A 144,179-nucleotide genomic window follows, 5' to 3' on the forward strand; every position below is an offset into this window, starting at 1 on the left:
ACTTTTTATGTAGTAACGTAATATTGTAATATATTACTTTTAAAAGTAACTTTTCCCAACACTGTTTTGAGGTGCAATGATAAAAACGGCAAAGTTTCTTAGGGGAATGCAAATGTTTTATGAGAGAACGTAAACAAATTGAAATGTAATTTTTCTGTAGATCTCTTTCCCCCGTCACTATTTCCCACCTCCCAAAGGTCAAGTCAAGTCAAGTCACCTTTATTTATATAGCGCTTTTAACAATACAGATTGTGTCAAAGCACTTAACAGTATCAAATTAGAGGATAGAGTGTCAGTAATGTCTAATGATAAATTCATCATAAATTCACTCAATTTTCAGTTAAAGGCATTTCATTATTGAATTCAGTGATGTCATTGTCTAGCTCAGTTTAGTTTAAATAGTATCTGTGCAATCAAATCGCGTGATAATCGCTAGAAATTAAGTGTCCCCAACTGAGCAAGCCAGAGGCTTTACAGCTGCAAAGGTGCTCTGTATGTTTCTATTTGCTCTATTTGCAGCACATCGGACTAAGAACTTACTTTAGCTAACAGGTGCTTACTTTGTATATTATAGAGATATTTATATTCTAGAGGTATTTATAACCAACTAGGGTCCCCTTAGGACTGAATCTTGGTCATGTATTTCCACTTACACCATAGTATTTGTGATTTATATGAGGCAATTTTAAAATTATGTAGCTGTTTAGTAAAACTATTTTTCAAGTAATAGAGTGAACTGCTACAATGTTAAATTTTTATTAACAATATTTTGCAATAAAGTAAGAGTAAAGACATTTGTTTGCAGTGTTCTCTGTCGACTCTTTAGAATCAGAACAAGAAATGTTCGATTTGGGAATACTTGACTCTTTTGAATCGATCGCAGGCATTTAAACAAATATATTAATGTATATCATGAAAACTATGAAGTAGGTTCAATGTAGCAAGCTACATTTCCATGTAGCCTATTGTGTATTTATCTGTACTTTTTCTGAAGTGTAGCTTCCAAACTCTCCCACTCTTTTGCTGCAAGCCCCCAGATATCAACTAAAAAACGGCGGGCCCCCCAACCACCAAAGACTGCAGGCCCAGATCTCCCTCCTCCTCCTGTGAGAGCTCTTCGACCGCTGCCACAACGCCAGGGCCCAAACCCTCCTCCATCAGCTGTAGGTGAACCAAAAACAACTGAAAACAGCTCTCAGTGATATGTGTCGGGTCACTATATTAGCAGCAACATTCACAAATGTTTACAGAACAAGCTGGAACCCAGTGTGCCTGTAGCTTTCTCTATCTCTGTTTTAGCACGTGATAGAAAGTCTAAGGCCTTCTCAAGCCGTACGGCTGACCCATCTAATCTGCGGCCTGTAATGCACCAATCTAAGATTGCTGTAGAGACAAAATGTAATTCCATCAAGTTAGCATTTTTAAACATTTGCTCCCTAAAAAATAAATAATTTCTGATCAATGATTTAATAACCACAAACAACCTGGATTTTATGTTTCTAAATGAAATATGGCTAGAAGACAGCTGCAGTGCAACAGTCCTCAATGAATCAGCCCCTCCTAACTTTAATTTTACAAGTGTCTGCAGGACTGTTAGGAGAGGTGGAGGTGTAGCTGCTCTATTTAAAGATGTTTATCAATGCAAGCAAGTGTCATTTGGTCAGTATTTGTCTTTTGAATACCTAGGTATTGTGCTGAAATGTGCTCCACGCATTCTGTTTATCATTATTTACAGGCCTCCAAAATACTCTCCAGCCTTTGTGGAAGAGTTCACAGAACTGTTATCAATGATTTCCTCAGAGTTTGACTGTTTTACTATTGCAGGGGATTTTAATATTTACATAGATAATGCAGAAAACAAAACTTCAAAAGAAATTATAACTGTTTTAAACACTTTTGACCTGATTGTTATTAAGGATGCAGCACTATCTGATCACTTCTGTATTTTCTTTGATATATTGATCTCTGTTACCACTGAATCTAGATCTGTCTCTGTGAGAAAGAGATGCATTAACGAGAACACTAGTGCGCTATTTATGAAGGCTATATCTTCAACACCAAGCATTTCTGCAGACTCTGTTGATCTTCTCCTGGATTCATTTAACTCAAAAGTTAAGAATGTTATTGATGATATCGCTCCTGAAAAAGTCAGCAAGAAGAATGGCAGACAAAAATCATCTTGGAGAAAATCAGCAGCAGTTCAGAGTATGAAAAGACATTGCAGAAAAGCTGAGCGGATGTGGCGGAAGATGAAACTTGAAATTCACTATAGCATCTATAAAGACAGCCTTCATGCTTTCAATGTGGAACTAGCCACAGCTAGACAGACCTTCTTCTCAAACCTTATAAACAGTAACTTAAACAACACTCGCACTCTTTTTGCTACTATTGAGAGACTAACAAACCCCCCAAGTCAGATTCCCAGTGAAATGCTCTCCGACAGCAAATGCAATGAGTTTGCTTCCTTCTTTTCTGAGAAGATCAATAATATCAGAAAGGAGATTGGCACATCCTCAAGTCATGCAGAGGTCACACAGATTCGACCGCAATTTCAAAAAGAAGTGACTATGTCTGTTTTTGAAGCAATTGATAGCAACATTTTGGAAGAAATAGTACAGCACCTTAAATCGTCAACCTGCTATGTTGACACACTTCCCACATCTTTTTTCAAAAGTGTGAGTTAACTGTTTAGAAGCAGATCTCTTAGAAGTGGTGAACGCCTCACTTCTTACTGGGACTTTTCCAAACTCCCTGAAAACTGCAGTTGTTAAGCCCCTTCTGAAAAAGCGCAATCTTGATAACACAATGTTGAGCAACTATAGACCAATATCAAATCTTCCTTTCACAGGTAAGATTATTGAAAAGGTAGTTTTTAATCAGCTGAACAACTACTTAAACTCAAATGGATACCTGGACAATTTCCAATCTGGTTTCCGAGCACATCATAGCACAGAGACCGCGCTTATTAAGATAATAAATGATATTCGCTTCAATTCTGATTCTGGCAAAATATCACTGCTGGTACTACTAGATCTTAGTGCTGCGTTTGACACTGTTGATCATAACATACTTCTAGAGAGACTGGAAAACTGGGTTGGGTTTTCTGGGATGGTACTCAAATGGATCAGGTCATACTTAGAAGGGAGAGGTTATTATGTGAGTATAGGAGAGCATAAGTCTAAGTGGACGTCCATGACATGCGGAGTCCCACAAGGCTCAATCCTTGCACCACTCTTGTTTAGCCTGTATATGCTCCCAATAAGTCAAATAATGAGAAAGAACCAAATTGCCTATCACAGCTATGCTGATGATACCCAGATTTGCCTAGCCTTATCTCCAAATGACTATAGCCCCATTGACTCCCTCTGCCAATGCATTGATGAAATAAACTGTTGGATGTGCCAGAACTTTCAAGGAGAAAACTGAAGTCATTGCATTTGGAAACAAAGATGAAGTTATCAAGGTGAAAGCATACCTTGACTCTAGGGGTCAAACAACTAAAAATCAAGTCAAAAATCTTGGGGTGATTCTGGAGACAGACCTTAGTTTTAGTAGTCATGTCAAAGCAGTAACTAAATCAGCATACTATCATCTCAAAAACATTGCAAGAATTAAATGTTTTGTGTCCAGTCAAGACTTGGATAAACTTGTTCATGCCTTTATCACCAGCAGGGTGGATTATTGTAATGGTCTCCTCACCAGCTTTCCAAAGAAGACCATTAGACAGCTGCAGCTCATCCAGAACACTGCTGCCAGGATTCTGACTAGAACCAGAAAATCTGAGCATATCACACCAGTCCTCAGGTCCTTACACTGGCTTCCAGTTACATTTAAGATTGATTTTAAAGTACTTTTACTCAATTACAAATCACTCAATGGCCTAGGACCTAAATACATTGCAGATATGCTCACTGAATATAAACCTAACAGACCACTCAGATCATTAGGATCGAGTCAGTTAGAAATACCAAGGGTTCACACAAAACAAGGGGAGTCTGCTTTTAGCTATTATGCCGCCCACAGTTGGAACCAGCTTCCAGATGAGATCAGATGTGCTAAAACATTAGCCACATTTAAATCCAGACTCAAAACTCATCTGTTTAGCTGTGCATTTGTTAAATGAGCACTGTGCTACGTCCGAACTGACTGCACTATGTATAACCATTTTCTATTCTTAACTGTTTTAAATTCTTATTAAATAGATTTTTATATATTGTTTTTAATTCCTTGTTTTTATTGTTGTGACTTTTTTTTTTTTATGACTTTTTCACTTTTATGTAAAGCACTTTGAATTACAACTGTCTATGAAATGTGCTATATAAATAAACTTGCTTAGGTAATTTTATTTGTGATATTGTGTAATGCAATGTAGCCAAATACACAGTAAAAATTTAGATTTAGATTTTTTAGATTAGTAAAGATTTTGACAGGATTTTAAAATTTTGTTAGAGTTTATATTACCTTAAATGCTCTTAGTTCATATTTAGCAGTTTAGATAGCTGAGTTTTGGTGACAATATTAATGATCAATCAGCTGATATGTGCTGTAAAGTATATAGTGCTTTATGTATAAGCAGTGCTGGGTAGTAACTGAATACAGGTAATCTGGATTATGTAATCAGATTTAAAAAATCAAGTATAATGTAATGTAATGTTTAATTGTCACGCCCCTGGACTGTCTTGTGTGTGTTTTGCTCCCCATGTGTGCCCTGTGACCCAGTTTCTGTCTCCCTTTGATTGTTTAATTTGATTCCAGGTGTGTCTCCTTAGTTCCTTGATTGTCTTGTCTTTATAAGCCCCAGTCCTTTCAGTTAGTGTTTGTCGGTCTTTAAGTGTCTACCCTACCTGTGATCTGTGTTCCTGTCTGAATATTAAACTCCCGTGTTGTTAATTCCTCGTCTCCTCGTTCCTGGTTCCCATGCTCCCTGTGAGCTGTGACATTAATGCATTTTATGATGTTGATAAAAATGCAATACATTTTCTTTCTAATTGTTTTTATATATATATATATATATATATAAATATGGTACATGTAATTAAAACAAGTTAGATAAAGAAAAAAGTAAACTAAAAAAGTACATACAATTAGTATTACTTAACTAACTACAATTTTCATCATGTAATCAGTAACGGACTACAATTTTTAAGTAATCTACCCAGCACTGTATAGGCTTTGATTTGATATTGAGAATTATGAAATCTGTAAGGGTTTGATTTCAATGTATAGCTACATTTTCAGTATAGCTTTGGTTATATTATAACACTGATATAGTATAATAATGATGCAGGTTGTAGAAAGAGTCAGCATGATCAGCAGCACTTTTACTGTGTTCTCCCTTTTGTAACATTTCTGCTCAATAAAATTAAAATTACTCATAAAAAGGCCCCCCGTAATCATTTAGCTGGTTTATTGCCATTATTTCCCTCACTCCCTTCTCATTTCCAAACCTCCTCCAGTCCCTCCCTGCCCCTCTCATTTTAGAAAATATTGATTTACAATGCATTTTATTGTTGATATATACTTAGATCACTATTAACCTTCAAGTCTGTGTAAAAACACATGGCAGTAAAGTAATTTGCATGGTGATTTAGGGAAAAAAAAATGTCTCAAAGACATGTGAGGCACAACAGAGGCGATGATTTGTTCAGATCATTTGTTCAGACTGCAGCTGGGGTGTTTTTGCATGAGAAACTCCACAGATGTAACATCACAGAAGGCCATCTTTCATTGTGTTGAACTTTTGCCACACTTATTAGCGACACAAGGAGCCTAATTAAAACTAGTCATCGGTGACTCATCACTTCACTCTCAAACAGTAGAGGGAGGAGCAGTCGATAATGTGTAATGGTGATATTATCGGGAAATAATGAATTTGCATTACACAACTAAACAACAAACAATCTAATGCTTGTGCGACAGCTTCCCTTGTATTTAATGAAAACGTTAAACTTTCAGCCATAAAAATGAGTGTGTGAGGTTATCTGGTTATCTGTGATCAATGTTCAGTAGAAAGCATTGACCTGGAAGAAAGAAGTTCGAAAAAAATAGTCAGTTGTGCTATCAATAGATGTCCTAATTAAGGGCAAACTTCTAAAGCAATTTCTCTCATGACCTGACAAACACATCACTTCATAAAATTTACTCATTTGATCTCATGTGCTTGACTAGCTTTGATATATTTGTTGAATACAGACTTCTCTTTGCTTTTTAGAGCAAAATGCGGGTCATATTTGAATACAACAGAGCATGTTTTTAATTTATGAATTAAAATTCCATTTACATTACATTACATTAAGCAGACGCTTTTATTCAAAACGACTTACAAATGAGGACAATGGAAGCAATCCGAATCAACAAAACAGCGATAATAAGCAAGTGCTATGACAAGTCTCAGTTAAAATTAATTAGTTAATTAATTTAATTAGTAAAATTAATTAGAATTTTTTCTTGGTGGCATAAAGTCAGTAATGTTAGTGTGATGAAATATTACTGTCCTGATTTTTTTTTAATGGAGTACAAAGTACAAAATAAATAAATACAAATCTTTCTTCCTCAAGAATATGCTGTTTTTTTTGTTTTTTGGTTTGTGTTTTTATAAATATTGTTCATTTTGAAAAACATTTGTCCACCAAGTGAACACACACACACACACACACACACACACACAAAGTCAAATGGAAAAATAATAATAATAATAAATAATTAATTAATTAATTATATTAATAACATTACATTTCAGTGCTTTCAACACTCATTTATTATATATTATTATTTAAATGATTATTATTACTTTTTTGACAGGAAAGGCTGTAAGAAAAATATGTTATTTTTAGTGCTGTCAAATGATTAATCGCGATTAATCGCATAAAAATAAACGTTTTTGTTTACATAATATATGTGTGTGTACTGTGTATATTTATTATATATATATATAAATACACACACATACAGTAGGATATTTTGAAGTATATATTTATATAATTGATATTATATATAAATATATTTAACATACAAACATAACATATTTTTCTGAAATATATGCATGCATGTGTGTGCATTTATATATAAATAATAAATATACACAATACACACACACATATTATGTAAAAAAAAAAAAAAAAAAAACACTTTTATTCATTTGACAGCACTAGTTATTTTGAATTTATTGTTGCACCACAACATTTTTTAGAATCATTCAATTTAAACCTTCTTGAAAATAATATATAAAATAATTTCAGTTTAAATGTAATAAACTTGAAGAGTACATTTCTAAGAACATTTCAACTAGTTCTTTTGTTTGTTTGTTTTGGATACTCATTTTTTGTAATTGACCGAAATACTATTCATAACAGTATCTCCATTTAGTTTAAGCAAAATAGAACTGGATTCTAATCTGGGTGATAAACTTGCTCTTCCATATACATGGCAGCCAGGGAACTGAATGATTCTGTGGCCTAAATATTGAGTTTTTCCGAGCCGCTAATGCAGACGGTGGGCAGTGATTAGGGCTAAATGCTTTAAAATCTGGGTTTCGTGCTCATTCATTGTCTAGGCACCAGATCCTGTGGACATTTCCCATCTTCGGCTCAGGCCAGCAGCATTACTGAGTTTCATGGGACGATGGATCCCGCTTGCAGTATGTACCACCAGCTCCAGTTAAGGAGAAGATCATGCAGCTCCACGACCTCCTCCAACTCGTCCACCTCCCCTCAGATGTTTTACTCTTCTCGAGGACGTGTGGGTTGGTGTTGTGCAGCCGGACACGCCAGCTGGAAGTCATGCAGCCTCACCTCCAGTCCCAGCGGAAGAAGCACCAGCAACAGCAGCAGGTCACGGGCCTCTAGTTGGGATAGTATGAGCTCAGAGGCAACCACCTGCCTAAAGCTCAACACCAACAGATTCCATGAAGTACAGCAACGTTGTGACCAGCAAAATGGGTGCAGACCCCTTAGAGAAACTGGGAGCTGCCAGCAGGGGGCAGTATTGACCAGTGGGGAGGAAGGGAGGAGCCCCAGTAAAGTTGTCAACGTGACCTCTGGACAGGCCATGTCTCATTTGGCTGTGTTACAGCATCAACTGGAACTAAAAATCGAAGCCAAATTGAAGTTCTCACAGTTCCTGGATGAAGTGAGCAGCCGAGTCCTTCGCCCTACCAACCTGTTCGTGTTATCCAAGCAGACTGAATCCTCCAGGTCTAACTCTTCCATTTCCAGTAACAGTAACAGCAAGTCCAGGATCCCAGACGTCCAACAGCAGCCAGGGGACGTGGATTTTTCCCTGCATAGCACCCAATCTGTGGATGGGATGCAGGAAGAACAAGGTGCACCAGAGACTGTAGGAAAAGCCTACCTGGAGACGGACATCGATTGTGTGCGAAGAGAAGATGAGATAAAGGAAGTTAAGACCAAGAAAGAGACAGCCATCACATTTGAGAGCAATGAGAGAAGAGAAGTTAAGAGTCCACCGGAAAGTCATCCAAACCCCATCCAGAGAATCAGACCTTTGAGTCCACGGCTCTATAGAGAGGAAACCCTCTCTAGAAACCCCTACCGATCTGTTTCCCTTCCCAGGGACATCAACATAGTAAGTCATTCCTGTCACTTTTTTGTTATTAATAATCATTATAATATAATTATTTTATTATTTACATTATCTTATCATTTTTAAATAGATTTTTTTTTGCATAGGAAAAAAATAAAGTGTAAAATGTTTGTTATTAATAATCATTATAATTCTTTAATTATGTATATTATTTTATAATTTTAAATATATATATATATATTTTTTTTTGCATATACATTCTAACAAGACTAAATGATCTGAGTCAGAGTTTCTCAGCCTTTTTGATTTGATATGCTTATATATTTCAGTAATAATAACAAGCTGAGTGTTGATATTAAAAAATCATGATTGATTATTATTGATCATTATCATTCATTATGCGATTCCATAAGTTTCAAGAACTGTATGTTGTTCAATAAAAACAATATTGAGAGTGAAAATAGTTTTGATTTTAATTGTATATTTGCCATTTTAATTCACATTACAGTTTTTTAATTACATCATTTCTAATACTTTACTTAATAATAATAAATGTGTCCCCCTGAAAGTTTTTTGGGCCCTCCAATGGACCCCGGTCCCCTGGTTGAGAACCACTGATCTAAGCTTTGCTATCGATATTCATTGAATACCTTTTATTATATGACAGCAATTATAGATTTTATTTCTTCTATAGAGTTTTAGTAAAAATATCTGAGTTGATTTACAAATAATAAATTACAAATAAAACAATTAAGTCCATAACGTCCCCTGAGCTTTAAAAGAACAACCTCTGAGCAATGATTTTTTTTTTCTTTAGGAACTGCTGCCATCCAAAAAAGAAAAAAAAAATCTCTTTAACAACTATCTCAGCAGACATTTTGGAGATATAAAGGCCTGGCTGTGTAGGATGCGTTATCATACAAACCGCAGCAGTAGTAAACAATGCAGTCTGTCCCTGACTCATAAATATATCAGAAGGCATTGCTATTGAATCAAGCTTTTAGTCAAGCTGAGCTCTGAAAGGATAAGACTTCCAGAATTGAGCCATGGTGTTTCACTATCCATATTAGACCAAAACACAGCCACATGTCATAGTGTGTGCTATATTTGTAATGTTTCTGAAGCTCAACATCCTCTCCTATGCTTTCACTGCATGTGAGTTAATAGTCTATAGGAGTATATTAAAGTGTAAATTAGATGCAGGCTTTGTCCCATTCTGCTCTTGTGTGTTTTCAGCAGAAGAAACCGTATGTGTGAAGGATAATCAGATAAATAACTAATCCGGCGCTAAGGGAGGCGGGATTCTCATTAGTCTGTATGGATCACATACTGTATCTGGCAACTAATTGGATCGATGTAGTTTTACATAACTGTAGTGTAGATAAACATGTGTGCGGTTATATCATGCCGCGCTGAATCGGTGCACTTTTTCAAGCACAAAATACACACAGGGAATGGAATATTATTCATAGGCTTTATTATTCCAGATGTGCTAGCAGAACCTGTTAACTTTTAAGTGTTTTAAACATGTTTACATGTTAAATTCACGAAGCGTTCATTTGTAGAACACACACAAAAAATTGTTGCCTTAATTTATTATCTGATTAAAATGCAGTCTTTGCCGTCACCTTAGCAACTGCTTGAAAAAAGGTGGGCGGTGAGGGGGCAGAGAGACGAGTCTGTGTGTGCCTGAGAAGAGAGAGAGAGAGAGAGAGAGAGAGAGAGTGTGTGTGTGCCTGTCAAATGAAACTTGCAGAGCTCCCTTGCCATTTGTTGGAAAGTGAGATTTCCAGTCGTTGCCAGAAACAACCTTCATTTGAAAGAGGAGGTTGATCTTTATATTAGAAGATTGAGTCGATTTCCTGCTTTAATGGACACTACAGACAATAAGTGAACCTTCACGTCATCAACTACAGCAGTGCCACATTTTAAAATAAATGTATGGTTCCTTAACACTACAAAAAACTAAATATGGATCTTGATATGTAACACTTTAGGTTAGGGAACACTTATTTACTATTCACTAAGAGTCACCTAAAACATTATCTGCTTATTGATAGTTGTAGTAGTTATGTTTAGGCATGTTTAAGGGATCTAAAATATGGTCATGCAGAATAATGCATTAATATGTGCTTCATAATTACTAATAAACAGCCAATATGCTAGTAATATGCATGCTAATTATCAACTAGTTAATAGTGAATATGTGTTCCCTAATCTAAAGTGTTACTGTGTAATTTTTCAATAGTATTTCATGAAGAGTGTAAACACTGTGGCTCTGTAATGCTGTCTGAACATTGCTGTTTGTTTTAGTCCAACATGGCAACACTGGTGTGAGTTGGGGTCCGGCCAGGGACAGGATTTTTTGTTTGTCCAAACCAAGGGTTTGGCGATGCTGTAACTCAGGCACTTTTATGTCCCGGGTTGATTTTTATTAAAATTAGTTTACTAAATGACACATTTTATTTTATGTTGATATGATGATCTAAATCGAGTGAGATTGTCAAGCACATGCAGGATTGTAATAAACCACATTCATAGTGTAAAAACAAATTCTGTAAAATTTACCAAAATTACAACCCATTACAGACTACATAATGAATTACGTACAGTTGTGGTGTCATTTCCACCTCAACCAACATTTTTTGCCCCAAAACCCATAAAAATCAAGGCTCTACAAAGGGTTTTTTGCAGTGATGCCATAAAAGAACCATTTTTGGATCCCCAATGAACCTTTCAGTGAACAGTTCTTAAAATAACCTTTTTTTTTTTCATAGTGCGAAGAACATTTTAAGAATCTTTTCCCACTATAAATAACATTTTGTGCAATGGAAAGGTTTCAGGGATGTTAAAGTTTCTTCCTGGAACCATAGATGCCAATAAAGAGCCTTCATTTTTAAGATTGTATAGTAAATATTTTTTTTTTTTACTTAGTGTAGGCCTAATTGTTAAATGCATGAGTTATGAGAAATATTACATGTGTTAGGAAATTAAAAAAATAAATAAATAAATAATAATAATGTGAATATCACTCGTAAGCAGAAATATTTTAATTATAATAAAAAAAAACTAAAAAAAACTGTAATATAGTCAAATTATGCAAAAAGTGTAAAAAAAAAATGTAATTGTGTATTTGAGGTACATAAAGTGCTGGTTATGAAATTAGCCTTACCAAGATAAATGAATTCCATTTGATTCCAAAAACGATTAAAACATAATTTCCACCACTGTAATTTCTGCCACATAATGTTATCAACAGTGATGGGAATAACGGTGTTATTTTTTTCAGTAACGAGTAATCAAACGAATTACTGTTTCCCCTGTTACAACGCCGTTACCGTTACTGCGGCATTTCTATAATTTATTATAATATTATTATCATTTTATTTTTCAGCTTATCTGAATGGATGCACAGTGTAGGCTACCTGTATTTGACGTACCGTGAACTCTAGTGTGAAGCCGCACGACTTAATCCTTAGTACGTTTTATATTGTTAGTAGAATTCGTAGTAGTTTTGTTATCTTAGCAGTATTTGTTTTAGGGGTTTTTCCCCCTTTTTTTATCGAAACACTAAACGACAAACAATATCTTAAGCACCACCACCAGTCCTAAGTTCAGTCAACATGACAGATATGCATTCATACATGGTTATTCTAATTACTAAAGTTCTATCATCATTTAATGCTAAATTATCATAATATCATATTATAATGCTTGACTGACTGATGCTAAGTGTTAGATTTTTTTTTTTTTTTAAACTGCCATTTTACAAACATAAGCTTTATATATATAATTGGTTGATAATATTTACAATAATATATTGAATTTGATAGGTGTCTCTTACATTGTCCCAAAGAAATATTAAAATAGTGTAGATTAGTGTACAATGTTTTATAATAATAATTTATTCTATTTAGTGTCCATTTCATTCATTTAACATATTTAATATTGGGGGCATCCAAGTTATTTTACATATTTGAATTTTTTTTTTTTTCTTTTTAAAGTAACACAATAGTTACTTTTGTGTTGCGGGTCAAATGTTGCGGGTCAATTCCCTAGACATCTAAAGGACAGTAACAATGTAACTCAGTTACTATTTGTGAGAAGTAAAGAGTAACTATAACTAATTACTTTTTTAAAGTAACGTGCCCAGCACTGGTTATCAAACACAATACATCATGTATGATGTGGTGAAAAAGTTAATGACTTTTAGAAAAATTACAAAAGTAAGAAGAGTGAGTAAGGGTGTGAATATATCAAAACTGTAAAAGTGTTTTATATATTTTTTTTACATTTACATGTATTACATTTTTTACATTTACATGTATTTTTAAGTCCACAGAGCCAAAAGTGCAATCTTTATTCACTGATAGGCTTTTAAAAACAGGCGTGCATTCTGTGTTTTTTTTTTTTGCAAGAAATATATAAACTGCAAAAAAATACTATGTTATGTTAGAGCACTTGGCAGATGGCAGCATCCAGTTCTCATTATTTCGGGGCTGCCTGCACCAGCCAATCAACTGCCATTGAGATGAATGAGAATGCTAGAATAAAGTCTTAAGAGAATAAAATCTTAAATTTTAAACTTAATATTTAAATATCTAGAGGACAAATCTAACAATACCCTGGACAAAATTATAACAAACACTCTATTGCGCAACAGCAGTGGTTAGACATCCATGTGAGATTGTTGGACTGAATAAAGGGATATACTGACTGCATATACAACAAAATATATATATATATATTATTAAATACTTTACAAAATTAGCATACTATACAAACATAGCATATCAGCTTTATCATTTATTTAGATTGGCCTGTAAACTATTAAACTAGCTTGGATGTGTTACCACATTGGATCACGTACTCTCTGCCTGCCTGGTGTTGAATTAATAGGACTGCTGGAACGGCCCTTGGTCACTGCTGCACACTAAATCTGAATGAGAATGTGAATTCCTTTGACATAATCTCACTCTTGCATTATTCATGGGGCAGCAGAGAGACAGACCGAGCGAGAGAGAAAGCTGTAGCACGCAGTGGATGTGAGAACCGGAGTGCCTCCCCATCCCTCCCTCCGATTCTTTCATCAACAGATGAGCCCACCTGTTTCCCTCTCTCTCTCTCTCACACCATCTCTCCCTCTCTCACTCTTTTTCTCACCCGCTCCCTCTCTCTGGTCTGCTGTCTGTCCTCACATCCTGTGGATCTTCACGAATCCGATGAGTGAGTTTCTCTCGGGGAGGAGGAAGGAGAGGGGGCGGCGTGTATGATGTTGTGTATCTGCATTCTGGCTGCAACTGTGCTTTCCATTCGCACTTAATCTGTCAAGATTTCTCCCCTCCTCGCACATGAGATCGGTGCAGAAGTATACTGGCACCGTTGGGTAGAGAGAGAGCAAGAGAAAAGGGAGAGACAGAAGGAGAGAGAGAGCGAGTGAGAGAGCGGCGGTGTGTGCCTCAGACTGCGCAGTGATGCCTTGGCAGCTTCGGGAACCAGGCGCATGTTCCTTTCACTAATCGCCTCTACTTCCTTCTTCCAGGCTTCGGACGAGGAGATGCAGACCATAAGGTAAGTAGCTTCACCTTTCTGTCGTTTTCTGTTCCTCTACCCCTCTCTTTCTCCCATCCCTGATGCCTGGACTGCAGCAGGAATTCACCCTCGCAACGGTGCCCGCGTTCTCCACCAGAAAATGGGGGTTTAGCTGTTTAGAAAGCTTCAGTCTGTTCTGGAAGCTCAATTGTTTTGGTTGGTAACGTGTTGTGGATCACATCCCGAGTGTTCTTGAGTAGTTACATTTGCATTTTACGATGTGCATCCCGAGGAAACAGATTTACCGGAGAAGACCTGTAGAGATGTAGAAAGCAACATAATGGCCATTTCCAAACTGAACGGCACCTTTCCATTGGCTGGAGAAGATTCAAGCCATGCATGTGCTGTCATCAGATCGCAGTTCCCTAAGGCGACATCAGAGATGGGGCTTGGGATATTATTTATGAGTATGCTAAGTGTTGACTGCCGCTGCTGTATATTATAGTATAGAAGTCATGTGGGGAGAAAAAGGTATGACTCAAGCTCGGTGGGGGAGGCTTGACGGATTTATTGGGGGTTCCCCCTCCTTCGCATGAATTATTAATAGATTACAGGGCGAAACTGAAACGCTTCAAGTCATGCTGATGGATTTCAGCTTTGTGTTGCTAAGAGAAATGAAAAAGTGCAAAGTAAATGTGTTTGCGAGGACTCTGCATCCATGATGAAAGCCTCTTGTCACAGTGGATCGCCACGATTGAGATGTCAGTTTGCAGAACAGCAGTCCAACATTCATTTCCTAAAACATTTCCTGCCTGCATATCTGAACTAATTAGACAAATTAAATTAACTTCAATGGATACATTAAAATGCATACAAATATTGAAAAAGCAGACCTAATTATCCATGTGGAATCATATTTAGGATGCAGTTCTTAATGTGGAATCTAGTGCACCAAAATATAATCTGTCATATTAATATTCCCAGTGCTGGATTGAATAATTAACAAGTCATTTTAATTGAGTAGTGGTTAACTTCTGTTATAATCGCTCCGTAGGTGATGTTGCTGCATTGTGTGAAATAAGCGCATGCAAAGGGTGCGAAGGTCTGAATCATTATGTCAGCGATGATTCTGCAAAGGTGGTACATGAGGGCTGATGGACAGAATATGCAAACATAAGGTGAAACACCAATTATCATCTAAATTTTTTGCCAACGGACAGCATGGCCTTGACCCCTCAGTGCAGCAAATCTGATGTAACACACTGAAATCACTCCTTCTTGGTCCTTTTCTCTTCTTCCACACAGTAAAAAAGCATGAGATCCATTCACGTTTAATTCAGGTATTATATTTCAAATGACAGGAAGTAACATTTCTACAAGTTGCTATATGATCTTTTTGTATGTAAATGAGGGAAATTTGCAGAGCCTGTCAAAAACTCGCACATCAGTTTTCACCCCAAAATAAAAAAAAAGCACGTAGAAAATGGAGACAACTGTATACATTTGCTATTAAATTTTATTTTAATTTATAATTTAACTATATTTATACTATATATATATATATATATATATATATATAAAGAATTAAATAATATTATACTATTATAATATTTATATAATTTGTTTCTTTATTTTTTGGTTTTTAACAATTAAGCACAGTCCGTAACACATCCAAATGATTAGTTTGGTTATTTTGCAATTCTCATTATTCTCAATGATGATTCTCATTAGATTCTCATTACTGTTACACAGCAATACAATTCATCCTGTCTGGACACACTCTTTCTTTATTAAAAATTATTTATAATATAATATATAATATTTATTCTGCAATATATATGTTTAGAAATACATACATATGTTGATGATTATGAGATTATTGGAGTAACAGGAATTTCCATGTCATCTGTGGTGTAACTATTCAGAAATTGCATGTTTGTGTAAACACATTACGACAAGGGTCTTTGAAAAGTAATGATTATTTCCAGAACCTTGGTTGCTACGCTACTGAATGCCGTTAATGTAGCAATAAAAAAGTGACTTCTGATCATACAGAAGCACAGTTAGTCTACAAGACTGTTCAAAACTGTTGCATATGATCATTCTGTTGGTTTCAGTGTATGTTGCTTTGTTGAATGACATCCGCAGTGACGTGGCTGAAAACAATCCATGTTTTGCAGCCTTGGGCTCCGATGTTCTCAGTCTGTTCTGAAGAATTGTTTTGAAGAATTATTAAAACATGTTTTTAATCAATCAGTGCTGCTATTTTTAACACTTGTGAGCTTGTCTGCTTGCTGTTGTATGTGTATATATCTCCGCATGTTCAGAAATTTATACGTACCATTCAGCCTGCCAACATTCAGGCTTGCAGGTTTAATATTTTATATACTAGCAGATCTCTGCATCTCAGGGGTATTCTCTCTCTCTCTCTGTGTGTGTGTGTATGTGTTCACTTCATTTGTTGTATTTTACATCAAAATAGTAATACTGGAAAACATATTTTGGATAAATATATTTTGCTGAAATTTTTTTTTTTTTTTTTGTAAGGACCATTGTTTTTGTTTTTTTGCATTGTGAAGAATACACTTTTTCACAAAGATGTTTTAATGATTTTTAATAATTCCTACTGAAAATTATTATTTTACTATTTTATTAGTTAATTGTTTCAATAATTTATACTAAATATAAATGCAAGTCACTTATATTTATTTATTTTTTTTTTTTAATTTTGATGTAAAATATGACCCAGGCATATACTTTGTGAGATGCTGATATGGCTTATCAACCATTACTGGTTTCGAAAGTACCAAACGGTAGGTGATAGGCACTGATGAAAACCTTAACTCGACTGGATGTCGTCCCAGCAAAGTTTCCTATCCTAGTTTCCAAGCAATTTTCCACAAAAATTAATCTAAATCCCACAGCAAGAATGACTCCCAGTTGATTTGCTGGGCACCATGACACATTTTATCATGGCCCTCGGCGCGACGTGTTGCTGCTGCTTCTTGGAATCCTATTCCACCCATCAGATTTCTGTTTCTCATCCACAATTCTGCCCGGATAGACTGTCCTGATTCTTCTCCTCTTCGTTTATCTGCCATCTGCAGGCCGCATAATCCACTTAAGCCATAATTATTCCCCGCTGTTTGCAAGTGGGTGGCTGGTGGAAGGAGGGATGATGTGAGATTGAAAGTGAGAGTGAGAGATAGAGGGCGAAAGAGACAGAGAGAGTAACAACAAATCAAGTCAGTGCAGATAAATGACTGGATTGTTCCATTGTGTCTTGTGTGAATTTCATGGCTTCTCTTTTTAAAGTCAGAATGAAATGGCATTCTCAAATCGTCGTACTTCCATAATGTGATGTATTTCAGAATAAAACAAAATAGTCAATGAGGGAAAAAAAAAAAATGTAGGGCAGGACTTGATTGTATCCATTGGGAATTGAGCGCATTGTAAAAAGTGGGCGTTTCATGCCAGAAAGGAGCCAGACCTGAATACGAGTTTGCAAGTGATTGTGGAGGAGTGCTTCCGACTTGACTTTTGAGGAGGCTTTTTGGCCAGGAACGTGAAGACTGAAGGTCTGGGTTGTATTGGCTATAACAGTATCATGAAGTAATGTGGAAATAACTATTTGCCTAGGCTGCTCCTGCTGACTATTGGTTAATGTTAATAGAGTGCTGCAGTCGTGACGTTAACACCCAGAAGACTCGCCATGCTTCCCCTCAAGATTTTCCTAGGGGATTTATAATGGGCTTTTTCAATTCACATGTAAAATAAGGTCTGTGGTAAACATAACTTGATGGTACTTGGACGTTTTGTTGTACAATGCAAACTGTGCACACTCACACCCCAAACGTTCTTACGTAGTTACTTATAAAAACATACCATTTTTAAAATAAACATCCTTCAAATTTACAATTATGAGGAACTTTCCTATAGAAAGAGTTTGGTCACACTTTAGTTTGAGGACCAACTATTAACTATGACTTTTGCCTCAGTGAACTGAGTTGAGAAAAATATCGAGGAAAAAAAAATTAATTGAGAAAATACTATATATAGGTACAGACTGTGATAATTATAAATAATTATAGTCATTTCAAATCTAGCTGGCATTGGTGACACTTGGGATAATTGTGAGTGTATTTATATGTGGTAGCGCAGAGCACGATCCAGTTCTTGAACAAATGCCCTCATTCTGCACCAGTTCTTTTTAATGAATCAGTGAACAAAAATTCAAGAAACAAGACTCAAACGTACTCATGAGTTAGAAGTTTGAATTAGATTCACTCAGTAAGTGAACTATTACTGTCTGCTTCACTGAACCGTGAGTCATTTTCTGGTTGTGTTCGATTTGAAGTGAAGTAGGAACTGTACACTACTGATTTTCAGTCAAATTTGTTTACAATTAATTAATACTTTTATTCAGCAAGAACACATTAAATTGATCAAAAGTGACAGTAGAGACGTTTATAATGTTCAAAAGATTTCTGTTTCAAATAAATGCTGTTCTTCTAAACTTTATTCACCAGACAATCTTGAAAAAAGAAAGAAAGAAAGAAAGAAAGCAGCTGTTTTCAACATTGGTAATAATAAAAAATAATTATGTAATATATAATAATAATAATATTTAACAATATTACTGATTTTATACTATATTTTGATCAAATAAATGCAGCATTGGATAGCATAAGAGACCCCAAACATTTAAACATTATTGAATATTTTAGGTTTGTGAGACTTACATTAAACTACTGTATTTACAGATTTTACTTTAATTACAACATGTAATTAAAGATATATATTCACAGGGTTAGACGTTATTTTAAGGTGTCCTTGTTACAGTGTAATTATGCATTTAAGTACTGATTAATGTTAATTAACTATATGTACTTGCTATATGGTTAGGATATATATATATATATATATATAATATATATTGCAGTGTTGCCAAGTCTATGGTATTTGGATGACTTTTATACTGTTGCCACATGTTGTTTTTTAGTCCACAGGTCTAGATGATCCCTCATCTCCCCATTTGATTATATTTTGACCCAAAACACGATTGGCCTAATTTTTATTAACAATTGGACTGTATTTGTTACGCAGACCTGGCAACCCTCGTCCAATTTGATTCCATGTTGTTTATTTGATCCACAGACTTTGTGAGGTGTACGTCGGTCCATGAGTGTATGTGTGGTGCATCATGGGATGTATGTCAGAGCAGCTATGTGTGCGCATACGATGAGGGTGTTTTCTGGGAGATAATCTCTCTGCGTTGAGAGGTGCAGAATACAAAGTGGAGGTGAGATGAGAGGCCGTTTCACACCTCTCGTTTTTCTGTCGCTCATTCCTTTCTTCCATCTCACTCCTGCCCCTCTAATCTTCCAGCTCCACTTGTCTTTCATTCCCTCCCTCACGCCTCTAAAATGTCAGCTGCTCTTTCCGAAAGATCAAATGCAGCCAATGCAGCAGCTGCAGCCCCCGTGATATAAGACGCATTGACTTCCTTGGCCCGCTGTGGGAGTATACTTGCCCCTCGTGATGTGGTAAATGTTCGTGGGTGAGGATTTAGGGAGATGTGTTATATTGACACCCTGCGGTGATTCAGACGGGAGAGAGAAAAAAATGCGTGTGCGATGAGTCAGAGGTGGGGGAAGCCAAAGAGAAATGCATAATCAATTGTCACAAAAAGCTCTCCTTCCTCACCTGATGGACTGGATGGAAATAGGCGACAGGAACACAGGAAAAATGATGTCTTTCAGTGCAAATATTTGTGAAAAAATAAAAACGGACAAGTAAAAAAATGCACAAGGCAATGTCCGTGAATAGGGTTTAATAAAAGCTATTATTACTTTTTTTTTTTTAAAGCACTGGAGGCAGAAATGTGTGTATGTGTGTGTTTGGTCCTGGTAAACCCTATGTTTTGGGGACAAAATGTCCACACAAAGATTGCAATATCTGAAATCCTTGTCCTTGTGGGGACACTAAAAATAAAGATTATAAAATATATCTTTTAGTTCAGCTAGCCATCAAGACAACTTATTTAATTTTTATTCAGTTTAAATTAAAGTACTAATATAACTAAAAATAAAACTTAAAGGGGTCATCGGATGCCCATTTTCCACAAGTTGGTATTATTCTTTAGGGTCTTAATGAAAAGTCTATAACATACTTTGGTTAAAATTTCTCAATGGTAGTGTAAAAAACACCCTTTTTACCCTGTCAAAATCAGCTCTGTTTTTAGCAAGCCGTTTTAGTCCATGTTCCTTTAAATGCTAATGAGCTTTGCTGACCCTGCCCCTCTCTTCCTTGGAGTGATGAGCAGACTGTAAATTTCAGCCGCAAAACTTGCTAACTAGCATATTATTAGAAAAGATGATTTGCAAAGATTCATTAAAAAACCCTTATACTCACTTCTTCTGTAGGTGAGGCTGGATTATGAATGATTCGCACGAATTTAGACGCGTTTAGGCAGATCGGGGTTTCAAAAACGAATGTAACGTTAATCCTCTGCGTCTTCAGCGGCTCAGATGTCGGAAGTAAATGACGACTGCTATATTCGTTATTACATCCAACAACAAAACACCTCAATTGCTTAATCAGAGACATCTAGTTTTCCCCTGCACCGGAGTTGACACAATGGTGGACAGCTCTCAACTCACTCAGGGCGGGTCTAAGGTAAGACGGTCTTGTCAATCAACTATCGTGGGAGTGGCCTGTACAGAACTACGTCATTCTGACAGGAATCTCAGAACAGCCTGATTTCAGAAAGGGGGTTTTAAAATAAAAAAAAAAACACTGGGTGGATTTTTATCATTATAGGGTCGATGTGTACACACACTTCCAACACATATTTATCTTCAAACAACATGTAAAGTGAATTTTGCATCCGATGACCCCTTTAATAAAAACTATATAAACATTTAAACTAATAAAATGACAAAATACACAACTAAAACTTACTAAAATGTTAAAATGAAAATAAAAACAAGTAACAGAAAGTATATATAAAATATATAATCATATGATACAAAAATTACACTGACTAATATATTCTGTATGTGAGATTGAAACACTTTAAATGTCAGCAAATTTCTGATTTTATCTTGTCGCACATCACATGATATTCTTGTATATTTAAAAATGTATGTTAATCAAGATGAAAAAATATGTGAAAAATGCATGAAATAATTCATGATACCTAATTTAGAATGTAGTATGTTATGTATACTGTAACCATGTTGTAAAGTGTTTGGGATTGCAAAATTAAATATATATACAGGGCCATTTCTAGCCATTTTGACGCCCTAGGCGAAATCCCTATATGTATAATTTATTTTTCAGACATCAGTTTCTTGTCACATTTAAATTGGTTGTCATAGTAATGACACTAATTTGTGGAAATTCAGTGCATTGTGAGTTCCTCACCTAGGCCTATTTGTAAATTGACTGTTAAGATAAAACATTTTGCACAGTTTGTTATCTGTGACACCATTATAGCCACTGGATGCCTGTATATAGATCTATGAAACAATCCCTAGTTGCTAAGAAATTGTCATCACACATAAATTAATTTTATTACATTTGGATACATGTTTAGATATTATCAATGGCTACTTTTTGACTTTATCTGTTTTTTTGTTCAATTGTTTTGTTGTTGTTGTGTCAGTTATTGCATTATTATTTCAGTCAAACCTATAAAACCTTTTGTTACCCCAAACTACATAGGCCTATAAAAGCCTGATCTGTGACATAAAAGTAATCAGAATGCTGCTAGCTCATTAACGTGTGAACTTCCCCTTTAAATAGCGTGACGCTCTGCCCTCTATATGTATGACGCTTCTCCTTTTAAGCGCTTTTGGAAGCAAATTATTATTTATTTATTTTTCTTGGAAGCGAATTAATTGATTCAGCTTTTCTATACTTCCGTCAGGATGTGTTAAATTTGACAAAGCGGTTTAATAAAGTATGTATTGATCTTAATTGTATTGATTTTAATTGGCTGTAAAAGTTTTATATGGGAATATTACATGATACACTGAACCTTTAACAATACATTGGCGCAAAAACGCACACCATTTAGACCAGTTTCATATGAAACATGATTTTGCGACTGCCACAAATACTGACTAAACAAAATACTGATTTTGTGCACTTTTTATGTAGCCTACTGATATTTTAAATTGGCCTTTGAACTTACATGGCAAATCCAAACTTTGCATGCAACAATCAGAGGCAGCAATTGACAGCGCTCTGGTCCAATGGCATACATACATCGTCAGAATGACAGTCCTCTAGCCCAATGATGTTGGGGGATCCAGTGGGGGCGGCAATCATATTTCAGGGTGTCCGTGCCACTCTTGATCACAACCCTGTTAAAATGTAGCGACAGTGCGTGCGCCCATATATATATATATATATATATATATATATGTATATATATATATAATTTTTTTTTTTTTTTGCCACATCACTCTTAAGAGTAGTGGTGCCACCCTTTAAAATTAAAATCACACAAAATGATAAAAATGATTAAAATTATCCACAAAATTTACAACAATGCATTGACCTTCACATTTTCTGATGATATGTAATTCATTTTAGTAAAAATTATATTTATTCACTCATTTAAATGTAACATTTTGCCATCTCTCGCATTTTGTATTTCCCCTATTAGAGCAAAATCCTTTTTATTGTGACAAACAAGAATTAATACCATTTAGACCTATAAATGGTGGAAGTGAATAATCTCATTCAATGTTCACATCATTGAAATACAGAATTTTATTACAATTTAAAACAAGTTTATATTTTAATATATTTTAAAGGGTAATTTATTTCTTTGATGCAAAACTGAATTTTCAGCATCACTACTCCAGTCTTCATTGTGACACATGATCCTTCGGAAATCATTCTACTGTGCTCAGTGTTTTCAACATAATAAGAAATGTTGCGCACCAAATCAGCATATTAAAATGATTTCTGAACGATCATGTAACACTGAAAGAGATATTACTCTTACTGTATTTCCAATTAAATAAATACAGCCTTGCTGTCTCATAAGAGACTTCTTTCAAGAAAATAAATATAGCATGTTCCAAATCTTGGTAATAAATTTAGCAAAAATTGCAAACCTTATCTGAAATAAATATTCATTATAAGATTTAGTGAGGCTGACAATCCTTTTCTGAAGTTTAAGCACCTTCTTTCAAACTTTTGAAGAGTTTCGGGCCTTGTTTTGAAACCCTATTAGTGGAAAAGTTACCGTAAATGTGTGGTGCAATACTCTATAGATTAACTAGGCGCATCTACACACACGTAAGGTTCTGCGTGTGAATGTTTTTGATGAAGTCGCAAGCTGTCTCAATGCGTTCCTACCTTAATTCATCTCGCAGCTCACGATCGCATCTGTGCGAGGGACCTCCAGTCAAACCGAAACATCAGCACAGAGACATCGGCCCAAAGAGGTTAATTATGCTTGTCGCCACGCTCATTCTTGCCGTGACAGTTTCATGCATAAAGCTTCGAGATGAATCGCAAGTTTGATGACACTTTCTTAATTGCTGTCGCTGTTATTTTGTAAAATGATTGCAACCGCCACCCGCCACTCTCTTTGCTCTGTTGGCAGGATCTCCAGCGGTCTGTCAGGGCTGCATGGGAAACGTAACCTCAGACTCAAGCAGGAATAAGTGGAATCCCTGTTAGGGAGTGGAGAATTTATACACAGACCTTCATGAGAGGTGGCCTACTGCGAAAAACCATGAAAAAGATATATATTGGGAAAACAGCCCTTAAAACCTCTCGAAATGGTTGTAAACATCAGAAAAAGAGGTAAGATGCTATCTCAACCCTGTCGTCCGCCCACCACAGTCATCCCATCAACCATGTGCATCTCCGTCGAGTGCTGAACTGTGACAGATTGACCATCATGAGTGCTGATGCTACAAGTGTTTACCAATGAATGTGCTATTGTACACACATACAGGACCATAATCATCTGCTCTCCAATCCACTTGTGACTATGGATGTAATATTGTTTTTCTAAATAGGGCTGTTTAAAAAAATTACTAAACCAATATACAAACCAACACTTGAAGCAAATCACGCAGTGTCATATACAGACTATGACCAGTGTAGACATTGACTCACCTAAATCTCATCTCTTTCATATGGCAAAATACTTATGTAGAAGAGAGCAGGCTAATTGTCACATATTTCTCAGTAATTGTTAAGTTTTGAATCAATAGTACACACTGGCAAATATTCAAAAAAAAAATTCATTATATTATATAAATTATATAATGAAGGTAGATTTTGGCTGAAAGGTTCAACTTCAAGTGGCAAGCCACCATGTAAAATGTCGACTGGAGAAAACCAATGCTGTATAAAATACATTAATATGAAGATGTGAAAATATATTTAGTTTATTAAGATTTCAAATTTTAATGTTATGAGTAATTATTCGCAATTATTTACAGACATATGTGTTCTTATTATAATTTTTTTAATCAATTGATAGCCCTAGTTTTTACTATTTCATTTTATGAATTTGTAATAACTAGTTAACTTGCAAATCTAAATTATTTTCAATGTTCACATTTACAATGTTCACAAATCTGTGCAATTAATCTTTTAATTGTTTGACAGCCCTAGTTTTTACTATTTCATCTTCATGTTTATATTATCATGTTTATTTTTTAATTCACTAGTGTTATCATCTTAATATATACTGTATGCTATGTATATATATATATATATATATATATATATATATATTAGTACTATACAAGTACTATAGTGCCAGCCTGTTCTTTAGAAATGTATCATATTATTTTGGTACATAGTATTACCATGGCGTTCATTGACATTTCATGGAGTACCATGAATACCATGATATTTGAATTTGTTATTTATTCAGTTTCATAATATTACTATGGTGTCACCATACTACATTTTGTTAGAGGAATCCAGCTTTCATTTTAAGTCAGGCTTAAGTCTTTGGCTTAATGCCTGTCTGTATTGAGGCATCAGCGGTGATAACAGTGTGTGATTGTGTGTGTTGTATGTTCTGCTGTATCCTGCTGAGAATACGTGTGTGCTGGCTTGTGTGTGTGCTTGCTTTCACATACACGTGTGTATCGATTGCCAGTACATTTATCGCTCAGACGTGTTGCATCCTCACTGTTTTAGACACATGTTGTCTGGCTGTCTGATCAAGCGAGGTTTGTGGCATGCTGAAAGCCGTCGGCTCTATCAACAGCCAGAAAGTCATTACCGTTCACCACATATCTGTCCATCAATACTAAACCATTAGGGCCGTCAGTGGTTCTCTTACGTATCGTAACAAGCTGCGTTTGGTTCCATCCATCTCTCCCACCCCATCCCCGCTTGTGTGTTTGATCTATAAATAGACCATCTGTACATGGCATTGGTCATGTGACTAAGGATCAATGTAGGAAATGGGAAAAATGAGTGTTGGGCATTAAAAAGGTCAGTAAACCTGATTTACAAAGGCACTCTTGATGTGAGTGTATTTGGGTTGCACTAAATGTGATCAGTGGGTTGTATGACAGTTATCAATCATGTCAGCAACAATGAAGCGAAATACATTCGTAAATCTGGCCCAAACTGAGGTGTACTTCATACAAAATATCTGTTGATTTTGCATTCCCTTTATTGATCCTGAATGTCTGCCTGATCCATGCAGAATGGATTCTGGGACTATTTTGTCAGTTTTTGTCATATGAAGCAAATGTAATCATATGCGCATCTGTATGCAGCTCTCTGCAGGAACAGAAGGAAGACCTGCGCAAACGTCTCTCCTACACCACTCATAAGCTGGAGCTTTTAGAGCGCGAGTTTGACTCCACGAGGCAGTACCTGGAGACCGAGCTGCGCCGAGCCCAGGAGGAGCTTGACAAGTTCACCGACAAATTACGCCGGTAAGAAAAGCGTACACAATAGCATCTGGCCTTAATATAGTGGGGCTTTCTATTCACATATGGTAACTAACTGAACAATTTATAAGAGAGCACAATCAACTTGGCTCTCAATTTGCCTACTTATACTATGCTCTTTAAGTATGTACCTGCTGTTGTTGCAAAAGAAATTAGGGAAGCACAAAATTGGATTTTTGGCCAATAGCCGATGCCCATAACAATATATTTTCTTTTGTTTGAAAACTTTTGGGTTTTTGGGTCTGTTTTTTTTTTCAGACAAATGCAGTGGTAACCTTAACATTTTATTGGAAGAATTAACATTTGTAGACGGTCTAAAGCAAAAGAGTTGTAAAAATTCTGAAAATCCTTTTATTTAAATAATTTTCACAATTTAATTATAATTTGTCATAATGTCATAATTCATAATTTGTTTGGGGAAAAAAAAACATATTACACATTATGAGTAAATCTGTATATAAAATTATTTATTTTACAAGTGTCATATTTGTGTAAGTTTTTATTTATGTAAGTTATAGCTTTTGACCTTTAAATCATTATATTGTGCATTGTCAGATTAAATGCGGCGATCCAAAACAGTGAATCTAATCACCATTCAGGCAAAAGTTCGCCTCAATAATGACCACACTGCTGACATATTACCAGCAGCACATCCTGAGCATACGCGAGTTATTCGTCTTATCGGCAAGGCATAATTTTCCGTTCTGGGCCCATGCCGATATTTACATTTTAAGCCATTATCGGGCCGAGTCTGATATTGTTCCAATAGTTTCGTGCATCCTTAGCTAACATCTATCCAAATTCATCCCCATAAAAATTACTCAAACTTAAGGTTAATGCAGTAGTGTAAACAGTATTTGCACCCCACCTGATTTTGACTTTTATTGTATGTTTCTCTCATAGTTGTCACGTCCTCTGTCGTGTGTTCCCACCTCTTGTTTCCATATTTGGTCATGTTCCTGTCCTTTGTGTGTGATTATTAGTTTATTCAGTTCAGGTGTGTGTGATTGTCTTGTGTATATAAGGTCCTGTCTGTTCAGTTAGTGTTTGTCTGGTCTACTCGTTATTCCCCGGTGTTCCTGTCTGTGTGAACCTTGCCTTGTCTTGCCCTGTCCTGATGTCCTCATTAAAGACTGTTATTTTGAAGTTACTCCTCGTCTCCGTGTTCCTCGTCCCTCCCTGCTGTGTGCACCGTGACAATAGTATGGGTATATATTAGTCAAAACACAAAGTATACACAACATGTCCAAATATGCATACTTCTTTTCTATATAGTAAGCAATAATCAAAATTGGCACTTTGCATCTGTCAATTTGGGGTGTTTCCCAAAACCATTGTTAGCCAACTATGGCCACAAGTTCCATTATTACCAACATAGTTCAAAAATTTGGTGTTTTCCAAATCTATAGTTCCAATGAACATTCGCAAACAGCATTGCAAAGTTGTGTGGGAGCGACAGCTCTCAACCTGTTGTTAAAAGCATAGTTTCTTTTTAGTAAGACATATGGACTTATATATACTTTTATATGGACAAAATACACAAGCTAACATGTAGTGCAATCTATATTGTTCATTCCGTAAATCTACAAATTTGTTTATGTCTTCTACTTTGTTAACATAATTAAAACAGAATTTCTGAAATATGCATATGCATGTATTAGCCACAAAATACAGCTATACAACGGAGACCAAAAATAGTAAAGTAGTCCTCATATCCCATGTTCATTAATTACAGCAATAATCTGACATTAATTTGCTTAATATCATTAATGACAGTTCACTAATGTGGTTCGAATGATGTATTTGACAAAGTTCCCATTTTCAGGAAACATTAGTGACTAGCTAGTCACGAGCTTGTCTCTCCAACAATGCATCGTACTACGGTGATTAAGAGAGTAACATTGTTGTTCAGGAAACACACCCCTGAAGTATAATTTCTGTTACAATTCCTAAAAAAATATCTGACTATCTGCATGTGAGCTGAATATAAAGCATAATTGGGTGATGCAGCAGGGCATGATTCACACAGAATCCAACACCAACGCATAATCAGGTCCATATCTGAATGGCTAAAACCAAACAAAATTAAGGTTATGGATTGCCCTAGTCAAATCCCTGACTTTAATCCAATAGAAACTATTTGTCACATTGGTGTTTTGAGTGTATTATAAAGTAGCACTTAGTAATTCTTTTTTTTACTACTAAAGAAATAAATAGTACTTTTGAAAAATATATCAGTAACCTGATGAAGACTGTTTTCATTTTACATAGACTTAGTCTTACTCTTGGGGGTTGCCATGTTGAGATCCAACATGTTCTTACTTCCAACTCGTCACATATTGACGCTCAGTCAGGACCCCTTGGCGTCGCTTTTTGATGCTCAAGGTACACATTTAGCATCACTTTTCGATGTGCAGGGTATTCTATTGCTTTCAGTTTTTTGCCTTAATTTAATTGGTTTGCATGCATTTGTAAAAACAGAAATCATTTTTTATAAATGTATACTTTCATTGGAGCACCTAACCCCACCCCTACCCTAAACCTACCTACAACTGAACACCACAAAACACGTAACAGACAAATTAATTATTCCTCTCACAAATCAATCATTTTGCCTCAAAAGACTTGGAATCATGGATCATGGAATGGACTAAAAGAAAGGGGGGCTGGGGAGTGATTTACTTGCGATGTTTTATTTAATGTTATAAATGAGTCTATTTATAAATATCTAAAATGTTATAAATGAGTCTATTTAAAAATATTTATTAATTTGAATTCATTATGTAAAAAAAATCATTTTAAATAAATTAATTTCGTCCACAGTTTTTGAACAAATCACTTGAATGAATGATTCAGACATCAAATACATTTTAACAGTCACTGGTCGCCACCTATTGGCATAATGCAACATATAGAATATCTTTAAAATCTTTGAAGCGTAACATTACTTCCAAAGGTTAGTTACTCATTTTGATCATGGCTGTCCCAACATCAGTCTATAGCCTATAAACTTTTTTTATCCCAATACTTTCGTTATTATTTAATGTTTGCAACACAGAAATGTAGCCTACTGTGTAGACTGTTTGTGAAGCTGTTTTAAACGTAAAGCTTACACGATGAACACTGCTCTCTCTGGATCAGTGGCTGCGCGAAAGCAGGTTTAAATATTCTGATGTGATTATGATTTCAAAGGCTTATAGATATAGTAGAATCATCATCATTTAGGAATAAGATTGCGTGTGTTTGAATCGAGATTGCACTTCTGACCAAGCGTCAATATGTGATGAGCTGGGAGTGAGAACAGGCATGTTTGACTTCATGCGTCTCTGCACAGACCGATTGGCGAGAGTTGCCGCTTGCAGTCAGGGGTGGAATTGAAAGTGGAGACGTCAAGCGAGACACTTTCAGCTCCCGGTAGTGACGCTCGTGCGGTGTTAGCATACTCTATCACAGATGAAGTGAATTAAATGCAATATTTCTCAAATACACAGATGTTTCAGAAACGTTTTCATGAGCAACAGAAAAACTTTTTTATATACTACTTAATGCAGCACCATCTGTTCAAGAATAAAGTTCAACATGAACATATAGGCCTACTATTTAAATATCAATAGTGGGTATATATATATATATATATTAGCTTTTTTGATGAACGTCAGCGTTTTTGATAAATGTGACTCGCAACTACAGTAAAGCAAGATTTTACTGTTCAAAAAGCACAGATTTGTGAGCATTGGTGGAACTGAGGGTGTCAGAATAAACCCAAAACAAGATATCATTAGAGCTCTTGCAGTTGCCCTAGAGAAACTGATCCTATAAGTCACAATGATGTGGCCTCTGTGCTGTCTCAAGTCAGACAAAATTTCTAACCGGCATGCACTGCTTCACGTCAGCCGCCACTCGCTCTGCGCAGTGCTGTATGAAGTTGACCACACCTGAACACACCTAATGTGTTGAGATAAATGACCGGTCAAATACTATCCACTTTGTAACTTTTTGTTTATTTAATAAAGTACTAAAGGACTTACAAATAGCACATATATGCAAGAGAGTGCTGCAGTGATAAGCCAACCTGGAATTTAGCATCATCCAGGTTCCCTTGACAAAAACCTAATAGGATATTTCCTTTGACATTTCAATTATTGCAGGAAATAAGCTTTGCAATAAACTAAAGTTCATGATTCTTACATGTAGTTATTTTTATGCTTTCATCAAGCACAAACTTAGTGCACTTCAAATTCATTTGTAAACTACTATACTTTTTACAAATGCATTTGGGGAAGGATGGAATATATATATTCATCTTTAAGAAAGTACACTGGCTAGGTTCTTAATTCCCTCTGCAACATGTTTGAAACTTGTTAAAAGTGATTTTCACACATACTGTACATACCCATATAAACTAACTGGACAGAACCTTTGAAAGAGGACGCCACTTCATAACCCCAATGACATGTCCATGCTCACTCAGCCCAACAACTAGTGTCACTAAGGGATGAATGAAGCAACTCATCTTATGATCCTGTAGCTGTATGAAAGCTATATAATGTATGTCTGTGGGGATTGTTTGTATTATATGTTGTCATATCATTTAAGAAAACAAGGCCGCTGTATGAGTTCATTTCAAGTATATTTATTACATCTTTAGTTGAACTTCAGAACTTCTTTTGCACAACTAAAATGCATTTAGTGCAAAATTAGTTGTTCCAATTTAGCAGACTTTAAGTACACCAATTTATAGTGTGCCACAAATAAATATAATTATGCTAAAGTACATACGAATAAATTGTACTTAAAGGTGCTGTATGTAGGATTTTGACTCTATATTAGAGTCAAAATTAGAGTTACTTAAAGGTGCTGTATGTAGGATTTTGACTCTATCTTAGATATTTAAGAAACATGCTAAGTTAACATACTTGTTTATCTGAAAAACAATTCTACAGTCAGTTATTCTCCTTTGAAAATGCGCATTCCGGCCCGGAATGTCTGTGTTTGTTATGGTTTGTGAAACCCGCCCACTGCTAGTTTACCCAATTGTATTTCAGCACCCCGGGTTGCCAGTTGTTGGAAAACACAGCGTATTTAATTTCATTCATTGGCATGTGCACTCGTTCCTGTTGGTGTTGTTAATCTGGCAACCTGAGTCTGAGGAGGAGGGGCTGGGTGAAAAAAACCGTCTCCAATATTTTGAATTTGGACTGCAATACCTAGTTCAACCACTCGGTGTCAATCCTACATACAGCACCTTTAAGTATACTATATTTTCACTAGGGAAGGCAGGGACTTCCAACCCTGCTCCTGGTGAGCTACCTAATCAAGGTATTCAGGGCTACTTGATAATTACAGACAGGTGTGGTGGAGGAACTGAAGTCTGCAGGACGGTAGCTCTCCAGGAGCAGGGTTGGAGATCCCTGCCCTATGGTCTTGTGGAGTTGACGCACACGTGATGGCCATTGTAAATCCACAAGACTGCAAGTGCACATAAAGTGTGTCATTTGGGACAGGGCCTTTGTAATTAGTAAATGAAAACGTTTGGCTTTGCTGCTTCCACACCAACAGGTGTCAGTATACATTTGAGATGACTGCCATTTTGACTACAGTGAACCTTCTACAATTTTCCAAGGAAAGAAAAACAAATAAACACAGACATAACAACTCTGCAGTATGCCTTTACACATGGTCTCTTACATTAATTCTCTTTGGGGAGAAAATAGCAACCATTTAGCTGTGATTACTGCTTGGTGAATTATAGAGAATATCACAGACTTCTTCACATCATATACTTTAAAAAATTTCTGTGGCAGCTGCCCTCATGTTCCTTGTCTTCCACTTAAAAAGGTGCCTTTGCCCCTAATATTTAATCATACTACAATTTAGGATGCACTGTTTCTAACCTTGCCTACTATTGTGGATGGATAGTAAGTGAATTGGGACACAGAGAGATCGTTTCACTTCACTTGGCCAATGCCAAGTGCGTAGGAGTCAGTTATAGTTATAGCTTGGCCATGTGTTGGGCTCGTCAGTCCATTGTAAAATAAATGTTATGAATTGATGCCGCAACAGATACCATAATATAATGCGGAAGATGAACAGGTGGAGAGAGTTTTGGAAACTGACTTGTGATTATCTAACAGATGTGTTTAAGGAAATAAGGAGGGCGTTTAAGATCTTCCAGTGCATGCTGGATTTGAAAAAAAGACGTTTTGTTCATGTGTTTCCCACAGAATACAGAGCAGTTACTCAGCACTGCAGAGGATCAACCAGGACTTAGAGGATAAAATCCACCGAAATGTGAGTGTACACATCGGCCACACACTAAAAAAGCACAAATTATACAAGAGGTGTCTGGGTGAACGCACACGCACTGCTTTTTGTTTTAATGTGCGAATGTTTTTGTTCGCATATGTGTTTACGAGTACTCATCTCCCTCTTTAAGTGTTTTCCTGTTTAAATGGGTTTTTGGATGAAAGTGTTTACATTGCTGTCCACACTTCCGTCCGTGTGCGTACGTGTTTTCTGGTGTGGCAGATTAGGGAATGTGTTAAACATGTACAATAACGCTGAATGCACTCAGAGTCTATTTGAATATCAATACACTGCCACTGGTGCGTCTGACGTTAATTATAGTCCATTACAACAGCCTGTCCGCCTTCACATGACAGTGTGATAGTGAGTCTATTATACTTGCAAAATCTGCATCACAGCCTGTTTGTTAATTTGAAGTTTGAAACAATTAAATTATAATTAGACTGCCTGCTGCAGTACATTGTATGACCAGTACACGTCTGTATTAGGATCCACCCCTCAGGGTTTACTCTGAGTTTGTTATAGTAAACACATTTTTTTAGCAACAGATTGCGCCAATAAAGACATCAGTGTTGACCCTGAAGGTTATGGGTTCAGGTATGAAAAGAAAATCATCTGATATCAGCCTTCTATTGATGTTCCTTTCAGTATGCTAATTAATTCCCATCTGCTGCAGGAGTATCCTAGAATGACTTAACATTTGCACTGTCTTCTCCCTGTGTGAAATTGTCTATATTCATACTGGTGGTCTATTAGGGCCTATATCATTGCAAATGCATAGGTTTTTTTCTGAAAATGTGCTCCTTTTATCCAGTCACAGCACCATGATGATGAGAAACGGGCTCTTAGCAGAGAAATCATCGTCCTTAACAATCATCTCATGGAAGCTAAGATGACCATTGAGAAACTGAGAGAGGACAATGTAAGAGAAATAATGACAATGATTTCTTTTACACACTGAGGCTTAATGGAGGTCTTTTAGAGGACAGTGTATTTGCTTTTCATTACCTAATGTTCCTTTTCTACCACTCTCAATAGGACTTGTACAGAAAGGACTGTAACCTGGCTGCACAGCTCTTGCAGTGTAATAAGTCACATTACAGAGCCCAGTTATCTGAGGTAAGTTGGTACACAAACTTTGCTAAATAGATGTTGCCATTATTGTTCTGTTTATGGGTGCTACAGTATGCAGTAATTTGTGACATGAAAAACTTGTTAGTTCCTTCATTATTTCCTTTCTCCAGGCAAAATATTTTTAATTAACCATGATTTTATAAGAATGTTTCTTTCTTGTTAACTGGTAGTCATTTTAAAACTTTTCCATCCTGTTAGGTTCTAACTTGTTCATTTTCTTTCCATAATGTAATTAATTTCATGCCTGAGCTTGAACAGAGCATATTTCACAAAGGTAGAAATCCAAATTAAATTAAATTAAAACAAAAGCAGTAATAAAAAATTTACCTCTCTGTTATAATGGACCATCTTAGCTTTCTTTCATTATGACAGATAAAAATAAGGTAAGCTTCCTTATTTTAGAAACATTCCCATAACAAGGGATGCTAATAGGCAAAAAATAATATAAAATAAAATAATAGATAACCACCATGTATGAGCTGAGTTTACTTCCCACAGGTGAAATGGTTTAGGCAGCAGGCCACGCATCTGCTACTATTGGTGCTATCTGTTCAATTTTTGAAAATGCTAATATTGAGTATCTAAAAATGAAATATACATTCTGAAATGTAATTGCATATTTCTATTTAACAACAATGAATAGGAGCATAACAGAAAGTGTACAACCTGGTCTGTGAATGTGTTGGATAATAGTTATTTATAGCACAACTTTTGGACTTTACATAGCCTATTTGGATGTCATCCACAAAATATCTAAATAAAACCAAGTATCCCCTTTAGTGCAATATCATTTAACCAGTAAACGTTTTTTTTTTTTTTTTTTTAGACTAATATTAATGTAGGAAATCATAAAGCAGGATTATTTTTATTTAGTGGGATCTACGAATATTTAGGTAAACCATAGAAAATCAAGTTATTGTTTAAATAAATATTGAGGTTCTGTCCCAATTAAGAGTGGATGACCCTTCTGGAGAGGTGAAAGTGGGAGGATGTTTAAGTAATAATAGTGTGTGCCAATAAACCTGGCAGTTTATTCTTCAAATCTGCTCCAAGCCTTCTGCCAGTCCCATGATGTCTGGAGCAGAGACTTATGTTGGAGTGCTGCCTGCTGTAAAAACCTGTTCATATTTGGCAGATATATTTGAATGGAAACATCAATGTGTCTGTTACACAGTGTGTTCAGGGAATTCAGCCTTGCATATTGTTTTATATGAAAATGCCAAAGATTTGGCACTAAGCATTCATTAAAATAGCTGGACATGGTGTCTTGTGTGGTTATGAGGAAAAATTTAGTTTCTGAATAGCCAAAGAGAAATTTCTTTAAAAGCAGCTCAAAAAGTCTTAGACGCAACAACACTCAGAAGATCAACAGATGTTGTATGAATTAGATATCAAATTGGATTTGTTGAACAGAGACCAACCCTACTGATTTTGAAGGAATACAATTTTTGCTTTGTCTTGGCTCCTCTTATCATGTTTCTATAATTAGCCATGTTCTGTTAGCTAATTAGCTGCAATTTACTTTCTTCTTGTTGCTATGGTGAAAGAACTGAGAGGTAAAAAGAGTTGTAATATTGGATTGATGCCTAGTACTCTGTGTGTAGTGTCAGTGGCAATGAAATCTGTGGTTCTTCCCTCTGGCCAATTTTTGCTAAATGAAATACTAAAAACCATGTACTTACATAGACCATTAGTACAGACTAGTCTGAAGACTTAATACTGGCCTTTAACAATATCTATGTACTTCTGTGTTCACTGGGTGCTTCGATTCCATTCACCGGTTTCTTGTGTTTCTTTCTGCCTCTTAAGGATATTGACCTCACCTAAGCTATTATTCCCTCTTATCCCTCCCAGATAGGATTCCATTAGAGCCTACCTTTTTCTCTTAGTGTGGAAGTCTCTCAACTCCTATTGTTCATTGGGTCCATCTAATGGAAATCTGTGTTTTACTCTCTCTCAGTTGCCTGCAGAGTTTCAAGAGCGTGTAAGCTTGCACATGGAGGGTTCTTCCCTCTGCCACTCCCCATATGCCGACACAGTGCCTGCCTCTGTCATTGCTAAGGTCCTAGAGAAACCGGACGAGGTCTGCAGCAGTCAAGCCTCTCGCTCACCCAGCCCACAACCCCAGGAACGCCAGGGCTTCCTCGTGGGCACAAGCCTTGTGGGTAGCACTGAACGCCTTGGCCTCCGAGCTACTTACAAATCAGACCTGTACAGCAGTGACACAGCACTTTATTGCCCTGACGAACGGAGACGAGAGCGCAGACCCAGCATGGACCTCCATGGACAGCGGACAGTGTATGAACCCCAGAACTCCACTGATAGCAACCCAGAAGAGGGATCCATGTCCCTGCAGCCAGGCTTCTCGCAGGACCACTTCCGAAAGTTTACAACCTCTCTGGGAGGAGGCTCTAGCTCTTACTCCAGCTTTAGTGGAGGAGGGTCAGAGGACAAGGGTCAGGATCCTCCGAGCAGTGCTGCATCTTCTCCACGCCACCATGCCCTTTACATGGACTGGAGGGATGGGGGTGAATACGAGCACAAGAGCGACTCTTCCTGGGAGAGGGAGAGTCCAAGCGCCTTTTCCAAGGGCCACACTTTTCAACCGCCTGAGCCCAGCCACCATCAGAATGGTAGCTCACCCATCTACAGCAGAACAATGTCCTCCTGTTACAGTGAACCTTACGAGCCCCTGCCACCTTCCACTTCACCCAGCATCACCTATGGTGACAGTCGGCGTGGAAGTACTTTTGCTCCTGAGGAAGAAGAGCTGATTGGTCGGTGGCGGCAACTGAGTGTGGAAGATCTGAGTGCCCACTCATACCGCAGTCCTGGACGGGCCTCACCCTACAGCTTCTCTGAGCAGCACTTCTCTGTCCGGCCTGCAAAAATTCGCCTTGGTCCTCTCTACAGTAGCTTCCAGGAGGGTACTGATGTATACCACCATCATGCAGGGGTACTAGATCCCTTCTCTAGCCCCAGCCCTGATTGCAGCCCAGGCCTACGGCAGCAGCAAAGCCAACCTCACCTGTACCGCTCCAAGGAGGATAGCCAAGAGTCAGAGCACAGCCTCTACAGCCCCAAGGATGGTGGGGTGGCAGCCGGGGGCCAGGCAACAGAGTACGTTGACGTAAGTCCCAACAGTTCAAATGAGTCACTGGACCATGGATCTCTGGAGATGGCTGCCGAGCTGCAGCATTACCAACCCGAGAGGCACAGCGTGTCCCCTCAGGGAACAACCCCACCACCACCTCCTCCACAACAACCGTACCAAAAATTTGGCACACTAGGGCTGTCACGTAAGGACAGTCTCACCAAGGCACAGCTCTATGGTACTCTACTAAACTAAGAGCAGTTTCCTGGTTACTCTCTTCTACAGCTCTGTGGTATTCTACTAAACTAAGAGCAGAATTTCCTGGTTACTCTCTTTTACAGCTCTACGGTACTTTACTAAACTAAGAGCAGGGTTTCTGGGTTACTCTATTTTGTCAGTGGGTTTTGAATGTTAAGCTACAGTTTGAGCCAAACACATAATGGGATTTTCTGTTGAATATTTTCAGTCCATCAGCTCTCTTATCATTTTTTCTCTCTAATTCTGTATCTGTTACAGTGTTTTCTAAACATCGAACATGAATTGCTCATGTTTCTACAGTTGATATGAAGCTCTAACATTCAGCACTATTTGTATAGCCTATTTTGAAAGTTTATTAATGGTTCTGTGTGGTTTGTGAGAAAGTATTTTAAGTGCATTAGGTGCATTATGAATTTTTGGAAACTTGTCTGAAGAGAGAGAGATAGATTAACTTTGTTTTACCAAAAGCCTTCTGGGCTCATAAGGGTTTGTGAATGGACAGCACATGCTATGTAAAAAAATGCTAATTTTGACAAGAAATTTGATCTTTTATTATATAATTTACAAATAGCTGTATTTACTGTTAAGTATGCTATATCTATAATTGTTTAATAAATGTAACACTATGGAGAGATTCAAAAATCTATATAATTGTAAATTATTTATATTGCTATAAATAAGGCAGTCAGCACAATTATACACACTGCAAACAATTAAGTCATGATGACAATTTGAGATTTTACAACGACTCATTGACAGATCGTTCCACAGGTTTGTGGGTGAGACCTTATGAAAATATTTTTGAGAATAAACTCTGCATGGATTCGTATTACCCTAAATCAGCCCCTCAAGATCAAGTCTCAACCAAAGTGATACTTCTAATCTATTTCTATTTCAAATAGATTTGATACTACTCAAATCTATTACACCACCAAACAAGTACATCTTGAAAGCACTGGGCATTTTTTTAAACTCCTGATGTGTTTTGTTGGGCGATGGAATTTCTGAGGTGATTGTTCTTTTCGATGTTTTCTCTTTTGTTCCTCAGTGCTGTAAGCCCCTCCCTCAGGCCCTCTCTACCTCACGATTCAATCCCTCTCTTCTTTCTTAATCAGCTGGGATCCTGTGTCAGTTGACACAATGATGCATGACTCTGTTTCTTCTGTTTTGCTTTCTATATCTAATAAAGCACAATAGTTGCACCATGTCTGTCTCTTTAACTTCCTTTTGTTTCCTTTCACTGTTGTAGAGCAATACTTGCTGCTGAGGTGTATTAGGAAGAATTTATAATCTGGAGTTCTGTTTCCTGCATGAAATGTTTCCTTGTTGTATGTGAATGGCAGCATACAAAGGAAGGACCTTGGTCCTCCTCCACAAATGACAAGAGTTTCATTCCAGCATTCAATTTATTCAGTCTTTACAGAATAACAGAAGCACAGCATTTACACTCAAAACATTTCATGTTTGTGCGTGTGATTAAGGACAGTAGCCAGTAAAATCCCTACAGCTCCACTGCGAATGAAATGTATCTAATAATAGCTAATCAACACTGAGGTATATAGGATGTAATGAAATTTATGCAGCTATTACTCTGATTCACTTTTTTGTTTGAGTAGTGACACCACGCTATATCTGCAGAGCCACAACCTACGCGTTTCCTTTTTGATTTCATTTGGACACTAGGATGTCACAAACATTTCAAATACATCTTGAAATGAGTCACAGGGTGGGAGTTGCCAGGTTTACTTCACGGCATTATGAGAAGATGATATTCTGGGAGGCTAAAGTGTGACTAGTTCAGTTCATAGAAGAATAGGTCTATCAAATTAATTGCTGAACAACATTCAACTATCGTGATGTATTGTGATAACTTGGTCACAAATCACCAGTTAAACTACATCGAGAGATATACAGTGGTGTACATGTTATTCTGTATTCATGTTAGCTCTGAGCCATATGTTTCTTGGGCACGTTGCTCCTGTCATTTGTATTCAAGGGATATGTCAGACTCGATACTTTCAGGCTCTCATTCACAGAGAAGAGTGAGTCACAAGCCTGAGGCCATCTCGGAAAACACTGCAGCAAAGATACAGGGAACAGATGGACATTTTAATTTCCTGTCCCTTATCCAGTAAGTCCCTCAGGTACTTGGCCAAAAACACTCCCCAAAAATCCAATCCACTGATGTTTGAGGTTTGCAATTGCCACATGTGTGAAGAGTGGTTCTGCTTCTTCGCCTTACCCCCTAAGCCCCACCATGCTTTCACTCAGGTCCCAGAGCTGTTTAGCAGTATGGTCATCGGTGGCTTTAGACAGCAATTGTTCTTCTTCGCAATTAGCAAAGCATTTTCCAGACATACCCTCAACTTCAGGCGAGCATGCCAGGTACAGTGGGGTCTGAGCACCCTCCAGTGGGCTTTTGAAGAACAACCAAGAGACCAGCAAGAAAAGAGGCTTAATCAGCAGGGGGATGTTGACGTGCCGGCCCAATCTGGTCCTTACGATACCCGGAGTGAGGGCATTTACAGTTACCCCAGTACCATCCAGCCTGCGGGCCATCTCGCGAGTAAACAGTAGGTTGGCAAGCTTGCTCTGGCTATAGCAAAAAGCTTTGTTGTAATTCTGTTCGCTGTTCAAGTCTTCAAAGTTGATGCTGCCATACTTATAGAGTTTGGAGGAGACCACGACGATACGGCTGGGAGCAGACTGCTTTAGGAGGTCCAGCAGAAGATTTGTCAGAAGGAAGTGACTCAGGTGGTTCACTCCCAACTGCATTTCATAGCCCTCTTCTGTCTTACTGTAGGGACACTGGTAGAGACCCGCGTTGTTGATAAGAACATCAATCCTTGGCTCCTCCTAATTTTGTAACACAATTAGGAGTTTAGAAATTTTAGTTTGTGCACATCTAATCACACTTAGTGTATAAACGCAAAAACTGTAGATGGTGAAAACCTCAAGGAGGCTGTCTGAAGAGGCTGTCTTGGGACTTGAGGTATATCTAAGAGGGAAAATGCTACTCTATCCAACAGAATTTTGTGTAGCTAGATGTTGACTCGCTGCAGAAAATGTAACTAAAATGGCTGCATATAAATGTCTATTAAAGGGATAGTTCACCCAAAAATGAAAATTCTGTCATTAATTACTCACCCTCATGTCGTTCCAAACCCGTAACACCTCCGTTCATCTTCGGAACACAAATTAAGATATTTTTGATTGAATCTGAGAGCTCTCAGATACTCCCATAGACAGCAAGAGTTCTTACACGATCAAGGTCCAGAAAAGTACCAAGATGATCGACAAAGTAGTCCTTGCTGTCTATGGGAGCGTCTGAGAGCTCTCAGATTCAATCAAAAATATCTTAATTTGTGTTCGGAAGATGAACGGAGGTCTTACGGGTTTGGAACGACATGAGGGTGAGTAAATAATGACAGAATTTTCATTTTTGGGTGAACTATCTCTGTAAATCTACATTGGACGTCAGGGCTGGTTGTCACATGAGGAAGTTGTTACAATGGCTGTATGTCAGTAACTAAAAGGATTTGAGGTTTTTAGTAAAACCAATATGACATGCTATATATTAAATAGGCCTGTTGGCATGTGTTGTGTCATAAGTAAGGAATAATTGATGACGGGCCGTTGGATCATTAGAAAAATAATGCACACGGGTGTGCATTATTTTTCTAATAATTCAATGGACCGAAGTCAATTATTCCGCTTATACTACGGTTGCCACACCTCAAGACATCGATCAGATGATATATTTCAAGGCATTCATCCGTATTTCTACTTAAATCGCTATTGTGAGTAGGATTATTTCTTCCACATCTTATCCAACACCTCCGATTTCACTGCAACCCATTGATGGATCGTTCCACAGGTTTACGAGTGAGATCTTGTGAAAATATTTTTTAGAATAAGTCAGCCAATCAAAATCAAGTCTCAACCAAAGTGATACTTCTAATGTTACAATTCCATATAATTCATTAATTACAATTTCTGTTGGCCAAAGTAATAGTTTAACAATTTCATGCAATCTCATGTTATTTTTTCCATCTTTGCTGTTTCGTGTTTAAAGTTGAATGACAATCTGTTAAATGGCTAGTCTATTTAATAGCAGGTTCCCATTGTTGTCAAGACAATAATTTAATTTTAAAAATAAATCAGCCCTGTGAAATACTGTCAGGGTTAAAAGTGTGACAATCAGCCCCGTTTCCTCCTATTTTCATTATTTATGTATGTACAATTTATGAAGGTACCAAAAACCCACAGTTAATACAATATTGTTATGGTATAAGTACCATTACAATAAGTGAGGATAATAATATGCAATCCCATTAATATGTGCTTCGAACATTGTACAAAGTGAATTTGTAATTTTTCATGACTGGTGGCTAGAACTAAGTTGCCACACAGTTCATTGTGCTTACAATAATTGTAGTAATATGGTTAACATTACAGGAAGAGTACAAAATCTATCATATTTCATATCACATTCAGGACACTGGATAGCTCATTTCACCGAGAAACGCGCGTGCTCACTTGCTTGACCTTTAGTTACACAACATGTAGCGGTTTCGTGGTTTATGTGAAATAATTTGGCCATTTTCTCAATGGTTTTTGCCTGAGCCATTTCTGCGTTCATTAATTCACACTCCATGGTGTTGCAGCCTATGTTTAATAACATGCAACCTATTTTCAATGACTAAAAGTGAAAGAGACGGTTGTAAACAAACCCTGACAACTTCCTCGCAGAAGCTGCGCACAGACTGGAGCGACGCGAGGTCCAAGTGTTTGATCACGACCTCTCCCTGATTCGGACCGGCTTGATTCTTGATGTCCTGGGCCGCCTCCTCAGCCCTCTGCCTGTCCCGACAGGCCATGATCACACGGGCCTGCAGCTTCAGCAGCTCCGCGGCCGTCGCCCTCCCGATGCCGCTGTTCGCCCCGGTCACTATCACCGTCTTTCCGCGCATCAGACCCGCTGGGTAACGCAGCAATTTCAGCGCTTTCTGCCTGAAGAATATTCTCCGGGCGATGAAGAGAACCCCACCGCCGAGGACAGCGGTTAAAATTACCGCAGCAGACATCAGTGCGGAATGCTGAGTGTTGAATGACAGCGTGCGCGTGAGCACAGCGGACCACATTACCCAGAATGCACTGCTTTGTTTGTTATGGTTTAAAAATGTATTTCCTAATTTTTAAGGTTGACTAGTCAAGCCTACTAGTTTATTACACGATATACTGTAGAGCTTAATCATTATAATCAGCATCACTATGCAAACAAAACGTATTTGTCTTTTAGTGTGTTTACCTTAATTTATACATTTTATTTAATAATATAGCCTAACTGGATAAAAAAAAAAAAGTTGCAAACAACATTCATTCATTGCTATCATCATGATTTGTGACAGATCCTTGGATTTTTGTGCAAACTTTTATATTCTAATAATAATTGATATTGTATAACAAATACGTTATGATATATAGACTACAACAACAAATCCCTGATAGCACACATACATCACAGAGACGTCTATTTGAAGTCTGCATCTGCAACATGTATTTTTAGAGTGTTTGCTCATCTGCAATGCGTCTATAGGACGTTTCCTATCAGATGTCAAATAGATGTTTAGCTTTAAGATGTTAAGATGTGAAACTGAAATCTTACAGACATCTGCCAGATGTTTGTACACAGCAGATGCTTTCCAGATCAAGTGATCTTTAACAGACATCTTCCAGACGTATGTGTGATATCTGGGATTAAATGGTAATATAGTAATATAACAGCATCTGCATTTCCTTCCATTTAACTGGACACAATTATTAGTCATTTCTGCTTGATTTTTTTTAGAGTTGGTACTGATTGATTGTTTCCAGCTTCAGAATAATTTTCTTCTTTGGTGAATGTTTTGGCATTGTCTTCTTATAGACATCCCAAAAGTGAAATGAAATAAAACAATTTAATACACGTAACAGTATTTTTTTTTATTATTTCAAATACAAAGGTTTTTTTTTTTTTTTCAATACATAAACATACCTTATGTGCAAAGTTCAGAAAACATATGAAGAGTTCAGATGCAAAAGCCTCTAAGTGCCATCTGAAATTTCATCTAAAATTAGCATTTTTATCAGGCTGCTATATTTAGGTTCAGTAATTTTACTCTAATGGCAATGTATAGGTCCTTTTCTATGCAATTAAAGTGAAATAAGTGAACATAAATATAGGAGCCTGATAAAAATGCTCATTTAAGAAGAAAATTTCAGACAGCATTTAGAGGCTTTTGCAGCTCTTCATATGCTGTCAGTAATCTCTAATAAATAAGTGTGCTAAAGTGCTACACAACTAAACATATGTTAGACTAATGGCACAAATGTTTCATTCTGAACAGAATTGTCTTGTGTTACCTGTAATTCAATGTCACAGTCAAAAAATCAATATCTTAACTACATTCTTAAAAATATATAAACCATATATAAATACAGCAAAAAGGCTAAACACATATTCCTGTTAGTAAGTAGTAATTCTAGCTCATTTTAGTACAATTAGTATGTAAGTGGCACTCTGTAGATGAACAAGATCAGTGCAGACTCAAGAAAGAGAGGAAGTGGAGTTAAAGGAAGCAGACAAGAGGCTTGAATCTAAGGTTGCTAATAATACTGCTGGTTTGGTTGTGGTTCTTAGGACTGGCTCTCAGTGTTTGGGTCCTCGTATATGTAACTGCCAACACCTCCAGTGTTCACTCCTGAACAAAAACAGCAAAATTATATTATCACGGGTCAAAGACGAATAGGGGTTTTCAAGCATCAAAACAATAAATGCTGGGTTGTTTCAAGCCAACTTTGGGTCAAATATGGACTAACCCAACTTTTGGATTAAAAATATAGAAAAAAAAAATGTAACTATATTTTGATCCAAAGTCAGGTTGAAAAACCCATTATTTATTTAATTTATTTATTTATTTATTTTTTTACAGTGTATGATTTACAGAAAAAATAAAAAAAGTAATTCAGTGTAACAATAGTTCATATACCAAAAAATCTTTTCAGGCATATTTAGAACAATAATCGTTATATTACAAAAGACCCTGTTTAAGGATCACAGTGCAGCCCCCCAAAATACTCATTTATTTCAAGTTTAAATCTTTACCAATCTTTGCCACTATCCTTCAAACCACTTGTCAGCAAGTATTTAATCAGTAAGAATTTAATCATTAAAAATATAATAAAATGTAGTGTGATCACTTATTCCTTTAAATATTTTATGTACAGGTCAGAATAAGTATATTGTTTCATTTTTACATAAATATCTGTTACGCTGAATGACAATAGAACATTATTTCACTCATATTTTGACATTTTATTGTCACAAATGTAATTGGAAAGTTGAAACATTAAAGCAGACATTGCATTTAAAGGGGTCATATGACAATGGTAAAAATAACATTATTTTGTGTATTTGGTGTAATGCAATTATGTTTAAGGTAAAAAAACCCATTATTTTTACAATATTGTAATACCGTACAATATTGTCGCTCCTCTTTGCCACGCCTTTCTGAAACACATCGATTTTTACAAAGCTCATTGTTCTGAAAAGCACGGTGTGCTCTGATTGGCCAGCTATCCACTGTGTTGTGATTGGCCGAATACCTCAAGCGTGTGATGGAGCATCACCACGACATGGCGGCGGCGGCAACAATACTACAGTTACGCCTTCTTCCTTTGCGTAAACAACTGGGCGGTGTTATTCAAATCTTCCAACACAGTGACATAGACATGTGGGGGCGTGTTTAAATGAGGCATTTTAGGAAGGCGTGGCAGAGTCTTAACTTTTATAAAGAATATCTCTTTGGGTTTGAGACTTTAGTCTTTGCAACTTTATGGATCTTGTATATGCACAAACAGCCTGTAACACTTCAAAGATCATATGACCCCTTTAATATGTGTAAGATAATGACATTGGAAAATGGACAATGGAAAACGTACCTTTAGGCCCAAAGAGAACAGCGTAACAGGGTTTATGGCAGTACGGCTGGCCATCGTGCTGTAGTTTAAAACAGAACCCATGTACACTATTAAATCATATTAAATCAAATCTGGATGCATTGCACAACAGTTTAATCTAGATATTTTTGAGCTGCACCTTTATGATATTACTGAGAGAGAATATATACATTTCTATTCCATCCATGCAGATACTTTTTTTTTTTTTTACCAAATTACATTTAAGATACAAATAAATATATGTAGTGAACATCATAATATAAGGAAGTATAATTTTCAGACTGAAAATATATTTAGTTTAAACCTTTAAATACTTACATTGATCGCAAAATGTACACTGTAAAAAAAAATTACAAAATTGAGCCAACTTCAAATTTTAAGGCAACCAGCTTCAGCAGATTTTTGAGTTTGCTCAACTTATTTTTGTGGGAGATTCTCAAATGTTTGTTGTATAAACTTAAAACGACAAGTTGAGAAAACTCAAAAATCTGCTGAAGCTGGTTGCCTTAAAATTTGAAGTTGGCTCAACTTTTTTACAGTGTACTTTGAGGGGCAAGAAAATGTCAAAATGTATTTTTTATAATTTGCACAATATACATTATTTAGATGTATAAAGTGTATAAAAATGTCCCAAAATACAGTAGAAAATATAAGTAACTTAAAATTAGCAATATATTTTTGGGCTTTTTTTTTTTTTTTTTGTCAAATGAGAATCGACAGGTCTTTCACGTGGAATTGAAAGTTGATCGGCTGCAATGTTATATGCTGTCTCTGTACCTCTGCATGGCTGCCTGGAGCCAGAGTCTTGCTGCACCTCTCACAGCGCAGACAGGGTCTGTGCCAGTCTTTACCCAGAGAACTGACCTTTTCAGCTGAAACACAAAGAAGGAAACACAGGCCCTTCTGTAAGCACCAGGCAACCTCAGGAAATGCTAATGTATGTCCTGGCACTGCTGAACACACAAGTTCCAGCACAAGTCCATATTTGGTGAACTTTACTGTCTGAATGTCAGCGCTTACCGAAGTACACTGTTTTGTTGCACCTTGGGCAGATGTTCGGCTGACCAGAAAACGAACTGAAGCTTGCAGCTGGAGAATATTTGGTAAACAGTTATTCTCAAAAATAATATTCATTTAAATGAGATTAACATTTAATTACCATAAATGTAATAATTCTAAAATATAATACAGAATTCATTATCACCACCCACTTTGTTCTAGAAAGAACAGTAGAATTTGCCCATGCAAATGTTGCAATTGCATTGCTATATGGTTGCTAAGGTGTAGGTAAGCCCAACATTGAATTAAAGGATAGTTCACCCAAAAATGGTTATTGGTAACAAAACAGTTGCTGGTTGGCATTAACTTCCATATTATTATTTTTGTTTTCCATACTATGGAAGTCAATGTCTACCAGCAATCTTCAAAATATTGTCTTTCGTGCTCAACAGAAGAAAGAAACTCATAAAGATTTGGAACAGTTTGTGGGTGAGTAAATTCATTTTTGGGTGAACTATCCCTTTAAGTCAGGGGGGGAAAAAACAACAACAAAAATACATGATTTTTTACTAAGAAAAGAATGAAAAGTTTGCTTCAGTTACTAACAATATAAAAGCTATTCTTACATTTACTGATTTTATAAAAATCATTCAAGATTTAACAGCAAAAACCATGACCTGAAGGTGGACAATTTTAGAGTTATGCTATAAACTATCAATCAGACGACAGAAGTCATGTGGTAGATTGTATATAATGGATTTTTTTAGGCAAGCTGAGAATTTAGAAGCCTATCAAATAAATACAGTAGGCTGTGTAATATTAAGTCTCCGCATTATTGTCAACAGTAATACAAACTCACCCTTCACTGGGCCCCTAGTAGCCTTTTTCTCTTCAGCCTTGGGCTTGGTTTCCATTGCAACAGGTGCAGTGTCATCATTGACAGGTGTGTCATAGACATATGATCCGGCCCCGCCGATATTCACACCTAAAGGAATATTACAGGCAGTACAGTTGCTTCTTTTCTGATTATATTTAACATTACAGCATGTAAGAATTTAACATAGCCTTTAAATTCATATAATGTTAAAGGGATAGTACATGTAAAAATGAAAATTCTGTCATCATTCACTCACCCTCATATTGTACCAAACCTGTATGAGTTTCTTTATTCTGTGGAACACAAAAGAAGATATTTTGAAGAATGTTGGTAATACTATGGACGTCAATAGGACCCAAAACTGTTCAGTTACCAGCATTCTTTAACATATCTTTTTTCACAAAAGAAAAAGTCATACAGGTTTGAAATGACACGAGGCTGAGTAAATGATGACAGTGTTTTTTTTTTTGTTTTTGTTTTTCATTTTTGGGTGCACTGTCACTTTAATCCATATCTGAAGATCAGATATTTAAGCTGCTCTTGTGCAGGCTGTCTGTCTCATTAAGAATCTGTAGCATCAAAGGAACAAGCGTCCTACTTGCTGCTACAAGCCCCACAAATTATGAGTAGATGCATCTGAGGCACTAATTAGATGTACTGCACCTTTTGGTCCATAGAGGGCAGCATAGCATGGCTTGTGGCAGTATGGCTTCCCATCATGCTGTTAACAGTGGAATAAAGCACATCACTGAGATTAATTAGGCTTCCAGTTCCTGTCTTACTTGTCTGTTGTCATCAAAAATTAACACTCATGCTGTCCAATGATTAAAGCATGAAATATTCTCAACATCTAAAGAGCAAACAACTGTACTGGTCCTTGTGAAAAAGAATTAGGCTACACTTTTGTATACTTTTAAAAAGAGTATTATTATTATAGTAATACACTTTGGAAGAATATATTTAAGTGCTAACTGAAGAACATTTATTTTGTGGAATCTTACAGTTAAATGAAAAATGTATTATAGTTTACATTTTTACTAAATGCAGTTTACTAAACTTAGTTGGACTAAGTACTTAAATGCATCTTTATATCTAAATTCGTATTCACTTCTATTCTCTTTGAAATATGGTTGCCAAATACTGACAAATGAAGTGACAAGCATTTATGGTAAACTAAAAAAAATACCTTAATGTAATGAAAATTGAATGTCATGCATTTAAATATTTTTTGTAATGGTGAAGTTGCACAAATTTACAATTTGCAAAAGTACACAAGTGCACATTCAATACAATTAATATGATATTTGGGATGCATTAAGGTGCTTTGCCCTGCAGATAACAGTTTGTTAGAATTATCTGCATCATTATCTTGTTAAGTGCTCTTTTTTGGAGTCTGTAAGAGTTTTAAGGTGATTTTTCGTTATAGGTTTTAATCAGATATACATATTTAAAACGTATAGTTTTTAGCGAAAAATTAGGCAACGAATACAATTTTTGACCAATCACATACGCTCTAGAACGAGAATGTCCCTATCCGTAACAACACCAGCCTAGCAATAGCAAGTTTTGAATCATGAGTGTGTTTGACATCAACAAATTATTGCACTTGCTAATATAATGTTGCATGTGCATATAATTTCCCATTTTGCAAAGAATCTTTCTGAAGGTTACATTAATCCGCCAGCAGACTGCAACAAGGATCATTTTAGGATCAAAAATAGAAATAACTAAATAACAGTCAAAATTGAATTTGCAAACTATAAATAAACATTGTTGACATTAGATGTAATATTTGCCAGATAAATGTACATTGTCATGCAGCAACTTCCAAGACAAAAAAAAGGTGCATTTAATGGGATCTGAGCGGTCTTCCTCTCACCTCTGCATGTCCTCCTGGATTCAGGGTCTTGTTACAGCGTTCACACTTCAGACAGAATTTGTGCCAGTCTTTTCCCAGGGATGTTACTTTTTCCGCTACAAGACACAAAGACATTTATTCCCTTTACAGATCATCATTCATCTGAAGATGTACATTAAGATGATGCTTTAAGAGGCTCTTTAAATAAAAGTGTTAAAACTCTTCCCTCAAGCCACTATCTTCATTATAACAACTGAGCTGAAATTACTCCGTAGAGACTCTTACTGTAATGGTGCCTGGCAAAGATCAGAGCTTTTATGAAATGGTGGTTTGAGTCTCGTCTATCCTGGACCGTCTAAATGTGTTTATCCATTTAGTCTTTTGTCAATGCGTGTCTTAATGTGTCTAAGTCCACTGAGAGATAACGTGAAGCCTAATGTCTGTCTGTTTACTGTCTCACAGAGGATGTCAGGGAGATGTTGATGACTGCGAAACACTATTATAGAGTGAAAGGTTCTTATCAAATCGGACCATGTCATATCGAGGCCAGAATATTCCAGGCACGTGCCTCAGGGAGCACAGAACACCCTCATGAGGCGATCTCTACAGAGCAGCGTCACGTCTCTCTGAGTCAAGACTGAAGAACTGCACAGTAACATTTCAGGTCAAATTTTGTGAAATCCATTCAAGGATGTTTAGGGAAGTGTGTTTATTTTTGTGTGTTCTATTGCAGGATGTTGCCTCAGGGTAACAAATCCATTTTCTTCATTTTGCAAGCACATGATGCATATAAGGCAATAACACGGCTAATAAAGAAGGGTTGGCTTTGAATAAACCAATAAAAATGGTTTCTTTTATTACATTCTAGCGACTATTTGTCTTAAAAAATATTTCTCTGGCATGGTACACCATGTGTGTTTGTGTCTATCTATCTATCTATCTATCTATCTATCTATCTACACACACACACACACACACACGTCAGTGACACTCAAGTGTTTTTTATGGTATAAAAGTGTTATAAAACAGCCTTGGTGAGCATAAGCGACTTCTTTTAAAACAATTATCCATTATATACCAAATTTTTTAGTGACTTTCAGAGAAACTGAACAAATGTAACCTATTAGCCAGTTAGTTTCCTTCATGTAGCAGTTTAACAACTTTCCATTGCCATGTAGTTTTGTTTCCAGGCAACTAGCTAAAATGGAAATATATTTATTTATTATAAAATTATATAATTATTTTTATATATATATTTTTTATATATATGCATGGCAAATTGCAGTCTGACAGAAAGTTACAGAGGTTGCAAACACTTCAGAAACAAATAAGAAAAAGTTTTAGAAATACTAATAATCTAAATAATTTAATGGCTTGCATGGAACAAAAAAAAAAAAGTTAATAAAGGAATAGTTCACCCAAAAATGAAAATTTGTTGAAGATGGTCTCACCCTCAGGTCATCCAAGATGTAGATGAGTTTGTTTCTTCATTAGAAAAGATTTGGAGAAATTTACCTTCACATCACTTGCTCACCAATGGATCCTCTGCAGTGAATGGGTGCCGTCAGAATGAGAGTCCAAACAGCTGATAAAAGCATCACAATAATCCACAAGTAATTCACATGAGTCCAGGTCATCAATTAATGTCTTGTGATGTGAAAAGCTGCGTATTTGTAAGAAACACACCTATCATTAAGACGTTTTGAACTTCAAACAATCGCATCTGGCAAAAATGCCAGTCTATAATCCATAATAATGCTTCCTCCAGTGAAAAAGTCCATCCTTTGTTGTTTAGAACTGTTTTGGACTGTTTTCGCTTTTACACGGTACTTGATCTGTGCATATTTCTCTCCTGATTCAGACTAAACAACAGTTTCACCAGAACACGATATTATGGATAGAGAACTCGTTTTTTTTACCAGAAGCAACAGTTTGAAGTTAAAAACATCTTAATGATAAATGTCACAGTTATGGACTTTTGTTTGTGTTTTCATTCCCCATGTGTGACCTAGTTTCTGCCATCATCTAATTATCAGTTCATCACCTTCATTGTGTTCACCTGTCTGCCACTCGTTACCTGCACTATATTAGTTGCTGTCCTTTTGAGTTCCAGTTGTCGGTTATTATTTGTTGATGTGGACTTTACCCTGTGTGTGTGAACCCTCTCATCTCCAGTTATATTAAATCTCTTATTCCCTTTTGAACCTTCGTCTTCGCTCGTATTTTGTGTGCACCGCACAGACCCCCGTGACAGAATAACCGACCCAAACAAAAGTAAAGCATAGCTGCGTGTTTCCCCTCGTTTTGTTTTCCGTTTTTCATCAGTTTTTATTTTTCTGTCTCGTCATGAATGACCCTGCCTGCCTCCTCCTCATGCTGGAGCAGAGGAGCCTTTCCCTCGAGGACCATACGAGACTATTCGTGGAAATCTCCAACTACACCCACTACCCGGACTACTGCCTCTGCACGTTCTACCGGACAAGCCTGAACGACGAGTGCAGAGCGCGGTTGTCCGGAGATGGTCCTCGGGGAGATTTTGCCACCTTTGTGGAGTAGGTGCTGGTGTCTTGTGGATCCCCACTGACCATGGACTACGAGGACGATGACACCAGTCCCCCTCCTGACCCAGAGCCCAGCCCACCATCACCCCGAGCCGCAGAGCGTCAGCCCGAGCCCACCGCGGACGGAGAGCCAGAGCCCATAGCAACCCGCGAGCCATCGCAAGAAGGAGCGACTGAGCCGGAGATTGCCCCGGAGCCAGAGCCTCATCGACAGTCCGATCAGGTGCGAGAGCCGGCTAGATCGCACGCGACAGCGGAAGCTACAGTGGAGCGTGAGGGTGCCGAAAAAAGCCCCGCCCACTGCACCGCCGCTGAGGGTGAGCAGTCGCAGGACTCTGGGGACTTGATAAATTGGGAAACTCATGCAGACATGCCTTCCATGCTCACGCCTTCATCTGAAATCTCTAACTACCCTAAATTGCCTACCTACCTGGATTACCCACCCACCCTCCCTCTCCTGCCTCCTCCTATCATCCCGGCTACTTCAGCCCCGCCTCCGCTGCATCCTGGCAGCCCCTCTGCTCACCCTCAGCCCACCATCTGTGCGGTGGGATCACCTCGGGTCTGCCTGTCTCCATCGGCGTTGTGGCTGGGGGATCCCTCGTCTTCACCTCCAGCCTCTTGAGTCCTGGACTCCACCTCGGCCCTCCGACCCAGCGGCTCCACCTCGGCTTTTAGCTCCCTCATCTCCACCGTCGCCCATCGGCCCACCAGCTCCACCAGGCTCCTTTGTCGCTCCGGCTCCGCCTTGGTCCTCAGTCGCTCCAGCTCCGCTGCGTACCTCCGGATCTCTGCCTTGGTCGCCAGAACCCTCGGCTCCACCTTGGCCCTCCGGATCCTCGGCTTCGCCCGGACTCATCTGCTCTCCGGCTCCGGCTCCTCCTCCACCTGCTCTGCCGTCGTCGGTCGGCCCCTTGGAGTCGGCAGCCATTCCTCCTCCATGGCTCCTCCCTCCGTCGGCTCCACCATGGGCCGTCATCATGGCTGTGGCTTGGGTCCTGCCAGGCTCCTCCTGCTCCAAGTCCCTCCTGTCTCCGTCCTGGCTCCTCCCTCCGTCTGATCCGCCCTCCGTCACCACCCGGGACACTGCGGATCGTCCTCCTCCTGGTCATCCGGCCACCTCCTGAACCTCCTCCTGCCCATTCGTACCAACCCTCCGACATCCCTCTGTCTCCTTCCCCTTCTACGGCGTGGGGTCGCACCTTCCGGGAGGGGGGCGAACTGTCACAGTTATGGACTTTTGTTTGTGTTTTCATTCCCCATGTGTGACCTAGTTTCTGCCATCATCTAATTATCAGTTCATCACCTTCATTGTGTTCACCTGTCTGCCACTCGTTACCTGCACTATATTAGTTGCTGTCCTTTTGAGTTCCAGTTGTCGGTTATTATTTGTTGATGTGGACTTTACCCTGTGTGTGTGTGTGTGTGTGTGTGTGTGTGTGGACCCTCTCATCTCCAGTTATATTAAATCTCTTATTCCCTTTTGAACCTTCGTCTTCGCTCGTATTTTGTGTGCACCGCACAGACCCCCGTGACAATAAATTTGCAAATTGTCTCAAACAGAGCTTTCTGCTTCACAAGAAGTTAATTGATGTACTGGAGTGTTGTGGATCACCAGAGCTGGGTAGATTACTTAAATTGTAATCCGTTACTGATTCCAGATTACATGACAAAAATTGTAGTCAGTAACGTAATCCGTTACATTACACATTTTAGGTAATATAATCAGATTACTTTTGGATTACTTTTAGATTACTTTTGATTTAACTCATTTATCACATTGATTTAAATGGCATTATCTTGTACCATAATGATGTGAACAATGCAAAGAGTAAGAAAACTTGTTCCATTCATTGTAATTTACAACATGAAGTACATTAAACATTATATTACATCAAGGTTTCCCAAACTAGGGTTCGTAAAGGAACTGCAGAGGGGTTGTAAGTTTAATGAAAGGCTGACAATTAATTAAATCATAAAAACATTTAAATGAAAATAAATCATTTTAAAGCAAACTCCCTTTCTTTTTTATTTGAACTCCCTTTCGAGGAAAGTCTCTTCACGTGGTGGCCATATTTAATTTGTAACTCCTCCAGGCAGCTCATACAACTCACAATTAAAGTACATATGTCAAATCAGCAACAAAAATCTGAAATTAATTGCCCCATGAATGTTGTTTCTTATGCTCAAATAGCATTTAAAAAGCTTATTTTTCAGGCTAGACCAGGCAATGCGCAAGCGGAGTCATAACATGCTTTTGACTGTGCATGTGCATTTTCCGGTCTAGTCAGGTTTCTATGGGAAATTTGGCTCTTTCATTTAGAAAGTGGTACTATTCCTCCATATTGCACATTGCAGTTTCTCCCATTCATAAGTATAGGAGAGAACCGTCTTTGCATTTCTATAGTCTTTGTTTTAAATTAAACACTTACTAAAAAAAGATGAACTATTTTTATTTACCTGCATGCAATGTGATCATTAATCAGCATCAAAGAAACCGTGAGCATGCAAATGTGTTACTTAATTATTGAAATATTTATTTTAAAATCTAAGGGGTACTTAAAGCAAATACATTTGGTGAATAAGGTTTAGATGACAAAATTTTTGGAATGCCTGCATTACATGTAACTAAGAAATAACATGAATATGTGCATTTTAATTAGTTATAATTAATAATACATGGTTAAAAAACCTACAGAGTAATAATTCAAATAAAAATGAATGTGTTCATCAGTACTTGATGCAATCTTGAAACCCTTCTTAAACCTGAAATTATTTTTGTAAATCCAGTGCTCAAATGCTGTTGCCACCTGACTAATGACTGAGCTTTGTGTGAATGTCCACAAAACTGGACTATATATACATATAATATATAATATATATATAATATTATAATAACATATAATATATAATCAGTAGGCTATTTTAAAAAGGAAAATTTTAAAGATGAGAAAGAGAAATTAGGGAGAATCAATGATTTATGAATAATTTATTGCTATTGTGTGAATAATATGTAATCATGTAATTAATAAAAAAGTAACTGTAGTCTGATTACGAGTATTTTAAAATGTAATTTACTCTGATTACAAGTACTTAATTTTTGGAATCTGATTACATAATCCAGATTACATGTAATCAGTTACTACCCAGCTCTGTGGATTACTGTGATGTTTTTATCAGCTGTTTGGACTCGCATTCTGACGGCACCCATTCACTGCAGAGGATCCACTGGTGAGCAAGTGATGTAATGCTACATTTCTCCAAATCTGTTACACTGAAGAAGCAAACTCATCTACATCTTGGATGGTCTGACTGAGGGTAAGTAAATTTTCATTTTTGAGTGAACTATTCCCTATAACCACCGACTGGGAAGAGAAAGTCCTGCACAAACTGTTATTATGTGGCATAGCTACACAATTATGTGGGCAAAAAGCATGTTTCTAAAAGCCATTTAAAAGTAGCCGTGTGCAGGCTGCATACTTAAAGGTTGTTTGCAGCATTCAGATGAACAGGAATGCTTTCTCAGGTCACAGCTGTGAAAGTCTCAAGAGAGCGAGTATAGCAGCCAGAGACAAAGTGGATCTCACATTTTAATTATTATAGTGCTCGGTGGGAGGGAGTCAGCTCAGCATATGATATTAGCGCAGACAAATTTTTAATCTGCTAATCATGCATGTTGATTTTATGCCTTGAAAGAACAAAAATGAATGAATGAATGAATAAATAAATAAATAAATGTATTAATTTTGGATGACTGCTGTTGATGATAAATAATAAATTAATACAATGACTAATTAAGCTGTGGGGACAAATGCCAATGACACCTGCAGTTGAAAATAATTTCAGCCTAGTTACATTTAACCATAAGATTAAAAAACATTTCTGATTAATAAATCAATACACATCCCATTCACATGAGGCTTTCTGAATGAAGGGAAAGTAAAGGCTCATAAACAAGGACTGGACAGGAGAGTGTGAGAACGTTTACAGGACCCATAAAATGGGTCAAATCAGACAGACTGCTGCTGTTCAATCTAGTGGTTGCATTTGAATTTGTGGTGGTTTTATTGGTTTATGCTAATTTATCACAAATTTGATATTGGAAACCTAATTATTATTCTTGCATGTTTTACAGTCGCCCGTTTTAATCAAAGAGCATAGCTATTCTAGTGCAAATGGGATTATGAGCTTTAATAGAAAAATAGAGTTATATTTCATTCATCCTTATCCTGCATTTAATGCGTCATCCATTATTAAATCAGAAAACTCTCTCTCTATAGCTACACAGTGGTGATCTCCATTGAGTTTATTTCACAGCACGAGCTCAATATATTTGGTCTCTCAAATACCATGCAAATAAAATCCTCAGCAGATAAAATAGTTTGATTAGATGCAGCGTCTAATGCAGAAATCAGGTGGATCTTAATCATAAAACGTAATTAATTTAGGCTACTAATATGAATATCGTGCAGGCGTGATTAGCCATGGTAATTACCATCGAGCCCACACTGTGTGGTTTGCAGACCTTATTTATAACTCATAAGAGACTGAAAGTAAATTCATGCACTAGGTTACATTGCATCTACGGCGCAGACAGGCGGTTGCATTGTTTTATTCGTTGCATTGCGAAATAGAAGAAAAAATGGACGACTTACCGAAATAAACAGTTTTGTCACATTTGGGACATTTTGATGCCATGTTCCGTGCAAAGCTGGGATTTCCGCTGATTTGAGCACGTTGTCTTTTATTCAGATCTGAGTAAACGCGACTCGCTCGTTCTTAGAGATGCTCAAAGCGCGAGCGCATCCTCCCTTTCAAGATTGCCAGCCCGGATCCTCCCTCGATGACGTCAGCGGGCGAGCACCCCTCATTTCATTAAACATCGATGTCAACGCACACAGAGCATATGTAGACATAATGCCAATCATAGAAACCTTATCGTTTATGGAAATACCCATTTCATCTACGACTGAACACAACCTATTCTACACTGATTGATATAAATATTAACACATACTCTATTTGAAATGATAATGATGTAATATGACTTCATGTTTTGTGAATAGGCTATTTATTATAAGAAATAAAATGATTAAATTAGTTACTATAAGAAGTGCAATGCAAGTAGATGCAGACAGTCTGGTCTCATTTTCAGGAAAAAGATGCATACAATTTTGAAATTCAGATTTCATGCAAATATGACCGAGACCAACTCAATTATTTAAATGCATTCTTTTTTTGTTGAATAATTGCATATATATATATATATATATATATATATATATATATATTAACCCTATTTCTTTGTCATAAATCAGTGTTTTAATTCAGATTTCTGTAGGCTATTTAATTGTGTTTAATTCTGTATTTTTCATTCTTTTGATGGCACTAATTCAAACCATTTCATCTTGTTGATTTTTTATTTTACTTAGAACTGAAAAACGATTAATCGTGACTAATTGCATTCAAAATAAAAGTTTATGTTTACATATTGTGTGTACTGTGTATATTTATTATGTATATATAAATACACACACACACATGTAGGCTATACATTAAAAAATATTTATATATGTATATTATATATAAATATAAATATTTTATATATAAATCTAACATATTTTCCCTTAATATATACACTGTAAAAAGTGTTACAGAGGTTTTATATACTTTAAATAGTTGTAATCGTTTATTTTATTTGTTTTATACTAAAAAGTATCCATATACTTCATCTTTACTTAAAATATATCAGTTTTTATATAACAATATATTTTAAATAAAACTATTGCAATTTATTTGGGTAGTTATTTATATGTGGTTGTTATAAAAGTGAGTTGACATACACAATTTATTAGAGCAGCTGTCGATGTGGCAGGTTTTTATAAAATTTTTATAAGTTGGCATTATCCCTTTTTCACTGGAGGGGACTTTCCCAGGCAGATGCAGCATCTTCCTCGGCACCTCAACTGGTAACTCTTGACATTACAGCAGTAGCCCATATTTAATGAAAAATTAGCCTTATTGTTATTTATAGGTTTTTGTTTTTTTTCGTTTTTTTTTTCTTCTGGGGCCTGAAATAGAGGAATTTTGGTCAATATTGATAAACAATATTTTGCTGAATGTGTTTTTGTGCTGGCACCTTGGCTGGTTTAGGTCTGTCATGGATTAATAAATATGACAATAAAACCGCCAGTAGGTGGCAGCAAGTCCCTGTTTTAATAAATGACTTACTGAATCATTCATATCAAACGATTCGTTCAAAACGGCTGATTCAATAGAAACGAAACAATTGAGTCCATCTGAATGGACCATTGAATCACTGGCTTAATTCAAGGAATGAAACACCTTGTTGCTATGCGCTGTTGTATAAAATTAATAGCACATTTGTGACCCTGGACCACAAAACTAGTCTTAAGTGTCAATTTTTCGAAATTGAGATTTATACATCACCTGAAAGCTGAATAAATAAGCTTATATGGTTTGTTAGGATAGGACAATATTTGGCCGAGATACAACTAGGCTATTTGAAAATCTGGAATCTGAGGGTGCAAAGAAATCAAAACATTGAGAAAACCGCCTTTAAAGTTGTCCAGATGAAGTTCTTAGCAATGCATATTACTAATCAAAAATGAAGTTTTGATATATTTAAGGTAAGAAATTTACAAAATATCTTCATGGAACATGATCTTTACTTAATATCCTAATGATTTTTGGCATACATTTAAAAAAAAAATTGACCCATACAATGTATTTTTGGCTATTGATACAAATACCCCAGCGTTGTGCTTGCGGCCTCGCGCACATGTGCTGATATACAGAAAAGTACAAAAACGTAAAGACTCATACATGGGTATTTTTTGTTTCACTGCTGGAATTATAAGGCATTCTAACTGTATTATAATGGGCTTCATCGCGCAGTGAATGCGACTCTCAAGACGTGTTTTTTTTTTTTTCTCAAAGTTGGATAATGTCAGCTCTCCTATCTTCTCTCAGTCCCTCACAGTAACACATACATTATGTCAGGAGAATGTCTTTAAATTCTAAACAAATAAAAATTTGCATCCGCATCCCCCCTCAATTCGAGCCCTGTGTATAGCTAGCTATCCTGCACACATGGCAAGCTAAAAGTTGGCTGCACAGTGCTAAGCAGTGTGGTCTTGTAGGCAACGATCGGCAGACAACGGCGGTTGAGACCATGTTGTTAATATGAAATTAAATGAGTCATTCTATGAAACGGGTGCCATTTCCACTTTGCAATTTTCAAAATTTTCACTAAAGACAAACCTTTTTTTCAAAAACCTACAACTTGAAAGATATGTTAATCCTTCAGAATACACATTTTCCCACCTCAGGCACAAAATCCTTAATATTATTGCCCTCTTTATTCAGGCAAGGGTGCCTTTATTGTACCACCCTGTATATCATATCAATATCTGTATATCAATATCATATTGGTCAACATGGACATGTGTAATTGGCTATGTACTAATGAAAAATGATTAAAAAAATAGAAAAATTAATTTAAAAAAAGTATTTTATCATATATCATGTTAACAAGAACACTTGAATTAATTACTTTAAGCTTTGGAAACACACTTTGGGACATTTATGCATCTCATCGAATGTTCCGGATCAAAATGGCACCCGTTTCGTAGAATGACTCAAATAAGTGCTGTAGTCATGCCTACTATGTGTTTTAAGGCTACTTTGGCTTTAATTTGACCAATAATATCACTTTTAATTGTTAGTTAGCGGTAACTTAAACTAATATTTGACATTAAACGGTAAGGTAAAAGTCCTAGACAAAACACGTTAACATTTAACATTAGTAGGCTACTATGCTATTTTAAGTTAACACAAGTGTTGCAGATCTTCTAGATGGCCTGCCCTCTTTGAACCATCACAGGTAAGGTAAACTCAGCAAAGTTGACTAGCTAAAATCCAATGCTTTGTCATCTACTGGTATGGCTAAAAATACAGTGCAGTATTCAGTAAGTCAACAGTATCTTTTTCAAATTATAATTCACAAAACTTTCTTCACCATCAGACTCTTTTTAACATTGCTCGATTATGGTAAATGGCCCATAGTTGCGAAGACGGGGCACACAAACTTGACTAAAGATCAAATTTCATTCTTGCATTTTTCATATTTAAAAATAACTATATAGTGAATATGTTCCTTTACTGCTTGACAATGTCCATGATTTTCATTTGATTGAAAACTAATTTGTATCCAAAACTCTCATGTTGCTTAAATTACAGAAAAAACATATCACAAAAGGAGGAGCCGTCGGTCAAAGAATCAAGTCCCAAATGATGACACTCATCCATGTGTATTTATATATACATAATAAATATACACATTACACACATATGTAAACATAAACCTTTATTTTAAATGCCCTAATTTAATTTTTTTATATTTTCACATTGGTCACACACAAAGGCTACAGCAGGACATATGCAAACAAGGCCTAATTTGCAGACTGAATAAATCACTTAGATATACACATGTTGTTTGTTGACCCTCTTATAAAAGACAAAGCAAGAGAGAGGATAAGAGGATGTATGAGATACAAATGGACTGAATGCCGCTGACGCTTTTCAAACTGTTTGCATTTATCCATGTTGACCCTTGTATGCCATTACAGTGTTTACAGAACTAGAAAAGCAACTGAACAAATAAAGTATCAACAAATGAAGGAACCACTGATAATGAACAACAAGGGCCATTTACTCTAGACAGAAACAAGGTGGATCATGTTGAGCTCAAAATCTTTAAACATCTGTTGAGAATGTTTAAGCTTCATAAAAGTCTTGCATGTTGTGTTTCTGTATGCTGTAAACTGATGAAAACACTGTAGATTGATATTTATAAATAATAATTGACATCAATATGTTTTGGTTGTTCTGTTGCAATAAATCTTTTACCAAAATATACTTTGTATTAAAAATGTATGTCTGTATTGGCTGGATTTATCTGCAGTCATTCCTCTCTGTCTATTTTAACCAAGTGTCATGAACAGACAGGGTGCTTATCTCTATCAGGTACAGAGATAGTGAAAGACAGGCCCGATACTTTGGCCATACATGGGCCTCCCATGTGTCTCAGTCAAACTTCACACCGGCCGTCAGATGCCATGAGAGCAACAGCTGGTGGCTTTGAAGACGGGTCAGAGAGTTTCTATATAGAAATAAAATAACATATGTCTTTCCATTTTAAGGGGCCATCTGAGGCTGTTTTATTTGATTTCAGATGTTAAAATGTTTCTGGTGCTGATTTTATCACATTAAATCTAATATGTCCTCAGAGACTTGGTCATCTGATTTGGCCTCCTCATTATGCCCTCTAAAAAAAGCATATTTTTTCAAAAGCCATAAACTATTTCTGAGGATGGGGACTTTGGCCCCTCTATTTATCATGCTAAAATTTTGTGAGAAGTTGTTTTCATTTAAATTTGTCATCTTCGTTGCCTTGCATTTTTTTTTAGCAAAACATGAACGTTTGAACTTTTTATTCCCACACGAGTTTAAAAACCTAAACCTCTTAGATCTTTTGTTTTTGACTTATGCGATGATGTCTCTTTCTTCCAGAAATTTGATGCATTCCGTCACACCTTGCTTCTGTAAATTTTGTCTCATAAGAAAATTCCCAAGATTATTTGGATAATGAGGAAATTATAAAAAGACTTCCACTGTATTGATGTCAGGAGGACAGAGTTGACAGCGAAGCATGACAAAATAACTTGGGAGGATCACAAAGGTTATCAAAACATTAAAGGTTCAGAGGAAAGCATTTAATCAAGCCAAAACAAACATTAAATAATATGATTTATATTATTTGTTTTTAGCTAGGATTAACCACAACCTCCCTTAAATGCAACTAATTACTGTTCATGGCATATCCTTATAAATTAACAAATATAATGTCTTTCAGTGTCATGATCAATTATCAAATCGTTGTTTTTCACGATTTTTTAATTTTAATTTAATTTTTTTAATTAATTTTTTTTTTTTTGATAAAGAATGGCCAAGAAAAATAAGCTTTTGATCACATACATTGCATGTAAATGGAAGAAATGCAACCCCCTGGCTCCCACACTTTATTTATTCAATATTTTGTAAATTAAGTTAGTGAAGTTTCAAATGCAAAAAAAATAAATATAAATAAAATATTTAATATTATTATTACTATTATTATTATTTTCTGTATTCACTATAATTTTGGTTTAATATTTAGCAATTTTGTTTAGTTTTATTTTATTTGGTTTTAGATATTTTAGCCTACTTAACACAAATGACAAATGTTGCAATGACAACTAGATGAAATAAATATGTTTATTTTATTTTTTATTAGTAACAACAACAACAACAACAACAGAAACTTATGATCCTCAATGCCAGAGTATTATTAATAATAGTAATACTATTTTAAGGCTGTCCTTTTACTTTATACATTTGTTCACACATCTATTCCATATATATATATATATATATATATATATATATATATATATATATTTATTTATTAGTAAGTGATACAATGTTGGTATGTTCCCTATCTTGCACTGTAAATAATAATAATAATAACAATGTGCAATAAAATTAAAAGAAAAAAAAAAAGCATTTTGTAGGTTAAAAAAGATAAATAGTAAAACAAACACATAACAAAAACAAACACAGCTTTATTTTCATCATAAACTACATTACCCACAATCCACATGCACTACATTTTTTCGTTTGTTTCCGGGCGCGCTTCGCTGTTTCAAAACTCATAACGTTTTTTTTTTTTTCTCCATGGGAAAGTTTAATCCTAAAGCTCTATATCGTGTGTGCAATCGTTACGGAAGGGTGTCATTTATTATAGTTATATAACGATCGCATAACTCTTATAACGGTTATTTTGTGTCAATGGCAAGTAAGAAGTTACGGAGGACGGGCGTCTCAGCTGATCTCTGCGAGCGACTCAAGCGCCATCAACTGGAGACCTGCCAGGTGAGAGACCCTGCCTGCTCTGTTATTATATTAATGAGCAGCTCTCGGAGGAGGCTTTAGTAAGCGTGTGTGCTCTGTGACCTGTAGGATGTCCTGTCCATCACACCCGTGGAGCTCATGCGCCTGGCTGGACTCAGTTATCCCGCGGCTGTGGAGCTCCTGCGGCTGCTCAGTAAAGCCTGTGTACCGGCTGTGAGCACCGTGAGTCACTGAGCCATCAGCAGATCCTGTCGATGATTGAACTCGAGAAGTCTCTCATTAGTAGTGCTGTGTTTTTGATGATGACAGGCATGGGATTTGTGGAGGAAGAAGGGAGAGCTGTGTTTCTCCACATCACTTCCTGCCCTGGACAGATTACTGCGTGGAGGACTGCCACGGGGTGCTCTCACTGAGGTAGTCTGCTGTTGCATCTGATTTAAAGAATAGTTCACCCTATGGTAAACAACACTATGCCATTATTTACACTATGGGTCAAGCTTTTGAAATAATTAAGATTTATGTAAAATTGTAAAACATTATTACAGTTAAAAACAACCGTGTTCTATTTGAATATGTTTGAAATTGTAATTTTCCCCTGAATTTTCAGTAGCCATTAGGCCAGTCTTCAGTGTCACATGATCCTTCAGAAAGTGTTCATTCAGTGGCAATCAAATGTCATTGGCAATTATATCAAACTTGCACAATATTTGATGCTAATTTAGTTTCAAAAGAAACAGCAAGTTACATATGTGATTGATTTAAACATGGAATTTTGATCTACAAATAAATATGGAAATATATATGGCCATGTACACACTGCAAAGTTTGGGGAGTGACAACCACATTTAAATGCATTTACAAAATGCATTTTTTTTTTTCTTGTTTAAACATTCTGACAGAAAGTAAAAATAAAAATTAAACTGCTCATTTTTAGAAACTAGGAGTGAAAATATGTTAAAATAATTAATTGAAATACTATGATTAAATTTCTATAATTCTAGAAGTTTCAATAACTGTTCACACACACACAGAATTTTTTTAATATAATATTTATTTTTTTAAACCTGTTAAAATATTTTAGAATATATTATAGAAATGACCATGACTTTTAATATTTTAATAATTTCCATGACTTTTCCAGGTCTAGAAATGACACTTTTAACATTCCATTATTTATCCAGGTTTTCCAAATATGATTCCTGATTTTCAGATTTATGATTTTTATGTTTTGTCCTAAATTATTTAAAAAATAAATGTATTTTTGTATATCAGCATAACATTATAAAGGTTTGGAATGACATGGAAGTGCATAAATTATGGCAACGATCATTTTTGGGTGAACTGTCATGACATGTCTGTGTTGTTTGTCAGGTGACTGGCCCATCAGGCTGTGGAAAGACTCAGTTGTGTATAATGCTCAGCATTTTGGCCACACTGCCGAGGAGTATGGGAGGTCTGGACAGTGGAGTCATCTACATCGACACAGAGTCGGCATTCTCTGCTGAAAGGTGTTCAAAAAGTTTGCTCACTCTCTCTCATGTGAACGTTTTGTGTTTTCTCTCAAATTAACAATCTACCTCTCTAAGATTGGTAGAAATGGCACAGGACAGATTCCCAGAATTCTTCTCGGTGAAGGAGCGTCTGCTGGAGATGGCGTCTCGTGTTCATCTCTTCAGGGAACTGACCTGTCAGGACGTCCTGAATAGGTTGGAACTCTTCCCAAACACCTACATATTTAATTATATTTCATTCAGTTTAGTGTACTTTCCAAGTAAGAGTTCACCTAAAAATGAAACCTGTCATTTTTCCTTTTGATTCATTTTCACTCTGATTCACTCCGGCTCAATTCTATTTAATTTCTTTTTTATTTTAGGAGATCAGCTCAAACTATAAAGTATGGTGCTAGCAATGCCAAGGTTTTGGTTTTAGTTCCAAGGGAATGGATGCCATGAAATTATGACATTTACTCAAAAATATATATATTTATATTTTATAAATATATATATTTTATATATTTTTTTTATTTTACTATTATATATGTATATTGTGATGCCAAAGCATATTAGAAATTAGAATGATTTCTGATCAAAAAACATAAAAAAATACAAAACGATTATTTTAAATGGCAGTAATATTATACAATATTACTGCTTTTACTTTATTATGTGATATATGAATAGAGTTTTTATTTTTAATTATTCCAAACTTGTCAATGGTAGTGTATACCTTGAATACAATTTTATCGCTTTGGATAAAATAAAAAATAAAATAAAAACATCTGCTAAACACATTTATATAAGTATGTAAATATAAATGAAAATGCAATGAATACAAATCTTGAATTTAAATGGATTGACTATAGCATTATTGCATAAATGAATATAAAGGTCATGATAGTCTCTTTTGTATGCCAGGCTGTATTTAAGCTTGTTAACACACATTAGTGGGGCGTTTTATTGATGTTGCACAGGCTGGAGCGTCTGGAAGAAGACATAATTGCGTGTCGAGCGGGGCTCCTTGTTTTGGATTCTGTGGCTTCTGTTGTGAGGAAGGAGTTTGACACGTCGCTGCCGGGAAATCTAACGATCAGGAGTAACTTACTGGGCCAGGAAGCCGCCATACTGAAGTACCTCTCGCAGGCGTTCTGCATCCCAGTGAGTCTGTTTACATGGTTGTGTGTATGTGCATATCTGACTTCTGCTTAAATCTTACACTTTTAGTACATACCTTTAACCACAAGGCGTCGCTACACATTTACGTTTCTGAGTTTCAGTGCTGTATTTTAGGTCACCTCTATATTTTAAACACCAGAGGGCGTCAGAGAGCCCATATGTATTAGAAAAACACTCTAGGCCCATTCACACAAAACCTGCTCCTTTTCCATGTTATCTGATCTTGGGAATTTCCGCACTAGTCTAAGATCTTCAAAAATACATACGTGACGCCTTTACTCACCTCCTGCATCACCAGCACTTTTATCTCGAAGAGGAAAGGTAGGATTGCACCGGAATATGGTTTTCCGCTTCCTGCTTATAAAGAGTATAACAGCTAGAGGGCTCATCCTGGATCAGGTGTTGCTCTATCTACTCCTCTTATCCACTAGTACAAATTAATGCATACAGTGGGGTCCAATTATTATTATTTTTAATTTAATACTTATTTTGAGCAAATTTTATTTTAAGCATTTAAATTTTAACATATAACATAACAAAGAAAGTCATGTTAATTGCTCTTATATTTCTATTTATTTTTGTTTCTGTTCAATACATTTTTTAATTAAACATTTAAGTTATTATTATTATTATAAATAATAATAATAATATTATCACTACTGCTGTTGTTGCTGTTACAGAGAAATATAAAATGCTTAGAAATTCATGTTAATTTGTTAATTGCTTTTGTGTTTCTGTTTATTTTTGTGTTTATTTAAAAAATATTTTCAGCAAATGATAATTAAAAAATATTATTGTTATTATTATAGAGAAAGATATAACATACTACGAAATTCATGATTTTTAATTTAATCTATTTCATTTTGTTTGTATTTAATACATATTTCCAGCAAACAACAATTTAAATATAATTATTATAGAGAAACATAAAATACTAAGGAATCCATGTAAATTTGTTATTTGCTTATATTTAGCCATTTTTTAATTTAAAACATAATACATAATCATTACAGTTTTATTAAAGAATAAATTATTAATAATAATTATGATACAATTTGCTGAAAAGGCAAAAGAGTAGCAATTAACATAAGCTTTTTAGTATTTTGCATGTCTCCTTTTTGCTTAAATGGTAGCAGCACAACTTATTTACTGTACAGTATTTCTCAAACTTTATTTTAAATTCCTGATTTTCAGACTTTGTTTGGACTCTGCTGTATTAACAAACAATAATTTAATGTGTTGCATTACAAATATGGTTATAGGTCATGTTTATAACTACTTAAGGCAAAATAGAATGAATTTATCATTTTATTGACTATTTTCGTGCTTTGTTGACATCGGAATTAAGTTTAAATAGTGTGCTACAACAAAATACTGGGCATTCCCTTATTTCAAAATAACTACTCGACTGTTCTCAGAGGACATCCCAGGCTGTAACCCCAAACTCATCTGATCTGCAGTTTGCCTGTGGTCCCCCTCCAGCCATGCTCATTTTAAAGATAGCTTTTGTGTTTTAAATCAGTGCAATAAATGTCTGCTTGACACTGCCAGTGGCCACAAGTGAGTTTTAATACAGCTTTCCACAGCAGTAGAAATGGGCCTCAACATGAAACCACATGCTAGATAACTCCTAGAGGTAGGTAACTGTTATAGCCCCCTCACACACATAAAAGCTCATAACCATAAAATAGGTCAACCCATTACCTTTCCAAAATAAAACCTTACACTTTAGCACCTAGAGCCAAACCGTAATGAGGTTATTAAGTTTGTTCTCCCAAGCTTTATACATATAAAGGAATGTTGAAATGTTTTAGGTTTTGGCTGGTTGTTTTTATTTGTGTATTTTTGAGAAAGAGAGCCATGTAAGATATACACCAGTACTGTATTTAATCAAATCAGAACATCGACCTAGTTACAACAATCTTCGCTCTATCTTTTTGTCTTTTTTAGTGCAAGCTTAAGTACTGTGAATGACATACTGCTATATTTTAATTAACTCCATAATTAATAGTTAAAATAGATCATGTTGTAAGCAACAGTCCCTGGCCCTTGTGCATATTTCTGGATAAGCCCTGTCAGAAAAGCCTCTGAAAACCACGCAATTAATAAATTATATTTATTACAATGTAATTACATGAGGAGACATCTGTACTTTAATATTAAAACATATATAGTAACAGCTTTAGTGAGGAAAAGAACGACAGTCCCATCAACCACTGAGAATGACATTAATCAGAATAAAACCTGGAGAAATTTAAAACTATTATTTAAAAGATGTTTGCTGTATCTATTGAAAGAATATATTTTAAGTTCTATGCAAAATATGCATTGAAGTATTTTGAGGGCATAAGGAGACTGCTTCATGGGAGTGGGCGGAGCTACATATCTCTTTTAGCCCACTTTGCTCACTGCGACTCTGATTGGTGGAATTTTCTGTACAGCATCATGGGTAATGTAGTTTTTGAGGCATGATTATGTTAAATTGAAGTTGAATTAGTGTGAACAGATGGGTTCGACAAAAGTAGCCGTACAATTGATTAACAACCTTAGAGCTCACAGCAGGTCTGTTTTTAAAGGTTTATCAGTTATTGTTAAAATGTATTTCCCTATGGAGAAAATTAATGGCGTTTTTACTTCCGGAACGCAACTGTTGCGCTCTATAAAGGCCAATTCATTCTGCACCAACATATGCCAAAACAGGTCCAAATTGCTGTTTCAATGCAGCTTCAAAGGGCTCTACACTATCCTAGCCAGTCTTATCTACTGAAACAATAGGTCATTTTTGGTCAAAAAAAAAATGAATGTACTTTTTAACCTCAAATTCTCATCTTGCACTAGCTCTGTGATGTGCCTGCACGACTTCACGCATTACGTTGGAAAGGTCACGCGTTGTTAGTTCTTCTTCTGTGTGCTTTGATTAAAAAATGTAGGGTAGGGTGAAAATCTAATTTTCTCCTCAAACTTCAAAATCATCCGTCATTTTTGTTTTACCTTTTTTTGTGAGGACGTTTGACTTTCTTTGCGAGTTTGCTTTGTACATACTGGGTCGGCACTTCCGCCTGCGTCACGTGTGACCTATCCAACTTGACTACGTAATGCATGAAGTTGAGTTAGTGTAAGACGAGCATTTGTGGTTAAAATGTATGCAAGTTTAATTTTTTTTTTTATTTTTTAGAAAATGACAGATCGTTTCACTAGATAAGACACTTATTCCTCGGCTGGGATCATGTAGAGCCCTTTGAAGCTGCACTGAAACTGCAATTTGGACATTCAACCCGTTGGCTCCCATTTAAGTCCATTATATGGAGAAAAACCCTGGAATGTTTTCCTCAATTTCTTGTCAACTGAAAAAAAAATCCTTTAGTTTGATACGTGTTAAAATAATGGTCACGCTGGAGGCCCTGCCAGAATTTGTTTGCCTGTTCTTTACTCACATTATGTAATGAGTCAACTCAACAGTTGTTAAGTATTGTGATGACAGCAGACTGTTTATTCTCATATTTGTGTGATCCATTCAAACTGGACTGAACTCAAGTACAGCTGTTTCCCTTCTGTCTCCCTCAGGTGGTTTTAACTAACCAGATCACCACACATGTGGGCGAGAAGGTTCACTGTCCTCAGTGGAATCAGGCAGATGGTAAGAACCTTCCATCATCTACTGGAGTCTACACTGATTTTTGTGGAGAATGTTTTTGTGTAAAAGGCATTCGATGGTGGAAATTTAGACCAGATATTCCCGTCATTAGGCTCTTCTGTTTCACCCCTCCCTGATGAGCTGTTCTCTGATCTCACTAATGAAAGCCATCGTTCCTAGCCTTACTGAGATGATATGTGGTACAAATGAGCATCAGTTATGACCTTCCTCACAAGCAGCTGTTGTAGGTTCTTTGGAACTACATCATTGACCTTGGAGAAGATGGTATTACTCTAACCAGGGGGCTGAAACAGCAATCCTCCCGCTCTGCAAACCTGTCTGGGCCTTGTGCGAATCCCACGACATCTCTGATTCCATGGCTGTGCAGTCCCGTGTCTTCTGTCACTGTATATATGGACTTGAGCAAGTATCCTCTGGCGTACTTCCAGGTGTACAGTGGGAAAGGGTCTTGTTTTGAGGCAAAGCTTTGAGGAAAGAGATACAGGCTCCGTTCTCATGTTATCTAACAGGCACATGTTTGTGGCCTGTAACTTTACCCCAGACACCTCTTTCTTTACATCCCACTGTTCCACTCGGCAAGGTGGGGTTACCGGTAACTCTTTCTCCCACTCACGTACTCTCTGTATCTTTCTCTCACACATGCACACAATCTCTGTTTTTCTATCTCTTGGGATTATGTGGGGAAAGAATGGCCCGTATACAGCCTCACCCTGTTTATCTCTTCTTTCTGCCTTTCTCTCTCCATCCTTGGTCTTATCTGACGCTTAAAGTGATGGTTCACCCAGAAATGAAAACATTGTCATCATTTATTCACCCTTATGTTGTTTCAAATTCATATGACTTTCTTTCTTTTGTATTAACACCGAGTCAGATGTTTATTCGAATGTTCATGCTGCCCTTTTCTGTACAATGACTGTGGATGGTGTCAAGTTATGTAAAGAACAGATAATAGTACAAATAATTTATTGCCATTCATGCTTGCATTCAAATATAAATTAAAATACATCTTGATTTGTCACAAGACACAGGAGAACCAACAGCTTGAATATCTTTGAGATGCTACATTTGAATGGGCACAAGCGAGAGTCTTGAAATCAAATGAATGCTTTTTGTAAATGTTTCACACATAGCTACTCAGATTTTGTGTCTGTTCTATTATGTTATCTCACAAAGATATCATGGATTAAAAAGACTTAGAATAAAGCATAAAAGTCCATATGGACTACATTTATGGTGCTCTTTTATCATTTCTGGAGCTTCACGGTCAGTATTATTTATAGAAATTTTGAAAGGAAAAATGCCATAAAGTCATGTAAATTCACATTAACAACATTATTGTAATATCCATAGAAAAGAAATGAAAAGAAAACGTCATGATACTATAATTCATGTTAACAATACTATTATGATATCTATTGGAAATTAAGAAAAAAAGGCATGATAAATAAGTCCAATGCTATAATTCAAATTAACAATATCATAATAACAATATCTATAGAACTTTTAAAGGGGTCATATGATGCGATTTCATGTTTTCCTTTGTCTTTGGAGTGTTACAAGCTGTTCATGCATATATAAGATCTGTAAAGTTGCAAAGATTAAAGTCTCAAACCCAAAGAGATATTCTTTATAAAAGTTAAGACTCTGCCACGCCTTCCTAAAACGGCTCATTCAAACACGCCCCCACATGTCTACATCACGGTGTGGGGAGATTTGCATAACACCGTCCAAACGTATACGCAATGAAAGAATGTGTAACATTTATTCTCGCTGTAGTATTGTTGTTGCCACCGCCATGTCGTGGAGACGCTGTGTGTATCGTTCTGAAAGCAAAAGTATTTACTTTGGCCTTCCAAATGAGTACACAACTAGAAATCAGTGGTTAAGTTATATTTACAACACCGTTCCAGAACAGTACAATGCAAATATTAGAGTGTGTGCAGCTGTTTCCTGATCCTGGGAGAGAGTAGCCTACAATGTGAACACTATGAATGGCTGTGAACACTATAAAGTGGGGCAATTCCAACGTCACAAGGACAGTCTGGTGCTTCTGACTCACAGCCTGTAAGTACGTTTTGATATTTAAAGAATTTGCTACTGACAATTCAAACATGAGTTTTGAGCCATGTAGAGTAGTGCTTGTTGTTTGTCGTTTCTCCAATCACAAATACAGACATGGTGTTATGTTTACGCGGCACGGCGCAGTGCATAAAAAGACAGTATAAGTCATTATAATCAGTAATTATGTTCTCACTGAATGCAACAAATGCCTCGTTTATAAAGGTTTTTATTGTTTTTGTCTTGTCGCGCCGGGACACGGCATCACAATATGGTAAGGGGCGTAACATTTCCATCACACACTTGAGGTATTCGGCCAATCACAACGCACTGGATAGCTGGCCAATCAGAGCACACCTCGCTTCTCAGAGCGATGAGCTTTGTAAAAATCGACGCGTTTCAGAAAGGCGGCGCATAGAGGAGCAACAATACTGTACAGTATATGGAAAATGATATGTTTTTTGAACCTCAAACCGCGTAAACTCATTGCATTACACCAAATACACAAAATAATGTTCTTTTTAGCAACATCATATGACCCCTTTAAGAAAATGTCATGATAACTAAGTCTAATGCTCTGAATGACGTTAACAATATTATCACAATATATTTATATACATTTTGAAAAGAAAAACACCATGATGATAAAATCCAATGCTGTGATTCCCGTCAACAATATTATTACACTATCTACAGAAATTAAAAATTAAAAATGGCATAACAAATTCTGATGTTGATTAACAATATCATAGCAATATCTACAGAAATTTTAAGAAAAAGCCATGATAATAAAATCTAATGCTCTCAGTGACGTTAATAATATTATCGCAATAGCTATAGAAATTTTGAAAAGAAAAATGGCATGATAACCAAATCTAATGCTATGATTCATGTTAACAGCTGTATCGCAATGAAAAATACCACAGTTGTCGCTATATTGCAACATCCCTACTTCAGAATCTCTCTTTTTTTTGTTTCACAATAGAAAGTCATATTTTCTTTTGTAGATACATGAGGGTGAATAAATGATGATAGACAAAATAATTTGGAGTAAACACCTTCTTTAAATGTTTTCATTTGCATAATATTGTAAAATTAGTTTACAAATACTGATTGCAATTTGGATTTCTCTTAGCACCTCAAATAAGGATGTCTGCTTTTCAAGCTGCTGTTGTACTTTGTAGCTAAAAGGAACTGATTAAGACAGGGTTTTATTGGTTCTCAGACTGCCAGTTATTGAGAAAATGTGTTTTTCTTTGGCCTTGGGAATGGAAACTCCCTTTGAGGTCTTTTGTTGAAGTTGTAGACAAGAGGCCGCACCTTAGCAGTTTGTATCTGCTTGCATCTTTGAATCGGAGATGTTGACTATGGTCCAGAATAGTACAGTAGTTGCTCTCGGCTACTGCTTCACGCTTGTTATTTTTTATAAGGCCAATGCACATAAATCATAACAGATCAGCAGATTTACTGACCATTTCCGCTTTGGATCTAATACCATTTTTTCCACTAGACATCAGCTACTGGCTTTAGATTCATGTGTTTTCTTTTGGGGTCAGATGTGATTCGAGCGCTTGTAGCGTGAGCAGACAGCAGTTCGGTTGTGGGGCCCTGGGCTCCCCCACTGTCTGTGTGTAAAAGAGGCCACAGTGATTCTGAGCTCCTCTGAACAATGATAAGAAGGCTATTTTGTGTAGTTCACTAAGAAAAAAGCAAGGCTTTGTTTCACTTTTTTTTACAGTATGTCTTCTTCTGGAGACTTGATTTTGTTTGAAACATTTGTAAAATTATGAAGATGCTTTATGAACATATCGCAAATCAGCGGCTTAAAAGTTGTGGTAAATTTAGGTAAGGTTTATTCTACAAGTAACTACGGTGTAAAAATATCCTGTTAAATTTAGCTTAAAAACAGAAGCTGCGGTTGCCAGAAATTCACCATAAATAATATGAAATGACAGTGTTTTGGGTATGACGTAATATCATGTTGATACAATTTACTTCAAACTACCAAAATTTACATTTTACCTTAAAACGTACTGATTGACACCATAATAATACAGGTGGTACAATAGAAAACATAATGAATCGGAGTTCATCGTAAGTAGCCTGTCTATAAATCATAGCTAATACTTATATAGTGCACTGGGTCCTAACCCTAGATCCTAACATAGACACTAAAATAATGCAAATATTAACTAAATTACAGAAAATGTAACACAAAATGTACATTACTGATGAGAAGAAACAACATTATTTATATAAAATGTGTTATGCAGGGATTTTTGGGAATTGCAGTTTTCATATTTCATATTTTTTTGGAAAACCCATAGATTTGACCATATTGAACACTAAAATTACATGTATTGTTTAACGATGTTAAAACTTACAGTTTTTCACCATATATTATAAGGTAACTTTTTAAAAGAAATTTTACTGCATAAATTGGCATATGTAAGTAGCCCTTTTGCAATGAGGAACGTAATTAGATTATGCACTGCACATGGGTTTTGACGTGAGTGCATCGCATAAACGATAATTTACGACTCTTTCTACCCCCTATCCAATGCAAATTGACGATTGTGCAAAGTTTAAAGCAGTTTTTAAACACAAAAATGAATCCTCTGTGATCACCCCCTGAAAAACACATCTGATCAATGTGCTGGATCTGACCTTAAATCAGTGTAATTACATAGGCCCTCTTAAACCCGACTAGTCATTCAGACAACCCACTGATGAAAACATAGAGTTTTGCACATTCTACTTGTGACTAAGAAGTAGAGTATAAGTAAAACAAATCAGCAAGTGAGCTTTACAACAGCGATGAGACATTCACAAATATTTTCCCAGAAATGATGGAGAGTTATTCGAGAGAAGATTGTTGGAAAAACTGCACGTCTGCATGATTATTGGCTCAATTCATTTGCCAAACACTACAGGCTTTCAAACCAAATCAGCCCAGAGGACAAAAAACCTCTCCAAATTTTGTAACCGCATTATCTTTGAATCTGCATCACCACATGAGAGACACTCCCTTGTCTATAACCAGTCCAAGTCAACAACTTTCCCATTCCCCTGTTTGACAATCCATCAATAAAAATATTTGGCCGTGCTGAATTTGGTGCAAACAAGAATCGGATCCTATAATAACTGATTTGTGGGTTATTAAAAAGACAGCTGATTGAAGTCTGTGAATAGCCCTGCTGTCACACAGTGTGGGAAAGCACCCATCGCTTCTGTAGGGATCGGAGAGTGTAGGCGGATTGTTCTGGAACCCAGAGCATTGATTTAAGAAGCTGGGTCTTAACAGGGCGTCACATTTGTTTAGTCTGGCCCTCTCCAACCTTATTACCATGAACCCGCATTAAAACGCATGCTCATTAGTCTGCGTTTCTTTCAGACATCAGAATGAGTTGTGCCTGCTGATAGTGCTGTTTATTTGCACACGGTTTTAAGGCCTGAGTCACTATAGTAGTTATGCAAATAAGGTAACAGCACAGACGTGCCCACAAAATCTGTTGAATGCAATTCACACGGTGCAGTTCCTCAGCTTGCTGGTTAAGGATCCAGCACACTACCGCTATCTGGTGTATTTTACTTGCACTTGTTTCTTTAAAATGACTATATTATTTTGTTTCTTATGCAGCTACTTGCCAATATAAAAAGGGTGCAGCACATACCTATATCACCTAAACTTTGCTCTCAGCAGCATGGGAGGCATTTGGATGTTCGCTAACAATTTATCGCTGCTTGTGTATTCTTAAAAATAAAGGTGCTTCACGATGCCATAGAACAGTGGTTCTCAAACCTGTCCTGGAGTACCTCCACCCCTGCACATTTTGTATGTGTCCCTCATCTATCACACCTGATTCAACTCATCAGCTCATTAGTGGAGACCGCAAGACCTGAAGTGGGTGTGTCAGATATAGGGAGACATACAAAATGTGCAGTGCTGGGGGTACTTCATGGAGAGGTTTGAGAACCACTGCCATAGAAGAACCTTTTTGTCTAAATGGTTCCATAAAGAACCTTTAACATCTGAAGAACCTTTCTGTTTCACAAAAGGTTCTTTGAGGTGAAAGAAGGTTCTTCAGATTATAAAAAAGGTAAGGAAGAGATGGTTCTTTAAAGAACCTTTGACTGAATGGTTCTTTGTGGAACCAAAAATGGTTCTTCTATGGCATCGCTTGAAGAACATTTTGAAGCACCTTTATTTTTAAGAGTGTGTGTTTTGAGCATATTTCCCCCCCCCTAAGCGAACAACTTTGCTGTGAGTATATGGGGTCTTTACAGTAATTAGGGATCAAGCACCAAATGTATCCGTTAGTCATCATCGTCGTCTTCTACTGTTGCTCTGGAAGTCTTTGGCAGCCCATAGAACTGTTTGTGGGAAAGTTATGAAATTTGGCACACAGATAGAAGACAGTATCAATATTAACCACAGGAAATTTTGAGTCTCTATTTCAAACTCTCTAGCGCCACCAATAGGACAAATTTGCACTCATATTTCTGATAATAATTTTTGAACCATAAGGTCTAGAAGTAAAATTAGTTTTTCTTCTGATTCCTTCGCTCATAAATTTGTACAGGTCAAGATTTTTTGCAATTTTGAATTTTCCGAAAAATGTACTTTTCCAAATTCTTCCTAGACGTTTTGTACGATTTTCACCAAAATTGGCAAAATGTTATCAAAAGCTTTTGATATTCCAAACTGTTTTCGTAAAGCATGTGAAGGAATTTGACGACGTTTGTGCTAAAATGGACATGAGGCTATATCTCCGCAACGCATTAGCGGATTCTGACCAAACTTGGTAAGTGTTATAACAACCACGACCTGAGGGCACATGAGTAGTTCAGATCCAGAATGGAATACCAAATCAAACGATACACAATTTTCATATGTCATTTTCAAGGTCATTTTCACTACAGTCCTGCAAAATGGTGGCAGTTGTGTTAGTATGAAATAAGAGAGCGAGTCTGAGATGTGATGAATAGACGCATTAAAGGGTTATTTCAGCCAGAACTAAAAATTGTCAACATTTACTCACCCTCATGTCATTCCATGATCCAATTTCTTGTTCATCTTTGAAACACAAATGGAGATTTGTAATGAAACCTGAAATATTTCAGTCCTTCCGTTTTACCTAAACATTGATACTTCAAAAAGTTCATAAAAACATAAAAAAAACATAATCCACATTGATCAAAGTTTGCATCAAAGTTTTTGATCAATGCACATACATAGAGCACGACAAACATGGTAAACGGAAACTCAACCGAACTTGCTTGATGTGAGAAAACTACTTATTTTCTTCGCATCAAACAAGCAGCTTCTGTTAACCATATTTGATCTACAGTGAGTGCAATGTTGAAATGTGAATAAAAGCCTATATTAAATCTGTTCATCGTGTAATCAATAGTGTCTCTTCAGAAGACAGATTAAACCACTCGATTTATATGGATTCCTTTTTCAGTGATTTTATAAACCTTTTGAAGCGTTTGAAAGTTTTGGTGAAATATAGGCTTTCAGTGAAGGTGCAGAAATTTCTCAGGGTTAATTAAAAATATCTTAATTTGTGTTTTAAAGATGAACAAAATTCTTACAGGTGTGGAACAACATTAGGGTGAGAAAATGATAACAGAATTTCCATTTTTGGCTAAACTATCTCTTTAAATTAGCGCCAATTTGAGTTACACTGATTGAGTGATCTGGTATACATGGACGATGGTGAATATTATGAAATCTGATTGCACAATGCCATGATTCACCAATAAGAATGAAGTTTACTAGAGAGCTGTGCAAGTTAAAAGGTTATAACACTATTTTCATTTGACTACGTATTTGATGAGTAGAGAATATACACAATTTTTTTTTTAATTACATTTTAAAATAGTAATTCAACTTGTTTTGAAGAATAATATCAGTTTGTATTTAAATACTCTCAGCGCAGTTCAGTCTAGTTAGCACCTGGTTAAGCAGGATTGTGTGTGTTTCGTAAATAAAGCGTGATTTTGTGGTGAAATTCTGTGTAAAAAGTGGCGCAGCTTAGTAAAGTAGCCCTTTTTTTATCTGTTGATGTGAAACAGAGCTCAACCCGATCTGGAGCTGTAAAGTGGTTGCCTATTGTTTCCAGATTTTTTAGGTTTTTTGAGGATGTTGTTTTTTCAGAGGAGGGGCCTTCCAGGCATCCAGTTCACTGACATGCCGTGCCAGCCAGGTTTCTCCCGCACTCGACTTTCCACAGGAAATGTTTTGAGGAAGTGAGAGTTGCTGATGTGACAGTTGTGAATGGTATTGTCAGATTACAGCATGGTGCTTAAATGTTGCACAACAAAGAATCATGAGAAAGACTCTCAGACCGTGACCTCAGAGGCCCTGACTGTTTCTGGTTGCGGCACAACAGGCGATCAAAAACACGCAGGTGTGTTTACAAAGCAGTTCGAAGAAGACCCGGATGAGTGTTGTCAGTAGTGTCATTGGTAACTTCCTCAGGTGTGTGACCTAAAAAGTGTTTCCATTGTTTCTCGGGCTTATCATCTGCTCTGCACTCAGTCCTTAACCCACAAGAATGGCTCAATGGCTCCAAGTTTTCTAGTGATTCACAGTGGATGAGTGAGTTATGGCAATTGGAAAAATGGAGCAATATGCCAAAACAGCTAAAGTCCAAAATTAACCTCCCAGTGGCAGGTGAAATGAGAAATGAATATTTATTTCTGATTATGAAACTGTATTAAATATTTCAACAAAAAAATATTATGTAGCACAACTGTTTACAGCATTGATAATAATATTAACGGTTTCTTGAGCAGAAAATCAGCATATTAGAATGATTTCTGAAGGACAAAAGACTGGCGTAATGATGCAGCTTTGCATAATAGGAATAAATTACTTTTTAAAATACATGCACAATATTACTGATTTTGTTATTTGATCTAATAAATGTAACACTGGTGAGTGTCTTCTTTTAAAAAAAAATGTTAATTCTTAAATGTTAATAATAATTTATCTAAATAAATGACAAGTTGGATATATCAAAGACAAATATGGATATATCGATAGTAATATATGACCCTGGAGCACAAAACCAGTCTTAAGTCGCTGAGGTATATTTGTAGCAATAGCCAAAAATACATTGTATGCGTCAAAATTATCGATTTTTCTTTTATGCCAAAAATTATTAGGATATTAAGGAAAGATCATGTTCCATGAAGATATTTTGTAAAATTTATACCGTAAATATATTCAAACTTAATTTTTGATTAGTAATATGCTTTGCTAAGGACTTGATTTGGACAACTTTAAAGGCAATTTTCTCAATATTTAGATATTTTTTTTTTGCATCCTCAGATTCCAGATTTTCAAATAGTTGTATCTCCGCCAAATATTGTCCGATCCTAACAAACATCAATGGAAAGCGTATTTATTCAGCTTTCAGATGAAAGTGAAATGTGAAATATTTTACCAAAACAAATATATGATGAGCAAAATAAAATTGTTTGTTCAGATTTCTGTCACAATTATATTACAAAAAAATAAAATAAATCTTTTTTTAAGAGATTTTAAAATAATGACATATTTTAAGAGAGATTATGGTGACCATTGTTACAATTCATTTTAAAACGTCTTTCAAGTTCTAATAAAGTGACTACCTAATTGTCCAAATAATTATTTTTAAAAAGTGTATTTATTTATTTATTTATTTATTTTTTTAATTTAAATACCAAACTGAGTGTTTGCTCTAATTTGGCACAAATGTTAAGGTTGAACCCTGACTATTTTTTAGTTTTTTTTTTGTTTGTTTGTTTTGTCCTTCAGTATCTACGGAGGAGGACTCGGGTTTTGTGACAGCGGCGCTGGGAAACACATGGAGTCACAGTGTAAACACGCGCCTCATCGTCCAGTACGAGGACACAGAACGGAGACAGGTAAACACTTTCTTACTCCTCTGTGTGAATTAGCAAAACTTTCTTTAAATATCCAAAAAGCAAACTTGATGTGACTTAATGAACAAATGCAAATCCAACCGAAAAACACCTAACCAGGTGACAAAATGTTCAGTTTTTCTTGAGAAAAGGGATCAGTGGTATTGATGACGCCATCTTGCATCACACCATTTTTTTTGGTCCAATTAGGTTCTCTCTAGAATGATAATGTCCCTCCCCCAATATCTGAAACTGACAATAGCAACTTGCAAATCATGATATTTTTTTTTTATAAAAAGGACAGTATCTTCAATATGTCCCACCTAAACTTCCTGCTTCCAGGAAATACGTCAGTACAGGGAATAAAACTGCACTCGTCTGGCGATTTCATCTTTATGACAAGCTTAAAAAGAAAGAAAATTTCTTACTACACCAGCCTTCTCATTGTTTAGGCCTGCCTTACTTGTTTTCATCCTGTCAAATGATGGCATACCTCATTGCCCCTACATCCTTAGAGCCCTGAGGACTTTGTTTTTCTCTTTTCCAACTGAGCTCCCACCTAAAGAAAAGCGCACTGATAGAGAGGCAGTAGTCCAAAACTGCTGGTACACAAGGAAGGCAATGGTGCCTGGCTCTTTTGTGCGGTTCAGTAGCTCTGGCAAGGCCACTTCAGTAAAAAAAAACCCTCAGAAACTCCCTGCTTTTCAGCCATTTACTGAGGAATTTATCCATTAGAGGAAAAGTCATGCGACTTCCTTACGTGAAAGATGTGCATTTGGGTTAAAGTAAAGAGAACTGGACTGGTTTGGGTGACCAGAAAGCTTTGTGTTTGTGTGTCACGGTGCATCAGTAAGGAACTGCATTCACACAAAGCAACTGGCAGCAGGTTTGTAAAAACTAACTCATTCTTAACCACAGGTAACCAGATAGCCCTGCAAATGCGCCGGGTTTATTGTTATACAAATAAGCCTAGAGCGAGGCTTGCTGTCTGTGGATGGTTCACTTGAGACAGAAAAGCATTTCATGAAGTCCCAAGTAATACCGCAGTCATATTAAGCAGAAGTCACAAAAGCTTTGTTTGTTTACTTATGTTTGGGAGTCTGAATCATTTCCGATGTGTGTTTACGCAACAGTTAGCAGACAGTTGCGTCCTTCATCTCGCTCCCGTTTCCTCTTTTGAATTTTGATGAGTACGTTTTTTACTAAGTTGTCTCATTTTGAACATGCCACACCCCAGTGCAGGGTTTCGATATTAGAGGCTGATGACAAAAAGAGTAATGTAGATTCTCAAGAATCTCTAATAGGCAGTGACGCAGGTTGCCAGCAGACTCTGCTGAGTCTGGTAACTCAATGCTGCTGCTTTCCTACAGGCTATTTTCCAGGATCCTTTCCTTGCTTTTATGCCCATTGACGTAGCAGCCACATAAATGCCTTTATTTGTTGCCTGGGGGAAAGAGTTCAGTCATGTGAAAAATTTTAATCCAAGTAGTATTATTAGGGTTGTTAATTTAGTCTGCTAAATAATAATAATATATTATAATAAATTATAAATATTATATTAAATATTACAACCCAAATTCCGGAAAATGTTTAAATTTGAATCAAATGAAAACTAAAAGACTTTAAAATCACGTTAGCCAATATTTTATTCACAATAAGAACATATAGAACATAACATGTTTAAATGGAGAAATTTTACACTTTTATCCTCTAAATGAGCTCATTTCAAATTTGATACCTGCTGCAGATCTCAAAAAAGTTGGCACGGGGGCAACACAGGGCTGAAAAAGCAAGACATTTTGAACTGATTCAGCTGGGAGAGTATCTAGCAACTAATTAAGTTAATTGACATCAGGTCTGTAAAATGAATAGCTATAAAAGGTCTTAGATGTCTTCGAGGAGGGAGATCTTCCAGCGTGTTATCAGCGTTCAGTTCAAAAGCCCGCATCTCTGATGGTATGGGGGTGCATAAGTGCATACGTTATGGGCAGCTTGCATGTTTTGGAAGGCACTATGAATGCTGAAAGGTATATATAAAGGTTTTAGAGCAACATATGCTCCCCTCCAGACAACATCTATTTCAGGGAAGGCCTTGTGTATTTCAGCAGGACAATGCAAAACCACATTCTGCAGCTATTACAACAGCATGGCTTCGTAGTAGAAGAGTCCGGGTGCTGAATTGGCCTGCTTGTAGCCCAGATCTTACACTTATAGAGAACATTTGGCGCATCATTAAACGAAAAATACGACCACAAACTCTTCAGCAGCTGGAAACCTATATCAGACAAAAATGGGACCAAATTCCAGAACACCAAAACTCTGAAAAAAAGCGGAGATGCTACAACATGGTAAACATGCCCCCTTCCCAACTATTTTGAGACCTGTAGCAGGCATCAAATTTAAAATGAGCTCATTTTGTGCATAAAATTGTAAAATGTCTGTTTAAACATTTGTTATGTTATCTATGTTCTATTGTGAATAAAATATTGGCTCATGTGATTTGAAATTATTTTAGTTTTCATTTTATTCAAATTTAAAAAAACTTCCCAACATTTCTGGAATTTGGGTTGTATATTGTTATATGATTTATTATTATTATTATTATTATTATTATTATTATTATTTTAAATAAGTAAATAAAACAACTTGGCGGAAAATGAGTGTCTCTGACTTGTACATCAATTTTGTGGTGATTTTATTTATTTAAAAAAAAAATTTAAACAGTTGTCTCGTTTATTTATTTATTTAAAATATAAAAAGTGAAATCAAAATAAAGAATACATTATATTTTAAAGTCCATTTTTAAATATCTTCATTTGGGCTCTTTGTGTGTTTGTACACTACTGCGCAATTTTTTAAATTATTATTATTATTATTATTATTATTATTAATTTATAGTTGTCTAGTAGGGGTTGCATTAAATTGATCAGTAAAGACTTACAGTTTTACCAAAAAATAAATAAATAAATAAATTTTAAAAAAAAATAAAGAAAATTCAGCTTTACATCACAGGAATATATTCCATTTTAAAAATATATAAACATGAACAATTTCCTGTATTTTTGATAGCATAAATGCATCCTTGGTGAGAGACTTCTTCTTTCAAATGTAATATATTTTAAAAGTTTTTATTTTAAATATTTTTAAAATCTTTTTTATTATTTTATTTTAAATTGTAATAATATTTTTACTAAATGCAGTACGAATATTCATACAAATATTATTATATTAATATATTATAATACTGAGTCCATTGTGCGCCTTAAATATTAGCTATTAAACTTTGACCTTATATTGATATCGTGGCCTTGAAGTGATGCTTAGCAATTCCCTTACTCATTCTGAATCTTTTCTTGTTTCTTGTTTTAGATTGTCATAGCCAAATCACCCGTGGCCCCTTTTGCCGTGCTGAGCTACACCGTTCAGAAGGAGGGCATCCGTCTTGAGGGTGAGTGTCCTAGATAGACAGCATACTGACAAAACTGAACGTCACGAACTCATGCCCAATCTCCTGAAATAATCACAGTATGCCATGCTAAAACATGACACCGATGTAAGGCAGGTAAGTACAGGTCTAAGTACCAGTGGAAATGATTCTTAAGAAGCAATCATGATATCACACAGAAACTGTATAGGTGACATTAATTCGGTATATTGAAATGTTAAAAGGAATATATATTTTTTGATCTAGGTCATTCTAGGCCGCAAAGTTTATGTATAATATCTTTTAAGGCTAAGTTTTGTTTTAATCATGCAAGATTTCAGTTGTTGCAGGCTAATCTAGATTTTAGTAACTGAAAGTGACTACTCAATTTTTTTATTTTTTTTACTGAGTGCCAGTAATCTGAATCCATGGTTGGTTTGAAAAACGCTAATAAGACAAATACACTCATTTGTATGTGTGGTTTGTGTTGTTAAACCTTCTGGGTCAGAACTTCTGCCCACTGCATTTTAACGTCCAGGACCTCTGGCTGTCCTGCCAGGACCATTTGTATTCATCCGTGGGCTTCACAGCTTACCTCGAGGCAGTTTGTGTGGATTCCCAACACCACAAAACTTTAATGGGAAACAGGATATCAGAGGAAAAACATAGTGGGCATGTTTTGGCTCTTCGGCAGAGGTTTATGGTGGTGTATGTGTGGTGGATTTTTAACAGCACTTGGAAGAGAATTCAAAAGTAATTCACCTTGATGTACCCGAGTTCATTTTGGGGTTTGGAATTGAAGTCGTTTGCTTATGCATTTTTTACAGAAAGCTATGATTGATATCAGTGGTATCAGTATCAGCATAATTTAATAACAAAGAATCGTCAAACAGCTCACACTTCCTGTTAATGTCTGTGCCATAGCTGATATGAGCTCACATTCAGGAGCTTGTTCTTGTTTTTGTTGGGTTTTATTAGAGGAAGCAAGTACTAAATTAGCACATTCGGTGCTTTTGTTTAGAGAGATGTTGTAGATTAAAAAAAAAAAAAAGTTGGCACAAAAAAGTTTAAAATTGATAGCTGTCAATTATAATGCAATATTGAATGGCTATAGTCAGTGGTTAAATATTAGGGAAATGTTTTCCAAAAAGTCTTTTATGCTCACCAAGGCTGCATTTACTTCATGAAAAATACAGTAAATACAACAGTACTGTGAAATATTAATACAAATTTATTTTGATGTATTTTAAAATGGAATTTCTGTGATAGCAAAGTGTCACATGATCCTTCATAATACAGCTGTACTGCATAATTTTGCAGAAACTTTGATACAGTATTTTTTTCAGGATTCTGTAAAATATATTAAAAAAATACAATCAAAAATATCAATCGATCAATCTGTAAATAAAAAATCCTTTGTTATGTAATTTATAGGGTTCAAATGTGCTTATATTAGCCAAACATCAATAATTATATATAATACATATACATATAACATATAGTACATAGTACATATAACATATAGTCATGCATTATTTAACAAATATTATCCAATGTTTCAAATGCTGAACCTTGATATTATGGTAGCACATTCACCTAAAGGATGAATAAGTGAAAGTGAAATTACTTTATATATATTTCATATACATAAAAAAACCCAGCTAACTAACACAATACAACACAATAAAAACATAACAATAAAAAAACATGATTTTTGAACATTTAAAAAAAAAAAGGCGTTATCTGTTTTTGCAAATAAACTCTTCATACATATATATTATTATTATTATTATTATTATTATTATTAAAATTTATTTGAAAAGGGACCATGTACAATTTTAACATAAATGTTTCCATTTCATGCATTGTACCGAATTTAGCCGATGGCTAGTTTTCATCTGCGGTCTCTTGGCAGGTAATCATAATCACAATTAAACACAAAAAGAAAACAACAAAAACATACAGTACAGTAATACTTATACACATCATATCAGAGCCACACCATAACCATGTCAGTGTTTACAGAGTTGAGTTGATTTTAAGTAAGATTTTAGTTTCAATTTAAAAATGTCAATAGATGTGCACATCCTTATGTCTTCTGGTAGAGTGTTCCAATGAGTAATAGCTTTCACTGAGAAAGACAATAATCCAAAGGCAGAGTGACGAAATGGAACAACACAATCACTAGTGGATGATGATCTAGTAAATCTTACAGAGACTGTAGAACGAAAGTGCACAAAATTACAAAGTATGGAAGGGGCCAAACCGTTTAAAGTTTTATAAACCATACATAAATTCGAGAAAAGTCTAAAGTTGTCAAAGCTCAGAAAATTGTATTTCTCCAAAACCCTACAATGGTGATATTGGTTAGACTTTTTTGTCCAAATTTTTTAGAGTCTGCTTGTAAAGAGATTTTAAAAGTTTAATAACAGTTTCTCCTGCTTGACCCCAACATGTCAGACAATATGGCAGATGAGAAAAAATTGTAGCATGCATAAAAGTCTTAGCTACATCAGTAGGTAGACATTATCTAATTTATCTGAAGTTTATCAAACTAAATTTTATAGTTCTCACCAATTTCTTTGCATGTTTTTTTAAAACTAAGGTTTGAATCCAGCGTTAAACCTAGATAATTAAACTCTGTAACAATTTCTTCTCACTTCTCATTTATAAAAATATCTGCATTGGAAGAACACACCTTCATTTTAGAAAAAAAAAAAAACATCCCTTTTGTTTTACCAGTGTTCAAGGTAAGACACGATTGCTCTAACCACTGTGTAATCCTATCCATAGCAACATTTAGCTTTTCAGTAGCTAACTCTGCAGTTCTCGCGTGTGTAAAAATAACAGTATTGTCAGCATACATTTGCACTTGTATCCCTTTGCACTGCTGTGGGAGATCATTGATGTATAAACTAAATAATAAAGGGCCTAGTATTGATCCTTGAGGTACGCCCATTGTAGAGTTTAAGGTATTAGAATGAACCCCTTTAATTTTTACACATTGCTGTCTGTTTGAAATCTAAAAATATAGCACCAACTGTTCCACCTTTGTCAAGCTTAGATTTTATTTGCTCTGTTAGGTGTAAAGTAGCAGTTTCAGTGGAGTGATTTTGCATACAGTGTAAACCAGCCTTAGCTGTATTAAGATAAGATGTCAGTTGTTCAAGAACTACCTTTTCTGCAACCTTTGAGACTACTGGCAGTATACTGATAGGTTTATAGTTACTAACCTCACAATAATCCCCAGGTTTAAAAATAGGAGAAACAATGGCTTGCTTCCAAGCAGTAGGAAAAACACTGTGTTCAAATGATAAATTAATTAAATGAGAAATAACAGGAGCTAAAGTATCTTTGTGAGTTTGGAGAAACTTAGTGCATTTAGTATTTCCAAGTGAACTGATAACTTTGTTAGCCTGTGTTTCGTTAGTCATGGCTAGGTTAAAACCTTGGCTATCAACATCAGACTGTAGAATGTCCCCAGTTCATTAACAGTTAATAAAAAAAATATTAAAAGTAGTAGCAATGGAGTAATCATCTAGTTAAATTTCCTTGAACTTTTATCTTGAGATCTCCTGGAGAATTTGTCTATATATATATATATATATATATATATATATATATATATATATATATATATATACAGTATATTTTATTTTTCCTTAGATTTTCAGCCTAGTGTGTCCTGAATTTTCAGTTTCGCCAAGAATTTTGACTTTGATGCATCTCTACATCTAAGCAATTCTCTATTTCTGTATTTTGCTGACAGAGCTTCTCTATGAAGTGTTTGTGTGTCAGAGAGTGAGAGAGTCTTGTGTGTGTCCAGTTCAATCCAGCTATTGAATAGTTTTGCTGTGGTCTGGCTCTCTGCATCAGTTGTGTTAATCAGTCTCTCTCTCTCTCTCTCAACAAGTGCATCTTTGATGTGTGGCGGCAAGGCCTGCCAGCTTCAAATAAAGCCCCTGTATGAGAAAGGCCTTTGAAACACTATTCACACACTTCTCTCTGAGCTCTTTACACAATTTCCTCAAGTCAATCGCACACGCATACACTAATGCTTCCTGCCAATATTTGATCCCAACACGTCTCTGTACTTCACTATAATCAGAAATAATTATGGTTGGTTACTGATGTATGGGTGATGCCAAAAATACTAATGCAAATAATCAAAATACCTCAACTTCCTCTGATATATCTGAAACAAACGCCTCTTCCTCCAGCTGTGACATATATGATGTGTATACAGTAAGTCTCTAATGCTCACCAAGGATGCATTTATTTTATAAAAAATACAGTAAAAAACATTCATTGTAAAATATGTTTATAATTTAAAATATATATTTTTTGTTGTTGTTGTTGTTTCTTAAATTTTCAGCCTAGTCCAATGCAGTCCAGTCTTCAGTGTCACATGATCATTCACAGATAATTATAATTTTCTGATTTGGTCCTCAAGTAACATTTCCTGTTATCCCAAATGAAAACGGGTGTGGTGCTTACTATTTTTGTGGAAACCATGATTTTTCTCCCCAGAATTATTTGATGAATACAAAGTTTTAAAAAACAACATTTATTTAAAATAGAACATTTTTGTAACTATGTTAAAGTCTTGTCTGTCATCCTTGATCAATTTAATACGTGCTTGCTGAATGAAAGTATTATTGTTATTATTACTTTTTGTTTTTAATTATGTGGGTTGCATTCTTGAACTTTAAAGTTAAAGTTCCTGGCAAGAAAGAAAACCATAGGCCTTCTTACATCAAACTTTGTCAAAAAATATGAAGACAAACAATTTTCACCATCTGTCACATTTCCCATAGTTCCCATAGTGTTGAAATATTAGCAGTCAGTAAGTTTTTCTTCTTCAGAAATCATTCTGATATGTGTTTCAACATTTATTCCCACATATCGGAATGATTTCTAAAGGGCACTGAAGACTGGAGTAATGATGCAAAAAATTCAGCTTCAGGATAAATTACATTTTAAAATATATTAAGATAAAAAAACAGTTATTATAAATTGGAATAATATTCTACAATATTACTGTTCTTACTGTAGCAATTATTGTGTAATTATAGTTATTATTATTCAAATAAATGCAGTCTTGGTGAGCTTTTTTCTTTTTCTTTTTTTTGCATTTAAAGTATTAAAAATGTTTCTGACCCCAAACCTTTGAACAGTAGTGTAATTTTTTTCCTTTATTGTTCCATGTTTTACTTTGTTTGGGTTCATTGCAACATGTAGACTGTGTGTAAATAAGCAATTTATAAGTCATAAGTTTTGTGCAGTGTGAACAGTTTAGTTTTTAATGAAAGCATTTATATAAGTCAGTAACTGAAATATAATCAACTGAGGAATATTTTTTCAGCTTCTTTTTGATTTGTTAACTAAGTAAAGAATATGATATGCATTTGATCCATACAAATGATTACGCAATTATGTAAATTGGATTAATGAAAATAAATTGTAATATTAGGATAAATAATTGATAATTGTTGTCATAATCGTGCAGTCCTAATACAAGACAGAATGGAGAGAAGAGAAAGGAACAAAAGAGATATTACCCAAGATCTCAAATGTCTGGGATTTCACTTATGGATACAGGATTGTTTAACAGCCTGCTGGGACTCACCATGGAGCACATATGGAACATGCTGTCACTGCAGAATAGAAGAGCTGGACAGCACTGTGTGTGTTTGTGTCTGCCTGTCTATCTGTCTGTCTGTCTCCATATGGTCGCCCTTTTCATCTCACCATGAGCGAGAAGTGACTCAAACCTGCTTTCATACGTTACAGTAAATGCCGTAGTGCCAGATGATAGGAGCATGCTGACATTAATCATGAATATGTCTCTCAGTCCTCTCAGTCTTATTCAGCACACGCTGATTCATTTAACTGAGCTTAGAGCTTCATGCCTAAATAAATATCAGGAGCATTCATTTAATAACTCAGCACATAATGAGCTCAAAAGACTCTCAAAACACTTATATCAATGTGTGCAAATGTATCAACCTGAATAATGTAGGTCATAATGCTGATTGTAATACAGTGTGTAGTACTGTACACATCATATTCTTAAAAGAACAAAAGGTAAGAACAAACATATTCCTCATATGTCTTATCAACTAATCACAAACAAGCCTTTTCATAATGGTTACAGATTTGCCAGTTGCCACTTTGAGAACAAAACTCTTGAGCCTTATTTATCTAACAAAGCCTAAGTCCAGGGTCTACCCTTAAGTCTAAAGTATATAGAAATCTTTGTTTGTATGAGGTCAGTGGGAAGTGGGCTGAGAAAGATGCATGTGTGATTTTTGCTTTAAAGCTAATTTATTTTTATTAGGAAAATACCTTTTTTGCAGTGTTGGATCCGTTACTACAAGTAAGAGTCAAGAGTCAGATTCCTATGATATATGTGTTATTACTTAAACAAAATGAGGTGAGATATTTTATTACCATTTCCACTGTATGAATTTCTGAATTTGTATCCAGTCTGAGGGATTGTAAAACATATTTCTGTAATGGCACTTCTTGATTTGAATGCCTTTCGCTTCCTCCTTTGTTACTTGCGGTTTATCATAGTTTGCTTTTTATTAATGTTTTCAAAGCAAGAACTAAGCATGTGCATGAGAAGAATTCTACAAAGGAATCCAATATATTTCAATCAAATGTTGTGCTTGTATCCAGCTAAGGCCCAAGGCCAAGTCATTAGAGAATGACTTGTGTATTGGTTTAGTACTGTAATAGTTCTCTGGTAGAATTGCCATTTGGCAAAGAGGACATATTGTGGTGTACCACTCATGTCTTGCCGGGAAACTTGAAAAAAACATATTTCCTTTCTAGTCATTTGAATATATGAGAACAACATTCTGTACAACATGATGATGAATGTTGTGCAACTTGCTGAAGTTGATCTTTGCTTGAAGTCCAGCTTGTTCTCATTCTTATCGAATTTAAATGATTGAACTTGTCACACCTAAATTCTTGGCAAAGGTAAATTTGCTTAAACTAAAGACTGAATGTCTAAAACAGATGGCATAGGCTACAAAGGAAGTTGTATGGACAAACTTTCTGTAGCCTGTTTGGAAGAAACTCATGTGAAAAAAAATGTATTGAGGCGTGCTAGGTTTCCTGTATGTTCATAGCCAGTGGCATAACCCGGTCAATCCATGAGATGGATATGAATGTAGCTTTTCATTGTGGCAGCACTACTGGGTATCATGTGGCAATCCACCACCACAGAGATTGACTCTGGCACCCCTTCTAAATCCATGTGGATTGTCTTTAAATGGCTTATTATTATTGGGCAGCACCACCAGGACATTTAGAAATGGTTTCCATGGACTATTTCATGGACCATCAACACCTGCTCTTTGTGTTGAAGGCACACATTTGTAAATGAGCAGCCAAGAGACATCTACTGAAATGGATTACTATATCAGCTCCCTCAACCAGGAGCAGGTTTCCTTGGCATTAGCTTTCCTCCACTACAATTTTAAAATTGACTAGCCCCTTTCCTGAGCATGCCAATAAGTCTGTTGCAAGGGTGCCCAGTCTTGTTCTTCGTGAGGCACTATCCTGCAGAGTTCCACTCCAATCCTAATTAAATTGTGAATTGGATCATCAAGGTCTTCCAGATTACTTGAAAATTCCAAGCTGGTGTGTTGGGGCAGGTTGAAGCTAAACTCTGCAGCTTGGTGAGGCACTAACCTGCAGAGTTCCACTCCAGTCTTAATTATATTCTGAATTAGATCATCAAGGTCTTCCAGATTACTAGAAACTTCCAAGCTGGTGTGTTGGGGCAGGTTGAAGCTAAACTCTGCAGCTAAACTCTCTGGGAGCAGGATTTGCATCCCCTAGTCTACATAAACTGCATGTCTGCTCATGTGCATACACAATGGGTGAAGTGCCAAAGGTAGAGAAGAATGAAGAATGAAGTGTTACCCCAAGAGCTCCTTAAACTGAATCAGTCACTGAAAACTACTGCAAAGCCTTCTAACTATGGTGTATGTATAGTATACCTTGATGTTATCCTGGTCGGACAAGAGTAAGGACATCAAACACACTGATTTCTGCCAATGAGTCACCTGTTGTGATGATTGTTGCTTTGCTCTAGCTCCTGAGAACTCTACTAGCTGATGAATCACCTACTCCAGTGGTTCTCAAACTTGTCTTGGAGTACCCCCAGCCCTGCACATTTTGTATGTCTCCCTCATCTATCACACCTGATTCAATTAGTGGAGACTGCAAAACCTGAAGTGGGTGTGTCAGATATAGGGAGACAGTGCTGGGGGTACTTCATGGAGAGGTTTGAGAACCACTGACCTACTCCATATCGTCCCAATACCAAGTACCAAGTACCAAAAAACTTCATTCAGAATCCTCACATTTTCCACTATTGTAGTCGACAAAGAATTGAAGTGTCTTATCTTGTGGAAATGATCATGGTGACGTAAAGCATAGGAAGCAGTGAAGTGCACTGGGGTAGGTAGTTCAAGTATTTTTTGGTTTGTAGTGTAGCTGAGGAAGCTGAATTGAGATGTACGCGAGATGCCCCAAATCTGCAGCAATGTTGCCTCATTGTTTTGCTACTCTGCTCAGCTTTGTTGCATCGCCAATGGTCTCTGTTGCTTGGTTCACCAAAAATTGGCAACTGTCATTGAAAATGAATGTCTGGCAATGTTGTTACCAAGACCAGCTCATTTGAGTCTAATTCAAGAATGAGACCAGAAGAAGGTTCGGTTTGAGTCAAAACCAAGACAAGAAGAGGGTTGAGTATAAGTCAAGACTTTATCCATGACAAGACAGTCAAACGCAAAGCCTTTCAAAGTATACTCCATTTGATAACATGGGCAAACGCAGGTGGTCGACATATGAGCTCTAGAAATTTTCAACTTTGTCCAGTGTCTGCGCTGTTGTCTCCAGAAGGTCTGTCCAATAAAATGTCTTGCACTCTTTAAACTAAAGTATCTCATAACTAGGGATGGGTACCCAGAACCGGTATTGTTTTGCAATATATGCAGTAGTGTAATAGTGAACAAAGGAGGCAACACCAGTAATATAATGAAACATTTACTAACAAAACACAACATCAACCTCAAGCAATGCACTGTATTTACTATATCTCCCGGCTCCGGCTCCGGCTCCAACTTCAACTCACGAGATACATTCACATCAAATGTTGATTCAGCGGTAGAGTTACACTCTCGAAACACTGCACTTATTCGCAATCACAAAAGTACATTATTTGCGTGTACTTTAGTTTAAAGCCTTGCCAGTTAAACATTTAATTTGCGTGCTGTTCTGGCGTGCGCTTATTCAGAGCACGTACACTTGAAGCGTGTGTACGTTACAAAGCCGGTCAAACAGCATATGATTACTTAGTTATCTAAATTATTGTCTGATTGCACTAATATTGTCAAAAATACACAAGGTTTACACATAAACACAGTTAGTTATGTCTAAAGTGAAAAAAACAGATGTGTGCAGGTCTTAAATGTACAGAACTAAACATGCTGCCGATTTTCATTAAAGGGATAGTTCACCCAAAAATTTTAATTCTATTATTATTTACTCACTGTCATGTTGTACCAAACCTGTATTGTTTTTTATTCTTGAGCTGAACACAAAAGAAGATATTTTGAAGAATGTCAGTAACCAAACAGTTGTTGGTCCCCACTGACTTTGATAGTAGGAAAAAAAAATGGAAGTCACTGGGGATCAGCAACTGTTTGGTTATTCTTCAAAATATCTTATTTTGTGTTCAGCACAAGAATAAAAATGAATACATTCTTCAAAATAACGTTTATGTTTAACAGAAGAAAGAAACTCATTCAGGTTTAAAACAAATTGAGAGTGAGACCATTTTTATTTATGGGTGAACTATCCCTTTAATGTGAATAAAATAAAACGCAAACAGAAAAATAACTCGCTGCTCCTGACTGAAGAACTTTAATACAGTTGCTAAAGTTTAGCAGTAATAAAATAACTTGAAATTTTCAACAACTTTTCACATCATATCTTTTTGCACCAAATAGTATCGATAACATTATCGATAAGTACCGGTATCGGTATCGTTAATATGTAAACGATACCCATCCCTACTCATAACCCCCTTACACAAGCACTTGTCAATACGGGCATCTGTTCTTGTTGCAGTCTCCAGTATTGTGTTGCTACTGTTGTTCTGGCTCTTTAGTTTCCTTTTCTACTCTAAAGAAAGTCCTTGTGGAACAACTGATTACTCAAGACAAATTCAATGCGCACATGTGACCTGCGCATACAAAGTGCGCGTGGTTAAAAATCGAGTGGTGCGTGTACAGAACGAGCGTACTGTTCTGGTAATGAAATTTGCGTCACACACACTGTATGCCGCGGACCCTTGCGTATATTTTGGGCTTAACCCGAGTGGGGCATCAGAGGCTGGAAGTTCTCACCTAGAGCCTCAGCAATACTTTTCACAGGTTTTAATGATGTGTGAAGCCTTCTTCCAAACTACTCTGATTAAAAATAAATAAGTAAATATCTTGAGGATCATGTCCTTGAGGTTTAGTATTTGAAGTACTACCTGAATTCTATGCTGAAAATAAAGCTCCTTCTGCTCAAAGCGTGATTCAGGGTAGGTTTGCAGTGTGAGCCTGCGATAAACTGGGATTGTCATGGGGTTAGTCATACACCTCTCTGTACCTAAGAGATGAATGTTGGTGTATATGCACTTTAATGATTAACCTTTACACCAGTGCTAGTGAGGTCACAGGCGGCAGCTTCTGGTGTCGGTCAGAACACAACAGCTGCTTGTAGGGATTAGCTGTCTATTTCTCCCTTTTAGATATCTCTCTCTCATTCTGTTTCTCACTATCTCAACACATGTCCTCATAATTTTGCCCAAAGTTTAGTTTCGGATTGCCTTCTAATATACAGCATTGCTCAGTAAAATTTTATGTGCACCTCTCAGCCCTCATTCTGTACCCTCTCTGTACTAGATTCACAGGCCTTTGCTCTTGGTATGATGTTGCATTTGAATATTGCACTCTAGCTGAACTCTTAGCAAAGAGCTGATTCGAAACATCTAAACAGTGCTATTCATTGTATAATTGTTTCTCTTGACCTATTGCTCAGAGCAAATATTGTGTTTTTTAAGCTTTGTTCAGCAGGAACTAAGTGGTTTCGTTGATGTGATGTTGCTCACTTATGGTGTGTTCACACGAAACGCGAAGTGAATATGCGCATCGCATCACTGGCTCTAGATTACTCGCTGGATGTTTTTCATGCAACTCGCGCAAATAAAAACATTGCGCAATCAACAATGGTGGAGATAACTACGATCAATGCTTTGTACCTGTTGTGGAAGTCCCAAATACACCGGAAAGCCAAACGCCGACGTGTCTGAGTTCACAGCACCATCCAGAGGTGAATGAGTATTAATCCTGCATTAATGTGTGTGTTACATTTTACTACTGTATATACACTGACATTATTTTTTTATTGATAGCAGCATCTCTGTAGCCATGCTAATAAAATAAAACTACTGCTAGGGCTGGGTATCGTTTAAAGAATTTTCGATATTGATATTGATATTGATATTGATATTGATATTGATATCGATACCGATACCGATACCTTGAGTTCGATACCGGTTCCTGAACGATACTTTTTTCGATACAAATTTTATTAAATCAGTTTTAACAAGATTACATTATCTAAAAAAAAAACTTTGGTTTTATTTTTTCAGCTTGTTGACATTTATACAGACTCAAAGCCTCATCTCCTGAGCCACTGCACAAAGGAACAAAATATATCCAACACAATAAATCAGTGCAAATAATTTGAATAAAGTTCAAATAGTTTTCAGTTTACACATCTGTTAGACTACATTTACACTAGTGCGTGTTTGTTTTAAAACGCATAGCTCAGACAGAATCATCATTTCTATTCATTTATTCTAGGTTGTTGAAGACTTCAAGAAATTGAAAATCTTTATCCACTTTCATAAGTGGGTGTTTTATTTTCTGTCCAATGAAACGGTAAAATGCTAATGAAGTGACTCTCAGAGCAGTTCTGGAGATGTTGTTCATGTGTTTATGTCCTCATTTAGAGAGACGGCAGACGCTGAAATCACAGGCAAGTGTCACGGGCGCTTCAGTCTGTGTGTAGTAAACAAAACCACGCGATGGAGAGCAGACTGCTCCGTACGCTTTCGAATCGCTCTCACGGATGTCAAACACTGATCTATCTGTCGAACACACCTAGTGCTGCAGGCTTATTGCCTCACTGACATTGATGAGATTAACCCCCTTAGGTATCGAAATTTGGTACCGAACGACAAGACGTTTTTCGATACTCAATGGTATCGAGGCAATTCAGTCGGTGCCTAAAAAGTATTGAACTCGATACCCAGCCCTAACTACCGCTACAACTGATTTTAATTGTTTTCTATGCTCCAGGTAACTATATCATAAATTTCGGGGTGCCTAGACGGCTACAGTAATGCTCTCTTCCATTTTCTGATATAACCGGATGTGTCAATAAGCTCTTTGCTGATTGGCTTGCACAATAACGCGTCATGCGAATTTTCTGCTCGAGTTGAAATTTTTCAACTTGCTTGGAAGACACAATTGAAGTGAATATCACGTGTTCACGGCAAATGCTACTCGAGTGAATAATTAAATTTGCATTTGGTGTGAACACACCATTACAGCTCTAAATTTAATTAATTATTTAAAATTGTAATAAAGCTTATTATTTTTATTATGACTAATTAATTATGTTGTGTCTAAAAAAAATAAAATAAAAAAAAACGCATCACAAAATTGTGTAGTGTAGTTTATTCTTGTGATGGCAAAGCTGAATTTTCTGCAGCCATTGCTCCAGCTACACTAAGACTTGGCCTCGCTGAAAAAAGATATGTTTCCTAAGAAGTTGAACTTAGCTGTACTGGCACAGCTAAAACAATGAGACTTTATAATTGTCCTTAGCCCCGCCTATGCTCTATTAGGTTCTGTTGGAAAACTGTTATGTAATACATCTAAATGACAGTAGTGTTGGTCCAACCTTATTGGATTGTGGTTAGACTGACAGAACTTTCTTTCCGTAATGGGCAGGGAAAAGCAGATCTGGGATAATGCTGCTCCGGTTGCTACACTACAGCTTAAGACTGTGTCTTTAATGAGAGGGGGTAACAGGCCTAGATGGCTGGAGGCAAAGGGAAGCCTTTGGGAACGGCAATATCCTCTTGGAATTAAATTGCCAAGTTCAGCTTTGATCCTTTGGAGAGGAGATTTTATTTAGTCCAGCATTGGTTTTGCCCCCCACCCACCCTCTCTCTCTCTCTCAACTGCTCCCGTTTTTTATTCCCAGCAACTGGGTAGAGAGTGGTACAGTTGTCGAAGAGGGGAGTGTATAAGAATATATGAATAGGTGGCTCGAGAATGAGTAGGCTACTATATTTGTGGCCTCAGGGAGTGGTCAACCCCAATGATGTGCTGCTCTCTCTTCATTATCTAATTTTCCCTCTCTCTATGTTAGGTGTAAACACACAGAATCATAGAGGGAACTAGGGTGGGCCCGTCAAAATAGGGGTTGTCTTTTCTAGCTGACAGATCTGTGTGTGGTCTTCCAGGATTGGGAAACAGACCTAACCAAAGAGGTCAGCAGCCATGACCATCAAGCTTGGCTCAACAAATCAAGCTTTGCCCAAGACACTCTTCAAGACTGTCTGCAGAAATTACTTATGCTTTCTATGCAGATCGGATGTTGTTGCCTTAAGTTAGATTCAGAACAATTGTATTGATTCTGGTAAATTCCATTATCAGGCCGAACAGGTGCTGTTTTTGAAAAAAAAAAAACCTCGCTTGGTCAGGACCCTTATGTGTCAGATCTATACTTGTAAAAATAGAAAAGGTTTTGCAGTATATACATTTATAATTTATAAATTATTGATATTTTGGAGCACCTAAACCTACCCACTTCTCAACAACGTCTGCATATTGACGCCAAAGGTTTCTTACTGAAGCAATGGAGTAATCTGCACTTCAGAAAATTATGCTAAAGGTGTACCCTGTGCATTAAAAAGTGACACCAAAGGGTCCTGACCAAGCATCAAAATGTGACAAGTTGTCGGTGCCGATGCCCTTTTGGGCAGCGCACCGACATACAGCACTGTTGCACTTCAGGTGTCCCAAGTTTGAGCTCTGGCTTTCATGATCCCGTCCCCCTCTCTCTCCCCCACTTTGCTTCCTGTCTACTCACTATCCTATCGTAATAAAAGCAAAAATGCCAATCTTTAAAAAAATAAATGTGACGAGTTGGGAGTGAGAATGTGTTGTTTCTGAATGTTGTCTTTCTGTACTGTTCCAGGATATTTGTTATGGCTGTATTTTTTTTTATTTTGGAGCTTTAAAATCAGGATTAAAATGTATTTGACCAATTCTGAGTCGCCACATCACTAAACCATTTCACCAAACACTTTCACCAAAGGCTTTCCTGTACTTATTGTGGCTGGCTAACCCTGATGAGAAATCTGAGCATGAAATAGTTTGTACTGAACGGCTTTCTAATGAAAATGGTACTATTATTCATCAAGCTCAGAACTGTTTGGCCTGATGGTGAAAAAACATTTTAGTTTATACTTAATTGTTGGTTAAAAATACATATTGTTCTAAATTTACTATGATCTTAATACTAATTATTTAATACTTATTCAAGTATATTTATTATTAGCTTATTACCTTGTTTATACAAGTTTTCTTTCTTCCTTCATATTTTTATATTTATCAAAAAATCTCCAAAAAGAAATTTTGCAACCACATTCTCAAAAATCTTCCCTTTTTTACAGACCAACCAAAAATTGTGTCCTCTAGGTAAATTTCATCAAGTTCTTCCCTAAACATGCTTTGGCATGTTTTGAGTTGTTCTAACAAATTTCCTCATTAAATACTTTTAGTTTCAGATAAAATGCATGTGAAGTTTCACCTCAGATCTACCTTTGTGTACCTAAAGAATATCCAGTGCTGGGAATCCCCAGTGTAATCGCTTCAGGCCGAATTAGCCTGGATTTAGAGCGGTCTGACGCCGCAAAACACAAAGCAAAGTCAATGAATGACTGTAAAGCAATCACCAGGAACTACAGAGTCTGTAGTTGGTTCTTATGGCAAGGTCATAACTAAACAGTTTTACTTGCATAATATTCACTTACTGGATAATTATAAAGGAAAAGAGTTCAAGTTCAAGGCCAGTTGATGCGAGTCGATGGACAGTGAAGGGTTAAGTGTGTTTCCTGCAGGAGAATAAATTAAATGTGGCCATAATCACATTGCAGGAATGCAGTCAGTGTACTCTTGTGAAACACCCCCTAAGCCCTGGCTCTGCTCCACTCTCTCAGCGCCTCACACAAAGATGGCTTTGTTCTCTCCCCCTCTCCCTTTTCTCTTTCTCTTTCTCGACTTTTCATTTCTTTGCCTCCTTCTAACTCTCATTTGCGCTCCTCTATCCCAGTTTTACTTTCCCCCTCTCAGTCATTCAGCGTTCCTCTTTTCCACTTTTACTTTCTCTCTTTTTCATGGATTCTGGGTTTTTCCCCATACCTTCCCCTACTTTTATTTTGTTTGGAAGATCATATTTCCAGACTGCCATGTTTCATTTTGTTCATGTTGTGTAATTGCTTGTTTTCTCTAGAAGTAAATCTTTGATTTATAAAGAAAATAGGTTGCTGAAAGCAGCAGCACAGGAAATCATCCTGTTTTACATCGCCCAACCAAACCATAAAACCTCACGCAGCCCCATATCATGCTGAGACTTTGGAAAACAATATCTATAATGTGATATTTGTGTTTCTCATATGGAAAAATATACATTAATGCAAAAGTTACTGATGACCAACTTAGAGCCAACCTGTTTGCAAAACCTCGAGAAGCTAGAACCTGACCAAATGTTATGTTATGTTGTGAGCCACTTCCCCAAGCTCATATTAGAGAGTCATTAAGAGAATTGTCCTGCTGAGAGTTGGTTCATTTTCGATTACTGATTTACCCAGGTGTTGGGTAATTTCTGGAAATGTGTTCCTTCTTGCCTGATCAGTTGGTGAAAAGACGTGCAAGAACTGGCGGGTTTTCTTCTAGGAACCGTCATCTGCTCACATCCCGGACTGCAGCTGCTACTCTGTATTCCAGCCACACGTGCATCCATGTGAATATGGAAGTACCAAACGAAAGCCTCTGCATTAGCCATGTTTCCCTTAAGATTCATTCGTTTCACAGGTGCTGGTGCTTTACCAGTGCTCATTGAGTGCATGTGTGTGTGTGTTCAAGCACATGTGCAGATTTCTGTCTGTACTTATGTGTCAGTGTCATTGTTGAACAGAAACCCCCTTCTATTTAAGTGCTAAACAGAATGACTCACCCTGTCACAGCTGCAAATGTCCGTACTCCAGGACTCAGTGTTCCTCTTTCAGCAGAGGGCATTGCATACATGGGTACCAAAACTTCTGAAAGTAAATCTGGCTGTGCAGTAACTTTCAGTCAAACCCAGACAGAGCCCTGTCAGTTGGATTCGTCTTCCTGATCCACGAGGCCTAACCTATAAAGAATGAGGTTAAGTTGAGCTACATGAACTACCCTGACCCTACATCCAATGAAAAACAAGCCTGCAGACAATGGTGTTTACTGTCAATGGTGGTTATCATCCAATTCATTAAATTTATATCGAGATTATGTAAGGACAATTACACAACTGCAATCCCCCCTTTCTGTTCTTCATATTTTGGCTCTATTGAAAAGCCGCAGTGTCCTCAAATCTCCACAGAGGAAATGGAGCATTTCTGAATCAGAACATTTTTGCTGATGTCCCCAGCCTTGGCTCACAAAGGACAAAACGAGGCTCTTATTAAACTGCCCCTTTGCCAGGCCACATGGAGGATTTGCGAGTTCAATGGGATCTGCAGGAACAACAAGGGAACAACGAAACTCTTCATCCTGTCAGGAAAGCATGGCAGAGGATCCTGGACCTACGGCCTGTTTTCAGCTTATTTGAAGCCTGGGCAACATGAAAGTACCATTTTAATTTTTTTTTACCCAGCGTGTCTAAGCTGAAGCCTCACATTATTTTCACACAGATAAACTTGAAACAAAAGGCCTTGGCTGACTCAATGTTTCCAGCAGGGTGAGGAGTAGAGGGATTTTACAGAGCTGTACCATGTGTCTTGGCCAGTACCACACTGACTCATTATTAGCAATCAGTGTTGGATCTGGATGCCTTTAGCTGCTGTGGTTCTGCGGAGTAAAGGCTCTCATGATTGTGAGACGTTTTTCGAGCTGCTCATCTCTGTAATTTAGCAATTCGGTTTGATTATTGTGGGGGTTTTGTTTCGACTGAACCCAGAATAGCTCGGGGGGTTTACTAATCATTTCGGTTTCCTAAGACATGCTACTCAAGTGCAAAAACAGATTCTGATGGGGCTGACAGGTTCTCCGCAGCTCTTGTTTCTCAGTGCCCAGACTGATGTGTCCCCCTAATGAGAAGTTTTCTGGACTGCGGTTCTCCAGGTGAAGGGGCCCTTTCTGTGTTACCTTATACAGCAGCAGGTTTCACTAAGGTGTTCATTTCAAGAAACCTTTTATCTCCTCCTCCCAGCCCTCCAGACTCCATCTGAGCTTCATAAATCAAAGAGGTAGAGTCGCAGGGGTCGATGCAAGAGCCCTCAAGAGGAGTCGTCTCTTGTTCGTTTGATGATTGTCCTGGTTCAACAAGTTGGGCCTCGCGAACTGGATCGCTTATTTTACATCTTGTACTACTTCATGCTACTACTGAGTTCTCAAAGCACTTATATGCCATTTCCAAAAGGGTAGCATGAAGAACGGTGAGCGTCAGGCCATGTACACCCCTCCTGAGCTACAGGTTTCCATTCACTATTTCCTGTCTCGCCACTCTTGCAAGGACTTGCCCCATGTGTTCTGCTTTATGGAGTAATAAAAAAGTGTAATAGCTCTCATCTATTCTTGTTAACAGCACAGTGTGTGCTTGTCTGAGTGTGACAAAGGGTGAGAGAAAGACTGGATATGAAGTGAATTTGGAGCGGCCCCCTTGAAGGCATATGTAAACATTTACGGTTTGTCTCAAGCTGCTGGTGTGATTACAGAGGCCATACTGTACAGAGGCAGTCAAATGGAAAATGCAGAGCACATGAGTATGAGTGGCCTACTTGCTGGAGAGCATTTCCCAACCACTCTGCTTCACGGTATTAGCAGGGCGCTGCCTCTCGAAACTAATGTGTTGCGTCTGATGTAGAGGCTTGTTAGGAGATCCAGTCAACATCCGTCTACACTCTGTTCAAGTATGTTTACGGGTTTGCTTATCTCCAGATTGAATAGATGCTGTAGTACAGGGAGGGGATCAGACTTGGCGGCGTAGAGTGACGCAATGGAAACGCAACCAGATGAAGTAAATAATTATGTTTGTAAGCAGCATGTTCACGCTTAGAACATTGAAATACCAGCCATGTGAAATCAGCAGTCAGTTCTGAAGGATTCATCCAACACAAACCCTCTTTGTTATGACGTGTCATGTGTTTTTACTGGTTATTATTGTTATGGGGAACTGGAGAAATCAGTCATGCCTGTTATTACTCCAAGCATGGAAGCTGCCAGTGTGTGGGATGCTAATATCACTCAAAGGTTGTACATGAGTCTTAATGGCGTTCACACTGATAGCGATGTGCGATGTCAAAGCTACAGACATCATTCTATTTCAGTGAAAGCCCAAGTAACTGAGATTGTTGCTGATGCAACAGATTTATACAAATAGGCTAAGCAATGCAGGGAGTTCCTACAGTGATCTTCCAACCGATACAGATTTTTAGCGCTGCCAGTAGGAATGGGCTTCACTGGAAGTTTGGTGTTCATGTATTTGCCTTCTATTCTAGGGCCCCATCATGAGGTTTGGACTGAAAATGAAACAAGACTAGCACCCAGCCTCATGGGAGACGTTTTTCTCATGAAAAACCAGAGCTTGGGCATCAAGAGGTTTCGTAATAAGCATCACAGCCACAGGAATGACAGTAGCAAAACATAGCTGGATGTGTACTTAGCCATGTTCTACATTGTCGTCCCCCACAAACCTGGCCACATTAAATTTGGCACTCATTTCCCTCAGCTGCTCACTAGGAGTATGTTTGCTTGGGTTTTATGGGAATTCATGTTGGACGTTTAACCACTTCGGTTCCTTACCAAGACTCAAAGCACCATAGATTACAATGGGGGACCAACCTAACAGCTCTGTGGAGGCCATATTTCCTCCCGCAAACTGATGTCTGTGTGTATACTGTATATATGAGCATAATACCTTCATGATGTCAGTCTGTGCCAAAGTAAAACCAACCCATATTTTTCTTGTCACATCTGTTTTGGAGTCTTTTTTTGTAGCGTTTACCAGAAACATGAGCCACTTAAATCTAATAAGGTAAACTAGGGAGACAGTGTTCAGCACTAAAGGGTTGCTCATAGGTCAAATAAAGGGATAAAGAGAAATCTTGCAGATGCCAAGTTTTAGAAAGAAATCATTTGTATTCATGTTGTCTTCATACTTTAAAAATATTAAGTACTTATAATTAAAATAATAATACAATATTACTTACTGACAGTGATCAGGGGTCCTCTGTGATTATATACAGGTGCATCTCAATAAATTAGAATGTCGTGGAAAAGTTCATTTATTTCAGTAATTCAACTCAAATTTATTAAATAAATTAAATGCACACAGACTGAAGTAGTTTTAAGTCTTTGGTTCTTTTAATTGTGATGATTTTGGCTCACATTTAACAAAAACCCACCAATTCACTATCTCAACAAATTAGAATATGGTGACATGCCAATCAGATAATCAACTTAAGACACCTGCAAAGGTTTCCTGAGCCTTCAAAATGGTCTCTCAGTTTGGTTCACTAGGTTACACAATCATGGGGAAGACTGCTGATCTGACAGTTGTCCAGAAGACAATCATTGACACCCTTCACAAGGAGGGTAAGCCACAAACATTCATTGCCAAAGAAGCTGGCTATTCACAGAGTGCTGTATCCAAGCATGTTAACAGAAAGTTGAGTGGAAGGAAAAAGTGTGGAAGAAAAAGATGCACAACCAACCGAGATAACCGCAGCCTTATGAGGATTGTCAAGCAAAATCGATTCAAGAATTTGGGTGAACTTCACAAGGAATGGACTGAGGCTGGGGTCAAGGCATCAAGAGCCACCACACACAGACGTGTTTTTTGAAAACCAAAGTCACTGCACCCGTTTACCAAGAAATTTTGGAGCACTTCATGCTTCCTTCTGCTGACCAGCTTTTTAAAGATGCTGATTTCATTTTCCAGCAAGATTTGGCACCTGCCCACACTGCCAAAAGCACCAAAAGTTGGTTAAATGACCATGGTGTTGGTGTGCTTGACTGGCCAGCAAACTCACCAGACCTGTTTGTCAAGAGGAAAATGAGAAACAAGATGCAGATGAGCTGAAGGCCACTGTCAAAGAAATCTGGGCTTCCATACCACCTCAGTAGTGCCACAAACTGATCACCTCCATGCCATGCCGAATTGAGGCAGTAATTAAAGCAAAAGGAGCCCCTACCAAGTATTGAGTACATATACAGTAAATTAACATACTTTCCAGAAGGCCAACGATTCACTAAAAGTTTTTTTTATTGGTCTTCTAAGTATTGTAATTTGTTGAGATAGTGAATTGGTAGGTTTTTGTTAAATGTGAGCCAAAATCATCACAATTAAAAGAACCAAAGACTTAAAACTACTTCAGTCTGTGTGCATTGAATTTATTTAAATATTTCACAATTTGAGTTGAATTACTGAAATAAATGAACTTTTCCACGACATTCTAATTTATTGAGATGCACCTGTATGTGACCCTGGACTACAAAACCAGACTTAAGTCGCTGGGTATATTTGTAGCAATAGCCAAAAATACACTGTATGGGTCAAAATTATTGATTTTTCTTTTATGCCAAAAAATCATTAGGACGTTAAATAAAGATCATGTTTCATGAAGATATTCTGTTCCTACTGCACTTTAAAGGTGATTTTTTTTTTTTTTGCATCCTCAGATTCCAGATTTTTAAATAGTTGTGTCTCGGCCAAATATTGTCATATCATAACAAACCATACATCAATGGAAAGCTTATTTATAAATCTCAATTTCGAAAAATTTACCCTTATGACTGGTTTTTTGGTCCTGGGTCACATATATTAGGGGTGTAACAGTAACACAAAATTCACAGTTCGGTTCGACACGACACGACACGACACAGTGGTGTCACGGTTCGGTACGTTTTTGATACGGGGGGGCGGGGTAATTGGTTACGGCGCAATGTTGGAAATATTTCTATTTTAAACCATGAAAGTGAGCCAATGGATATCACACAAGCAACGTGCAAACTTTGTGCAAGAGTTTTGCCGGTGAACGTCTTAATCTCAGTCAATTCAGTATGCAGAAAGTGAAAGTAAAAACGGAATGACGGAGTAATGGCAGAGCTTTCAGCATCTTACGCCACATATTCTCTCAGAGACGACGAGAGACGAATCTACTTCAACATATGCTGATAACGGTAAACTGTTTTAATTTATTCCCTTAATATTTCTCTTGTGGCCCGTAAATAGAAGAAAAATGAGAAGAAACTTATTTTATGAAAAGACCTTTTTTAAAGGGGTCATATGATGTTGCTAAAAAAGAGCATTATTTTGTGTATTTGGTGTAATGTAATGTGTTTACGTGGTTCGAGGTTCAAAAAACATTATTTTCCACATACGGTACATTATTGTTGCTCCTCTATGCTCCGCCTTTCTGAAACGCACCGATTTTTACAAAGCTCATTCTTCTGAGAAGCGAGGTGTGCTCTGATTGGCCAGCTATCCAGTGCGTTATGATTGGCCGAATACCTTAAGCGTGTGACGGAACTGTTACGCCCCTTACCATGTTGTGTGTGATGCCATGTCCCGGCGCTATGAAACAAAAACAATAAAACCCACTATAAACGAGGCATTTGTTGCATTCAGTGAGGACATAATTACTGATTATAATGACTCATATTAAGGCTGTGAAATTAATAGAAATTCAGTTTTGATTTCGGCCTCCAACGATTATGAAAATACAGTAATCGAGATAAAACGATTATTGAGCCCTGTTCCGCCCCTTTCCAGCGGTGCTTTTCGTTCTTCCATAAAAGCCCAATTTCACGTGCAAATCAGTAAAATCATGTAACGAGACTTTTGCAAAACGGGACGTGCTTTATTTGTTTAAGTTGATCAGATTTATTTATGTTTTTAAAAGCGTGAAAGAGAACTTGCGCTTCCTCTGGAAGATTTGGCTACTGTGTATGCACTCAGAGACAGAACACAACACGGACATTTTAATTAATCTTTTAGCGCCTAAACAGACAAATACATGCAAAAATGTGTGAAAATGTGGCACTTAGTGATTATTCACATAAATCTTTGTTGGTTATGTCATAAATGAACGTAAAGAGTTGAGAAAAGAAAATACTTGTGTAACAGTAAATTGGACCCGTGCGGCTCTTAAAGTGACAGCTCGCTATTTTCCTGCTGCAACTGTGTGCTTAAAGGAACACTCCACTTTTTTTGGAAATAGGCTCGTTCTCCAACTCCCCCAGAGTTAATAAGTTGAGTTTTACCGTTTTTGAATCCATTCAGCCGATCTCCGGGTCTGGCGATAGCACTTTTAGCATAGCTTAGCATAGATCATTGAATCCGATTAGACCAGTAGCATTGCGTTCAAAAATGACCAAAGAGTTTCGATATTTGTCCTATTTAAAACTTGACTCTTCTGTAGTTATATCGTGTACTAAGACCGGCGGAAAATGAAAAGTTGCGATTTTCAGGCCGATATGATTAGAACTATACTCTCATTCCGCGTAATAATCAAGGAACTTTGCTGCCATACCATGGCGCGGCAGGCGCAGTGATATTACGCAGCGCCTGAAAGTAGTCCCCAGCTAGGTAACTACATTTACATTTACATTTATGCATTTAGCAGACGCTTTTATCCAAAGCGACTTACATTGCATTCAAGTTACAGTTTTTACATTTTATCAGCTCTTGCTTTCCCTGGGAATCGAACCCATGATCTTGGCGTTGCTAGCGCCATGCTCTACTATTTGAGCTACAGGAAAGTAACTAGTTATAATATAGCTGGGGACTACTTTCAGGCGCTGCGTAATATCACTGCACCTGCTGCGGCCATGGTATGGCAGCAAAGTTCCTTGATTATTACGCCGGAATGAGAGTATAGTTCCTAGCCAAATCGGCCTAGAAAATCGTAACTTTTCATTTTCCGCCGGTCTTACTACATGATATAACTACAGAAGAGTCAAGTTTTAAATAAGACAAATATCGAAACTCTTTGGTCATTTTTGAACGCGATGCTACTGGTCTAATCGGATTCAATGATCTATGCTAAGCTATGCTAAAAGTGCTATCGCCAGATCCAGAGATCGGCTGAATGGATTCAAAAACGGTAAAACCCAACTGATTAACTCTGGGGGAGTTGGAGAATGAGCCTATTTCCAAAAAAAGTGGAGTGTTCCTTTAATATTAATCAAACAACAAAAGACAAATTCAAAATCACTCACTGCTCTTGACTGAAGGACTTTTGTAGCTTTTGTAAGAAACAAAGGACGTTTAATTCCTACAGTAAAGACCATGCTGTTTCATTTTACATTAGGTTAATTTCTCTAGTAGGCTGTTAACTGAATAGCTACTTTAGACTTGCATTAAAAAAGCACAGTTTGTTTCATTTGTATCTTTTTTTTATTTTATAATTCTATTGTATTATTTGACTTTTTTTATTATTGACATTGTATTCCTTTGCTTTTTTATTACTGGCAGTTTAATTATTTTCAATAATTTTGAGGACCTTTTTTGTTGTTGTTTTTTAACTAATATTAGTTACTCTGGTATTCTGCTGTGGTATTGAGAATTGTGACATTTCGTCTCTAAAATGTAGATGTCATAGCAACCTTATTTACATAAAATATATATTTGATATATATCACTATCTTTAAATAAATCTTTCATATAAAGTTTTGATCATATGGCCCACTAATAATCGTTTTAAATAATCGTGATTATGATTTTTGGGATAATTGAGCAGCGCTAACTCATATGGTGTCTTTTTATGCGTTGCGTTGCGTTGCGCTGCGTAATCATAACACCATGTCTGCATTTGTAATCGTAGAAACGTCAAACAAGCACTACTCTACGCTGCTCAAAACTCATGTTTGAATTGTCAGTAGAAAATTCTTTAAATATCGAAACGTACTTACAGGCTGTGAGTCAGAAGCACCAGACTGTCCTTGTGAAGTTGTAATTGTCCCACTTTATAGTGTTCACAGCCATTCATAGTGTTCACATTGTAGGCTACTCTCTCCCAGGTTCAGGAAACAGTCCTCCGTAAAATGCGCTGCACACACTCTAATATTTGCGTTGTACTGTTCTGGAACAGTGTTGTAAATATAACTTAACCACTGATTTCTAGTTGTGTACTCATTTAGAAGGCCAAACAAAGTACTTTCGCTTTCACAACGAAACACACAATGTCTATATATATATACTGTATATATATAATTTTTTATTATTTTTTTTATTCAAAAGAGGTTGTGTTGATTGCATCACATTGGAGCATCACATTGGATGTTATTTAACTAAAAAAGGTTTTTAAAAAATATTTGTTTCATTTGCAGGGTTTTTTTTTTTGTTTTTTTTCTCCAAAAAGTAAAATACTTGAAAAAAGTCTGCACACTCCACACAAACTGGCTGTTTTTTGTTTGTTTGTTTGTTTGTTTAAAGAATAGCTATTTTTCTATATTGAAGTCTCTTCACAGTTTTAGTCTCTTAGATAAGGGCTGCACGATAAATCACATGCAAATATCATGCGCGTCTCATCAGTAAAACCGGTTCTGTGATTAGTAGCAAATCTCCATCACATGTATTCAGATGGAGCGGCATTTAATACACAGAGCCATAGTTCACTGACAATATCGCGTTCATAATCGAAGGTGCACATGATAATCGCATGTGATTTATCGCAGCCCTATCTTAGATGTTTTAATGGTTTAAACCCCACTAAAAATATCTAAGTTAATTTTTATGCCTTTATGTTTTCTAGGGAATGAAAACCCAGAAAGTGTTTTAAACCAAGGAACAGATCCAGGGCTTCAGCCAATCAGAGTGAGGACGGGGTTCATCTACAACCTTTCCCAGGCCACACCTTCTACTCATCAAGAACTTCCTTTGGCCGCAGAACGCAGTGGCAGTAATTGCCTTATTTAAAGGCCAGTAAACAAATGTGAAGTGACTAATGTTTTCTATGTCAGTTAAACTCTCACTGCTGTCCATTATCTGAAGATAACTACGTGTGATGATGCATTTGAACATCAAGGTTATTTCAACGGTCATTTGATGACTATAGTGACTACCATGAGGTATACAGAATTTAATATTTATCATCCACCATAGCTGTTCCTAACACCACGACTGCTCTATAATTTCTTTCAGGTACAAGCCATGGTTAAACATTGCAGGAACATGTGGTGGACAGATACAAAGCAGACGGATTGGACTTCGTAGAACATTACCTCAGTTTTCATCCAGTTAGAAAACTGCAACATCAGTCAGCTATTGATTGACAGACGTATTTTTCCTCTCGCTGGTCGTGTGATAAGACAGCAGTCTTGGACAAATGCTTCTTGACCCTGACTGGCCGTTGCCATGGCTTCTATTCCCATGACTCCTGTTCCCATGGTTCCTCTGCCTTAAAGGGAAGTTTGTCTGATTAGATGAACAATGGTGTTATTTTGGGTGGTTCCTCATTTTTCGCCTTGTTTTGCTTTTGGTTGTATATGTGCAGATACGCATTGACACATTCTTTATATTTATTTTTATGACCTGTTCCTTCCTAGTACAGCTTTTATAGAGTTCTAACATTAATAAATGCAAACTCAAGGTCTTCCAAACTGTAATTATTTTGAATTCATTAGCAGATTCTGCTGACAGTGCAGACGACGGTGACATCTTTAGCTCTTGGCCAGCAGATGAAGTCATTTGTGACAGCCAAACACGCAATGCTGAGTAGGTGTTCTTTCTGTCTATCTTTCTCTTTCATCCTCTTTCTGTATATCTCTCCTCCCTTCCCCCCATAAGCGGGATGTTTTGACAGATCTTTTAATGGTCGACCTGTGGCGATATCGCTGCCTGTGCCTGTACCGAAGGGAGGAAAACTCTCCTTCCTCCCCTGCAAAACAGAAGGCTCTGGAGAAAAAAAATGTTCATGTAAAAATCAGAGCAGAGTCATGAGATCCTGACGTGGGTGCAAAGTCCACAGCGATCTGTGCTCATCCTTCACATCAGGCTTCATCACAATACAAACCAGCCGCACAAAAAGATCATGCACACATCTGCTTGGGGCTTGATTTGAATATCTGTAGATTTCAATTAGCCTTGATTTTTTTTTTCTTTCTTTTTAGCAGTGTTTGTTTGTTGAATTGCTAAAATTGGATGCTAACCTCAAGTCAATTCTGTTCAGAACCTTTTGTTTTGTTCTGCTTTCTGAGGCTTATTTAGTTATTGCACTGGCTTGAGGTTAAACCAACAACCACACGTTCCCTAAACTTGAAACTCCCCGAAATGTCCCTTTTAGTGCAAATCATTTCAATCTTCTAATCCTGTGAACTCAAGCGCAGAGCTCTTTTTTTGTTTATTCATTGCCCTTTCTAACACACAGAGGAACAAAAAGAGCTGATAGAGGAATTACAAAGTCTATGCGAGTATTGCTCAACTGCGACTTTGGCCTTATTCCTCATGTCTGTTCTTAAAGGCCCAGTGACCCACAGCCCTGGTGCGAATGGACACGAACTGTCAAGTGTGTGTTCTTGACAGAATAACTAACAATTACAGCAATTTTTCGTAAAATGACCAACACAAATACTGGATTGCTGTTATGCTTTGCTACGTAATGTTTCAAAGGGTTGCCTCACCGAAACATTTGTATTATGTCATTGTTAACTTCCTCATGAAAAAGAGACCCAATGACAATTATATAAAAATAAATTATATCTTTTTTATAACTAGTCTTCAGTAAGCAAAATGAACAATGTCAAATTTTGATGATTTTATTTTCCTTTCCCCTATTTTTTTATTTTTGTCATTTACTTTGTTCTTACAGTAAAAACTGTAATTTTGTAAGACATTATTAAAATTTTAAATACCAATTTATTTTAAAATGTAATTTATTCCTGTGATGCGAAGCATTATTACTCCAGTCTTCAGTGTCACATGATACATCAGAAGTCATTCTAATATGCTGATTTGCTGCTAATAAAGCATGTCTTATGATCAATGTTGAAAACAGATGCTTCTTAATTGTTGAAACTGTGATTCACTTTGATGATTGGAAAGTTAAAAAACAGCATTTATTTGAAATGTATATAATTTTGTAACAATCTAAAGGTCTTTACTGTTACTTTACAATCCATTTAATAGTATTAATTAATTTTTTAAAAATCTTTCTGACCACAAACTTTTAAACTGTAATGCAATGTAATGTAATATAAAATTTGGTTAGTAAATGGCAAATGGATTTTCCATATTGGGTGAACTATTTCTTTAAAGACCAAAGGCTAAAGCAGTGAAACTGCTGAACTTTGTACTACTCAGATGGCCATCTGGCTCCTATCTGCTATGATTGTATTCATGATCACAGCTTTCCTCAGGAATTCTCTCTTCAAGGGAAATTAAACTAAAACCAAGCAAAGACTGACAGTGCTCGCAGAGCACAGATGCTTGTTCGGTGACGTAGGGAGCAAACATGTACTGTAGAATGCTAGTCCCAGCACAAGACCCCTCCTGACTGTTACTACAGTAACAAACTGTCTGTTCTCAAGGGGCCTGTGCTTTCTATCTAGTAGTCCCGTCATTGCCAGTACTTTTGAATGAGATTCAAAAAGCCATAGACATCCGTGCCAGGAAAAGACATAGTTCAGGGGCTTTTCACATCCTTACTATTGGGCCGGGACCGAATTTTGATTTCCTGGGTTTGAGCACTTTTCCAGGAAAACAGTTTGAGCATTTTAGCTGGTTCATTAACAGCCCCCGTCTCATAGCGTTCAGCTGTATTGGGATCAGTGTGGAATGCAAGTTTGTGGAGGAATAAGAATTTATCCAGGGAGAATGTCAAAATACAGCATGAAATAATAAGCACAGCTGTTTGCATTAGAGTTGAGTATCAGAGCCAGTGGCCTTGCTATGCTGAACTTACAAAAAACAACTTTTTGAAACCGTTTTGAGCCAAAAAAATAAAGACAAGGTCAGTTTGCTTATAAATAGGTATTTTATTGATTTAAACTGCAATCTGTCGTTACAAAAGAAACATTGACGTGAACAGCAGTAGCTGCTAACATAGGACACATTCAACTGTAGCTCTCTCGATGTCAATCCTGTTAACCTCGAATTTCAACTAAAATCTATATAACGACTCTGGATTACAATCCTAGAAGGTTCAAGACTCTTGGAATGTACTGTTAGGCACTTAGCAAGTAGAAGTGGTCCAAAATCTGTAAATAAATAAGAATTTTGAGTCATAACAAATTAAAACAACACATGCTTGCTGGTGTACATGACATGGTTTCAAAACGGGCAAAATAAATACACAAATGCATATTTAACAATTCCCTTATTAACCGTCCGTTTAGATCAAAATGCTGCGATCAGAGGTTCGGACCACCGCGAGGGACATGAGATTTGTACTATAATGCATTTATTGTCTACGATTTGTTCATACCAAAAGGAGTCTTAATGAGAGGATCCCAGTCTAAACATCAGATTTCTAAAATCACAGGCACAGGACTGTTATTGTCAAGACAACTCGGTTTACATTCTAGACGGTCGGAGCCAAATAATAAAGGATTATAGAGGTATAAACATCCTGAAACTGCAGTCCAACATTAGGGAGAAAAATAATAAATAAAATGCAAAACAATCCTCTTTGCATTCTCATTTTAAATTAAGTTTCACTTGAAAAATAAATCAAAATGTAGTTACAAAATGTCATTGCAGTATAATATATTAACTGTTGAAACTTAACGAAAAAAGGTCTTCACAATCTTACGATTAATACGGAAGATCATAATTTAACATAAAGGAAAATATATTCTATTGTTTCATTATCCAGATAAATACAAACAAAATAAAAAAAATGCTTACAATCAGCAATAAATACATTTTGATAAGTTAAATAAGCACTGACAAGCAAAACTTTCAGTTTGAAAGTTCTCATTTCCAAACAGAAAATACCAACAATAATTGTAATGATGCAATAATAACTATATTATAACAATTGGGGAAATACAATATTGAATTAATGATAGAACATTTCAACGATCTGTTTGCGACGAAACAATTAGTGGCCACTGAAGTCACATCTTTAGTGGTAACATGAACAGGAAGGACATCTTCTCTCACACATCTTCTCTCTTACAAAATCCAACAACCGGAACACACTATTTTAGCGCAAGGGATCACATGTTCTAGGGATAATTACCACGGTGACAGCACATTTAGCACCACTAGACGTACAAATATCTTTCAGAATGATTCATACAAATCTAAGATGGGTTTGATTCTTTTTCTTGAAACCTTTTCTACTCCAGATCTCCGAAAATCAATGTGATTGAACAAGTAGGAAACGAATTGTTTGATAGGCACTTAAAGTCCCGAGGATCTACCGGTGAGGGTCTTCTGCAAGAAAAGTGGCACTTCCAGGTCTGTAAAGCACCTCGTTGCTATAATATTCAGTAGATTCTTCGAACAAGAAGGTCCTTGAACAATTGTGAAAACTCTGCTTTTTAGTTCGAACACTATGAACTAAATATGGATTTGTTTAACATGTTCCAGTGAGGATTTCGAGACCTCAACGTTTAAGTGGGCCTTGAGGGGAACAGTTGCATTACGTCAGGCATGTTAAAGACGTCTAGGGAGGCTTGGGAATACGTTGAAGGTTGATGCTACAGGGTAGTACGCTTTCTGATTTGACTCAGTGGCTACGAGAACACTGTACTTTAGTCCACTTCTCTGCTGTAAACAAAGCAAGGACAGGAAGGGATTGCTAGGAGGAAAATTACTCTCTTTCTCGCCAGCTCTCTCTGTGCTTTCTCTCTCACGCCTGAAACCCCTGACGGCAGGTTTTAATCGTCAGAGATGGAGAGTCTGCTGAAGATGGGGAGGCGACGTGTCGCATCCAGCACAGGTGACTCGGATCCGCTCTGGCTGCCCAGGCTGCTCTGGTAACCCTCCTGGTCGGAGAGGGAATCCGGAGGGCTTGAGGGCGACTCGGACATTGGCCTGAAGAAGGAGGGAGCGGTGGGAGAGTGAGGACCGGGCAGATCAGGAACAGTGGTGCCACATAAACTGGGCGCAAACAAGTTGGCAAGCTCTTGACTGGAGTAAGTGAAAGGGTTGCTGGGCCACTCGTTGACATCTTCGGTGGAAAATATGGGCGGAGGTGTGACAGAGGTCGGGCTGTCCTGGGAGCCACCTGAGCTTGGGAAACCGGCAAAACTGTAGCTGTGATGAAGGCGGGGGCGCTCCATCTTGTTGAAGGTGGAGAGAGGAGGGGGTCCGCGGCGCTCCTCTGCGTTGTGGATGAAGTGGCAGCGCGGCCCGTATGGGCAGTAACCAATGCTGTGGAAGGTGCGACAGAGCTCGGTCTTGTACTTGGGGTGGCGATTTAGACTACGAAGCTCGTGCATCCCATGGGCAAACTGGCACTTGTCACCGTATTTACAAGTGCCATTCTCCTCAAAGGGTCTGCAGAGTTCGGTCTTATAGCGGCTTGAGTTGACCTGGCTGTTTCCGTTGGCACTAATGCACGCGATGTTGCTCGGCCTTAGACGCTCCCCATTCTCAGAGTAGGAACGGTCGCGGAAACGGTTCTCCTTGTTGTTGCTGTTCCCATTCATGGAAGCTGAGCCATCCATCTTGAGGCTGTTGATAAATTGGTTCTGCGTTGATTTGGAACTGGTAATGGACACGGAGTGGCGGCGCTGGTAGAGTCCCACTGAAGGGGTACCCACCACCTTCCTGTCCAGCAGGGACCCGGTGGGGGTAAAGGGGGTATTGGCACCGGTGGTGGGGACAGACTGTAAATGGGGACTGGAGAGGGGGCTGTTGTAGCTCATCACCTTATTGTTCTGAAAGTGAAGTAAACAAAACAATGTCTCAAAAATGTGGCACAACTATGACTCCCTTTGCTTCAGATACCTCCAGTGGGAGTTTATTACATGTTGATGGTATTTTCTGTCTTAAGGTCAGGTCTAGGGCCTGGATTTAATTGTTTTAAGGCTTATTTTTTGAAGAGATAGAACTAATGACCCTTTTAACCTACCCAGCAATCTCTTAAAAAGTGAAAGGTTTATCAAGTCATAAAAGATGAAAACGCACAAGACTCATGTATCATCTCCAGTAACTGCACAAATTGTGTGCAATACTATGATGATTTATTGCACAACCAATAATTACGAAAGCGTTTTTCTACAGTATTAAAGTTACAAAACCTCATAAAGTCTCGTCTTTGTATAAATATATATATTGGGGATAAGAACACCTTGTTTTATGATAGACAACATATGTGTCTGTTGGACAACACAGGCCATTGTGTTGTATTATACATTTTTTTTTTTTTATCTTGCTCAATGAGTGTCAGGTGGCTTGTGAAGTTTTATGCCAATAGTTCAACCAAAACTATTTTGTCATGTATTTACCCTATGAAATTAATTCCATGCTGAATAGTGAGCAATATTCCAGTTCTGATTGGGTCAAATGACAGCACTTTGTGAGGAATTAAAGTCATTATTGACTGATAATATTCCCATCAGTAATAGCTCTCAAAGATGATTAGCAGTTGACTCTATTAAAATATGGAGGGACTTTCTAGGGTTGATATATCATTGATGCCAACACTATTGGTTCCCGTTTGGCACGTGATAGCGACGCAATATTTGAAATGAATGACCTTTAAGAGCAACAGCAGAAGGTAAGATTAATAGCAATAATGACTGCAGGTTTTAGCCTCTTCCTCACACAAAGCTATCATATGTCTTCAGAAGACTAATGTAAACTGATATGCCAAATATCAACCAAAATTGCTGGTTAAATCCTACTGTGGTTAAGAAAGGTTAATTATTAAAAGTTGAAGTCTAACCCAAACATGTTGTGCATAATGGGGAACTCGTTAATTTAATTCAAATGAAAACTAGACTCGTGGCCTTCCTCCGTGTTGTGTTTAATCAAATCCAGAGCAAATAATGCACAACTTTATGTGACGCCTACATTTACTGATGCCACATAAACTCGGATGAATTTAACTATTCTAATCTAGCTTTCCTTATTCTTTCCTAATCGATTAGCAGTCGATAACTGCAGATCATGGGAAGCACGAGACTAGATAAAAGTACACAAGCAAGATTCTCGTCCTACTCTTAACACACACGCACGCGCACATATAAGCCAGAAAAGTTTAACATAGAAAACAGCATCTCAGACAATTGCTACATTTTGTGTATTAAGATTGTGAGATATTGATCTGTTACTCAGTCATTTAAACTGTTAAAACACTTAAAACGACTTCTTAAATAATATAAATTACCTTATTCGTCACTTCGTAGTCGAAGAAGGAGGACACAACAGTCGCAGTCATTGTCGAATCGGGGGTTGTTGAAAATACTTCAAAGTTGACAAACAGATGGTTTGTTAAGGCACGGTGGGAGTATTCCTGTGTTTGAAGGGTCTTTGATATAGTTCTGCCCCGCAGAGAGCCCCCTCTGTCCTGCCAAAACTTGCGCGCATATCCTTTATAAAAACGGGCGGGGTTATCGTTTTTGGTCACGCCCCTTTTCCGCACGTCTCTCTGGCGCTCTGACGTGATGTGTGGCACTACTTTAACTCTTGATTACGAAATTTCATTTACCATGAATTTAATCACAGCCTGGAGTTCCCCCTGAGCATAATTAACCAATTCAGTGCATTTAATTTCTAGGTATTATATAAACATATACATACATATATATATATATATATATATATATATGAATCTTTAAATAACACAAATATGAGTTTGACTATTTTAAAGTGAAGCCTGAGAGGTGACTTTGAGTCATAATATATGGAAGATTATTTATAAATTAGTCTATTGTAATGCACAGTGGGTCTCAGTGTAATCAAAAGAGCTGTACTGTACTGTACTCTTTTTTTTTTTTTTTTTCTTTTAAAGATTTTTAATATATGTGTGTGTGTGTGTGTGTGTATATATATATATATATATATATATATATATATATATATATATTATTATTATTATTTATTTTATTTTATTTTATTTTATTTTATTTTATTTTTTTTTGATAATCAATCAGTTTGCATCTACACTGATTTTGTTTTAATTTATTTAAAGGAACAACATAGAAACATTTTTTTTTTTTTTTTTTTTTTTAAATATCATAAAATGATTTTATATAATCTATCAGTCGGTTTTATTTTATTTTATTTATTTAAATGAGACCACCAAACTCAAAGACATTAATAGGTAAAAAGGACATACAGTGAGTAAAAGAGAGAGGAGAGTAAACTGGAAATGACTGCTCTGTACATGCTGCCAGCATATTCTCCTTCACTGTTTCCAGGGTCTTGATCCTATAAAGCCAGGCACTGGCATATTTTCTGTGCCAGTTTCTGGTTTCCTTTGTGCTGTTTTCTCCAAACATTACCCAAAAATAGTTTCTGCAGATTCAGCTGACCCATGGACTGTGTAATAACCTCCTGTCCTCAATGCTTTGTCAACTGCGACATCCCTAGCCAAAGACCCTGACCTGCAGTTTCAATTTTTATCAGAGTTTTAGCTGCGTCCAAAGTAATCATAGAAGTGCTTTTCAAAGTCTATTTCAGCTTGGTTTGTATATCACAGGCCCGTAACCACCATAGATGAGAGGGACGAGTTCCCCCAATAATTTGTTGTTTGGATGACAAAAGGTTAATAAATGCATATTTTTAGTCTGGTAAGCCTCACCAGTCTAACAGCACTTAAGACTAATCAAATCAAACGAGATATACTGTTATTTATATAGTTTTTTTAACGGTGAAAGTGAGGTAAAATACTTTTTGTGTCAAATTTCGCTTTTTTGAATTGAAAATATAACCTAAATCATTTAACCCTACGTGACAAGAAACATTTGCTGCTTTACTTTACAAATAAAAGTGACTGTTTTTATATTTTAAAAATAAAGATATGGCTAAATTCTTAGCAAATATAAAATGTAATAGTTAAGTTGTTTGGATCCCAGTTTCATAGTATAATTGTGTTCCTCAGAAGAAAGAAATGTAATTTATTTATGTCAACATAATTAAAAACATTAGCATATTTCTGAATAATTCACCCCAAAATTTAAATGGTGTTTTTTTTTTTTTTTTTTTTTTTTTTTAAATCACTCTCATGATTTCAAAATAACAAAAGTGAATGGGAATTTCGGTTGTCAACCCAAAGGATGTAAAAGCACAATTAAAGTATCAAAAAAGATCAAAAAAGAAACTGAAACTCCTTACTGGAGGAAAATAGTAAACCATGTTTTCTCTGTCCTACATCTGGGAAGGCCTATCTTCAAGTATTTTCAATTCAAGAGATTCAAGAGTGATGGGTTTATTTTGGACTTCTGAAAGGTTTATTCATGAAAAAAAAAAAATCCCTCAGCTGAAGGCCTTGAAACCATAATCTTTGCTCGATTGAGTCCTTCCAATTACCCAATATCCCATGTGTTGTTTTTGATGCATTTTCACGTCAATAAAATTGTGTTCTGGATGTGACTGAATTTACAGAACAAAAGGTCATTCTTGAGCAAAACTGCCAACAAACTCAGACCTGAACCGGCACAAACGGCCAAGTCAAATTAATTTTTGTTTGTCTTTTGGGTGGGTGACCGCAGGGACTAGTCCTGTTATAGCCCCACTCGTGACCATAGGCCATGTTTTGCTTCCTATTCCATTTATGACATTAACTCCGAGATTAATTGCTGAAATTATTCAGTGAAGTCAGCGGAATGTGAGTCAGATATGATTGCTCCTTTGAGAGCAGGACTTGCAATGGAAAATAAAACCAAAAGCAAGGTGGTGACATTCCCTGGCTCCAAGTCTGGATGTGATTAGCCTGTAATGCACAACATATGGGATCAAGACAAGAAAAGAGATGGATGGATCCTTTGTACAGACGTTCTCTAATGTAAAGATGCACACGTTTCCATCTCTCCTGTCTCCTAAGCATAAAAGGTGTCCGAGGAAATGGAAAGGAACAGAACAACAGCTAGGTTTGTGGCGCCTGAGTGTCGTTTAGAGACGTTGCGGTTTAGCTGTGTAACTCCATGATGCATTCTGACATGAAAATGCCTGTTTCAGGTTAGGGCCTTATTTCAGAGCTGTGTGCTAATGTGAAACAGCTTTTATATTCAAACTCTGTGAGAAAGGACTTGCACTTATGTTTATGCATTGATATGAAACAGGAGAACTTGTCCCCAGGTGGCTTTCGCTTATAGCCTATGCTTATTATCATCTGCCATGTCCTTATTTACCTCAGTGTGGGCATCTGAGGCCACAGCCTTGGAGATGGCCTGAAATCACACGTACATGATACCGATTCCCTGCATCCTCGGACAGATCCCAGCAGGCCGCATTCACACGTGACTCGTGCCTAAAAATGTGTAGAAGCACCAAAGCCATGCCTGTCTTTACTCATAGTGAGTCACTCTAAAAACCCAGTTGAGATATATATTTTTTTTTAATCCAAAATAATCAGAACCATTTCCCTCGGCTTTTAATGAAGGCAGTACAATGAGTTCATCATCATCGTCATAGCAGCTCTATCCGGCTGATGCACATGTATTTTTGTATGTTGGTGAACTGTTATACCAGCAATTTATCATCTGATGCTTATTCTTAACAGATTTCTCTGCTCAAATCCTGGTGCCACTGAGTTCATGTTTGCAGTGGATTTATTATAGTTAATTCTAAAAGCCTTTTGAATTAACTGCTTATTTGGTTCAGACGGATTAAGTTGCAGTTTGTCTTTCTTTTTTCCATTCAACAGATCTAAAAGTGTTGTTGCTGTCCAAGAGTTTGCCCTCTATGTGAAGATATACAGTATGTTATAGAGGAAGCTGATACTGAGCTCTCCATTGGCTTTGCTTTTTCCCTGCTTCCCCACTGTTTTTCAATTTAATTATTTCATGTTTTGGCGAATTGGTGGCAAATGTGATTTGTACATTGAAGGTCCACCCCTAAACCTAACCCTCAGTGGGAGGTAAGCAGATTGTTTGAAAACATGTGAATGAGATTGTACAAATTTGCTAAAATGTAAAATAGTTCTAAATAGTTCTAGATCTAAAATTGTATTCATTCAATGATTCATCGATTGATTGATTCATTCATTCATTCATTCATTCATTCATTTATTCATTCATTTCTGTCATGACAGCTCTCTGAGAGTTAAGTATAATATACATACAATGTTAATGTGTTTAGTCTTGGTGGAATAGTTCTGCTACGCTGCTGCTGCTGTGACAGAATAAGTACTGAGATTTGTTACTGCAAATACATCCACAGACATGCTGCTGTGAGCATGTAAGATATACTGCTGCTGGCGATAAACATATATAAAATAACCACCATATATAACATACATGCAATTACCCCGTAGCAGATCTATGCAGGTGGAGCTGGGGAAGGTGGAGGGTTTCTGAAGCGCGCTGCAACTGCTTCAGCAAGCACTAGCTGAGTATTTGAATGTTGAGCAGCAGCTCATTGTCTGCTGATGTGAAAAGAAACCAATCAGCTGGGCCATGTGAGAAATAGTGTGATTATATCAGACTGAGTTACAACCTTCGCCATCTAGAGTTTCATGACAGAACTTCGTATTTATTTATTTTTATTTTTATTTTTGCAAATTTATGTGGCTAGTGACAATCATGATCACATGTATTTTTGAGACCAAAGACTTGACTGTGATGTTCAGGGGTAATTCAATCTTCTTCTTTTTTTAATAATAACTAACCAATTTACATTTGGAAGAAGCGTTTATTCAATTGCATTCAGGATATACAACTTTACTGCTGCACATGGAATCAAACCCATGGCCTTGGGGTTGTTTGTTAATGCTAATGTTTGTTAATATTAATGTTTAATGTTATTAATGTTATTAATGTTAATGTTATTAATGTTTGTTAATGCAAATAAATGCAAATAAATTCATAGTCATAGTATTTGGAATAGGAAGCCCCCTAGTTGAATGGGTTAAAGGCCCCCGTAATTAAACACACTATGAAAAAAAAAGCATCAGAAACATTGCTGAAAAAAGTTATTAAATAATAATAATAATATAAAAAACTATTACACTATTGTTACACTATTTGCTAATGTAGTTATTCTAAAATATACTCAGATGTTATTTAAAAAAAATATTGCTTTGGTAATAGTATTTGACATGTTTTGCAATATGACTATAGCTTTTATATTAACATGACTTTTATATTAACATCACATTTATTTTACTGCTTTTATATTAACATGATTTAAATTAAAACGTATTTTACCTTTTCGGTTTGCAGACATTTTGTTTCTTTGTCAATATTTAGTTATATAATTAAAAAACTCAAATTTTAGGGGAACGTTTTGCCCTCTTGTACCCTGCATGAGAGCCCAGAGACCTTGGCAGGAACTGTAGTTTGCCCCAGACTGATGATGTGTTTCGTTATTGAAAGTGAGTTGGTTTAATTCTCAGCAGTGTTTTTTTTTTTTTTATGCCAGAATGTTGCAACATGTTGCCTCTCATTGCTGTTATGTTATTATAGACATTCCCATGTATGATAAAAGGGGAAAGAGAGAGACAGCGAAAGAGAAAAAATCAAGGGGAAAAGGGAGTGCTGAGATTTATTTTGGTTCACACACTGCGGTATGTTATTTCACAAGAGGCCCTTGGCCAGATAAGGGATTTGTGTTTTAAAATATGATTGATCGTGGAATTCTGCTCTGTGATTCTAATGCAGAGCTTACGACTGTTAACGCTCATATATTTTCTCTGCCTTCATTTTATGTAACACAGCAAGGAGATAAAAGACATAATTTCACAAGAAAATCCAGCCCATTGTCGTACACAACATTCTTGTACAAATCGCAGTGCCAAAACTGTTGTGTCTAGAGACCCCACAACATCTGGGAGGTTTAAGGAACTGGAACACAGACACATCTGGTGTGATTTGTGTAGACCAGAAATGTTTGTTAAAGCTAGAAGAAATCAGGCATGTTTGATAAACAAAAAAAGACACTGTACACACAAGGTTACCTGTAGTTAGGTCAACAACAAATTTTGGTAATTTTACCAAAATTACCAAAAAATCCTTTGTTTCTTCTATGTTTCACAAAAAGAATATATTTTGAGGAATGTTTTTGTCCAAAACCACATTTTACCCCACTGACCTTAATTGTATGAACAAACTCTGAGACATTACTCAAAATAACTTTGTTCTTAAACAAATTTAGTATTTCAGTGAAGCAACAGATCTAAAATGCACCGTCTCTGAGCTGAAAAAGTAGTATTTGAGCCTCTGTTTGATCTTGGAATACAACTTAAATCTTCATCAAACATTCCAAGATGTTTTATATCACTAAACAAGAGTGTTCTGGAGTCTCAGACGAACTCACTGACACCCAGGCCAAAGCCGAGGGCTGTTTCTCTGTAAAGCTGTTTATCTGCGTTAGATTATTGCCTTAAACAAGTATGAAGCACAAGGGAAAAATTAGAGACAGCCCGTGATGTAGCTGAAAATGGATGAGGATCTTATTCAGAGACCGAAGAAAGGAAAGGACAACAGTAGTTAATTCGTAAGGAGCGAAAGTAAGAGTGGAGTGGGAGGAGTGTGCATTGTCACGCCGCTGGAATGTTGTGGGGGCGCTAGCCGGTGTGACTAAAGCATTTTTCACAGATGTAATCTGAAGAGGCCGACTTCAGTGTTAGCTTGGTGATGGAGATCCAGGATGTGGGCGTTTTGGTTTGATACTCTAGCTACCTTTTTTTTTTTTTTTTTTTTCAGAGGGGACAGTAAACAAAGTAGTACTATGCGACTAAAACGTGATGAAATGTGGCCTGAAATTACCCTGTCCATTCTGTGGACCTCAACGCAGAGTTTTCCTGCTCTGAATCCATGAATCAATTCAAAACATGAATTCAGATTTTTAACATTATTTTTGAGTGTTAATAAAACACTTCACTTCATATCGAAAATGCTGGTATAGCCTATTTACTTACCCTCATGTTGCTCCAAACCCATATTTCAGTTTCTTTCATATGTGGAATGCAAAATGCACATTTTATAAGAATGTCCTGGCCATTGTTTTCAATATGATCAAAGTAAACCTGGACTGGAAGTTCACTAAATAATTGTCTGGGAGTCTCTCCCTGTGTTCCATTCAGAAGGGCTCATCCCTATACCCTAATCCCTTCAAAGGGTTTACCCTCCGGAGTGAGAGCTTCGAAGGGTTGAAGGGTGTAGGGGACCAAACAACTGTTTCTTGAAGTGCCCTTCTGCGTCATCATCCGGTGCCCACACGGAGGCGCTGTCATCATGCAAAGAATCTGCGCAAAGGATCATGGGAGCCCGAAGTGTCCATCAGCTGTACCCTTCGAAATCCTTCATTCCGAAGGGCCCTTTGAAGTGGCTAGTTTTGAGCAGTTCGGTTTGGAACGACCCGAAGGACCCTTCAGAGGGCGATATATCCAGTTTGGAACGCACCGCTAGTCACCAGCTCTGGACTCCATGTCCCAGAATCCTCCCCGGCTCACACCTGTTCTCAGTCACGATCACAATCACCTGGAGTTTTAATCACCCGCACCTGCTGTCTTCAATCAAGTCACCTATTTAAGCATGCTCCTCTCAGTCACTCACTGTTCGGTCTACCGTTCACATCCATGAACTTACCAGACTCTTAGCACTCTACTTACCCCTAGATTCTCAGACGATCCTCCTACATTGCTCTCCTTTGTTCCTGGTCCCAGATCGCCGATGAACCTGCAAAGACACCACATCTCAGTAGACAGCTAAGACCCATTGGACTGTTCATTGTGCTTGATTCTCACCTGCCATTGCTCCTCACGATCTGCTTCACCGATCCTGTTAATAAACCTGTCTGATTATTCACTTATCTTTTGTCTCTGGCTAGATCTGTGACAGAAGACCGGACCGATCACAACTATACCATGGACTTCCTATCTTTTAACGATGTGAATTCGCTCCTCACAGTTTTCCAAGATGGCCGTCCAATTGAGGATTATGTCGAGGAATTTCTTGACCTTTCCTATAGGGTATCATTGAATGAAAGAGCCTTGAAGACAATCTTCTGGGGCGGATTGGATGATCTTATCTATGAACAGATGCCAGCGTCCGATACCATCTGTTCCTTGGAGTGCTATATTGAATATGCACTGTGGCTAAGTGGTTCGTCCTATACTGTAGGTGAGGCTACCAACTACCCTGTGGATGGGACCGTAAGCCCCGAATCGCCGGCCGCCGCTGCCTCAGGTCCACCGGCTGTTCCCCAGTCAAGCCCGCCAGCCGCCGCAACGTCAAGCCTGCCGGCAGTCCAATTCACCCGCAACCGACAGAGGAGGATGAGGAAAAGACTGTTAGCAGCCCTCATCCTCACCTCTGAATCAGCTCCAGCTCCATCCCCAGAACGCCCTCCAGTGTCAGCTCCAGCCCCAGAGCATCCTTCAGTGCCCACTCCTCCAGAGCGCCATCCTGTTCCCGCGTCCAGCCCCAAAAACTCCAGTTCCCACATTTGGGCCACGGAGGGCCTCAGTGTCCATTAATTCCCCAAAGGATTTTTTTGTGGGGGGTAGTAGGGCTCCGGACATAGTGGCCGGGCCATGGGTTGAGGTCAAGGCCATGGAGTCTGTCCCGCCATGGCGCCCCAAGCTCCCTATTCAGCCATGACCCACTGGACTGCTGGTTGCGCCTTGGCCTCCTGTGTCCCCTGCTCTGCCATGGCCTCCCGAGTCCCAGGATCCGCCATGGCCCCCTGAGCTCCTTGATCCGCCCTGGAGGCCTCCCATGTCTCCGTCTTGGACTAGACTCCATGTCCCAGAATCCTCCACCGGCTCACACCTGTTCTCAGTCACGATCACCATCACCTATTATTTTACCCGCACCTGTTGTCTTCAATTAAGACACCTATTTAAGCATGCTCCTCTCAGTCACTCACTGTCCGGTCTACCGTTCACATCCATGAACTTACCAGACTCTTTGCACTCTACTTACCTGTGTGTACTTATCCCTAGATTCTCAGACGATCCTCCGACAAATCCTCCTACAATCCTCCTACGTTGCTGGTCCCCGATCTTCGACAAACCTGCAAAGACACCACATCTCAGCAGACATACCCCTTTGATAAAATATAAGTCATCAATCTGAATCAACTGAAATCATACCTGTTGTTCACAACAGTTCACATCAGAACTGTCTCTAACGATGTCATGCTGGCAGTGAAGTAACATATTCTGTTTATTAATAGGTGAGAGACTGAATTAATGTCAGATTATTGCTGTAAATGATGAACATGGCATCTGAGAGTACTTTGCTTTATATACATTTATAAATATATGTGTGTATATATTAATTATACATCAAATTATATATCATATTAACAATAAACAATGCTTCCAACTACAGGTCAGAGATGTAGTTGAGCCACCTACCTTTATGATGTTTACAAATGTTCATTAGAACTATGGTTTTGGGAAACAGTGAATTGTTGAACTATGTTAGTAATGACAGAACTTGCGATCATAGTTGGCTAATATTGCCTTCTGGGAAATGCACCCCAGATCAGTCAGATTCATAAACAAATCATTCAGACAGCTATTGTTAAGTGGATCAACCACTTTATTGAAAAGATCTGACTCAAATGAACCATTCGGTTATGAATTAGAGCATTGCGTCTTCTCTAGTGAACTAGAGAATGTTGTCAATATTTTCAGCAAATACACATACACACATACACACACACACATAAACATATCATACTGTATATATATGATATATATATATCATATGTGAGGAGGATAGTTTGAGTGGCAAAAGACTCTCCAAGGATTACAGCTGGAGTATTGCAGAGATTAGTTGAATCTTGGGGTCAGAAATCCTCAAAAAATATATCAAACAGCACCTACATCACTACATGTTGTTCGGGAGGGTTTCAAGAAAAGTTCTAGAAAAGAAAATATTTTAATCGAAAAACAAACTCCAGCATATTCATTTGCTAGACACTACTGGAACTTCAAACGGGACTGGGTTCTATGGTCAGATGAAACTAAGAAATTAGCTTTTTAACAGCAAACACTCAAGATGGGTTTGGTGAACACAGGGATAAAAAGTATCCCATGTGTACAATTAAATATACTGCTGTATTTTTAATGTTGTGGGCCTATTTTTCTGCCAGAGATCCTGGATATCTTGTTGGCATCATGGCATCAAGGATTCTATCAAATACCAACATATAAAAATTAAAACCGACTGTCCATGCTAGAAATCTTAGTGGGCTGTGGTTGGATCCTCCAACAGGACAGTGATGCACAAACAAACATCAAAATCAAAACAAAAATGGGTCACTGAGAACAAAACCAAGCTTCTGCCATGGCCATCCCAGTTCCCTGACCAGCACCCTATAGAAAATGAGTGGGGTGAACTAAAGAGGAGAAGCACCAACATGGAGCTGGGAATCTAAAGGGTCTGGAGTGATTCTGTATAAAGGAATGGTCTCTGATCTCTTGTCAGATGTTCTCCAAACTTATCAGGCATGATTTTTTTAAATAAAAGATCAAAAGGATTAACAATGCAGATTAATTTTATACATATACATATATACAGACACACACACCCACACACATATACAGTCATGGCCAAAAATATCGGCACCCTTTGGTAAATATGATCAAAGAAGGCTGTGAAAATTAATCTGCATTGTTAATCCTTTTGATCTTTTATTTAAAAAATTCACAAAAATCGAATCTTTCATTGGATAATAAGAATTTAAAATGGGGGGAAATATCATTATGAAATAAATGTTTTTTCTCAAATACACGTTGGACACAATTACTGGCACTCCTAGAAATTCTTATGAGTAAAATATCTCTGAAGTATATTCCCATTCATATTCACAATTTTGAGCACTCCAGGGTGATTATGAACACGAAATTATGCAGCCATGGCTTCCTGTTTCACAGAAATATAAATAGGAGGGAAAACAAAGCCCAAATTCCCTTAATCATTCATCACAATGAGGAAACACAAAGAATATATTTCTGATGTGCAGCAAAAGATAATTGAGCTTCACAAATTAGTGAAGTGGCTTTAAGAAAAGAGCTAGAGCAGTGAAAATTCCCATTTCCACCATCAGGGCAATAATTAAGAATTTCCATATATATACAGGTGCATCTCAATAAATTAGAATGTCGTGAAAAAGTTTTTTTTGTCTTATAAGTTATTTCAAAAAGTGAAACTTTCATATATTTTAGATTCATTGCATGTAAAGTAAAACATTTCAAAAGTTTTTTTGTTTTAATTTTGATGATTAGAGCTTACAGCTCATGAAAGTCAAAAATCAGTATCTCAAAATATTAGAATATTTACATTTGAGTTTCAATTAATGACCATCCCTACAGTATAAATTCTGGGTATCTCTTGTTCTTTGAAACCACAATAAGGGAGAAGACTGCTGACTTGGCAATGATCCAGAAGACGAACATTGACGCCCTTCACAAAGATGGTAAGTCACAGAGGGTCATTACTGAAAGGTGTGGCTGTTTACAGAGTGCTGTATCAAAGCATATTAAATGCAAAGTTGACTGGAAGGAAGAATTTGGGTAGGAAAAGGTGCACAAGCAACAGGGATGACTGCAAGCTTGAGAATACTGTCAATACTGGCACAGAATCCATGTTGCTTGAAGTCCAATGTGAAGTTTCCACAGTCTGTGATGATTTGGGCTGCCATGTCATCTGCTGGTGTTGGTCCACTGTGTTTTCTGAAGTCCACAGTCAACGCAGCCATCTACCAGGAAATTTTAGAGCATTTCATGCTTCCTTCTGCTGACAAACTTTATGGAGATGCTGATTTCATTTTCCAGCAGGACTTGGCACCTGCCCACACTGCCAAAGGTACCAAAAGCTGGTTCAGTGACCATGTTGTTGGTGTGCTTGACTGGCCAGCAAACTCGCCTGACCTGAACCCTCTATGGGGTATTGTCAAGAGGAAGATGAGAGACACCAGAACCAGCAATGCAGATGAGCTGAAGGCCACTGTCAAAGAAACCTGGGCTTCCATACCACCTCAGCAGTGCCACAAACTGATCACCTCCATGCCACGCCGAATTGAGGCAGTAATTAAAGCAAAATGAGCCCCTACCAAGTATTGAGTACATATACAGTAAATGAACATACTTTCCAGAAGGCCAACAATTCACTAAAAATGTTTTTTTTATTGGTCTTATGAAGTATTCTAATTTGTTGTGATAGTGAATTGGTGGGTTTTTCTTAAATGTGAGCCTAAATCATCACAATTAAAAGAACCAAAGACTTAAACTACTTCAGTCTGTGTGCATTGAATTTATTTAATACACGAGTTTCACAATTTGAGTTAAATTACTGAAATAAATGAACTTTTCCACGACATTCTAATTTATTGAGATGCACTTGTATATGACCCTCGACCACAAAACCAGTCTTAAGTCGCTGGGGTATATTTGTAGCAATAGCCAAAGATACATTGTGTGGGTCAAATTATTGATTTTTCTTTTATGCCAAAAATCATTAAGACATTAAGTAAAGATCATATTCCATGAAGATATTTTGCAAATTTCCTACTGTAAATATATCAAAACTTAATTTTTGATTAGTAATATGCATTGCTAAGAACTTAAATTGGACAAATTTAAAGGTGATTTTCTCAATATTTAGATTTTTTTGCACCCTCCTATTTCAGATTTTCAAATAGTTGTATATCAGTCAAATATTGTCCTGTCATAACAAACCATACATCAATGGAAAGCTTATTTATTATAAATATTATTTATAATATCATTTATTATTATAAATCTCGACAATTTTACAAATTGACCCTTATGATTGGTTTTGTGGTCCAGGTTTACATATGTATACTGTATAGCTTTGGAAAGATTATTTTCATTTTTGTATGAACTAACACCATTACTGTACTCCTACTGGAAGACTGATCCAGAATAAAATGTAACATACCATGTTGTGCTATGTAATGAAGGGTTGTCATGTGCAAATGAAAGCCCTCTGACTTAGCCAAAAGGGGCTGTGGTGTGTCTAATGCATTGCATGAACAGAATCATAAAATCCGCAGACATCCATGCAAAACCGCAGGATTACAGGATCATGAAATCTATTGCATTTAAGATCTGATCTTTTTTTGAAACCTGTTTTGCATTTAGCTATTAGGTGTTTTAGTGAGAAAATATCTGACAGGTGAATATATGCAAATGCAGTAATCAGTCACGACACTCTCTGACTGTGTAACGCTAGTAATGCCACGTCTTGTGTCTGAACACTATGTTCTGGTTGATAAACAATGACACATAGTAGTAAGAAAGCAGTACAGTTTGTTACCTTTCGATCATGAAGTGATCAGAATACAGTGAGCTGAAAACACTTTCATATTCTGAATGCTACAAATTTAAGGAAAGAATTATGCACAGTAAAGGTCAAACAAACAAAACCCCTGACCACAAAATGCCCACTGCATTTTTATACACAGCTAACTGTATGTTGTGGCTCTATTTGAAGACTTGTGGTAAAATTGAGCATTCTTGGATATTATGTTTTTTTTTTTTTTCCACCATGGATGATAATATAAAAGTTAAAGGGTTTGTTTTACCCAAAAATGAAAATGGTCATCAATTATTCACTCTAGTTTGGTTCCAAACCCATAAGACTGAAGATGTCTTCGATTAAAGATATTTCTTGCCTCAACTGAAAGTCCATTCTACCAAAACTTTGATGCTTCAAAAATGTAATTATGTCATTTTAAAAGTAATCCATATGAACTGAGAGATTAAATCCAAGTCTTCTGAAGAGACAAGATTGCTTTATATGTTAACAGAATTAATTTTGGCCTTTGTTCACATATAAACATTGATCAAGACACATGCATATTGCATATCAAATATGGTAAACAGACGCCACTTGACCTCATTGGTTCTTGCACATCAAGCAAACAAGTATGAGCTTGATTTGAATGGATTACTTTACAATAACATGGACAAATGTTTATTTTTGTGTGAACTAACCCTTTAACCGAATAAATAAATGAAACAGATATGAATTCAATGCAATTCATTAAATACCCCAGATGTTGTGCTTGTTAACTTGTTTATGAGTATACATAAAAATGACATTTTTTGATATTACTGTACTTACGGAAGCTCTGAATGCCTTCTAACCATTTTCTGAACTTCCTTTATTCCTTAACTTCCTTTAAGACTTGTACTCTTTAGATGTTAACCAGTAAGCAACCATTCAGCTCATGTCACCCAGAGCCCCTATAGCAAACACATAGCAAATCTCTAAAAAAATAAAAAATAAAAACTACTCAAAGCACCAAGAAACTGTAGTTTAAAACACACTTTTAAATCATCATTTGTTTCTTAAATAAGCAAGTGACTCTGTGATCAATACAGGTTAAATGTGTCTAGGGCTCTGTCATCCTGATTTGCAAAGTTATGTTTTGTCGTATCCTCAGGGCCTTTCCCACTGCAGTATCAGCTGACAGTACCTATGCATTTAGGTCACTGGCTCTTTCCAGGGGATGGTTTTGTGGTATTTGCATTTGTGATATAACAATCACCATTGTTCAGCTGCAGCTCCCGTCACTGTCCAGAGGGTGAAACGAGAGGTGAAATCAACACATGAGGTGGCGGATCGTCTATGATACTCTTCTGTAGTAGGAAAAGGCAGGGATTCGCTGTGCCTCGGGCTGCAGCCGGACTCCACGGGATCTAGTATTTCACCTCACATGAAAGAGAAGCCTCTCCTTGTGGCTGGGATATTATCTCTATTTATTCCCATTCCTGAAATGCAATCCTTACAGGACAAGAGCAGCGAGATAAAGCTAGACAATGAATGACGCAGATTTGTCCTTTCTCTTGGTCTTGATCTGCCCCCATTCAATTCGTTTTAGGATGTTTAAATTAGTAGACTTGATCTGTTGTTTTACAGCGACTAAAGAGCTTACTTGTATAACTTAGTAATGTGTAAGTTTTAGCTAACTTAAAAAAAACCTCTAGTCAATTCTACACTGTAAAAGGTGATAAGTTGACTTAACTTAAAAAAAATTGAGGAAACCCGTTGCGTTAAAATTTTTAAGTAAATGATAATTAAAAAAATAAGTTAAGTGAATTATCAAGTTCGCTTAACTTGTTTTTTTTTATTATTAATATTTACTTAATAATTTTAAGGCAACGGGTTTCCTCAATTTTTTTAAGTTAAGTCAACTTATCACTTTTTACAGTATAGCTGTCTAGGTTGGATTCTTATAAGTGACTGAACAATCTACATAGACAACAACTGTGCGCAGTGTACTGTTGTTTAACAACATGCCAGTTATTCAGCTCACAAATTACTTTCCGAAAACCATTCGGTAAACAATAACTCCATAAAACAGTTTTGAAAGTTATGAGTTTTGAAAATGACATGTGATATGAGCTTTATACAGTGCATGCCATTGAAGGCCGTAATTGTCTTCCTCACAGTAATATTTACATCATTTACCACTGTAGCCTTGGGCAGTCCATAATATTAGTTATGTTCACTCCAAAAGTAATGGCATGGTCATGTGTCCTGCTGTATATGGGTAGCTATTCATTCATTATTAATGCCATGGTCATGGTCAAAAAGCAATAATCTGGATGCCTATGAGAGGCTCCCAGCAATGCACTCTTGTCTGGCTCCAAAGAATGAACCTATGGTGTCTTTAAAGAAATATTCTGGGTTCAGTTAAGCTCAATCAACAGTATTTGTGGTAAAATGTTGATTACCACAAAGAATTATGACTTTTTACTCAAAAAAAGAAAGAAAAGAAAATCAAGATTACAGTGAGGTATGCAAGTGAACAGGGCAAATTATTATATTTTAGAGGATTTAAAAGCTGAAATGTAAAGCTTGTTTTATTAAAACATCAATTCTTCTGTTAAAATGTGTTTTATTTAAGCTATGAAACTGTTTAAATTAGAGTAATTGATGAAACTGAGTAAATGATGAGAGAATTTTTATTTTTGAGTGAACTATTTCTTTAACTTGTACTGAGCCTGGAATATTCCTTTAAATTCTTTCTAGATAGGCAGTACTCCATGTTGGACGGAGCTAATGTGTGAAATGAATGAATTATCACTGATTGTTTTGACAAAGAAACCTTATTCCCCACAGGATCGTGAGGGAATTTCCCAGCATGCTCTGCCTTACTTTTTGGCAGCCTATGTCCCCACTACCACACCACTTCAGAGTGAGACGGTGAACCTTGCACCGTTGAACGGCTGCCAAATTCAACAGTGTGGTTTTGCAACGCCTCTGTCACCCTGATAAACCACACTTCACTTTACATCTACATTTACGCCTAAAGTTATTTGTTTACTACTGTATGTCAGCTATGAAGAACCTTAGCACTGCTTAACTAGTTATCGCTACAGTTTACAGTTTTATAGCACTGTACTGTCTGATGCAAATAACAAAAGAAGCTGCTTATCTTTCTGGCCTGTATCCAAAAAACCTGTGGTGGCGCAAGGTCATTGTCGTCGATGACCTAAGCTCAGTCTTCCTGCGGTTTGCACAGAAACTGAGGCAAGATGATGTCATCTTTGTCTATTTGAAGTTTCTGAGGGATGACACAAGTCAAAGCCTCACAGGAAACGGTAAAGCTATTCATGTCTTCATAGACTTTTCTCATTCCTGTACAGTTTGAAGTTCTGTGCTTGTTGTCTCCTACTCTGTTCTTGCAGAGACGCATGACACATCGCCAGGCGCGTTCATGAGTTGATAAGAGCTCTAAAGCAATCAAGACTTTATGGTTATTACATCTATTCAAGATAAAACAAACACCGAGCTTTGAGCAAGTCAGACAGCGGCTGTGGAATTGGATCGGTTGTGCACACAAAGAGCTGCACATGGTTGCTGTGTGAAGCCGGAGGGTGTGGGACAGTCGCGGGAGAACTGGGCCAGTATATATCTGGGACTTTGTTGTTTCTTCGATACACAGAGCACCTGTCTTACCTGCTGAGCTTGTGGCAGTGTCAGATTCACCTGGTTTCCCGCCTGAATTTCTCAGAACTGGAGGAAACATTCCCTCTGTGAGCACGTACACACTCTATTTACCCACAAGCCGTGTGTCTTTTGTACTCCAGTACGTCTTAATTTCCCACTAGTGTGCATAGTTGAAATTGTATAACAGAATTCTCTGTATCTCGGGGGATTTTGTGATTGGGTTCTGTCATGTCTGAGATAAGAACGAACTAATCGATCTATCCAAATAGAGGAGGGGAGGCGCTGGCCAATGCGAGCCACAGGTGAGGGCAAAGACAGTCACTGCCCAGAGAGTCCACAGAGCAAACACATGTTAAATGGAGCAGGGTTCACAAGGGAAGGAGAAAAGCAGGACAAACAGCAATGTCCGCTATGCCATTTGCCAACTTTTTTTTTTTTCTTTTACGTTTATCAGTAGTACTCACAAACACAAAGTCATACAACCATAGTGAATGCAGAGGGCAAAGAAACAAACAAAATAGATCAAAATTATTTCTAAAAATATATTATTGACATATGACAAAGGGGAAGGAGAACAACAATATACGGTAGCATTTGTGTTTGCTAAGGAAAATAGGAAGAATAGGAGAGGAAAGAGCAGAAAATGTTTGGAGCAAATCAACTCCATTCAGTTTTTGAATATCTTAATTTGTGTTTCAAAGATGAACAAAGGTCTCATGGGTTTGGAACAATATGAGGGTGAGTAATTAAAGACAGAATTTTCATTTTGGGTGAACTAGCCCTTTAATTCTGGGTCATTCTAAACTCCTGGGTTTTCTGTTTTCACATTTCACACTGCTCATACTTTACAATAAAATGCAGTGCTAACTCTGCTTCTAAATTGAAGGTGTGATCCGTACCTTTACCCGGGGTTAAAGGGAGGTTTAGAATGACGATAACCCAGGGTTAGGTGCTGTGTGAAAAAAATCAGTTAGTGGGGCACTAGCTTTTGGCCCAAAACTACACAAGTATGTAACTGCAAACAAAGCTACTGAATCTCATTTTTATGAATTGCTGAATTTTGAAAAGTGATGAAGTATGAATTCATTTTTAACACCAGTATGTGTTGTATTTTCATCACTGCCACATGAGGCACTATCACAGTCATTAGCGTGAACTGTGTTTTGTGGTGAGTTTTCTGTTTCAGGTCAACCACTGGTTGTCAGAGCAACAGTTTGAATCTTTGAGTAAGTTAGTAGACGTTTAATATGTTAGCACGTTCACAGCAAGCTAAGTGAGAATTAACACATCTGTTCCAATGGCTGATATTTAAAGGTAACTCTACCCTTACCAAAAAGAAGTATACTTCAAGTTTCTTTTATTAAGTATACTTAAGTAAAGTTCAAGCATATTTTAAGTATACTTTATGTAATAAGTATACAAATATCAGTGTACTAGTAGTATACTTGTAAGTGTACTATTTCAATACTACTTGGTACTAAATTGGCCCAATTTTTAGTATATAAAAGTACACTTTTAAGTAAACTTTACACAACTAGTTTAGCTCTAGTTATGTTTGTAGTTTGTACTGCAACTATACTAAAAGTGAACTTATAGGTATACTGATAGTTTACTGATTAAATACTAGTAGCATTTTAGTACACTTTGAAGTATAGTCTCAGTAAACTACTAGTTTAGTAGTTATATACTGCAAGTATACTCAAAAAGTGAACTTTACATCATACTTTAAGTATACTACTATGTCCCTATTTATTCATTTTGTTATATGAAAATCTGAACATACAAAACATCAAAAAGAAAGAACAGAGTATCTGGATGTAAACAATAACATTTTATTCTAGCTTGTGTGGGTAAGTTTCATAAATAAAAAAGAGAGAAAGCAAGAAATAACATTTTAAACAAAAAGCTGAAAAAAGACTACGAATTGGATTCAGAATGATTATCAAAACGTAGATAGAGTCAATCAACACCCCAAAGCTTGACAATCGTTATTACCTCTTCATGGGTCAACATTTTATTCCATAACGTTGCACAGTTTTGATGCTGTTTTATATCTGATGATCATGTTAGATCACGTGTGGAAGCATCTGTTGTTTTTCGGTTTCTTCTTCACTTGTGTATTGCAAATTCTGTACAGAAGATTTGTAATAGCGCTCTTACCATATGTGACAACACTGAAGAAATGACACTTTGCTACAATGTAAAGTAGTGAGTGTACAGCTTGTATAACAGTGTAAATTTTCTTTCCCTTCAAAATAACTCAACACACAGCCATTAATGTCTAAACTGCTGGCCACAAAAGTGAGTACACCCCTAATTGAAAATGTCCAAATTGGGCCCAATTAGCCATTTTCTCTCCCCGGTGTCATGTGACTCGTTAGTGTAAAGGTCTCAGGTGTGAATGGGGAGCAGGTGTGTTAAATTTGGTGTTATCGCTCTCACTCTCTCATACTGGTCACTGGAAGTTCAACGTGGCACCTCATGGCAAAGAACTCTCTGAGGATCTGAAAAAAAAAGAATTGTTGCTCTACATAAAGATGGCGTAGGCTATAAGAAGATTGTCAAGACCCTGAAACTGAGCTTCAGCACGGTGGCCAAGACCATACAGTGGTTTAACAGGACAGGTTCCACTCAGAACAGGCCTCGCCATGGTCGACCAAAGAAGTTGAGTGCACGTGCTCAGCGTCATATCCAGAGGTTGTGTTTGGGAAATAGACGTATGAGTGCTGCCGGCAACCAGGTGAGGAGTACAAAGACAAGTGTGTCTTGCCTACAGTCAAGCATGGTGGTGGGAGTGTCATGGTCTGGGGCAGCATGAGAGCTGCCAGCACTGGGGAGCTACAGTTCATTGAGGGAACCATGGCTATTCCAACATGATAACGACCCCAAACACACCTCCAAGACGACCACTGCCTTGCTAAAGAAGCTGAGGGTAAAGGTGATGGACTGGCCAAGCATGTCTCCAGACCTAAAGTGTACTCACTTTTGTGGCCAGCGGTTTAGACATTAATGGCTGTGTGTTGAGTTATTTTGAGGGGACAGCAAATTTACACTGTTATACCAGCTGTACACTCACTACTTTACATTGTAGCAAAGTGTCATTTCTTCAGTGTTGTCACATGAAAAGATATAATAAAATGTGAGGGGTGTACTCACTTCTGTGAGATACTGTATATTTCTGAGAAGTACATAAAAGTAGACTGAAAGTATATTTTCCTATTTTATAGTTTAAAAGAAGTATACTAATAGCACACTTGAATAAACTTCTTTTTCTTAAGGGTATCGCCCCCCCTTGAGTTTGCTACCTCAACACAAAAACATATAGTATGTATGTACAATCTAAGTGTGCACTTGCAATGCATTGGCCAGACAGTTAGGTCTGAGTTTGCGTACGTGTGCAGGATGCGTTTCTGACCTTCAGTAGCTTGCCGTCTGTGAATACTAGCCAGTGTTAATCAGTAACCCTTCTGATCTGACCTATGTACTGACCTCTCTTCAGAGTTTGACCTAGAAAAGACCTGCAAAGAATTATACAGTGCAAACACACACCCTTAAAAGAGATTAGTCATGATCCCCTTTGTTTGTATCTTGAGGCCTCATGGCCGCATTACCTATAGCTAATTTAAAAGCTATTGTTAGCTAACACAATTTAAAACCTAATAAAACCTAGCAGTCTACTATGAAATGAAACTGTGCACCAAAGAAATAGCACTCCTCATAGGAGACTTGATAGAGTTCAATGTTAGCATGTTGCTAAGCTAATGTTGAGATAATCTATGATTGTTGTGTGGTATTGAATGGAATATACTGTATCAACTTGCATTTATGGATGAACATTTTCATAATTTTTGCAATGCATTTGTGGATGGGATCAGAGTTTGACCCAGAACAGACATGCAAAGAACAAAATCCCCTTTATTTGTATCTTGTGGCTACCACTAACCTGGTAAAAACAGCTGTTATGTGGGCTAACCCAAAGACCAGACAATAGAATGCATTTTACATTAAAACATTATGTATGCTATGTGTTGTTTACATCCGTACTACTTCTTGATGCTGATGTCAAATCAGACAATAGTTCCTTTATATAAATGTTTACCAGGCAAAGATGGTAAATGTCACAGTGGCCTAAAATTCCCATGTTTTATGTTTTGATTACCATTGCTTGTTTGGAGCCCTAAACAACCATGCAGGCCTTAAGCAAAATGTTAGCATCAACAGGTTAATGGGAGGTGAAAAATATGCTGGAATGACTTCAACTGGGCCTAGATTCATAAAATGGAGCTGTCAAATATGAACTGAACTTTCATTTTTGCCCAATAACCCTCAACACAGCAGTATTGTCACTTTGAAGGTTTGTCTTAGTAATTGATTTGCGTTTTTAGCTGCGTGCTGAATTGTCAAACACATGCACTCTCTTGTAGGTTTGATAAGACAGCATCTGCCAAAAACATCCACTTTAATGTAGACATGGGATGGCTTCTTGGCAGTGGCGATGAGAAATGTCTTCGAAAATCAAACTTAGTGGAGCAAGAATGCTTGCTTTGAGCATGTTACAGCATTCTGCCCGTCCGCAAACCGCAGGAGAAGGATTTATTGCCAAGCGCTCTCCCTGAAATTGTTGTTGAACCCACCGCATAGAATCACCAGAAATTATAATAAAATCACAGACATTAGCACCGTGACGGATTACAAAATCAGCATGACTTTGGAAGTTTCTTTAGGAGTTTTGGACAAGTACCAGTAGTTGAGTGGAGATGGTCCGAGCACTCCAACAAACTTTTAGAAATTTGCTGTTGACTTCTTTTACTAGGAAAATTTAAACGCAGCTTACTCTGTGCCATTTCATCCACCTTGTAACAATCAACACAGGTAAACACAGTATTTAGAGAGAAATGAGATCCGGCGTGTAAGTAGGTAGTCATTTAACAGTTACAAACATTCATCAGCAGATGTCATTTCCGATAATCAAGTCTGAGTATGAATCAACCAACTGTTGACAGGGGGAAGTTTCCCGTAACCTTAAGAACACTCGAAAACCAAGGCTAGCAGACAAACATACAATCTCCAAACACAACTGTTCTCCCTGGCTCAACCCTACTTCACTCCAGATGCTGTATTCCCACCCCCACAAAGGAGAGGGGAGTTGTGTTTTCCGATGGCTTCCACATGTTGAGAGGAGACATGGCTGAGTGATTCGCCTCCATCCAGGCACTCATCAGAGAGGAATATTATGTGCCAGGGGTGACGGTTAACAAGTGGGAATTGATCTTTGTTCTCCCAGACACCAAGCTATAGTTTTCTCTCTCCCAACTCATTTCCCCTCACCAATAAGCTCTTGAAGACTGTTTATCGTTTTAAGTCGACGACAAAAGATCTATGGACTTAGGCTTCTTGTATGCAACCCTAACATTCTTTTCCCATATTACAACTTAGGGCGGATGATTTTAGCCCGTTATGCAAGTTATCAACTGAGTTCTTAACTTTTTTTTTTTTTTACTCTGGTCTTGAGAATCATGTGGAAATCAGTGATGCTGGTCATCATACAACCTGATAATTTTGAACATGTTGAGAAATTTGGCATCCATGTTTTCAACTGGTACAAATGGCACAAGAATTCCTGTTGGAACATGACAGGCCGTTAAGTTATATCCTATAGCAATCAATTTAGGTTTACAATGCTTTTGGGAAATGCAGCCCTGACCCGTCCATTGCAGGACTAACACATACATCTCCAATAAGTCTCCAATTTACCTGTGATGGAACCAGAACACTCAGAGAAAGAAGGGCAGTGCACAGACATTTTGTGGGGCAGTGGTGAAACTTTACGTGGGGCAGATATCGCTCGGATGAAATCATGCTCAGTGATTTCGTCACCAGGCCACCCCCCCCCCACGCACAGCCCTTAATGAAAGTCCAAACCAACATGGGGACTTGAACTGTGAATTGTGCTGTGGCTTTGCCAGTGTTTAGGTGAATAGTTATTCCTGCCCCAAATGCACATTGGTTGAGCCAATGTTGCTGTGAATAGAATAGGGAGTTTTTAAAGGAAGTTTAAGCACAGGTTTCAGTAACCTTCAATAACATGGGAAAAATCCCACAATGCTCTTTGTACCCTGCCCAGGGAGTAAAGAACCCTGCGTCTGCAACTTCATTCAACATTTATTAATACTTTTACACACACACACACACACACAAATTATAACAACAAATTCAAGTCATCTATCTCTTGTAAACAATTCTTTTTGGGGCTCAATTCAGTAACTTAAGGAAGATTGCCACAATGCTCTTTGATCCCTGTCCAGTCAACTGCAACCTTATTAAATATAACTGAACATGTGCTCACACACACATATACACACATTATGACAAAATTCTTGAAGTGAGTCATCTGTTTTAAACCGTTTTCGTTTATTGAAAGGACCACTAATTGCACTTACTGTCTATCTTTCTCACACACTGTATATGATCTTCCCTAGATAAGAGTGTAGCACAGTGCTCTACTGTGTATTCTTGTGATTTACAGCAGAGAGGGTTTATGTAACTCTTTTCATTCTCAGGGTTCAGCAGGACAAAGGATGAACAAATACATTTTCCTGGTAGAGGGTGCGGCCCACATGAATTAATTCAGTGTTTATTTGTTTGCTCCAAACAGGGAATAACAGGGTTCAATTATATATAACAATTTGAACCTTTTATATATAACTGTGAATAACAGGGTTGAATGAACCCAACACTACAATATGTGTAAAATTTAGAAAATAAAATAATGATTATTTACTTGCCTTGCTTAAGAAAGGACCCTAATGATGTTACCGCTCTATTTGTTGCCAAAATTGTAAGAAATAAAACTTATTTAAAGGAAATGAGGTAGCAGGGTTGCATACAATATAGAGATATTTAGCACAGCTAAATAGTATGTAATTAAAGTTAATATTCAAAATATTTTTATAATGCCACAGTGAACCGCATATGGAGAATATAATAGTGCATATCGACTAATAATTATATGCCAGAATTGTGATGTTGTTAATGGTTGGGTACACATTCAAGAAGAGGGACTGGCCAAAATGACTAAAATAAATGTAAAATCATCAATCACCATTAATTTGATGTGTTTTTAACTACCTACTTTTCATGCTCGATTAATGTTATATTGATAGTGGTTTATATACCATATTTACAAGTTAAACGAAGAAATCTGTGTCTTTGAGAAAGTAATGGGACACCAATTTGTACCCTATTCATGCTGCCTCAATTAAACTGACTTTATATTTTGAATGCTCATGCTGACTCATAATCCGAAGTTTGTTCTTTGATGTAACATTACATACAACCTTAACCACAGAAATGACCCCACCTATTTATGTGTGTGTAACGGGAAAGGAGGAGAGCTTTTTGTCTGTATAGAGGAGATGAACTGTGAGAGGTGTGTGTACGTGATTGTCGATGTGTGGAGACTCCTAGAGGTTATACACTAATCTCAAATGGGCCTCAGACAGGGGCAAGAACAATACGCGCTATTATATAACAACTTCCATAGGAGTGCTTTGCACACAGAGCCCGTGGTACACATCAAGATGCCATTCAATTTCCTGTCTCTATTCTTTTTTCTCTCTCTCTCGCACATGAATTTGATCTGAAAAAGACTAGGTATGTTGTTATTGCTTATTACTTGGTATAAAGCGTACCGTTAAGACAAAGTTGGCATGACTTTAAAAGACCTTGAGGAATTATATTGTCTCCGTTTTGCGTCACTGAATGCTCGGCCTATACAAATGTTTTGGGATGTTTATAAGACTTAAAATAGTACATGATAGAGGACTGTAATTGAAAAAGCAAGAGTTGAGAGGCCTAAATAACTGGATGAAAGAAAAACAAGAATACAGCACAAACTGTTCCTCGCACGCTACCTGTACAAGTCTAATTGGACTCCACAATGATGTCTATAATCATGCCTAGTTTCCATTCTTAAATCTACACTGGCATTTTTATGCATAGTCTACTTCAGACAACATACAACCTTCATGAATCTGAATATTTTCTTATGGTGTTTTGCGTGTGAAGAGACTGTTTAGCATTCGCACTGCTGTTGCTTGGTATCAAATTCACTATATGTTTAACCAACAGGCATCTGGACGCTTCACCTGGCTTTGATGCCATGGGAACGTGCCTTGCAGTACATATGTGGTTTTTTGAGCAGTGCATTTTTGGTTTTATTAGCAAACTCCAAAGTTGGCATTTCTGAATCAAGTTTTAGATTCATTTGTTCTGCAAAACTAGGCACAAATAAAGTAACGGGTGGGTAGCAGTCATTATTGGATGATATTTCCATAATAATTACACCTAAATTTGTTTTTGTGCTCATGTGCAGAAATGCAAGGATAACTGCAGCCGATCATGCAAAACAAAGATTTTAAAGTCAACATGCAATGAAAAAAAAAAAAAAGAAAAGAATAAATTGCAATGAAGAGAGAACTGTAAAGAGAACTTACAGTATTCTCTAATGGTTATTTTAGGTCCTATTTTTATAACCAGAAAATAGGAAGGGCATGAAGAATTTTTTTTTTTTTTTTTTGGAATAAGCTAAAGAGAACTTATACAGAACATTCTGTACATTTTCTGGGAACGTTAGAGGAACATTCTTCAAACTTACAAGGAACAATCTACATAACATAAAGAATACATAAACATAAAAAAAACTTTCTGTGCTAACCAACAGTGAATGATTAAATATCTGTTTTGGTAACATTCAAAACCAAAAATTGCACAAGAAGTTACACATATGCTAATCCCATTGGCTAGTGCTTACCTTCCACCATCCATGTCTGGTTTTCAGCAAATGAACAAACGCAGACACTTTTTTTAATATTCCTTAATATTCATATTGATGTGAGCAAGAGAAGTCATCTTTGAGAGTAAGTTGACATTGTGTTCTTATTCTCAGAACTTGTTTTATTTAGTTTCCCTTTTTCACAGAAATGCTTAAAGGGATAATTCACCCAAAAATGAAAATTCCGTCTAAATTTATTCACCCTGATGTCATTCCAAATCCATAAAAAGATGTCATTAAAAGCCTAAATCAAATCTGTTGTCATATAAAGCGATTATATCTTTTCATAATACCTGTGACTGCATTTTACAATGTCTTTAAGCTTTTGTATCTTCTAAGTTTTGGTTAACTGGACTTTTAATTGACCCTTTGATTGACAGGCGATCTGACCAATCATAATGCGGAATCTGCCATTTTGTCCGACAAACAAATTGGACAGGAGAGTAGATTAACTTCGGTGGACTTAAACACGAAAAACGGTGTGTATTGATGTCTTTCCGCAGTTGAAATAAAATACCTTCTGATGTTCATTCATGTTTATTTCTTAAAAAATGTCCAAATTTGAACAAATTTGAGACCTTGTTTCATACCAGAAGTAACCTGCTCTGTCTTGTCTGTTGGCATGTTGCCAGTTTCCTCTGGGGTGAAAAATACATCGTGAAGCAAAGAGAAAACTAACAACGCACCAACTGTCAAGACCAGTGGCGCCTGCAGGTGTACGGCTGTACACACTGTGCCTACCATGAGCGCTCAGACTGACCTGAGATTTGCCTCGCAAACATTTCAGCAGTTAGTAGATATATGTGTCCCGTATTTCTGTCGACTGAACCAGCCATGCCATTAATTATGAATTTATCAGTCTTTTGAACACCAAAGTCAATTTCTGCATATAAATATGCACCTTCTTCATGAGATCGAATTAGCCTACAACAATTAATTAGGCTATTTTACAAATGGGAATACAACGAATTCATGACAATGTTTTACATTCAAGCTGCCTGTAAAATTTATAGTGAAAAGTTCTTTGAAAGCATCTGGAGTGCAATAGAGTATTTTTTTGAAGCTGTTTTTAAAGGGATTGCTGCATGGATTAAAAAAAATAGGCTAGGCCTAATAAATAATTCTCATATCAGACAAGATTGCGTTGCAGAAAATCCTTTAAATTGTAAGGTATTCAGAACAGAGCAACATAAAAATCTGAAAGTATAAGCAGCTATAAAATTACAGTATTGGGAGTAACTCATTACAAAAGTAATGCATTACAGTAACGGATTACTTTTTGCTGTAAGGCAGTAGTGTAAAGCATTACTAATCAATTTTCAGTAATACTCTGTAAATATACCGAGTTCAGTAACGCTTGCATTACAACATACTTTTAGCCCAACATTTAATTGTTCAAAGAAAAAAAAAAAAAACTGCAAGACCGTGAGACATTAATGAATCAAATAAGCCGCAAGTAAGTTCTATTTCCTGTTCGTAGTCAGTCAATAGCCGCATGTGGTGTCCAAGTTTGTAAATAAAGACTAAAGGACAGCTTCTGATATATTTGTTCAGTGATTTATTTTATTCATTCATCTCCCTCTCCTGGTCTAGCTTTGTATTGTGTGACGTAGTCCAGTGAAGGCGTGTTTAGGGCGGGTTTTACAGGAGTGCCGCGGGGGTACTGGCCGACAGTGGAAACGCGGCATAATTTCGGCCTCTGTGCTCAAGTATAGGTCTCTGCAGCAAAGTAATGGGAGTTACCAGATCGGGGCGTTTTTTGACCATGTTACTTGATTGGCTGACGTCATAGTGACGGTAGGTTTAGGGGTGGGGTTAGGTCAGGGGGATCATTTTGATTGCATGATTTAGAAACACCCAGCAGCTTGAAAATGCCTAGCAATTCAGAAACACCCACTATTAGCCCCGCCCTGCTCACTGTAAGCCCTGGCTCGCCCTGGCTCGCACTGGCCAATGGAAAAGCGGCTAATTGGTGAAGATGGCAGAATACTGTACATTCGCGAGATGGACGTATGTGCATTACTTCGAGTTTGTCAGTGTCAATTCAACCTCTTGAATTCAACGAGAATAAAATAATGGCAGCAATAAGAAAAGAAAAAATCTTGTCATGGCATTAGAATTTACATATAGTCCTGGTGTGTCTAATATTAATAGCCAGATATTGCCAGATAATCACTTTACCTCTACCATACTTTTAACAGACTTGGATCGTTTGTGATTCTGGCCGTCATCCTTTCTTGCATTGTCTTGAGCCTTCACTTTGCCAATAGGGTATATGTCGAACGTCACCTGACCAAACCCGGAAAACAGGTCTCATTGCTTCCGCTTGTCGGAGTAAGTATTAATAGCAGTATTAAATAATGGCGATATCAATGGACTTTTAAGGTAATCAGTTAAATTAGCTAGCTGTTTTTATTGGTGACGTTTTATTCGACTTTTATATATAAATGTTATTGAAAAGAATAAAAATAAAAATAATTTATACATCAATCCACATATGTGATGGACATTGGTAATGATTATAGTGTCTACTTTGAAGGCATCTTGAGTAAAACAGCTTAATATTTAACGGGGCATTTGCAAAACGCATGAACCGGAAACAACGAGACCTGGTTAGCAGAATACGGAAGTCTGTTGCGCATAACCCCTATTATAAGTTACATTGTTAGTAGCCTGGATAGCCTACAGTCACGCTACACTATATGGCCCTCTACAGGATGTAAAATGCTCTGCAGTACATTTTGTCATTTTATAATGTTCTACTTCTGTAGTGTTTTTGGTGAAAGTAACTACAAAGGTATACAGGAGTCATGTAATGCATTACTATACTAGACAGTAATATTGTAAGGTAAGGAATTGCTTTTAAATAACAGTAACAAGTAATCTATAATGTATTACAGTTTGGAAGTAACTTGCAAGTAACTTGCACAACAAGTTTTACATATAGCCTATGCCAGGGGTAGGCAATGTCGGTCCTGGAGTGCCGCTGTCCTGTAGAGTTTAGCTCCAACCCTAATCAAACACACCTGAACATGCTAATCAAGGTATTCAGAATAACTAGGGCTACAGGCAGGTGAGTTTTTTTTCAGGGTTGGAGCTAAACTCTGCAGGACTTAGGCACTCCAGGACCGCCGTTGCCTACCCCTGGCCTATGCCATTATAATTTGTGTTTTATTTTTTAATTGTATAGAATTATAAAATAAAACACAAATTATAATCAGGCCTGTTTTAGGCTTTTCTTTATTTTTATATTTTAGAGATCCATCAATTATGGTGAAGAAAAAAATTACTAGCCATCTCCTCATTGGACGTGCACCATGCCTTTAGAGAGAAATGCATCTTTACCGATTACATAAAGAAAGAGTTTCTATTTTCAATTTGAGTTATTGTGTTTTAAAGTAGTAGTAATTTAAAGCTTTCTATAGATATATATTTTTATCATGTCTGAGGCAATTCTCTGAGTTTCAGTTCGCTCCTAGACCGAGATGACAGAAAGAGCATCCTCTGTTTTCCTATTTATTTTATAAAAGCACAACGTTTTGTTGATATTGTAAGTGCACACAAATAAAAGTATAGACCCTAAACAGTTCCGAATGATGTATTACTCTTACCTTTATGAGCAAAAATGATGTTGTAGGCTGTTTTGATTTGTTTCCACTTTTAGAAAAAAATGCAAGTGATCGCACTAGCGCCTCCATGTCCTGCAAAGCGTGCTTCAGCTGCCTTCCACTCTCCACACAAACGACTGGATATGCGTCTAACAGTGCGCATTTAGGTTAAACATTTAAACTAATATTGAGATATGCTTGAACTGTTTTATATCTATAGATTTTATTTTAGGCAAGTCGTGATGATTTGAGAAGGCTAAATTGATCAAACATAGGCTAAGCTGCCGCTGGCCGCTTGATCGTTACTTAAAAAAAAAAAAAATGCTCCAAATGTTTTTGTAAATTAACTTTATAAAAAAAAAAAACGAAACGAAATAGGCTATAATCACTTTTCCATTACATACAAAACTTAACTATTTTAATAGCTGAAACAGTAGCCTAGTAAGCTGTTTTGTAAGAAGGGGGAAAAAAGACCGGCTCCAGTCGGACTCGGGCCTATAGCCTATTT

The 144,179-nt window shown here is 37.0% G+C and overlaps 5 protein-coding genes across 5 annotated transcripts; 2 read left to right on the forward strand and 3 right to left on the reverse strand.

Annotated features, from left to right (window-relative positions):
* The first annotated feature begins 5,305 nt into the window (after positions 1–5,305).
* On the forward strand, positions 5,306–38,027 carry si:dkey-174m14.3 (uncharacterized protein LOC563117 homolog). Its single transcript, XM_058755611.1, has 8 exons — positions 5,306–5,326; positions 7,651–8,583; positions 14,084–14,112; positions 25,854–26,015; positions 32,255–32,321; positions 33,151–33,258; positions 33,375–33,455; positions 35,431–38,027. The coding sequence occupies exons 1-8, from the start codon at positions 5,306–5,308 to the stop codon at positions 36,817–36,819; spliced, it is 2,790 nt and encodes a 929-aa protein (XP_058611594.1). The 3' UTR covers positions 36,820–38,027.
* A 168-nt stretch (positions 38,028–38,195) lies between these two features.
* Positions 38,196–42,001, reverse strand: rdh14b (retinol dehydrogenase 14b). Its single transcript, XM_058755612.1, has 2 exons — positions 41,556–42,001; positions 38,196–39,678 (listed from the first exon to the last, which is right to left on the reverse strand). The coding sequence occupies exons 1-2, from the start codon at positions 41,964–41,966 to the stop codon at positions 39,061–39,063; spliced, it is 1,029 nt and encodes a 342-aa protein (XP_058611595.1). The 5' UTR covers positions 41,967–42,001; the 3' UTR covers positions 38,196–39,060.
* A 791-nt stretch (positions 42,002–42,792) lies between these two features.
* Positions 42,793–55,950, reverse strand: crip2l (cysteine-rich protein 2-like). The gene is made up of 8 exons (XM_058755613.1): positions 55,774–55,950; positions 48,579–48,673; positions 47,363–47,420; positions 46,682–46,807; positions 45,844–45,912; positions 45,601–45,695; positions 44,806–44,863; positions 42,793–43,565 (listed from the first exon to the last, which is right to left on the reverse strand). The coding sequence occupies exons 1-8, from the start codon at positions 55,814–55,816 to the stop codon at positions 43,501–43,503; spliced, it is 609 nt and encodes a 202-aa protein (XP_058611596.1). The 5' UTR covers positions 55,817–55,950; the 3' UTR covers positions 42,793–43,500.
* Positions 55,951–61,904: 5,954 nt separating this feature from the next.
* Positions 61,905–109,827, forward strand: rad51b (RAD51 paralog B). Its single transcript, XM_058756861.1, has 11 exons — positions 61,905–62,113; positions 62,201–62,314; positions 62,402–62,506; positions 63,464–63,600; positions 63,679–63,798; positions 64,563–64,746; positions 68,329–68,401; positions 78,288–78,397; positions 81,764–81,842; positions 106,987–107,152; positions 107,376–109,827. Exons 1-10 carry the CDS (start codon positions 62,030–62,032, stop codon positions 107,148–107,150), a joined length of 1,170 nt encoding a protein of 389 aa, XP_058612844.1. The 5' UTR covers positions 61,905–62,029; the 3' UTR covers positions 107,151–107,152; positions 107,376–109,827.
* A 359-nt stretch (positions 109,828–110,186) lies between these two features.
* Positions 110,187–114,716, reverse strand: zfp36l1b (zinc finger protein 36, C3H type-like 1b). Its single transcript, XM_058756884.1, has 2 exons — positions 114,517–114,716; positions 110,187–113,062 (listed from the first exon to the last, which is right to left on the reverse strand). The coding sequence occupies exons 1-2, from the start codon at positions 114,565–114,567 to the stop codon at positions 112,058–112,060; spliced, it is 1,056 nt and encodes a 351-aa protein (XP_058612867.1). The 5' UTR covers positions 114,568–114,716; the 3' UTR covers positions 110,187–112,057.
* Between the last annotated feature and the right edge of the window lie 29,463 nt (positions 114,717–144,179).

The sequence above is a fragment of the Onychostoma macrolepis genome, chromosome 20, assembly GCF_012432095.1.
Source record: "Onychostoma macrolepis isolate SWU-2019 chromosome 20, ASM1243209v1, whole genome shotgun sequence".
Taxonomy (NCBI): domain Eukaryota; kingdom Metazoa; phylum Chordata; class Actinopteri; order Cypriniformes; family Cyprinidae; genus Onychostoma; species Onychostoma macrolepis.

Excerpts from the sequence above, each read along its gene's own strand:
- si:dkey-174m14.3 (XM_058755611.1), top strand. The coding sequence starts at position 5,306 with ATGATCAGCAGCACTTTTACT. Across the intron at positions 26,016-32,254 it reads TTCACCGACAAATTACGCCG|AATACAGAGCAGTTACTCAG; the intron begins GTAAGAAAAGCG and ends TGTTTCCCACAG. Across the intron at positions 33,259-33,374 it reads AGAAACTGAGAGAGGACAAT|GACTTGTACAGAAAGGACTG; the intron begins GTAAGAGAAATA and ends CACTCTCAATAG.
- rdh14b (XM_058755612.1), bottom strand. The coding sequence starts at position 41,966 with ATGTGGTCCGCTGTGCTCACGCGCACGCTGTCATTCAACACTCAGCAT. Across the intron at positions 39,679-41,555 it reads TCTGCGAGGAAGTTGTCAGG|GAGGAGCCAAGGATTGATGT; the intron begins GTTTGTTTACAA and ends TTACAAAATTAG.
- crip2l (XM_058755613.1), bottom strand. The coding sequence starts at position 55,816 with ATGGCATCAAAATGTCCCAAATGTGACAAAACTGTTTATTTCG. Across the intron at positions 45,913-46,681 it reads TACTAGGGGCCCAGTGAAGG|CTGCAAGCTTCAGTTCGTTT; the intron begins GTGAGTTTGTAT and ends AATATTCTCCAG. Across the intron at positions 43,566-44,805 it reads TGTTCTCTTTGGGCCTAAAG|GAGTGAACACTGGAGGTGTT; the intron begins GTACGTTTTCCA and ends GTTTTTGTTCAG.
- rad51b (XM_058756861.1), top strand. The coding sequence starts at position 62,030 with ATGGCAAGTAAGAAGTTACGGAGGACGGGCGTCTCAGCTGATCTCTGC. Across the intron at positions 63,601-63,678 it reads TCGGCATTCTCTGCTGAAAG|ATTGGTAGAAATGGCACAGG; the intron begins GTGTTCAAAAAG and ends TACCTCTCTAAG. Across the intron at positions 81,843-106,986 it reads GGAGGGCATCCGTCTTGAGG|GGAATGAAAACCCAGAAAGT; the intron begins GTGAGTGTCCTA and ends TATGTTTTCTAG.
- zfp36l1b (XM_058756884.1), bottom strand. The coding sequence starts at position 114,567 with ATGACTGCGACTGTTGTGTCCTCCTTCTTCGACTACGAAGTGACGAAT. Across the intron at positions 113,063-114,516 it reads ACTACGAAGTGACGAATAAG|AACAATAAGGTGATGAGCTA; the intron begins GTAATTTATATT and ends CTTCACTTTCAG.